The sequence below is a fragment of the Mercenaria mercenaria genome, chromosome 7 (genome assembly GCF_021730395.1).
Source record: "Mercenaria mercenaria strain notata chromosome 7, MADL_Memer_1, whole genome shotgun sequence".
Taxonomy (NCBI): domain Eukaryota; kingdom Metazoa; phylum Mollusca; class Bivalvia; order Venerida; family Veneridae; genus Mercenaria; species Mercenaria mercenaria.
In genome coordinates this window covers 70,516,791-70,660,969 of record NC_069367.1, presented here as the reverse complement: position 1 = coordinate 70,660,969, position 144,179 = coordinate 70,516,791, and the positions used below count along the sequence as shown (strand labels likewise).

At 35.1% G+C, this 144,179-nt stretch overlaps 5 protein-coding genes and 1 long non-coding RNA gene across 10 annotated transcripts in view; 2 read left to right on the top strand and 4 right to left on the bottom strand.

The window, feature by feature from the left end:
* LOC128558649 (calcium-activated chloride channel regulator 4-like) overlaps nucleotides 1–42,578 on the bottom strand; it is a 50,773-nt gene extending 8,195 nt beyond the window's left edge. Inside the window, exons 1-9 of the mRNA XM_053548636.1 lie at nucleotides 42,341–42,578; nucleotides 28,618–28,900; nucleotides 28,319–28,430; nucleotides 27,613–27,790; nucleotides 26,748–26,892; nucleotides 10,113–10,213; nucleotides 8,560–8,784; nucleotides 6,795–7,085; nucleotides 5,298–5,507 (exon numbers count right to left, since the gene is read on the bottom strand). Of these exons, the coding sequence (XP_053404611.1) occupies nucleotides 5,298–5,507; nucleotides 6,795–7,085; nucleotides 8,560–8,784; nucleotides 10,113–10,213; nucleotides 26,748–26,892; nucleotides 27,613–27,790; nucleotides 28,319–28,430; nucleotides 28,618–28,900; nucleotides 42,341–42,490 (1,695 nt within the window). The 5' untranslated portion in view covers nucleotides 42,491–42,578. The remainder of the gene's footprint in view (nucleotides 1–5,297; nucleotides 5,508–6,794; nucleotides 7,086–8,559; nucleotides 8,785–10,112; nucleotides 10,214–26,747; nucleotides 26,893–27,612; nucleotides 27,791–28,318; nucleotides 28,431–28,617; nucleotides 28,901–42,340) is intronic.
* Nucleotides 12,775–26,712, top strand: LOC128558651 (uncharacterized). 2 transcript variants are annotated; one of them, XR_008371783.1, is made up of 4 exons: nucleotides 12,775–13,219; nucleotides 13,487–14,247; nucleotides 23,604–23,699; nucleotides 25,445–26,712. It is a non-coding gene; the product is annotated as an uncharacterized LOC128558651 (long non-coding RNA). The 2 variants fall into 2 exon arrangements; XR_008371782.1 differs by lacking the exon at nucleotides 25,445–26,712 and adding an exon at nucleotides 23,967–24,119.
* Nucleotides 42,579–56,377: 13,799 nt separating the features above from the next.
* LOC123553959 (calcium-activated chloride channel regulator 1-like) lies at nucleotides 56,378–67,723 on the bottom strand. Its single transcript, XM_045343739.2, has 13 exons — nucleotides 67,485–67,723; nucleotides 66,832–67,114; nucleotides 66,545–66,656; nucleotides 65,850–66,027; nucleotides 65,451–65,595; nucleotides 65,107–65,207; nucleotides 63,282–63,506; nucleotides 62,590–62,883; nucleotides 61,984–62,193; nucleotides 60,839–61,103; nucleotides 60,010–60,165; nucleotides 57,882–58,115; nucleotides 56,378–57,475 (listed from the first exon to the last, which is right to left on the bottom strand). The coding sequence occupies exons 1-13, from the start codon at nucleotides 67,626–67,628 to the stop codon at nucleotides 57,003–57,005; spliced, it is 2,820 nt and encodes a 939-aa protein (XP_045199674.2). The 5' UTR covers nucleotides 67,629–67,723; the 3' UTR covers nucleotides 56,378–57,002.
* Nucleotides 67,724–81,413: 13,690 nt separating this feature from the next.
* Nucleotides 81,414–96,622, bottom strand: LOC128558648 (uncharacterized). 4 transcript variants are annotated; one of them, XM_053548631.1, is made up of 6 exons: nucleotides 96,566–96,622; nucleotides 93,902–94,111; nucleotides 91,676–91,765; nucleotides 88,261–88,450; nucleotides 87,154–87,428; nucleotides 81,414–83,510 (listed from the first exon to the last, which is right to left on the bottom strand). In XM_053548631.1, exons 2-6 carry the CDS (start codon nucleotides 94,080–94,082, stop codon nucleotides 83,347–83,349), a joined length of 900 nt encoding a protein of 299 aa, XP_053404606.1. In that variant the 5' UTR covers nucleotides 94,083–94,111; nucleotides 96,566–96,622; the 3' UTR covers nucleotides 81,414–83,346. The 4 variants fall into 4 exon arrangements, with proteins under 4 accessions (XP_053404606.1, XP_053404608.1, XP_053404609.1 ...); XM_053548633.1 differs by having other exon boundaries at nucleotides 93,902–94,093; nucleotides 96,555–96,614; XM_053548634.1 differs by having other exon boundaries at nucleotides 93,902–94,093; nucleotides 96,566–96,604.
* Nucleotides 96,612–124,098, top strand: LOC123553962 (cyclin-C-like). The gene is made up of 10 exons (XM_053548635.1): nucleotides 96,612–96,713; nucleotides 106,833–106,939; nucleotides 112,051–112,135; nucleotides 112,588–112,657; nucleotides 114,401–114,452; nucleotides 114,967–115,058; nucleotides 115,715–115,809; nucleotides 119,871–119,938; nucleotides 120,586–120,784; nucleotides 123,451–124,098. The coding sequence occupies exons 1-10, from the start codon at nucleotides 96,682–96,684 to the stop codon at nucleotides 123,500–123,502; spliced, it is 852 nt and encodes a 283-aa protein (XP_053404610.1). The 5' UTR covers nucleotides 96,612–96,681; the 3' UTR covers nucleotides 123,503–124,098.
* Nucleotides 123,725–125,945, bottom strand: LOC128558337 (uncharacterized). The gene is made up of 2 exons (XM_053547263.1): nucleotides 125,315–125,945; nucleotides 123,725–123,843 (listed from the first exon to the last, which is right to left on the bottom strand). The coding sequence occupies exons 1-2, from the start codon at nucleotides 125,943–125,945 to the stop codon at nucleotides 123,725–123,727; spliced, it is 750 nt and encodes a 249-aa protein (XP_053403238.1).
* Nucleotides 125,946–144,179: the final 18,234 nt, after the last annotated feature.

Below are 144,179 nucleotides of genomic sequence, written 5' to 3'. Positions count from 1 at the left end.
TATCTACCCTTCTACCTATCGGTTTCTTTACCCGTGACCTCGCTGCAAAGCATGGTTGTAAATACATGTACACTACTGACTAGTGCACAAATTAAAACCACTAAAGCCAATGCGGCTTAATATATTATTCTTTGATTAAGTTATTAAGTATATATCTATTTTGTTAATTTTAACACAAACATTTGATAATTTGGGGGTTTTCTTTAAATTTATTAAAAACTCCCTTATATCTTTAAACGATGGTGCAGCAAATAACTTTTTATTTACACTACAGTAAGTTCTTTGATTTTTATGCCACCGAAGGTGGGCATATTAAAATCGCACTGTCCGTACCTCCGTCCGACCATAAATTTGTAAATCCTTGTCCGGGCCGTAACTCTGCCATCCATGAAAGGATTTTGAAATAACTTGGCACAATATTACCCTTAATGAGACGCGCACGACCAAGACCCCTAGCTGTAAGGTCAAGGTCACACTTAGAAGTCAAACGTTAATAGGGTCTGTTTCGTGTACGGTTCTTAACTCTGCCTTTCATCATTTTGAAATTTCTTGGCATAACTGTTTATCATAATGAGACCACGTGTCATGCGCAAGGTCAATGTCATACTTAGAAGTCAAAGGTTAATAGGATCTTTTTGTGTCCGGTATATAACTTTTACATCCATGAAGGGATTTTGAGACAACTTGGCATAAATGTTTACGGTAATGATAATGAGACAATGTGTCACGTGCAAGACCCAGTCCCCTAGCCCCAAGATCAAGGTCACAGTTAGAAGTCAAGTCAAAGGTTAATACGATCTGTTTCATGTCCGGTTCGTAACTCTGCCATTCATCAATGGATTTCGAAATTACTTGGCATAAATGTTCTCTATAACGAGAAAACGTGTCATGCACAACAACCAGACCCTAACTCTAAGGTCAAGGTCATATTTAGAGGTTAAATGTTAACATGTACTGTTTCTTGTCCGTTCCATAACTCTTCCATCGGTGAAGAGATTTTAGAATTACTTGGCATAAACGCTCCCTATATTGCGATGACGTGTCAGACGCAAGACCAAGACTCCTAGCTTCAAGGTCAAGGTCTAACTTTGAAGTCAAAGGTTAACATTGTATGTTTCTTGTCCGCTCAATAACTCTGCCATTCATCAAGGGATGTTAAAATTAACTGTCACAATTGTTCCCTATAATGAGTTGGTGTGTCGTGCTCAAGATCCAGACCCCTAACTCCAAGGTCAAGGTTACCTTTGGAGAACTTTTTATCTGGTCATAAAAAGATTCATACCTAAACTATTCTGGCATATTTTGCGCAGACAACTGTAGCATTCATGGACACACTTCGGGGGCGTTTGTCACTAATAGTGACAGCTCTTGTTTGAGGTTCAATTTTAAATACTTAGTACATTTATGAGAGTTATATATACTTGTATTGTTTCCCTATTAAATGTTAGTTGTCAGTAGTGGCTGTTTGTCAAGTTACTTTAAACACGCACCACAAAATAACTGTATTCTTTTGTATTTTAATGGTAATTATACATTTTTTGCATGGAGAAAATGAGAAATAACAAGTATCTAGTTATAAATTGACAGTGACATTTATAAGGCTAAGACAATGTGTTTAATGTCTAAATATATTTTTAAACTAATGTAATAGTTTGTACGGTACTTCATGTATTAAGGTGAGTTTAGACCACAGTTTGTTTCTACAGTGTAAGATAGTTATTATTTTATGTTTATAAAACTATACTGAGAAGAGAATGACTGAATAAGTTTGCAGATGAAGTTGTGAAAACAGGGCCTAAATTGTCCACCTGTCATCTTGTAGAATAGCTGTATTATACCAGTGTTACCAGAATTATTTGCACCAAGTTCATGTGGGAGGAAAAAGTAGGTCACTAGGTAGTGGTGGGTCTTTAACACTTCAAGTAATTTCTTGAATACCGATGGTTAAAAATGAATACTTTAGCCTATTTATTAACTGTTAATGCGAATGCGAAAATGTTACACACTGATAGCCAGACGAGAACTACATGCAGATATAGTCTGTCATAGAACGCTACGCGGAAAATATAGAGTGATATTATTGGACTGGGAATTCATTGCATGATATTGATCTTAAAAGAAATAGGGGATATCAACTCAATTTTGCCAATCACCCCACTAAGTTTGAAAGGTACAGGTTAAAGGATTTTTACGTGTTTCTGAAGTGTTTTGATGTCATAGAGGTTATAACACACTAAATAGTTGTTGTTCTTTATTATATATGAAATTGACCCATTTCCAATGACCACAGCACACATCAGGACCCATTTTAAATTTCTGTAACTTACATTTTCTTGAAGAATATTTTCAGTGCTAACTAAAAATCAAAAGAAAAGTGGGGGTCATGTTTGATGCAAGAAAAATAATTTCAGTCAAACACACAAACTGCAAAATCAGCTAAAAAATGAGACGCCAAATTATACTGGTGGTGTATGATCTAAGTTTCCATGAAAAAATTTGTCATGTTGTTATTTCATTATGAAAATGCTACCTACATGTCAAGCATAGATCTGTCATGTGATTTTAGCAAAGAAAATAAGGAAAATAGCTCTACAGAGCAGAGCAAAAAAACTGAGGACTATTTCTGTCCGCCATTATACCATTTTTTTTTCGCGCCATTTTTCTATTTAGTGTCTGTATGCCTATAAGAAAAACTTTTTTCTCTGACAGTGTGCCAGTTTCATTTGAAATGAACAAGAAACCCAAATGCATGAAGAAATACAAGGTTTTAGCTTGATATCACCAGTTTTCAAGTTTTTACGGCATTTTCAGTACCATAAGACAAAGCGTCAGATTTTGTCAAAAATAGCTGTCGCGACATAATATTGAAGTAGTTACCCTAAAATCAGCCTTGTTTTGCCCTGTTTTGACATTTTCTACTCTGATCTACATGCAAATTACACATTTAAACTGTTGTATATGTTCACTTTTACCTCTGATGGCCAGAAAATAGCAATCAGTAGCCTATAAATATGCAGTTTTTGAAAAAATACACCCAAAACAGTGAAAATGTGATATTTTTGGGTTTTATCCTCATTTTCAACAAAATTGCAATTAATTTGTCATTTTCTATCAAATTTTAATCAAACTAGCCCATTCCCACCATCATCTGGCCAGATTTCATTTTTACCAATGTAATCTTATAGGTTATAACACACTAAATAGTTGTTGTTCTTTATTTTATATGAAATTGACCCATTTCCAATGACCGCAGCACACATCAGGACCCATTTTAAATTTCTGTAACTTACATTTTCTTGAAGAATATTTTCAGTGCTAACTAAAAATCAAAAGAAAAGTGGGGGTCATGTTTGATGCAAGAAAAATAATTTCAGTCAAACACACAAACTGCAAAATCAGCTAAAAAATGAGACGCCAAATTATACTGGTGGTGTATGATCTAAGTTTCCATGAAAAAATTTGTCATGTTGTTATTTCATTATGAAAATGCTTCCTACATGTCAAGCATAGACCTGTCATGTGATTTTAGCAAAGAAAATAAGGAAAATAGCTCTACAGAGCAGAGCAAAAGAACTGAGGACTATTTCTGTCCGCTATTATGCGACTACCATTTTTTTTTTCGCGCCATTTTTCTATTTAGTGTCTGTATGCCTATAAGAAAAACTTTTTTCTCTGACAGTGTGCCAGTTTCATTTGAAATGAACTAGAAACCCAAATGCATGAAGAAATACAAGGTTTTAGCTTGATATCACCAGTTTCCAAGTTTTTACGGCATTTTCAGTACCATAACCAAAGCGTCAGATTTTGTCAAAAATAGCTGTCGCGACATAATATTGAAGCAGTTACCCTAAATTCAGCCTTGTTTTGCCCTGTTTTGACATTTTATACTCTGATCTACATGCAAATTACACATTTAAACTGTTGTATATGTTCACTTTTACCTCTGATGTCCAGAAAATAGCAATCAGTAGCCTATAAATATGCAGTTTTTGAAAAAATACACCCAAAACAGTGAAAATGTGATATTTTTGGGTTTTATCCTCATTTTCAACAAAATTGCAATTAATTTGTCATTTTCTATCAAATTTTAATCAAACTAGCCCATTCCCACCATCATCTGGCCAGATTTCATTTTTACCAATGTAATCTTATAGGTTATAACACACTAAATAGTTGTTGTTCTTTATTCTATATGAAATTGACCCATTTCCAATGACCGCAGCACACATCAGGACCCATTTTAAATTTCTGTAACTTACATTTTCTTCAACAATACTGTCAGTGCTAACTAAAAGTCAAAAGAAAAGTAGGGGTCATGTTTGATGCAAGAAAAATAATTTCAGTCAAACACACAAACTGCAAAATCAGCTAAAAAATGAGACCCCAAATTATACTGGTGGTGTATGGTCTAAGTTTCCATGAAAAATTTTGTCATGTTGTTATTTCATTATGAAAATGCTACCTACATGTCAAGCATAGATCTGTCATGTGATTTTAGCAAAAAAAAAAATGCAAAGAAAATAAGGAAAATAGCTCTACAGAGCAAAAAAAAAACTGAGGACTATTTCTGTACGCCATTATGCGACTACCATTTTTTTCGCGCCATTTTTCTATTTAGTGTCTGTATGCCTAGATGTAGGTTTCCGCCATTTTCAGAACAAAACCGACAGTTCCTGAATAGGAATGTACGGTACGGGTACTGTACTGGAATTAGGAACAACCAAATTGGCACGGTGTTGGGGTAAATATCGACCCGTCTGAAAACACTACCATGAGCGCCTTTAAAGTCATTTTTATCAAATATCAGCTATTATCGTTATGTGTTAATTTGACGGTGATGTTACAATTGCAATTACTTTGCATTTTATTGCATAAAGGGTGTTAGAAATAAAAAGAGAGTTTAGCATTAATTTTGGTTTTAGAACATCCTTAGGTAAGATATTGGCATACGGATGTCGTAATGATTGCCGTCAAAAGTCAAACTGCATTTAATATATTCAAAAATGAAACTTATGTTTAGAAATGCAGATGATGTCCCCGAAAAAAAAACCTGCGGTATTGACTGTAGTTTCATTTTTGCGCATTTTCTGCTGTATCAGTCGTAACGACATGCCTATTGTAACGTTTCCTGTTTTCAAGGATATGTACTATCCTACCCGAAATAGGTAACACAAGTTAATAAATTGTAATTTTAGAAACAGAGAACCAAAGTTATTAGAAATAATTTAGGAATATCGTGGCCATTGCAAGTCACAATTAAACAGTACAAATTGCAAACTCAAAAAACATATATTTACCACAGCTGTGCCGGGAATATCCAGTATCAGGCTGTCTCCAGTAGTATCTTCGGTATAAACCATTCCATCTGGACTTTGGACATCTATTCTTATATTCGTGGAGGATCCTTGCAGTATGCTGATAGTGGTATTTATTCCAACGCTACTATCAATGTCAAAACTGAATGAAACGGTATTTGACGGCAAGGAGTCCAGTTTCTCTGACAAAAGCTTAGGATGATAAAAAGACCAGTTCAGAAAAAAAAGGCATTTTCAAACAAAAATCACGTAATAGGCACTGTAACTAAAAATACAAACTTCAAGTAGGAACATTCCATTTTAGATATATGTATAGCTAACTGCATCAAAGTATCTAGACTGAAAAAATATTTCAGATATCATTTTCGGAAAAAGAGTTATTTGAGCTAAAAAAAAAAACGATCCCGGGTAAAATATTTGGAAAAACTGGAGACAACTACGCTATGACTTTACTGTAGGCTTAAGTGGGTATTGGCCTAGTACCCCATGCAAACCATGCACTTTTTACCTCTACGCAGGAAAAAAGCATGCTTAATTATGCATAATTGTCCTAAGGATTACCAATCTGAATAGAAAATTATGTAAAGATCAAATAAGTTAATGCCCTGGGGAAAGTGTGACATTTTCTGTGGTGAAATTTGTCAACAAATAGACGATTATTTTGAAAAATTCAAAACCCACAGAATTTCACAAGGTAAAATATACTGAAAAGGTTACTGCTGGAAAGAGAACAATCTCTTCTATCAATATATATGCGTCAAAGTATAGGAAAACATCTAGAAATATGAAAAAATCAAAGAAATCAATTTCAGGACTGTTCAATGCATGCCTGTCTTATCATGCATAGCATTTAACATAGATAGATTACTTTTCCATTGCACTGGTATAACATGGACAGGATTAGCATTAACAAACGGTGTTCACTAAACAATTTTACTATATAAACAGATTGTTTCGCTTATGTAAAGAAGGCTTTGGGTAAGTCTCTACTCGTATGACGTGCTTACTAAAATGTTTATGCATTAGACAGGTGACAAATATGATAATTCTTGGCAAACACATATAATGTCAGTGGAATAACACTGCTAGGTTATATGTTTCAAACGGCCAAGTGGTTAAGGTCGCTGACTCAAATCACTTGCATCTCATCGATGTGGGTTCGAGCCTCACTCGGGGCGTTGAATTCTTCATGTGAGGAAGCCATCCAGCTGACTTACGGAAGATCGGTGGTTCTACCCAAGTGCCCGCTCGTGATACAATAATGCACGGAGGTGCACCTAGGATCTTCCTCCACCATCAAAAGCTGGAAAGTCGCCATATGACTTATAATTGTGTCGGTGCGACGTTAAATCCAACAAAAAACATATTGGACAAATAAAGGCACTTTAATTCATTTCATGTAAAAAGTTTGTGCCTCTTAGACTTATTTAAGTACTTTATTTCGACTTATAGTTTTATTATAACAAAAAACGAACAAACCGTGGTTGATTCAGTTGCAAAGGAGGTCACTCCACTGGACAGTATTTCTATAAAAACGGATGCAAAACTTATAGTTCCGGTCTCGAGGTAAGATATGTGTATGCCTCCTGTTGCAGTTGCCATCGATATCATTCTTTCGTCTGCGTCTTGCGACACAGAAATAGTATGTATGATTACATTTGCTTCTTTGGCATTTTCAATAGACGCATCAAGGTCACCACGATTGTTTTCACCATCTGAAATCACTATGATTTCGGATCCGCCAAGATCACCACGTTTGCTCGATAAAATCTGCATTAATATGGCATAACCAGCTGTATTTTAACGTTAAGTATCTTATCTTATCTTTACCTAAGTATGAATGCACAATACCCAACGTTAAGATTATGTTGAAGCACGCCTGTTTTAGGCACACAAAATCAAAGTGACAATATGAGACTGTTTACATCTGTATTGTTGGACAACTATACACTGCGTTTAGTCGCTGATACATCTCGTACATGTAACCAATGTTCTTCGTATTTGGCAGTATTAATGCTGTGCGAAGATTTATGCAAAAATGAAAAACTTTACGTTCACGAACCTTGTATACGGTGCTTGCAGTCTGTTGCGTAATCAGGTAAATAAACTAAATGTAGCTAATTACAATCCCATAATGTTCATAAACATAATACACCCTAGATATTGATCTCTTCGTTTATCGGGTAGTTTTGACGCCTGCACATTTTATTTATACTAATCTATGAAAAACTTTTCAATTCATGTCATTCAAATAGCTAAGGGCACAGCTTTTGTTTTTTTCGTTGCGTGTTTCGTCAGTCAGCATAAAACAAAAGTAAATATGTTGTTTACTTGGGTGGCAGGGGAGCGATTTCGTAGTTTTGGCCCCTGTCGATTTTCTGTATAAACAGGACAGGGTAGATATAAAAGCATATCTATCTTACTGGTTATTTATCATTATTAATTCTTTAATATATCGGAAATGTGGAACGGTTAATGATTCTACATGGCGGGTGTTTTGAAATTCCTAGCTCAGTACTTCCGGTTGCGGCTAAAACATAAGTATCAGAACAAAAAGTCGACCAGACGAGCGGCTGTCATTCATCCACATTTTTTCAAGTGAAAATTAGTGAAATAAAGTGGTGGTAGGCAGACACATTCCACACCACCCTGGTATGCATCTTTGTTCGAACTATAGATATATGCTACGAAATTGGATTTAAAAATAGAAATGAATGAATGGCAGAGTTCAAAGTGAGGCCCGGTTAGGCTATTTTTGGTCTATAAAATTTGGATGCTTTGGCCGATTTTCACTACATCTGGCGTAGAAAACGACAGGTTCATAGGACCGGAGAGGCGTCTTTATGTAGTCTATAGTATCTGCAATGGTCCATAGTAGTTTCAAAGAAAAATAAGCAAAAACGAGATTTCTATGGATATTTCAACACTGGTACCCACACGTCAATGTGGAATTCGCAAATTAGCACTTCCCTGCCACCTTGTAAGTGTGGAGTATATCTAACCTCACAGCGAGTTTATTATACGCGCTCGTAATATTTTAGTAACTGTCTCACTTCAGCAGTTGCTCTAAACATTATGACAGCAGTCATGGTATTATTTTTGATGGGAAAAATATGAAATCATATCAAAAGAAAGGCCTTTTTATTTTTTTAAAATCATATTAGATGTCGGTTAAATGTCTGTAATATCATAAACACCCCTCGTAAGTAAGATGGAAGAAGAAAGAAAAACATTCAATATTTACACTTAAGGCTTCGTTTATGCCACATCCAATACATGTGTTTCCAACGACATTCTTTGGAACTGCAGCTATAAGCGCATCCCTAACTTGCTGGGATGTAACTTTAGTAAGATGTTTCTTTGTTGAAGCACTGGTAGAGAACCAAACAATACCCAGCCAGCTGTCATCAGGAATCTTTGTTTGGATTATATACTCGCATGCTTGATACAATGTTGCAATTCTTGTACCCTGTTGACAGAAAATGCATTTATAGATAAGGGAATGTCTGTTCCAAATATTGTGATCTATACAGTATAAGATATACACATAACGACAAGCATTAACCTTGATAGAATAGCGTCTGAATTAAGGGTCAGCGCAGATATAGTTATTTCTTTGATGTATCGCTAGGTAATGCTGTATCTTTCTTACATGCCACATTCAGGTCTTTCAAACGGTGCTGGAAAACTTCCATGTTACTTTATCAAGCAACATTTATGTAGTAGGTTCGTGCAGTAACTCTTTACTTTATTTTCGCGAAAAAGCGAAAAAGTTCAAATACCTTGACGGTTATTCCTTGTTCCTTGAAGTACATTTCTCGATTTATTAAACGGTATTTTACGAAAAAGTATAGCGTACACTGCTTGTAATAACACAAATCTGGAAGACTACGTTTTTTCTTGTCTTGGAAATGTTTTAATGTCTCCTGATTACGTATATACATTTCATGTACAGATGGGTATATTGGCTCTCGGATAACAGTTTACGAGGTAATTCGAGTCTCATTACTACGGAATTCCGTTAGGGCCATCGCCTTTGAATGTATTGATATGAAACGATGATGAAAACGCGAAATCGAGAAACTACGATAACGAAAACGCGATAACACGATGATGATAACGCGATACTACGAAAACGAAAACGTGACAATACGACAGTATGATGATGATAATGCGATACACTATCGCGTTTTCACCATCGTACTGTCGCGTTTTCACCATCGCACTATCGTATTATCGCGTTTTCATTATTGTAGTATCGTGATTTCGCAATTTCATTATCGTACTATGGCATTATCACCATCGTACTGTCGCGTTATCACCATCGTACTGTCGCGTTTTCATCATCGTACTGTCGCGTTATCATCATCATACTGTCGCGTTATCACCATCGTACTGTCGCGTTATCATGATAGATCTATTACAATCTTTCATTGATCTCTGGAGTACGATTGGCTAAATCCAACAACGTCTAAATACCGACACCTTTTCGTTTCTACTGTATTACTTAATTTCTGAGCCAAATCACTTCAAACACCAGTTGCTTTTTATTCGATTCTTTTATATTGTAAATCTCTGTCAAATAAATGCCTTTTCCTAAAATCTAGAAAGCTATTTCAGTTTTCTCTAGATGGCAACATGCATGAAATAGCGTTTAGAATTTTGTACAAGTGACTAGGAGTTCCTGTGGAATAAACGACTACTAGTAAATAAATATTTACATTACGCTACAATCTAAGTCCTTTTTAATGATAAGTTTGAACATTTCTGCTTGGTATCTATTACAGGTAGATCTACCTTCATACTTGTGGAAACATCTAGTACAAACACACGATAGCCGTCAGTTTCTTGGAGTATCTTGAATATAGGCGTTGTGTTTGTGCTGGCCGGCAATGGTACTAAAAGTAAAGATAAAACTTGAAGATAAGCTATTTTTATACTCATTTACTCCGCAGGTACGATCGTGTTGCCATGGTGATGCATGGAAATAAATTCATGGCCGTAGCGAAAGACTACATTTTACCGAGGCAAATTAGTATGCGCATTTGTTCGTGGTTGGTAGGTAAATTTGAATGGTAAAGACAAAGCCCCGACAGGGGTTAGTTTGGACGGTTTGTGGGGGTGGGGGCTCCCCCAAGAAAAAATAGGATATATGATATGAAAAAAAATCACTTTAGTGCGCTGCTTTTATATAAAAGAGAAAAATTACCCTTTCTTTCCGCGATCTACCCCGGGTTCTTATACCGATTTATGGTCCGTTTGTAATGTGTCTCTCTTGCGATGGAAGTCTCAAATGCAACACAGGTCTTACTTTTGGGAGGTGTGTGTATAATAAACTTCTTGATTGAGTTCCTGATTTATCTCATACAAGTAAAAATAAATTGTAAAAAAGTTCGAACAGTTTTCCTTTCAGTCAAAGTTTCGTCTAGTGTTGCTCTCATGCTGAAAAGGACATTAGTTGTTTTTTTTTACAAAAAAATGTTCTTCTTTCATACAATGGCAAGGATGTTGTTAAAACGACTTGATATTTGTATAACGCACCACAGAGATAAGAGCAGAATGCATTTTAATAAATTGTTTGCGGCGTAAAATTAAAATAAAGCTTCATTAGGTTGAAAGGAACATTCTGTCTATATTCATCAATGATTACAGCATAAATTAAGTATCATCAATTGATCACCATGCGGTATTACCTTTTACGATATGACACTCGCGTCTTTAAAGTAAGTGAAAATAAACCGCGCCGTTGTCAACCAATGATATTTTGATAAAAATGAAATACATATAAACTATAATGATGAATTATTAAATTCTAAATGATTTTACTTTGGCACCAACAATTTCATCGATTTATGTTGAATCTTAACTATATTAGGTTTTTTTTAAAAAAAGAATTGTAGGAAATTAAACATAAAATAGCAAGAAAACGTAGGAATGTAAACTTTTCTGGTTGAGCATCTCGACCCCTAGGTTCCGTAAATTATTGCTCCAGTTTAAAGTGCCGAAGAACGAAATGACGATGGAAGGGGTGCGAATTTTTAATTCGGGATCCGAATGTTACACGCATGAAAAATGCAGTATTTGTGAATGTTTGGAAATAGCTTTCCGGTTGGTTTTACAGGCCTATTTTATTACATATAAAATCTGTAGGGGACTTAGGGCGTAGCGCAACCAATTCTGAAGCTACTCAGCAGGAGGATGTGAAAAGGGGAAACCTCTTCCGTTTGTGTTGGTCAGTCGAATCTCCCCACGGGTAAAGATTCTGGGAATAGAATGAGAACATGTGGCTTCTTGTAAAAGTGATTGGCCAGTATGACCTGCTTAGATCTATGATGCTCATGACAGACACGTAGCTCAGCATACCAACAAGCATATCGTCATTTTCGACAACGGAAATATAAAAAAAAGAAATTTAATAAATAAACTCCGAAGGCTGAGGGGATGAGGTGTAAGATGAAATGAAGACTCAAAGAGGCTTTTTGCACACATTTAATGTTGAACTGTGATACAAACTGCCTTATAAAGCCAGTCAAGAAAGTTCCCAAACTGACAATTCTATTGTGCCGAATAAAAAGTTTTAAGACATTGGTTTGATATAATTATGGGCAAAACCTTTGACGCTCATCCTTGGCTGATACTATAATACTGGAGCTTATCTAAGACTGAATAGGGAAGATCAAAGTTTAAACCAGTAACTACAGTGTTTGACATAATTTGCTTGAGACAGACATTATGGATATATTCAAAGCTGTAATACTTAAACTGTACTAATGAATATATCTTTTCTGGTATGATAAATATATAATTTTTAATTCGTATAAAATACGCGTACAACCTTGAAGCCATGGTAAGCGTAAACGTGTAACAAGAAGTTATCATTAGGTTCAACACATCTGACTGAAAGTGTTTTGCTTCTAAATTTGACATGAAACTTATTCTGCCACTTTTCTTGGCATAAAAGTAGCTAAATACGTCTCCCATTGGTATAAGACACTGTTTTTTTCCTACAATCTTTTGAATCGCTTTACATTTACAGTATTATGGTTTCTGTATGTTTATACAATGTATTATTCGGACGCAGTTATCAAGAGCTTTTTGTCTTATTTTATTTTACAAATGCATGGACACTTAAACTTATCTCCATATTACCAACTAATGAGATTCAAGCAACTAAAATGGAAATAAATACATTGCCGCATGCATTTCGCTATTTACATTTAAAAAGCAGTTTCATCAGACCATTTTTCCGCGTTTTGCTTTTAGCGGCGTTTTGCAAATGTATCTGATAGCATTTACTGTAATTTTGACAGTAATTTGAATGATTATTTTTTTGTGGAAGTCTTGATTTTAAGGCTTTGGATTAAGTAGTTGTTTAAACTAAGTTATCTCCCTTTGACCATAGTTGTAGTTTGTGTCAAGTCAGGTGTATTGACCTTAGGCCAATGTGTTCCCTCTAAAAGACTGTGTTTTGATTGGTTTAGGCATCAGGGATCAATATCTCACTACCTGGAAAGCTTTGATACTTTGTATATGTATTTGGTAGAAGTTATTTTAAATCAGTAATATATTAGTTTTAAATGGATGGAATTATTAGTCAGAGGTTAGTTACTTTCATTTATAAGGTTCCTATCAGTTTTTGCTGGTCTTATAAAGTGATAGATAATGATTTTAACCTTTACAGTTTTGGACTTTTCTGATTAAGACAGATTAGTATATTTTGAGTAAAATCATGTTTCATAAATGGCAGTCTTCTCACATATCTCTGTCTCTTTCTTTAATTACACATTTAACAATTTAATCATTTGCAGACCATTAACCTGAATCACAGTGTGATAGAGCAGATGAGTTGTTGGTGCAGCTGGTGATGTTTTCTATAGTGGTGATGCATTTAAGTCTACAACTTGGTAAGCATACATGTGTTTTGTTATGTATATGTGTAATATGTAATTGTATGCTTTTAATGTATATGTAAGTTTACATATAATTCAAGCATATGTACTAAGTATTATGTTTAATGACTGCAAGGTGCCACTACACACAACTATATGTTTTAACCTGTATTACCATATGAATAAGATATTTATGCATTTATTATAGTATGTATGGTATTCTGATGTATCTATTATGTGTATTACCTGATTGTAAGTTTTGTTAATGTTATGTACTTTCAGGATGCTTAGTTTAACAACCAATAAATTGATAAAGGTACTTAAGAGCTTGTTTCCTACACATGGCCTCCAGATGGACCTACTCCTCAATCCCCACTAGCAGTTATACTTCTTTATAATTTAGAAAAGGACTTTAGGTAAAACTAGCCAAGTGACAAATGGCGACCAACGTGATATTGTGTATACAAGCCAGACACACCAGTGAAGAACATCAGCCAGCAACACTAGATTAGTAGATATACACATGAACGCTCATTTAAAAACAGTGATTCACGTGAAAAATTTATATGGATTTTTATTGGTGTAAATACGGTAATCAGATTGATTCTGATACTTCCACAGAACTGGATGTTGAAGTTATTTTCTGCTTCAGAACATTTTTGTAATTTAAATACAAATCAGAGGACTAGTATTTACAGTGACGACGAAAAGAGAGTTAATTTTGAACAGTTAATTTATAAACAGTGACAATGGATTTATTTATAACAGTGTTGAACAGTGAATTTAATTTTTGGATTTTAAGTGAAAAGTATTTATCACTTTTCATTTTGAATACGGGAAGAAAGTACAGTGGAGAACAGTGATTTACAGTAATTTGAACCGTGATTTAGTTCCGAACACCAGGAGCTGAGTGTTATTTTCAAAGCAAACAGTTTAAGACAGTGGCAGTGTTGTGTGTATAAGTGGCATAATAGGACATTATCCATTTTACAAGAATTTTACAGTAGAACAGTTTTAAAGTACAGAACAGTTATCAACTGTTGGTGAGTTAAATGAATTTTCTATACATGTACTTAAATTGCAGTTAGTCTGTAATTGCTAAAGTCAGTGTTGCCATTCCAACACATTTTCAAATTTTACACAGCTATATTGTCTGTGGTTTTTCACGAATAACTGCAGTTTTTGTATATGTACATTATGAAGTGCTCATTGTAAGTGAGAGAGTTGTCACATTGCATATATAACTTAACTTTCTTGGTAGAGGTACTCTTAATTTAATAATTCTTCTCTCCTAGTCTACTATTTCTAGTATTCTTATAACAGTCTAACTAATATCGTAATTAATTTTAAAAAACTGCCATTTAGAGACAATTCTGAAAAATATCCAAATTCAGTAATGTAAACATTTTTGAGACCGGTTGAACTAAATTTTGACCTTAGTTGACATTGTGTAGTGGAACTTATTTCCTGTTCAATTTAGTCTGTCAGAGTTGTACTGTCAAGGTTGAGCAGTTTTCTATAGATAAGCTGTAGTTTAGTGATTGAGTAGAAGTTAGCGGAACCTGTTTTGCTGTGACAGGGCACTACTTGTTGTTTACAATCCATATATAGATCATGTGACCTCTTTGACCTGTCATATTTGGTTTAACCCAGATGGTTTCATTTTTCATTGGTTGAGTTGTTTTACATTTGCGACACCACAGACCACATGACTGTAATCTGACATAATTGCTTACTATTATTAGATATAATCATATATAGTAAAAGGCTTCTCAATGAATATATAGGTCAGTGGGTACATAAAAATAAATAGTTGGTTATTATTTTTGGTGAAGATATTTTTTTGCTGAAAAGTAAACAGTATTGATACTTTGTGTGTTATACATGTATATTGTGTCCTAACTGGTATAAGGAAATATATTGACTTAGACTGTCAATTTAATTGAATAGTTGAAAAAGTTTGAGATTAAAATTAATTTCTTCCTTTTTCAATTGAAGTATACAGTTTCTGAGATTGATTTAATAGAAATTAAATTAATAACAGAAAACTAAACTTGACCTCAAGTATAAAATAAAGTGTATTTGTTTGGTATATAAGCATAAATTGCTACCATATAAAGTTGTCATAATATACATTGTTTATTAATCAAAGCCAGAGGCTGGTATAAAGATACACATTGAGTATTGAGTATATTTGGTAGTGGTAAAAGGTTTATTGGTTTAGACACATGTTTTAGTATGCAATAAAGTGGAATATAGGTGATTGAAATATTTATTGGTGAAATATTGGTACTGATATTTTATATTGATGAAATGGGTTATTGATTTTTTGGTTGAATGAACAACAGGTATTGAAGGGATTACTGATTGTATAGATTACTGATATAGATAGATAAGATTGAGGTGATAAAAGATAATTGATGAGTTTACTTATACAGGGGTGTTAAGTTATTGTGTATGATATATTGATATTTTGAAAGTGAAAGTGAAAGTAGAGATTTAGTTGAAAGTGAAAGTAGACTTTGAATTCTTACACTGAAATTCTTTATATTTAAGCAGTAGTCACTGCATAAGAGTACTAAGTGAGCATTACTGTTAATGCGAAAGGAAGTTAATTGAATCAAGGGTTAGTGTTGAAAGGTTGTATAAAGCAAATAGTCTTTGAGTTGACTTTGACTATAAAGCGACACTGAATGCTATAAAGACTTAAGTGAAATTAAAGCTTAGTGCTATAAGAAGCTATTTGATTGAGATTAGAAGTTGAATTGGAGTTTGACTGAAAGGTGTTGTAACAGAATTGAATTGAATTTAGAACTACAATGAGTTGTTTAGTTGTATTGAGACTGAAAAAGACTTAGTACTGAAATAGATGAAGTGGATTTGAAGCGATGCGCGTACTGAATTACTGAGTTGGTGTTTCAATATATTGAAGAAGAAAGGTGAATTTATTGAAAAGTGAGTAGAATTAAGTGAATTTGAAGGTGAATAGTGAAAGTGAATCGAAAGAGTTTTGAAAGTGAATTAAAGCAACAGAAACTCTACGTAAACTTAGTTTTAAGTCATACTTAAAAAGTCATACTTTGGTGCGTGGCATTCCCTGTTTGATATTTTTCTTTGTTTTTTTAGCTAAGTAAACTGATTGATGAGAGGCATATTGAATGAAGTGAAACAATAGTGACTGAAAAAGTGACTTAGGTGAAATTTTGCAGAGAACCACATTGAACTGAATTGAATAGAACGTGATCCTAGTTAGTATTACAGTATACTGAAGTACAGTTATAACTAAACTGCATGAAATATTGAATTAGAGCTAGAAGAAGCTAGCTTAAGTGAATAGTACAGTGCAATACTGAATTAAGAAATACTTAAATATTAATAGAATATTAACACGAACTGAAAGACACTGATTATATACTGCGAATAGGTGTTACATATTGAATAGTGAATGCATAACTGAATTACATAGAGAAAAGACTTATATAAGAAGGAGGCTGAGTGTTTGAAATATTATTGAAGAAAATTAGGCTTTACAGAGATTTAACGGAGAATTGTCAAGATGAGTGATAAAGAAGAAGGTACAACGGGTGGAACAGCAGTTACAGAGGAAGATTTAAAGATTCTTGAAGCATTTCATGCTATGAAAATGAAACCACCAAAGATTGAGAAACCAGAGGACTTGATGTCCTATATGAAACATTTAGGGGATGAACTTAGAAAGGATACACTATCTGCAGCATTTGAAACAAAATCTGGTGAGGATCTAGGAGCCAGACCAAAGACAGGTAGTCATCATTACCCTAAACTGTCAACATTTTATGGTGAGGAGAATAAAGGAGAAGTAAGCTGGCCTACTTTTAAGTTTGAATTGGAGGCACTTTTAGAAGAAAAAGTATTTAGTAAAGAACAGATACTACTTGGACTTAGGAGAGCGGTGAAAGGAAATGCGAGTGACATTATAAGACGATTAGGTACTGGCGTCAATATTCATGAAGTGATGAGGAAGCTAGAAGGGACATTTGGTAATGTAGAAACACAAGAGAGCATTATGGAGAAATTTTACTCTAGTCACCAGAAAGTTAATGAATCAATAACAAGTTATACATCTAGACTAGAAGAAACATTTACACAGGCCGTTTCACTGGGAGGTCTAAGTAAGTCAGATGATAGAAAATTGAAGAGTGTGTTATACAGAGGACTCCGGCCAGAAATCAAACAGCTATCGGGATATAAATATGACACCGTCGCAGATTACGACCGATTTAAGATAGAACTTAGGAAGATAGAGGCTAATATGAAGGAAGAACAACCTGAAAGTAAGAAATGTCATGCTGCAGTCAACATAGACAAGAACACAAATGAGGAGTTATTGAAGAAGCTGAATAAGACAGAAGAGTTACTACTAAAGCTGAATGCAAGGATAGACAAATTAGAAGAAAAGAAAGAAACACCAGATAGACAGTTCAGTCAGAACTTTAACAGAGGATATAGAGGCTCATACAGAGGAAACAGTGGTGGAAGAAGGAATTACACAGGGAGATTCTACAATGGAGCAAGAGGCAGAGGAGATTACAGGCCACAACGACCAACTGGAACAGGAACATTCCAACCTACTTGCTTTAACTGCAATGAAAAAGGTCATATTGCCAGGAACTGCCCAAAAGAATAAGTGCCTCTGTTGTTGGGTCAAACAAAGGCACCAGTCAAAAACAAGACCCCAAATTAATAGGTGAAACCAATGAAGTAAATATCATCATAGGAAATTTAGAAACAACAGCACTCTTAGACAGTGGAAGCTGCATTAGTGCAATTTCACATTCATTCTGGAAAGACAATTTATCTGAGATAGCTCCACTCCAACCATTACAAGATATTGTGAATTTGAGAATAGAATGTGCTGATGGACAGAAACTTCCCTACATAGGATACATTGAAACAGAATTGAAAATCACAAATGGTTTACCAAAGGCTTCACCTCAACAGTGTTTATTTTTGATAACGCCAGATACAAACTACTCTTTTCGAACCCCAGTTATCATTGGCACCAACATACTATCAGAACTTCTACAAGAATGCAAACAGGACCTTGGTCCTCAGTTCATACAGAAGGCAGGCTTACACACTCCTTGGTTTTTAGCTTTCAGCTGCATTACTTACAGAGAAAAAGAACTGAAGAGAAACAAAAATAAGGTAGCCATAGTCAGATGTGCAGAGCCATCCAAGATTATTCTAGGTCCAAATGAGTCGAGAGATATTTTAGGAGAAACGGACAAGGAATTAGAATACGGCCAGACAACAGCCATCATCCATGAAACAGAAGATACTGTTTTACCAGACTTCATAGACAGTACTCCTGGAATTGTGAACTATGACTACAAGAAAAACAGACAACTAGTGGTTACAGTTTCTAATCTCACAACAAACAGTGTAGTGATTTCACCTAGGTCCATCATATGTGAGTTACAACCTGTTAAAACAGAAGATAAATTGTTAAGTAAAGGCAGATGAAGACAGTTCAAATCAAGATATCATGGATAAAGTTACAATAGATACAGATAACAACCTTACAGAAGAACAAAATAAACGCATCAAAGGTCTGCTGAAGAAACACATAGATATTTTCTCGAAAGACGACACAGATATTGGAAACTGCACAAGAATTAAACATCGCATAGATTTAATAGATGAAGTACCTTTCAAACAACGACATAGGAGAATACCACAGAATATGATAGAAGAAGTCAGAAACCACCTTGAACGCTTGTTATCTGCAGGAATTATACAAAAGTCAAAGTCACCATGGGCATCTAACATTGTTTTAGTAAGGAAGAAAAACAATTCTCTCAGAATTTGTGTTGATTACAGGCAGCTCAATATTAAATCAGTGAAAGACTCCTACGCTCTGCCACGTATTGAAGAGGTTTCCGATGTTCTACATGGATCCAAGTATTTTTCAACTTTGGACATGAAATCAGGGTATCATCAGGTAGAAGTAGAAGAAACACACCGAGAACGCACTGCATTTACTGTAGGACCACTTGGTTTTTTTGAATGGGTTAAAATGCCATTTGGTTTAGCCAACTCTCCAGCCACTTATCAACGACTTATGGAGGAATGCCTTGGCGATTACAACATGACTATATGCGTTATATACTTAGATGACCTGATAATCTTTGCGAACACTTTCGAAGAACACCTAGAACGACTCGACAAAGTATTAACACGTCTTAAAGAATGCGAACTTAAACTATCTCCTGAAAAATGCTACTTCATACAACAAAAGTGAAATTCTTAGGACACGTCATAAGCAAACATGGTATAGAGACAGATCCTTCTAAGATAGAGAAGATAAGAACATGGCCAACTCCAAGAAATGCCGATGAATTGAAATCCTTGTTTCCTTCTTAGGATATTATCGCAGATTTATACGCGACTTCTCCAAAATTACAAAACCTCTTACAGACCTGATACCTGGAACTTCAACAAAGAAACGCTCAAAGAAAGAACAGAAAGAATGGATATGGACCAGTACTGAACAACAAATATTTGAAGACTTGAAAAAGAAACTAACATCACCACCTATATTAGCCTTTCCTGACTTCACGAAAGAATTCGAGTTACACACGGACGCGTCTGCTAAAGCCTTAGGAGCTGTCTTATATCAGGACAAAAAATTGCGTATGCTAGTCGATCTCTTACAAATCAGAGCGCAACTACTCGGCATACAAATTGGAATTTCTGGCGCTAAAGTGGGCTATTACTGAGAAATTCGCAGACTACCTAGCATTGAACCATTTCACAGTACTGACCGATAACAATCCGCTTACTTACATATTAACAACTGCAAAGTTAGACGCAACCGGACAACGATGGGCTTCCGCATTAGGCGAATACAATTTTGATATTCTGTATAGACCAGGCTTACGCAACATAGATGCCGATGCGATGTCAAGATACCCGTACGAAAGACTGAATACTGGAGATGAAACCATGAAGATAGACGACAGCACAGTGAACTATATGTAGCAGTATCATATCACCACCTTATATAGAAGTCATACCAATAGCCAGTATAAATATACTAGAGGCAACAGAGACACCAGGTGTACCTATGGCACAACTTGAAGTTAGAGAAATCCGACAGAGTCAACGACAAGACAGATTGATAGAAAGATGGTGAAGAGCTGTGATAGATCAGTATTTACCAGATAGAAATCAGTGCAAGACAAAAGAGGACTTATTTATGAGGAAAAATTTTCACAGTTTAAAGATAGTGAGAGGGATTTTATATAGAGAAGTTAAAGGAGAGAATACAATCAACCAACTAGTCATGCCAGAATGCTACAGAAAAATGGTATTACAAGGCCTACACAGTGATATTGGACACCCGGACGAGACAGAACTATATCGCTACTTAGAGAGAGATTCTTTTGGCCAGGCATGACATCGGATGTAGAGAACTGGGTTTCGAACTGCAAAAGGTGCATAAGAAGAAAGTCATCAACAAACATTAAATCAGAACTAGTGAACATTGTCACAACTTATCCTCTTGAATTAGTATCAATGGACTACCTTACACTAGAACCATCAAGAGGACATGGTAACATTCTTGTGATAACTGACCATTTCACCAAATATGCTCTGGCAATACCAACTAAGAATCAGACAGCCAAAACTACTGCAGATGCATTCTACAACCACTTCATTGTCAACTATGGAATTCCAACTAAATTACACACAGATCAAGATGCCAACTTTGAGTCAGACTTAATCGAAGAATTATGCCATATTACAGGAATGCGAAAAACAAGAACAACACCATACCACGCAATGGGAAATGGCTGCACCGAACGCTGGAACAGAACATTACTAGATATGTTAGGCACATTAGAACCATCAAAGAAGCCTGATTGGAAGAATTACATCCCATCATTAGTATACGCTTATAATTGCACCAAACATGAAAGTACAAAAACAACACCATTCGAACTTATGTTCGGAAGAAAGCCCAAGTTACCTATTGACGCAGTCTTCGAAACTGCAGACATTGAACAGCCAACATCTAAAACAACAAAAGATTACATCCAGAACTTAAAGAAAAGAATGCAGACTACACAAGAAATAGTAAGGAAGTACACAGACAAAGCCAGAGAGCAACAAAAGAAACAATACGACAAGAAAGCTACGGCATCCAGAATTTCAGTAGGAGATAAAGTCCTCATTAAAATCCTTGCATTTGATGGAAAGCACAAGATAGCAGATAAGTTTGAAGAAGAGATGTACGAAGTAGTAGAACAGCCTAGATTAGAAATACCAGTGTTCAGATTAAGATCTAAAACGGGAATTGAAAAAGTACTTCACAGAAATCATCTGTTACCTATACAGACTACAGAAAGTGAGGAGGAAATTAAGATAATGAGACCTGTTCCCAAACCGAGGAAATTAAAGAAACAGAAGGATGATATTGTGGAGAAAAGTGAACCAAATGTTGCACTTCCAGAGATAAATAGAATAGAAAGAAGTGACGTCACAAGTGATTCAGAGTCAAGTGATTCAGGTGATGAATATGTGCCTAACACATACAAAAGTGGGGACGCCCACATTCCTGAAATTATAGAGAAAGTAAATAAAGTAGACAGAAAGAAAGAAAGCAGGACTGAAGAATTAGAAAGAGAAATGCATGTAAAAGAAGTGGATGAAACGAGAAAACATACAGGAGATGAAATACATGGTAGTCAAATTGACAACATGGGAATTCACACTGAAGACGATGACATGAGAATTAATACTGGAGAGGGTGATATGAGAATTCATACTGGGGAGGATGATATGAGATTTCATACTGAAGAGAAGAACATGAAAATCCACACTAGTGATGACAACTTGGGAACACACACTGAAGATAACATGGGCATTCATATTGAATATGAAAACCTGAGAATACATACTGATCATCCAGTAGATATAGGAACAGATAGTGAAGTTACAGATAAAAATAATTCAGTTAGTGGAGTAACAGATAAGGATAGACAGAAAGAACATTCTGAAATAGAAATGATTAATGAGGCTGAAAATAGAAAAGGAGAGATAAATTCTACAGAAACTGTGTTAGAAAGAGAGAGAGGAATTAGAGAAGGTGCCATAAGAAAAGTACCAAATATACAGAAACGTGTAATGATATCAGAGGAACCAAAAATAGAAACACTTGAAACAAGAGAACCAAATATAGTGAGAAAAAGGAAAGGACAAAAGCCTTTACCTAAAATACCTACAAGAAGGTCTGAAAGGGAGAAAAGATTACCGGCTAATTTAAAAGACTATGAGATGAATGTAATGGTTTCATATCCTCCAGACTATAGGTTACATGCCTTAGATGTTTTTATAAATTCCGATGTTTTAAAGAATGTGGATCCAGAAGTTGCAAAGAAAGTGATAAATGCAGTTATGCAGTAATATGTATCACACTGTAAACAGAATTGTGAAGTGACAGTATAAATTACACTGAATAGATAAAATATCAATAGAGATAAAAAGAGATAAATTAAGAGAATTATTTCTTAGTGAAAATATTTGTTGTACTGAATGATGTAGTTTGATTGAGCATATTGGATTGAATATTGTTGTTTTTATTGTTTTTAAATTTTTAAATGTCTGATACATCATGTTATTTTGTCTACAATTGTGAGGTCACAACTTTTGAGAAGGGGAGACAATACAGTAAAGTTGTTGACATATTTTTTGCTATTCTATTTGAGAAATACATGTTTAATCACATGTTTAAATTTTTATGAGAAATATTTAAGGGGTATATAAAGTAGCCTTTATTATGTTTATTAGTTATTTCTTATTGTAATATATTATGTATAGGACAGTGTAATATTTGACGTACGAATGACGGGACGTCATTTCTCTGACAGAGGAAGTGTGTGGCAGTCTTGATTTTAAGGCTTTGGATTAAGTAGTTGTTTAAGCTAAGTTATCTCCCTTTGACCATAGTTGTAGTTTGTGTCCAGTCAGGTGTATTGACCTTAGGTCAATTTGTTCCCTCTAAAAGACTGTGTTTTGATTGGTTTGGGCATCAGGGATCAATATCTCACTACCTGGAAAGCTTTGATACTTTGTATATGTATTTGGTAGAAGTTATTTTAAATCAGTAATATATTAGTTTTAAATGGATGGAATTATTAGTCAGAGGTTAGTTACTTTCATTTATAAGGTTCCTATCAGTTTTTGCTGGTCTTATAAAGTGATAGATAATGATTTTAACCTTTACAGTTTTGGACTTTTCTGATTAAGACAGATTAGTATATTTTGAGTAAAATCATGTTTCATAAATGGCAGTCTTCTCACATATCTCTGTCTCTTTCTTTAATTACACATTTAACAATTTAATCATTTGCAGACCATTAACCTGAATCACAGTGTGATAGAGCAGATGAGTTGTTGGTGCAGCTGGTGATGTTTTCTATAGTGGTGATGCATTTAAGTCTACAACTTGGTAAGCATACATGTGTTTTGTTATGTATATGTGTAATATGTAATTGTATGCTTTTAATGTATATGTAAGTTTACATATGATTCAATTATATGTACTAAGTATTATGTTTAATGACTGCAAGGTGCCACTACACACAACTATATGTTTTAACCTGTATTACCATATGAATAAGATATTTATGCATTTATTATAGTATGTATGGTATTCTGATGTATCTATTATGTGTATTACCTGATTGTAAGTTTTGTTAATGTTATGTACTTTAAGGATGCTTAGTTTACCAACCAATAAATTGATAAAGGTACTTAAGAGCTTGTTTCCTACACATGGCCTCCAGATGGACCCACTCCTCAATCCCCACTAGCAGTTATACCTCTTTATAATTTACAAAAGGACTTTAAGTAAAACTAGCCAAGTGACATTTTGACCGGTAAACTTGATTCAGTATTATATTTTAAAGTCTTTTAAAGAGTACTAAAATTTCTTTACTGACGTTTCTGAGTTATGAAAAGATCATGAAAGGATATCAAATTATGTTAACATTTTCTGTAATAGTGGTAAAACTTTTGTTGATATTAACCAGTATTTTATCATCTACATGTGAACATGATGAAAGTTTACAGTGAAATAAAAGTGCACGTCTACAGTAGAAATTATTAAATGAATGACAACTGAGCTGTAAAACTAGTTCCTAAATCTGAACTAGGCAAATTTAAAATCTATAATCAAGTACATTATTTTTACCGTATCACAGAGTTTCAGATATGCATATGCAACAGAAATGCTTTTTCAATCACTGAACTAGCTAATAAATTTCATTCAAAGGTGAAACGTCTTAATTGACACAAATACTATGGAATATAATTTCCATCGAAGAATTTTGAAAATTGTTTCGCTACTCTTCGTGGTATAAAGTAGCCAAATGCGTTTCCAATTTCTACAAGACGCTGACTTCTGGTAATCTTTTGAATTTCACATTTGAAAAGTTAAACTTCCATTAAATCATTTCATTTACAGTATGGCTACTGTCTGTTTCGAACGGAGTTATCAAGTGTTTTTCATTCCCATTTTACATTTAATAACACTGCAACTTTTGCCCGTATCACCAAGTAATGAGATCCAAGCAACTAAATAAGCATGAAAACTTTCTTGGTGGCATTCATTACGCTTCATTCATTTTAAGATCATTTTTCCCACGGTATTGTAGATATTGTTTCATTTAGCGTGTTTAGATTACGATGCAAGTGTAACTTAATCAGTAAAATATTTTTCTGCAAAACTTGATCTTAGTATTATATTTGGTTAATCTTTTGAAGATTTCTTTAATTGCGTGTCTGAGTCATAAAATGATATCATAATATTAATATGTCAACCTGACATCCTTAATAGTGGTAAAATCATTTATTGAAAATCACTCGCTGTTCTAATAAACTTCATCAAAGAATGTGGGTGGGTAGTAGGGTGGAATGTAGCTCTCAGTGTTATAAACGGATATTCAATTTCATTACAGTCAAACTTGCTTGAGGGACCACGTCATATATATGTAGATATAGTACTAGAGAACACTCAATGACTCAAATAGTAAACCTTACATTGCATTCATCCATACACCTGTATATCACAAGTTAGTAATAAGTCATTGCAATGTAATGTTAATTTTCATGGTAAATACTGAATAGTGTTTTCTTGTTTTTGTTGTATATGATAAATGATATGGTAAAAGTAACATTATATCTAAATTTCAGATTAAAAGTGGATCTGTATTTACGATGTTGTCTATTCCAAATTTTATATAACATACCTATTTGAAAATGAAAATTGAAGACATAGCTACTAAACCGAGAATAGACACTACAGGAAAGCCTGGTAGTCTATACAGCTGAGACAAACTGAAAGACGGAGATTAAAATTAATGGCCCAGGTAAAAAAAAACTACCGAGGCAGATGAGGCAGAAAAAAATCAACCGAGGCAAATAAGGCAGAAAAAAATGACCGAAACAAGTATCTCGATTGCCTCAGTAGTCGCTACGGCCATGAAAGTTTGTATACAATCACATGTCTATACGATTATACCGAATAAATACAATACACTGTCTAATTATAAGCGTATTTCCTGTCTTTGATTACCTGTTTTGAGGCCATCGTGTTATCGAATTTTGTGTTTATTTATTAGTGGGCTTGCTGTTTTTTCATATTTGCATGATACAGAGAAAATGTGCTAAAAGTAAAGATAAAACCTAGAACTGACGAAAGCGAACATAAATAAGTGAACTTGAAGATAAGTTATTTTTATACACATTTACTTCGCAGGAACGATCGTGTTTATTAGTGACCTAACTTCGTCCTGGGCTTGCAGTTGTGATGCATGTAAATATTAATTTCGTATGCAACCACATGTCAATGAGTTTATACCGAGTAAATACATTAAACATATCCAGTGTCTTTGATTACCAGTTTTGAGGCCATCACGTTCACTCATTACTTCCGGAGAGCTGCGACCATTGTATTTTTTCGAATGGTGAATTATTTATGAGGGGGCTTGCTGTCATGATACGGGGCAAGATTTGCATAAAGTCACATGTCAATAAGTTTATGCCGAATAAACACATTAAACATATCCAGTGTCTTTGATTACCTGTTTTGAGGCCATCACGTTCACTCATTACTTCCGGAGAGCTTCGACCATCGTATTTCGAATGGTGAATTATTACGTAAGATGCAAAGTAAAAGATTTCCCGGAAGCACAGAGCACCCGAAACACAGCCATAGAGCCATTCATTGCAAAATAAGCCCATAGCAGAAAGAAGCTGTAACGCTCAGAATAATGTTGTATAATGTAAGTCATGTCTACATAAAGAAACACTTATATTGATAAAGTTTAAACTGGATGGCATTGTTGTGCAAATGATATGCTATGTATTTTATTTGATGAATAGAGGAAAGTACAACCATTTAAAAAAGTTTAGAGTGTTGTAAAGTCTGAATAATTGCATTAGACACTATCTTTACGTATTTAAACTGAAATATGTGTTTTCTGTCTATGATCACCTGTTTCGAAGTCATCGTGTTCTCTCATTACTTCCCACGCACTTCGACCACCGCATTTCAAATTGTGTTTATTAGGGGCCTTCCTGTTGTGCCTTTGGTGTGCAGGAACAGTTTCGTCATCTTCGTTGTCACAAAACGTAGAAACCTGATGTAAATGTCTACAGAGTTATAGTTTTCTTGTAATATTTGCTGCATACATTTAAAATAGAATTTGAATGAGCCCATATCAGTTTCATTTATTCCATTTTGACATTAAACTATTACCAGGCTGATTATAGTAAATAGGGCAAAAAACTAGAATGTTTGTAAACTTAGCTTGATGCAGATCTATTGTCGTCATCCGTCTGAAACTTTACAAAAATTAATGTGGTTTTTTAAATCAAAACAATTATGTAGGATACACATAATGATGTTCGACTATTGTTTGTGGCTGTAACAGCTAAAGGTTATTAAAAAGGAATTATAACATATATATGCTTTTGATGAGGAAAATTCATCAGTTAATTCAAGCCATTTTTCTTTCCGTCGAGGTTATGTATCCTGTAATGATACAATTCTAAGAGACATTAAGTTATATAGAAATAATATTGCAAGACCATTTTGAAATGTACTTTTACATCCTTTCTGAAAATGGCGAGTGCATCTTTAAAAATATTCTGTGCATAGAAGCTCACATCACAACATGACAATATCAAATAAATTTACAAGAAGCGATATGACAAAATTTGTACAAATAAATTTTATTTTAAACAACATTTCAAACGCTGTAAATAACATCGGTCTTCATTATTAAGAATAACAATTTATCCTGGTTACAGCAACATGCTAATTTAACTAGAAAATATAAAATGCAAAACACACATACCGCATCCATCCAGTTGAATGCCATTATTGAACTCATACTGGATTTTGTCTGGGCCTCATCTGGACAAAATTTGCATTGTTTGTGCATCACCTGCTTCGTGTATTTTGAATCACATTTCGATTCTTCACTATTACACCGAGTTCCTTTACCAACCTTCCCTTTCACACTCTTACTGCACCTTTACAAAATTGATTTAAAGACGAAGAAGAAAATATATCAAACAAACGAAGAGATTTCGTAATTCTGCTTTCAATGTTAAATTATTTATATCTATAAGAACGTCCTTTGGAAGCATGAAAAGAATAGCAGATGGTCTGTTTGAATCTCTTCCTCAGTTAAAATGGAATGTCATATATCCTCATGCCTCTAAAAGTAGAACTATAGCATTTAGAAACATTGAATAGAATTTGTAATAGAATATAACAACACTGAGTCTACGGCACAAAGCTAGAACTGTTTCATCAGGAATTACTTCACGTTCGGGACATGCAGTCTAAGAGACCTTAAGCTTGTGTTTTTATAAAACTCGTTCAAATGTATATTGTCTTGCGACACACGTTCTTAGATCATTGATAGTACTAATGTGAACCCAGCTTTCCTACTGGTTACAGTATTCGTAATTTATTAAAAGAAATGTCTATATTCTAGCATAAAACCCAGAGATAATAGCAAGGCAACAAATACGAGTGTCGAAGATTATCATTACCTCACTGGATTCCATACACCCTTGTCCAAATAAAATCGTTCCTTTTTTCTCATACTGTATTCATCGAACAGGCCCCATCTAAAATGTCCCCACTCGTGTACTAGAACGTTCTCTATACAAAGAATGATTGATTTTTTGTACGTGTTTACTACAGGGTAAGTTTTAGAAAGAATTTAAACTATTAAAAATTTGACACGTTTAAACGTCACTTTTGCAAAGTAGAAAACATGCAAATTAGCGCTTCTATAACGTAATTCATAATAACAAAACTGTTTAAAAAGTATCAAAAATATACTTACCATGATATCCCCACTTTGTTTTTCCTTTTGTGAACAAGAAGTCAGTGTGAAGATATATGTACCGTCCTGGATAGCCGCACTTCTTTATCTTTCGTTTTGTTTGAGGAGTTTTAACTTTTCCTTCTTCAACAGTAATATAGGACTCTAGTTCAGAACGTGCTGGGACACCTGTATATTCCGGTTTCCAACTCCAAGTTTTGGGTAATATGATATTGATTTGTCCGAAATAAACGTGTTGCTTGGACGCTTGAAAAAGCATCTGCGATGTTTTGGTAAATACTTCCTGCAAAGCAAATCCGAGAGTTCAGTAAGTCGCGCACTGGCATGATGCAGTGGCGTTAGTTGTAGTCCTGAATCTACATGTTTAGAAAGGTTGATCGTACATTTTTGAAAATATAACCAGTGTTTTAGGACAAAACTATTCAGTTAAGATGAAAGTTGGTTGTATTAACATTTCCGGTTCGTTTCAAAATAGAGCACGGAAATTACACACTTTTATTTCTTTTCTACAGGTTAAAGACTTTGTTGGCGTAAACATGTGTTTCTGCCAACTGAAAAATTCCATTTCCTTTACTTAGTTAACTTTATGCTTTAATTGTTTATCAATTTACTGCGAAGCATGAATGGAAAAAAGGTGTACAGGCATCCCAATTTCCCCAGACAATCTATTCCACTCGATCCTCGGAGGATGACCGAAACGAGGACAATGTCTCCAAGGAATTTCTCTTTTATACTCCGAGGAATAATGTGAAATCACTCGAAGGAAATCCTTGGTGTGACTCGAGATGAATCCCAATTAGAGAAAAGCACACCTGTATCGATTTTTATTGTTTTGGTGTAATTGACGAACTTCTTTCGAGTGACGCCGGGGTGTTATAATTAAATATGACAATTCGAATAACTTCAAAGTCAGATTTCTCATGATCTGGAAGGGAAATATAAAATGTGTTAGTGGTAAAACATTAATTTCACTAACAAAATAATAACTTTTATCGCATATTAAAAATCAACCACGGATTGCTATATTGAATCATAATCATCATGCGAATTATGGCTACCTTGTAGTACTGTTTGTTTGTTTACTTAATAAGTTGTAATTTCTCCTATAAATATATTGAAAAAACAATGCACAATTTATTTTAAAAAAATATTTGTTTCTTTTTGTTTAATATGTTTTTCAATTTTCAATAATCTATAAGCCATTTTAATACGCAGTCTTTATTTAAAGAAATCATGTCATAAACTATGAATGAAAATATATAAAAATCTAATCAAGGTAAGGAAATATTGCCCTCGAATTTTTTTATTTTTTTTTAAATCGTCTTGCGGCATTGAAATAACCGATTAATTGATAGACGCGCGGAGTGGTCATTACATACAGGTGCATAGTGCAGAGTTACGTGTATGATTTCGACTCAGAGTCCTGTCGTTCTTCTTATAGCCAGGCGGTCCTAGCGACAAAAGTGCCATAGAAATCATCTAATGGGTGCCGGTGTAACGTTGTAAACTGACCCCCATAGAATAATGAGCCCCCGGTCATAATATTATGACCCCGCGGTCATTATTGTATATAGAATAGTGACTCCCGGTCATAATATTATGACCGGGGTGTCATAATATTATGACTCACCCACACGTAGAAAAATGACCCTCACATAGAAATGTGACCCCCTATAGAATAACGACCCCTAACCCAAACCCTATCCCATCTACGGTACACTTACAACATAATTATCCCCCGCCGATAGGCATCGGAGGAGAATATGGTAATCGCACCCGTCCGTGCGTGCATCCGTGCAACATTTTTGTGACCGCAACTCCTCATTCGTTATTCGAAAGAATTGATTCAAACTTTCAGGGATTACTACTACCGGTGCCTAGCTGTGCAGGAAGAAAAAAAAATTGGATTTGCTCCACCTGTACGGGAGTTATGGCCCTTTGTTACATTTTTCTTCGTCGTGACGGGTATCGTAAAAGAAACTTAGTTAACATATTGTGCAATGGCTTTGACTGTTATAAAGGGGCATTATTATTGCTCAAGATGTGTTACTTAAAAGCTCTTGAAAAGTGACAAAAATCACCCGAACCTCCACGGGAATGACTATATTTCAATATTATACTGAAATTCGAACAACATCTTATAATGTCATGGACGTCACAGGTCATAAAACATGAGATTTCCCCAAAACCGATTTGCATATTTTATGCGTTATATTGATATAATTGTTGACTTTTTCTACATACAAACGCCTGAAAAGTGACAAAAATACCTAGAATCCAAAGAAGGGTGTCTCTTCAACAATATACTAACGACAAGGAGCGTCACATTTAATAAAACCACTGGGCTACCCCACACCCGTTTCGCCTATTTTTGGAGGTATATATGAGTGACATTTAGGTGACATAATGAAAGTTAAGGGTATTTAACATCACTTTCAGGGGTTGCATAAAACATTGTGCTTTTCCACGTATAAATTGTCTTTTTACAATCTTGCACTCCAGAAAATGAACTATTTTACCGTCAATAGCATTTTTTCGTAATGAGCCCGCGAGCCCATGCTATTGCAAAATTGGTGCAATATGTAGGATGCAATCACCAAATGATGTTTCCTCTAAAATTTCGGACAAAATCACCATTACTATAAGTTCCAGAATGCTTACACTACATTGTACAGAAGGTTATTTAATAATTATATACATGTATGTGTAACATAATTAAACGTTATACCTTGCATATAATGCGATGTCACAAAGATACGAGGCTGTTAAATGTACTATCTCACCGAATCTTGGAAAAATCTTGGAAAAATAAAACTTAAGCCTGTTAAGATACTTGAAGCATTTAACTTTTATAGGTAACAAAAAGATTTAGATCTAAAACATGTTCTAAACAAAAAGTCATGCACCTTTAAAGCAGGGGTTTCGTGATCTATGTTCTAAGTATGTTCTACCGTGTACCTTGAAAGTTGCAGGGGTTCGAAGTTGCAAAAGGATTCCTTTATTTATCCCCCTTCAATTAGGCCATCTGTTTCTATTGGCAAAGGTTTGATACGGCGAAACAATATCTCTTTGGTGAGAACTATCCGCTTTTATAAGCAAGCGCCCTACCCTTGCGCCACCGAGGTTCACAAAAGTGGTAAGTATTTATCAACAAATATTTTAGCTGATATGCAATAATGTTTGTAACGACAAAAAAAAATCAAATATACACGACTTGCTCGGGAGGAAAAACAATTAGAATGAGTGGCCAGTAAAAATGTGATTAGCATCAGATCGCTGATAGCACATGATGTGAATATTTCTAGTCTGGTCCTCTTCGGGTAGTGTTTATCAAATGCCATATCTGGAGAGGCAAAGAAACAAATCTTCTCCGTAAAATAGGCTATATAAAGGCCCAAAATCGATGACGAACCAGCATATAAAATATATTTCCAAATGTTTCTATTTTTGTTAATGTTTTATTTCTAAAGGATGATCTCAATTTCTATAAAAAAAAACATGACCAGAATCATTTCAGATGACTAATAAAAGATTATAATACACTGTTTGTAAACAAAACCAAATTATCCTCCAGCATAAATATCGGTTCTCTCTATTTCTATAGTAACCTTAAAACGACTTAGGTATATCTTTTATTTTTGTAATACTTCTCCTTCAGTACAATAATGATAATTCAAATGAAAACCCTTTTAAATTTTAGTTTTCAATAGATATACGTTTATTTGTGAGCGGGGTCTCTAAGTTATACTGCTGTTGTGTCAGCTGTAGACACAGCAGCAGCAGCAGCAGCAGCAGCAACAACAACAACTACAACAAATAGAAGTAATAGAAACACGACAGTGACTTGAATTGATATAGAGTATGTTAGTAATAGGTTATGTAGGGGGTCAATATTTTATAGATAAAATCGTGGGGTCATTATTTTATAAGGGGTGTCAGCATTTTATAGAAAAGGGGTCATTATTTTATATAAAATAAGGACCGGGGGTCATTATCCTATGGGGGTCAGTTTACAACGTTACACCGGCATGTTAATGCCCGGAGTCAAAATCAATGTTGCAGATTGAACCTTCTCGGCTACCTTGAAAGTTTACTTCAAAACTTTTAACAAGGTTTTATGTAAATTAGAGGGTCAAAAGGTCATGCTATGAAATTCTGATTTTGCGCATTTATCGGTGAAGCTTATATTTCAATGATTATGTACTCACATCTTTTCTGGAAATTTGTACCCCGAATGTATTATGAAACTAATTTTTAGTCATTTAGAATTTATGCAAAGCTAAAAAAGAACATGAGAAATAGAAAAATATGTCTGAAATTAGGACCAAAGGTCATTCATTTTATCTATTCACGTTGAGACAATGTCATTATGTAGATACTATTAAAACGTTATTTAAAAGTTATGAATGGAATTTGTTCAAACTTCATATAAAAATTTGAGACATTAAGGAAAAGTGCTTTGTACAAGGACAATAAATCTACATAGCCTTCTTGTGAATTATCTCTCTTTTAAAAACTTACTTTTCTAAAGAATAACTCCAAAACTGTCCTATCGATTTTGTTGAAATTTCACACAGTGATAAAGGCCATTGAAAGAAGCTGACTGTACAAAAATCATTAATCTATCTTGGTCACTTTCCCTTAATAGAATTTAGTTGTCTGAGCCATAAGGTTTAACACTAAATGTCAATAATTAGGCACAAATGGGTATTAATTGTTTGCCAGCTTTTAATATCAGCAAAATATCTATTCCGTTTAAATAAGAGTAGAGAGAGACTATACTAGCTACTGACATACTACAAAAACAATTCATTTAATCTTGGCATTACTTTTTATTCAGTCGTCTAAAATAATACTGACGTTACTGGCATTGTTCAATTTCATTCAAAACATGTCAGCAGATGGTCTCAATCAGAAGACTCAGAGATTAATGACTACTGTATTATGCAAATATTTATAAGCACACGTCAAATATTCAACCGCAGCTCATTGACACATACATATCTACTACAAATGAACTTTGATAATTGTATATTCCCTTTGTCTGCACATTTTGTAAATACTTTAACACAGATATCTTAAGCATTATTATAGGAAATGGGGTTCCTTTTTTATTTCAGCATGCTACTAATGTTTATTTACTTTTATAATTGAAAAAAATGTACCACATAACACAGGTGTTATTCTTAATTTCTTTTTATATTAGTCACTTCTTGTTACAAGTCACTTTCACTTTTCATAATTTTTTATGAACAAAATGCCCCCTCCCACAATTTTCCCAACGTTGATTGCATAATGGAGTAGTTTGAACCCGGTAGAATAGAAAACAATAAAACCTTATGTTCTTTTTATTAATCAAAATAACCCATTTGATCTCCTTTTTGAACTATATATTACCGTTTAGTTCTATTGTAAAATTTACTGCATATGTGCTCTTAGAAAAACAATTTAATGGTCTAAACTCTTAACATTCTTCAAATAGGTCATAAAATATACATCTGACATACAGAAAAATAAGAATTAACTTAAAGATTTATAATAACGGGACTCTATTTACATGACAGATGAAACCGATGCAGAAAACGCCAGTGTGAAGAGAATTTACTTCATAAGCAACGGTGTCATGCAAAAGTCAAGAATTTCTTATTTCTTACCAATTTAAAAATAAAATCGCATTCATTCTAAAAGAAACAGATATAACATCTGAAAGCACAAGGTGCGTTGAAAGGAATAGTTGTGTACAAGAAGTCCACCTTGCTTACTTTTTGAATAATCTCCATTTATTAAATCCAATCGATTTGTTCTGAACATTACTCTGTATGTTGAAGGAAGTTTATTTAAACTGCATACACGGATAGATACATTTACTGGAAAAGAAAACATAACTGTATAACTCTACTGTTTGTCCCTTTTCAATCTTCCCCAGTCATCTTATCGTTTTTATACATTTAAAAAGATCATTTCAAGAAATGGTTAAAGGGGTTGGTTCATAACAGGACAATAGAGAGTTTGAGATTTCGACCTTCGCCTTCCCCTTCAACGTCTCTTGCGAAGTTAACGTATGAAGTTGAAGTTCGATTAAAAATCCTTGAGATTTCAAACATTAGAATGAACCTTACTTCTTTTAATCCGCCTATTCAATTTATCCGTAAATATGATCGTTTTTTTTTTCGTGCATTTTGATACCAGTTGTCCGAAAGGGCAGGAATTTTACAAGAGGTTTTAAAAATGAGAAAATGAAAATTAAATAAAAAACATTTCAATTAATATAATCACAGCACGGATATTAAATCGATTACCAAAAAAAAAAATAAATAAAAAAATAAAACGATAAAAACAATGTGAACAATGTAAAAACTCGTTAGTCTTGCAGCTGAGCTCCAAACATTTAGATTTTATAAAAAAATTGTCAGTATAGTCAGTATACAATGCACGATTGTAAATCATACATGAGAGGAAATAAAAATGATTATTACATACCTAAAATTATTTTCCATTGGGTTTCAATGGACCGCGACCGTGCAATATTTTTCCATATCATGACGTAGAACGCTTTCATATCGGACTAGTCCCAATCCGTGACTCTAGTTACCTCCCCTGACGGTCCGTCCATTGCGGATCTCGTTTCTTTAGATTTTTGTTGCTATTGTGTGTTTGTTTTATTTGTAATTTATGCAACATTTTGTTTACTTTTACACTTTGATTAATCTGACCTATTAGATACTGACACGTAGTAATTTCGCGGAAAATATTAATGTGCATCAATTTGATTTGTTAATTGCGTTTTCGGAGATTTTTTTCCCGTATTTTTTCCTGTCTTTCGTGACAGAACTATAATTTAGATATAAATTAATCATTTGATAGTGGATATGTAATAAAAAGGCTTTCAACTTTGTATGTGGATATGTGCACTCGTTCTTTCGCGGACAATATTGCGCTCCTAAAGTCGCGCAATATTACCACTGCAGAACTCGTGCATATATCCACATACAAAGATAATAATCTATAATGATCATATCAACGTGATAATGACACTCTGTATGACTGTGTATAATGCCAAACTCTCATACAGCACAATATAATTTTAATATACTATTTTATAAGTAAAGCATCTGCGGATCCAGGATTTTTGGTTAGAGGGACACCAACATTAAAGAAGGGGTCACCCATTTCATGGGGGGGGGGGGGGGGGGAGTGGGGTAAGGGTAGGATAGGGTCACACCGAGTTTCAAGACCGACTTTCTTTGTAAAATGTAAGAACCAAAGGGGGAATTAACCCACAATGTCCCTCTGCCAGGCTCTGGTTCCGTGCATTTAAAGAATGGAGTTATCCCATACGGCTAACAGGAAAGTCTCTCATCATGATATCATAGATCTGAAATTGTCTGATACTTCGGAAGAATTTTCCGTCTTCTTAATACCATTTTATGTTTATAATTAAAACGCAATTGTCGTATTAAGTGTCCGACAGAAATAGATTGATTTTATTTGGATATGAAAATAAAATGTTCCACCAAATGATAATCGCGCGTAATTATTTATTTTTCAAGTAAAATGACTGTCATGCCATGTGCCTCCATCCAGATTTCAGTCTTTGATGCAGAGTATGTGGACAGAGTAGATGTTAAAAGAAAGAAGTTTCGGCATTCGTGATATCACATCTTCGGACGTTCAAAACTTCACTTCATACGACAAAAAGGCCCATCTGGTAAAATCGATACCGCCTGGGGACACAAATATGCCGTAGAAGTTAAAGTTTGAACAAAATCTCAAAGTTTCTCAAAATCAGCTGATAACTTCATACTTCCAGGTTCAATTCAATGTATTTAGTTAAAATCATTAGCCAAACAAAACTTCATTAATTTTATACCTATTGATAGTGTTTCGCATCATATTTAGTCTAATTATATATATTGATAATCAAATAACTTAATAAGCAGAAATCCCGAAACTAAGCTTTTTATTTCGCATAGTAATAAAGAGAAGTCTTAGGCTTACGTGATATTACATGGAAAACTTTAGTAGCAACGTGTGATATAGATATAATACACGCATATTGGTGACGTTTTACCCAAAATGTATATGAGAGACGTTGAAGGGGAAGGCGAAGTTTGAAATCTCAAACTCTCTACTGAAAGGAATTGTACGTCAACGAACCACATTCCTTTATTATACTATATAACTGAAAAATTATTCAAGGTATCAAGTTGACATTTGATTTCACACAACTATAGAGATCATTGGGAGGAAATGCAGCGTGCAGGAAGTATAACTCTTTCGACTGCCTGTACCAGTTTATACCAGTCCGACAAAGCTCTTGTTGATAATGAACTTTTTGGTTCGAGACGCTTTTACACAATATCTTCCGTTTGATGCAATAGGCGATTAGACAGACCGGGAAACTATTGTATCTGACATTCTAATCAAAAATGGTTTTATTGCATTTTCTTAAGCCTTTTATTGTTATGTAACTATAAAATTTAAAAGTTTTCAACAATTTCATGTTCTTTTTTAAATAATGAGAAAATAATGTATCTGCAACCACCAACCTTGTTGACCGCGAAACTATTGTATCTGTCTCCTTGCACATACAATAGTTTCCTGTTACGGTCTCAAGTTGAAAAAAAAGTTGTACGTGAAAATATGGTCTGTAAAACACAACAAGGAGAAAATTTGTTATTGTTTTTTAGGTTTTATGTGAAAATTAAAGAACTAAACTAAATAACAGTGTGTATTAACAATTTAACACAATGTGCTGTAGATACAATAGTTTCTCGGTAACTGCAAAGACACTGGTTATCTTTTTATAAAATGTTGTATCTGCAAACTTGCATGCTGTACATGGTCTGCCAAACCCCAGAGAAGGAGAAAACAATCATGGCTAAAGCATTAATGGCTATGGACTTAATCTTGTAATCTTGTTTTAAACAAATATGGAAGACGGAAGCAACCATGTGTCATTCTGTAATGTGACAAATAACTTATCTTGATGCTTTTTCCTGGCCTTTACTTTTGAAATGATGCATCACCAAAAAAGTTTCCTTTGTGACTCCTCCTTGAATTTGCTATTCTGTCACATGGGAGGGTTGTCTGCTTCAGAAAGGGCAAAGGCATGACAAATTTCATTTATCGCAGCTGCGTGCGGTCATATACTGCTTTCTGACTTTTATTTTACTGTCTGATATTATTTGAAATTTTAGTCTCAACATAAATATTAATAAAGTTTATTGAAGATTGAAGTTATTGTAATAAAACAATTTAAGAAAAGATTATCAAAGGAACAGATAAGCATTTTTATTATCCTTGACCATTAACACTGGCTTAAAGCATTGTTTAGTAACGTTCAAAATTTAACAAATACATTTTTACCAATTTATCAATGAAAATAGAAAGATAAAAAAAGATAAAAGATAATTCAATAAAATAATGAAAAAAAAATGGAAAAAATAATTCAAATGCAGGTAAAATACTGTATCTGTCTCTATTTTCACTGTTTATCTGTAATTTATGTTATTTATAAGTAAAAGCTTAAAGCAATATGAATTTTATAAATATTTCTTAATGAACATTGCGAATACAATAGCTTCATTGCGGATACAATAACTTTCCGATAACTTTTTAAATTCAGTAATTCATTTTGAGCTTGAAACTATTGTATCTGGCATGTTTTCTTCACTCTTTAAAAAATAAATTATTTGAATGCATTTTAAAAGCCAGTACATTATTTCTTATTCAAATTTATCTTGAGAATACACTGAGAATGGTAATACTAAGCTATTTCTTTCTCCTGTAAAATTTACAAAAATGTAGATACTCGTACTATAGTCCAGCCGGCATATAGAAAATCGGTGGTTCTACCTAGGTGCCCGCTCAAGATGACCTTATACCCGGATGTTATATGACTTATGAATGTGCGGGTAAAATAAAGTGCCTTTACACATTCATATGACTCGAATGTGGAGACCGATTACACACTGTCATCTTTTAAAGCGAGCTTGGGATCGAAGTTGCAATCTCTGGATGCAAAAAACTGTGTTTTATTTTATTGAACTAAGCAGGTGTGTTTACGTGATAAAACGTAAGTTCCAACACTAAATTTACTCGCCAGAATATATCTGTTCATATTCTTTTTCAAAAGTGTAATATTAAACAGGATGTTTGGAAAATGTGAAAATGTATACGCGTGTTATGTGTATAGTAGTCGCAACTTGACCTCGATGGTTGACCTTAGGCTGGTTATTCATATCGATTATTTCATTGTAGAAATAAGGGAGTGCCAACGGTAGCCACATATGTTTATATGGAATTAGTTTGTATACAATGCAGTATCAAAGTATGTATAGTTATATTTGATCAGTTAAAACTTTCCAATTTACACAAATTTCTATTTCTATTTCCTCGTGCAGCTTGTGTTTTTATGCAATGAGATGAATGGTCTTCCGTACATTCCTTTTCAATAATAGGTTTTGCCTCATTTTGCATTATAATACAAAGGTCATTCAACGCTTTCCAGGCCCTTTGTTCACAAAATAATTTTCGGTCTCAGCTGGCTTTTAAATTGAAATTTTGACAGCTAATTTTAATGGTACTTAATGTTTTAAATTTTAGCATTCAATTTTAATATCAATGACAAAGTTTCATTACCAAACTCAGCTGAGATTCAAAATGTTTTGAAAACAGAAATCCAGGATTTCAATCTTGGCGTGATCTCAGTCATCAAGATCAAGCCTGCCTTCATCATTTTTTAAAATCTGAGATATTTATTTTTAATTTTCAAACATGCTGATACATAACTAATTCAGGATGTTGTCGCTAAATAATGGTAATATATCGTATCTCGTTTCGATGGGGATGAACGATACATGTATGAGAACTTCTTCCTGCATGTTTAGATGAAATGTCAAACGAAACCATTCTTGAGATTTCATTAAAAAAATATTTTATGGACCATTCAACAATTATTAAAACTATTGAAAAACAATGACTTTTTCCCTAGAGAAGTCTACGACAACACAGTATTTATACTATGCAACAAAGAAAACGGATGTTCATTTTTATTCAGAATGTTTTTATTATTTTTTCACAATGATATTTTGTACTGCTTTTTTTTATCTTGTTGCTAGAAAAAAAAATCTAGGAATCGTATAAACGGACACAAAATGAAACCAAACTGTTTTAAAGGAATCGCCTTTATTTTCAAATCCATGTTTCAAGTGTCGCACAAGTCAAATGGTTTATCGCGGCCAGAAATTTATACAAACCGGACAGAAGTTGCGAAATTGTCATTTGTGCAGGAAAGAAGCGTTTACCATAATGTCCAGTACTGGACAGGTATAGTGACCATGCAAGGACACAGCCAATTTTCTCAGAGGGGGTCCGATCCCCTGCCCCCCCCCCCCTCCACCCTGGAAATTTTGAAATTTAGCTCTTCATTCTTTTGCATTCTGGGACAGTTTTATGGACTAACCTGTTAAATTTGGGAAAATGATAAAATCAAGCTTTCTTAAAGGTAAAATTCTTAGTTTCTTTCAGATAAATGATATGAATTATGCATACTTTACATGCAGTCCTAATGTTGCCTTTTTCGAAAAACATTTTCATTCCTTCTTGTCTTCTTTCCTTTTTTAAAGATTTTCCAGAGGGGGTCCGGACCCCCGGGCCCCCCCCCCCCCCCCCCACTCTGGATCCGTGCATGGTGACATATCATGCTTTCTGTTTATGCAGGTAAATTTGTGTTTGGTTAAATTTCAACAGAGCACAATTGTCTGAACTGTATAAACTCATTACTGTTTTTTCAGGCAAGGGTGGGAAAAAGTGGTAGACAATGAAAGCAGTAACATTTTTATTAAAAAAACAAATAAACAATGAGACAAACATTTCCAACATCTTCGGACGGATCAAAAATCCCATGTTAAACATACGATAAAGCCCGAAACGCGTGAAAATGTTCCGAATGTAAATTGGGTGAAGTAAGCGCTCTATGTATTGAGTTTAGATTATGTGTCTAGATTGATTAAACTGGGCGAGTCTACTTTCTTATTACTTGGGGATGAAAAAAAAAACGTGTTTTTTAAATGTTGCTCTTAAACAAGGGTGGCGGTTGAACTGCTAAAAGTACAACAACAGTTAATTCACAACAAATAGTAGGGGCCTCCGTGGCCGAGTGGTTAAGGTCGCTGACTTCAAATCACTTGCCCCTCATCGATGTGGGTTCGGGCCTCACTCGGGGCGTTGAATTCTTCATGTGAGGAAGCCATCCAGCTGGCTTACGGAAGGTCGGTGGTTCTACCCAGGTGCCCGCTCGTGATGAAATAATGCACGGAGGGGCACCTGGGGTCTTCCTTCACCATCAAAGCTGGAAGTCGCCATATGACCTGTCATGTGTCGGTGCGACGTTAAATCCAACCAAAAAGAAAACAAACAAAAAACAACAAATCGTACGGTATGTTTTATAATCAGTAGAAGCTAGTCGTATTTACGCTTATGAGACCTGTTTCACCTACAAGTAAAGAATTCACAGGTCCATCATGAAATATTTTCCCCAGCGCGCATATACTTGTCCTATACAATATCGGCCGCGATCAATTATGGTGCGGTCCGAGAAAATCCAAGATGGCCGCCAAAAATTAAAAACTTCCCTTTTTTATTTGATGTGGCTATTTTCAGTGTATTTAATAACTAACTTTTGATTTTGTTCTTGGTAATTATTTAAAACACATGTCTTAATACAAACATACCCTCTTTTCCATAATAATTTCAGCAATTTCGAATATTTCGGATTTTTAGTGAGAAAAAATAGCTAAAAATAGTTTGTCTTTTTTTTAATTTTCTTTTCCGTGTGTTATAGATTTTTAGTTTATAGGCAAAACGTCCATAAATGTTTGTTTTGCTATGGAAACACCGCACATGATAAGAAACTATGTGAACAGTTTACACCACACCTTGACAACATAGCAAAAGCCTTTCGCATAGTAACACGTCCCATAGACATGTTCACATTAGGTGTAGACAGGATGTGAGAAAACGTGATGTTCTCACTTCTCAGTGAGATATAATCCATATTCACGAAAAACAAACAACTATCCTCTATTTGGTTTGACATTTAACCATTCTCTATAAAACTTTAGTATGAAAACTCTACACCCTAACAAAAAGTATTCACTCGTTTTCTAAAAATACAACATTTATGCGTATTTTGTTAATTTTTACAAATAGGGATAGGAAGTAAATTGAATAAGATTATGTTTGGGTCATTTGATATTTTTGAAATTTTGTTATGTTAGTTACAACACTTTGGTCAAAAGGTACGCTTTTCAAAAATGTATTTACAGTAATTCCAAATATGTTGGATATTAGCAAACGGCGGTTAGCTATTTTGTTCATTATATGTAGTCTTGTGAACCTTAAACTTTATATTTTACAATACACTGCGTCTATAATTTGTAAACTGGATAGGGTCATAAAAATCTAGAACACAGAAGGGCAAACATACAAAGATGGGCCTATCATTTATTATACTTTTCAAGTGAAAATTTTCGACTTAATTAATTTTATTTACATTAGAAGAAACCACGGAAGGTCGGTGGTTCTAAAGTACCCACCCGTGCCTGAAATATTTTACGAAGGGTCAGCTGGTGCCGCCCTCCATCAAAGAAAGCTGAATTGTCGCCATATGACCTAAAGTTATGTCGGTGTGACTAACAACAAGCATAGAAATATTTACCTGAATTCTTTCCAGGAGTATTTCATTCTCTGCAACTGTATCTTGGATTACAATATTAATATCCTCGTATCTACCATTGTTTACAGAAATACTGAAAGCACCGGCAACAATTAAAGCTAAACAGCATGCAGTTCCAGTCATAGTCGACATATCTTATAAAGCTTCATGAACTGTTACACTAAGGTAATTTAAACTAAGTGTAGATTAATATTTTCTCTTCCTCTTCCTATTTATAAACTTTTGTCGTAATCCTTTGTTCTCTTAACAAAAAAAAAAAACAAACTGCGGTTTTCATTTGTTGAGGTTTAACTATCAGTCAGTACTTCAGGTTTTCCTGACTTATCAATTCAAATAAAAATATTTGATAATTCATTTTGTTTTATGCAGCGCAGCAGCAATACGTGACCGAAAAACACAAAAGAAGGTCAAGTTTAGAAGGATAAGACGCCAGATTTGGAGCAAGCGGGATATATTCAGGAGCTGCATTTTTAGTTCTCTTTAACTGTTAAATTTATCATTTAGTAGTTTATATTGAATGCGTAACACATACTTTTCAATGGCCATTGATAAAATTTACTTTAAATCTGGACTAAAATATCGATATATTTTATTTCGATCTCATCCATTTACATGCATTTAAAACACTATAAGCAGTAAAAACATATCACAAATGTAAATGGCCACCCTCTATGAGTTATCCGAGACTATAGATGATAATTCCTTATCTAATATCATTACATATAATTATGTATTATAAATACAACCACAGCAGTAAGAATATCACATCTGATCATAAAAGGCGCTTCTTGCCATCTAAATACGACTAAGTAATATGAGTGGGCAAATGAGATAGTGGACAGAGAAATGTGTCCAGATGTGATTAAGTTAGTGAGAGAGTGATTGAGAAAGTGATGAGTTGAGAGTGAACAAGTTAGACAGCAATTTGAGGGGTGTTTAAATGGGTGAATGAGCGCATACATTTGTGCGTGAGTGTGTGGGTGGATGAATTAGCAGTTTTGCATTTATAGAAATGACTCTTACACCTGTATTTACATTTATACAGGAAAGAGTAAAATATAGTTGCTATCTGTGTACTAGTAACAGCCATTGGAAAATAAAAATGAGACACTGAATTTGTATAATGGTACGACAGCAATGTGAGGGGTGGTTAAATGGGTGAATGAGTCAATCTGTAGTTTGCTTAGCAAACATACTTTACGGGTGTTATAAAGATAAGTCTTGCCAGATAAAAGAATACAAAGAACATTATCTACAGATAGATCTAAAATTACCTTTGACTATAGTTAAGTATTTCAATGTGAAAATGTCGCTATTTACTGGAAATCTAACATTATCTTTATTGATCCTTGCATCAGAAACATTATGACATTATGATCTGTAGTCTGATGACACCTCTTGAGTTCGTAAAAAGCACTTTAACTAAGGGTACTGTTAATTAGTTACGATATCATAAGGTTTGATATTTCACTTAATGACGTCATTATTGCCCTGTTTCACGTGTACCTGATCAATTGCTAAACAGCATGAAAAAAACTTCCTGTTGAAGTGAATGTATAGCCTTGCCAAATGTGTAATACATGTATCTACTTAAACGTTTATGTATCATTGGACTATAGAATTCATGTTTTATTGTAGGGTTTTATTGATCTTTTATAAGTTTTGCATTAGCTCGTTTGCATGATTTAAGTAGTATAGGCGTCGGTTTGCAGGCAAACAAACGGGCGCCATCTTGGATGACCTAGTTACTATAAATAGTAACTCATTTGCATATAAGAATTGAATTCACTGCACATACGCAGCGGCCATTTTGAATTTTATTTTTAGAATGACATCATCTTTCTATTTTAAGAATGACCTCACTCTGCTATTAATATCTCCCAGAAGTATATAGAGCTGACTTATATACCTATCTAGGGCGTGTTCGCGCACATTGAGGGTCAGGTGCTCAGCCATAGACAGGGAGATAACATGAAAACAAACTATATATCAATAATGTTTAATTAATAATCATATAGATTTATCTATAACGTAATATACATTGTATGGTAAACAAAGAACTTATTAATGATAAGCAAAATCTTTATTCCATTTAAACTAAAACATTAAGCTTTATTTAAGATAGCTACGTTAGAAGTAACGTTAACTGAAAATAAAGTATTACATTTTTGTCAACGATGTTTGCTCCTTGGCGTCCACTGACAAAATGACTCCAATCATAAGCGTATTATTGCTAAATGCGCATGCTCGGACCTGTTTTTACAATGACTTCATGAGCTAAATTTAGTTAAGATCATGAGTGAATCTAACGTGATCATGGTCACAATGTCTAGCGTGTGTTGACTTAAGACCGGATAGACGGACAATAAAAAGTAAACATGTCAAAGTTAATCCCTTTAAAGTCGCCACAATGTCTGGCTTGTATTTATTTAAGAGCGGATGCGCTAACAATAGCGTATTCAACTGTCAAATTTAATCCCTTTAAAGTCGCCGTAGTGTTTGGCTTGTATTGATTTAAGGCCGACGCAGTATAATGGATATTGATTTTATCAATAGAAGTATTGAGTTAAAGATTTAATCCTCTAACAAAGGTACTTTTTGCAACTTGTCCATTCTTTGATGGTTCAAGTTTGACTAGTTTAAACCAGTATTACTATTTTTAATCGGCCAATCAAAATCAATAGAAATGACCACTGTTACTAAAAAAATACCTCGAATGAAAAGTATATAATAGCGCATTCATCAAACAAAATCATTCTGACCTCAGAACTGAAATCATAGAAAATAGTTCGGGAGTATTCGAGAATATGATGAATTCCTTCGCTGCTGACCTAAAGGAAGTGTGTCCAGTACATCACAAAGTATGGATTTATGAAGCGCATTTCAGTAAAGTGCATCTTGGGATTTCCACAGACACTTTTGTAGAATTATTAACAGCCTATATAAGAAACAGGACGAATTTAAATGTAGACTTCTCCATCATTCACACTGATGATCCATACAGGGACACATAGGACAGTTTGCCTGGCGGTCATTATTTGATAGACATCGAGTGTGCTTTACGCGACTTTCTGGAAGCAAAAGGGTGTCTCTTTATTAAGTACAAGGACATAACAAAAACGAGAATTGAATTTGATGAATTTCTCCACATGGATGTACATGCTCCGAAACTACATGAGCAAATATCATCCGAAAATAGAACTCAAGTGGTGCGAACATAGCTTGCAACCAAATTCCTATTGCCCCTGTAACATCAGTACGGAACCTGAAGGACCCGAAAATATCCACATAGATGTACTTACTATGCTCTGTGATCATCATGCAAACAGAAATTGGTAGATTTAAAAGCGTGTCAGACTTGAATTCGTTGCTGATTTGTGTTGATCAAAATGTGTATGAAAGACAGACTAAAGAAACAGTTTTATAAAGAATAAATGATGGATGTGTTACCATCGGATCTCTGTAGAAAAATATTTTCCGACTGTGTAGAAAGACCCTACATACCGTTATATTACATGTTGGACTATGAGCCGTACAGAATGGTTCTTAGTAAAATAACAGCACAAAATTTTCCCCAAGAAGACACAAAACAGTGGTTAAAGCCAAAGAGCACTTTTATATCTTTTAAAGACACTTTGATCGACATGATTCGTTTTCATAAGATGAATTTGAGTATTGAGGCGATCAGTGAAAGTATCTGGATGACTTATATTCCTGAAAACGAGGAAATAGCGCTTTATGTCAACGATGCGATACGAGGTGGTGGCCAAGAATTTCAATACGATTGGTTTCCAGTCCAAGAGAAAGATAATAAACATAATCTTATTTTACTTACGAAATCTGTAGATATTATTGATGCAATTCTTCATTTAGAACTGCTAGAGACGCTTATTGCGAAGCATGATATCAATTTGTGAAACGATGTTGAAGAAATAAAATAAATAAAAGAATATGTTGTTTTATTTGTGTACACCATCACACCTACTAACGCTTCATCTTTTCTTTCAAATCAAATTCAAACGTATAGGTTATAAATAACAAATGCATATTGTTCTTTCAATCTTTTATTGCTAAAGCTTGTATCACTAATACAGGTAACATGTATCAACTAAAATAAGACAAAATAAAGTCATCATTCAACTTCTTGCAATACACATCAAACAGTTTTAAAATGTCCTTCATTTTTCGTCCAGAACATCGGTTCATAATGTAATATACGCAATACAGCCCGCATATGTTTGAATCTGTATCCTGTATTTGACTGAAATTCATCCAATAACGTTTCTTTAACACTTGCTCAAAATGAACTTTGTAGTGCTCTGGTCTATTACCTAGTGAATCGAAAAATTCGTCGAGTCCCATTTTTGGAAAATAAAAGGCCACTCAATGTTTTCCTGATCCCTGACTCGTGTCTGTATTTGAAATGACGTATTGTCCCCTACGTATCTGAAGTTGGTCCGCCGCGCATATTGTCACAGGGTACTCTTTTAACATTTCCTCGAGCTCGTAGTTATTCATTTTAAAATGTATAGGTGTTCCAATCGATAGTATCTTGGGTCATATTTTTGCGATATTTCTTACGTCGTGGGGTGTCTAAATCACGACTCAAAGGTGTGTCCATTTTATCCCTATGTCGCTTCAGATCACTATGCTTTTGTGACCGTCTTATTTCCGACCTAGCAATATCAACCGCTTGGACTACGGGTGTCACAAATTTTACTACGGGGAGATCTTCACCTTTTTTGTTCTTGTGCTTCTCTTTCTTGTTTCTCTTTTAGTTCAGCCATTTTTCTAAGATGAACACCGCTACCCACGATGTAACGGCCCATATGATCAGGATACACATATCCGTCCCTCAAGTCTTTGAAGTGTTGTATCCATTTTTCCGGGTCCGGTTTATCCGGTACCCATTTTTCTTGTTTATAATCGTATACCTTTATAGAACCCATTTTGGCATGATGAAATGTAAAGCACGCCAATCCTTCTTACAGCGTTCATTCATCATCATCCGATTCTTGATCGTCATCACTTTCTTTATTATCATCCATTGAATATTCTTCTTTGCTTTTATGATCGGGCCACAACTCATCAAATAGGTCTTTTCTAAGGGCAATGGCTTGCCGAACAGATTCTTTGACAGTCATGCCGTGCTGACTTCTTAGGTTTTTAGCCGACTGTAGAATCTGCTGCTGAGTAGGGTCGTTTTGTAGCTCATAAAAGTCAATTAGAAATCGGGCATAATTTTGTCTCAGTCTCTTTCTTAATTGAGGCAATTCATCATTAGCAGTGCAACCGTACGCTTCTTTAAAAGAGAGCCCTTGTTCTGTATAGTTGTTAACTTTAGCTTTAAATTGTTCTTTAATAGATTGTCTGAGAGGATCCTGAAAACGCTTATCCCATATCTCACGGCGTGATCGCTCTTCTATAACCTCAACTTTTCTGCGTTTACCTGGAGGTCCCTTGATCAAAGATCGTTTCTTTACAAAAGTATCATTATTTCTATTTTCTGTTTCATCATCACTATCATCATCATCATGGTCATCAGAATATTCCTCCTCATCTTTAACCTTGTCATCATTTTTATCAGAAAAGTATCCTTCACCATTGAAATAGTCTTCTTGTTTATATTCATCATCTGTTCGTTTTCTCTTTTCTGGAGTGGTTGCCTCAAAAATGTTTTCACGTAAACGGTGTTGTTCTGGGGTGCTCGATTTTAAGTCTATTACTAAATAACCGTGAGGTCTTGATGTCGCTCGTTCAAACCGTTTCATAAAGATGTTACTAGACAAAGGATATATTCTTCTTGCCAATGTAGCCACTTGCTCTCTATCAATAGGATTATTAAATAGCACCAGATACTGCGTATTCAAAGCGATATCTCTGCAGGCTTTACCTTGAGGAAACAAATTTTGGGTGAGATATACGACAGATATGTTCCTGTGGTGACTGCCCTTGGTAAAGATATCAGCAATTCTTTGATCGCATTTAGCTTCAGTCATCAAGTCGTCAAAGACCAACAGGTTCCTTTGACTAACATTTATATATTGGGAATCATTCAAGTAGTCTGGAATACCTTGTACAAATTCGACACCGGGGATTTCACGCTGAAGTTCATCATACAATGGTTGCCATTGTCCAAAACACCATATGATACGCTGAGGCTGAGGTCTTACAAGATTTGATGATAGCAGTTTTCTTGTCCATTCAGTTTTTCCACTACCACTTGGTCCTGAAACGACCATAGAAAATGGATGTTGAAACGTCGTCTCTCTTGAGATGTCCCATGTTTGTAATGGCGGTGAAAAACTGTCAGTGGCTTCGTCATTTCCGTGGACATAACGTTGATGTCTCCGCATGTTGTCAATCCAGGAGAAAGACTGATGGCACACAGGACACTGATGCATTTGTGAAACCGATGTAAGTATCTTTTATCAAAAAGACGCTGCTTTATACTGTTTGCCATTCTTACGCTTTCTTGGGGCAGAGGAGAAGGAAGAGGAGGAGGAGGAGGAGGGGAGGAGCAGGAGGAGGTGCGGAGGAGGAGGAGGAGTTGAGGAGGAGGAGGAGGAGGAGTGGAGGAGGAGGAGTGGAGGAGGAGGAGGAGGATGAGGAGAGGAGGAGGAGAAGGAGGAGGAGTGGAGGAGGAGGAGGAGGAGGAGGAGAGGAGGAGGAGATGGAGGAGGAGTGGAGGAGGAGGAGGAGGAGGAGTGGAGGAGGAGGAGGAGGAGTGGAGGAGGAGGAGTGGAGGAGGAGCAGGAGGATGAGGAGAGGAGGAGGAGAAGGAGGAGGAGTGGAGGAGGAGGAGGAGGAGGAGGAGAGGAGGAGGAGAAGGAGGAGGAGTGGAGGAGGAGGAGGAGGAGGAGTGGAGGAGGAGGAGGAGGAGATGGAGGAGGAGGAGGAGTGGAGGAGGAGGAGGAGGAGGTGTTGAGGAGGAGTTGTTGGTATGACAAGTTTTAACATGTAAGCTAGCCTTTCTTTGAGAATTAACCAATCAGAATGCGTCTTATCGTTAGCCAGTCAGAGTATTGCTATAAGTTATACTGACTAATCAGAGCGTTGCTTTGGCTCTATTTTACTTTACCCTGTGAATTCGCTCATTGTCATTTTTGATCTCAAAGTGTATGGAACAGGTAAGCTTACTTTGACGCATTTTACGCGTGAGTGACCCCATATTCTTTAAGTGCAAGCAATGAAATAGTACTAGTCAAAACCTTTCGTAGGATACCAAACACGGGTATAGTCGGTTGAGTAATAAAGGAGAAAATCGATATTTTACGCATGAATGATTTCATTTCCGGTTGTATGTTACCAACACTTAGTTCTCGTCAAGCGTTTTGGTCTGACACCAAGATCATTAAAATCGGTCCACAAATAGAGGAGAAATTACATTTTGAAAATGTTGGTTGCGAAATTTGAATTTACCGCTCAAAAGGTGACGTCACTTTAATCTTTAAACGCCAATATCTTGAGAACGGATCTAGATAGAGGTTAATATCTATACATTTTCTGAACCTATGCGACGAGATCTTTCTAATGCTATCTGTTTCAAGAGTTTATTGCAAAGTTTAAGAAAGAAGGTTTAAAAATCGCCGTTACGTCATAACGCGTTAACGGTTGAAAATCGAATCGAGAATGGGGGATGTAAATGAAAGATTTTTATGAATTCTATCACATGAAATTAACATCTCAGAATTGATAAATAGAAAGTGTGTCACGAAATGGGGAAAACTGATTGTTCAATGTTAACTGTATTTCTGTTCATTGAAACTCTTGACGATTTCTTGAATGGTCGAAATAGGCTTTCTAGAACCTATCTGTACTTAAGACAGTATCCTAAAGGACTATAAAAGTTTTATAACACAAAATACTCGTTTCTATAAGTTTCTCCTAAAAGTCATAAAATTGACCGAAATTTAATCAGCTTTTACAGTTTTCAAAGTATTAGTGTCAACATTGGCCAGTTCTCTTTCATACATTATCTTAAGCCGATCTCAAGTCAAAATATACTGACTTATAAATGGTACAGGACCCTAAAAGGTTGAATTCATGCATAGACTTGTACGATTATATTGAAGTGTATACTCTGTTAATTCAAAATTCTGGAAAAATGTTCCAAATTATATATATGAAATATTGTGTGATGTTTTGGAGTATCTACACGGTAGTGGAACTGGCATGTTCAATTTCGGAGACTATGATGTTGTTGTAATAACTAAAGATGACAAATGTAATGTTACAAAGGAAGATATTATTGTGATACCTGTTAATGAAGTTGCAGAGACAATCTGTGTACTAGGGTAATAGGCCCGAATGATTTTGATAATTTTGAATAGTTTGATGATGTTACATATATTGTTTAATGGCGCGTACGTGTGTGCGTGCGTGCATGTATGTGTGTGTGTGTGTGTGTGTGTGTGTGTGTGTGTGTGTGTGTGTGTGTGTGTGTGTGTGTGCGCGCGCGTGTACGTGTGTGTGTGTGTGTGTGTGTGTGTGTGTGTTTGTGTGCGTGTGAATGTGTCGAATCGTGTTGTAAAGACCTTTCCAATGGTACCTTACTTGACCAGGTTCGAGTCTAGGGACATGTGAATTTAACGCGTGATTGATTTCACTTCCGGTTTGAGTGTACAAACTTATAGTACTAGTCGAGACCTTCGGTTAGATACCCAACATGCCTAGGTTATCTTTAATAACAAAGGCATGAAGCCGGGTGTTTCCGGATGAATGATTCTGGTTTAAACCTCAATATCTGGAAAACGGATAGAGATAGACCTGTAATTGTACATATTTTCTGAACCTACTCGAAAAGATCTTTCTAACGGTACCGGTCCCGAGTCTGTACGATGACTTTGAAATTTTAATGACTTCATTTCCGGTTGGCACCTAGTTTATGGTAAAGTACACCCTTTGGGCTTTTCAAAAATGTCAGATACCCAAAATGTAATAAATGTAAAAATGGACCCTAAAACGTCTTATTTTGATGATTTTAGCAACCTTCTTAAAAAATCCCTTTACTGGTTCTTAAACTCTTGATGGTCATAAAAAATGTTGGCAATTGTTTAAGAAAAATGTTCTTTAACATCATATCATTGATGGTATGAAAGAGGCACTTGGGTCCATATGTGACCCAGACCTGATGTCACCTCCCTTCCCGTACTCAATACACGGATTAACTTGGACAGATCAATAGGCCTTTGTTAATGCATCCGTTTATAAGTCAACATAAGCCAGACACTACGGCGACTTTAAAGGGATTACCTTTGACATGTTTACTTTTTATTGTCCGTCTATCCGGCCTTAAATCAACACACGCTAGACATTGTGACCATGATCACGTTTGATTCACTCATGATCTTAACTAAATTTAGCTCATGAAGTCATTGTAAAAACAGGTCCGAGCATGCGCATTTAGCAATAATACGCTTATGATTGGAGTCATTTTGTCAGTGGACGCCAAGGAGCAAACATCGTTGACAAAAATGTAATACTTTATTTTCAGTTAACGTTACTTCTAACGTAGCTATCTTAAATAAAGCTTAATGTTTTAGTTTAAATGGAATAAATATTTTGCTTATCATTAATAAGTTCTTTGTTTACCATACAATGTATATTACGTTATAGATTAATCTATATGATTATTAATTAAGCATTATTGATATATAGTTTGTTTTCATGTTATCTCCCCGTCTAGGGCTGAGCAGCTGACCCTCAATGTGCGCGAACACGCCCTAGATAGGTATATAAGTCAGCTCTATATACTTCTGGGAGATATAAACAGCAGAGTGAGGTCATTCTTAAAATAGAAAGATGATGTCATTCTAAAAATAAAATTCAAAATGGCCGCTGCGCATGTGCAGTGAATTCAATTCTTATATGCAAATGAGTTACTATTTATAGTAACTAGGTCATCCAAGATGGCACCCGTTTGGTAGCCTGTAAACCGACGCCTATACTACTAATTTAGTACTGTTTCTATACTTATAAAGCAATATTAGACATTGTCGGTTTATGTGAAGTCTGACTGTGAACACCGAATGCGGACTGTCAAGGGAGCGTTTCAAAACACATTTATTCATTTAGTTTTGGTAAGCGCCGTTTTTTATAGTATTTCTGTTATGTTACGGCAGGCAGTTGGCCTAACCAGTGTTCCTGGATTGTTTACCGGTACAAGTTAACCCTTTCTCAGCAAGTGACTGTTGCTGTTTTTTCATTGAAAATGTTAAAATGTAACGAGCAAACTATTTTTAAGTTGCTTTAACACAGTGACAAGTCAAACCCATTAACTGTGATACTGAAAATAGACTGATCGGAGACCATGAAATTACAGTTTGATGATCATCTGACGTTCATTTTAAGCTAGACTAGTGTAGAGATTTTTAAACTATCAAAATGTGTATCCCAAGTATAGATGAAGCCGTGCATTCATTTTCAGTGACCACAATTATATGCTTAAAGTGCGCAATCTTAAACAAATTATCCTCTTTTTTACATTATTTTCTCGACAGTCTCTTTTATACATTAAAGTGCTCGTCAGTCTACAATCATGCTTGAGAGATATTTAAAAAACGATTTTTCTCCCTTCCTGATAAAATAAAACGGGGAAATTAATGTTAACCTACAACAAAGAAACATATACTGCAAGGGCGTAGCCAGAGGGGGCAAAGGAGGGGTGCAGCGGGTGCGATCGCACTTTCTTTTCGGCAAAGCTTCCATTTTTCATTATATCAAAATACCCTTGAATGTCGTTTTTGCGGACCGCTACGCTCGCCAACTTGCCTATATTTACTATTATTGACGTTGTAACCTTTATATAAAATCTGATGATGATTCTTTATATAATAGAATATGATTTTTAGAAAGGTCAGAGCATTACTTTTATGCGAAACTGATTATGTATAACTATTTACATTTTCACAGTAGAGGAATGAAATGTATAAAAATGACAGTTTACATTTACATTAAATTCTAAAAAACCATGTAAAATAAATAATGTAAACTTTGTAACTGAATACTATGACATCTTTAACGGTGATATGTGAATATTTTAACGGTGTTATGTCAACTTTAGTGTAAAAATCAAGGATCGTATATCAGTGAAAAATTGTTTAGCGGCAGGACCCGTGCCTAGGTTTGCTACTCATTTTATTCGAAAATGATTTTAAGCGTAATATCTCCGTAAACAATACTTCGAGCGGACGTGCCAATGATATGCTCAACAAGGCTTTATACCAAGCACTTTCTACTATCATTGAAATCTGGACTAGAATTTTTAAATGAAGAGTTGACAAAAATTTCTAGCAGGGCTTTTCTCCCTATAAATCTACCTCCAGTAAAAGGAGGTAATCCCAAAGCGAAGAAAATAGTTTTCCCCGATTCTTAATTTAACATTCCCAAATTAGTGTTACGTTTTAGGAATTTTGCCGGTTTAAAATAGTTTCGCTAATTTGTATGTTTATTTTGGTCATTAAAAAACAGTTATACTTAAGAAATAATATATTTCACCCAGTGATTTGTCGTTGAATAAAACATTGTTTGGAGTTCAGATGCGCCCTCGTGATATAATAATACGCATCTGAACGACAAACAATGATTTATTCAAGAGCAAATCACTAAATGAGATATATTATTTCGATTCTAGCACGTTACCAAGGATTTTTAAATACATCCTTGCCAACATCCATTAAATATTTGCCCGTTTACAATCGGTTTCTTTTCCAGCGCGCCGCTATGCCATTTGACGCCATAACGTAATAATTGTGACGTCAGAACAGTGATTTGTTGTATAATAATTCACTGTTTTCTGCCTTCTTTGTTTAATAGGAAAATGAATCTGATCGTGTTAGAATGTTGAACAATTACTGAAATGCAGTACATTAATATTTTACACAAAACTATCTTTACACAAATTTTGTTTATTTGCAATTTTTTTCAAATAAAACAATTTTCTAGAGCATTTTCCTAATTCCATTGGTGTTGATGGCGTTCCCAAAATGATGAAAGAGGATCTGTCTACACAATTTCTATTTCTAATAATGAGGTACAATTAATTCGTCAAATCGTTCAACGTACAATCCATTCCTTATGAATAATATAGATCTGCAACTATCATTCCTAAGACGTTTCAGTCAAAGCACACAAACAGTATACTAGGAGAAGAAGTCTAACATTTTTTCCGTAAAATGAATAATGGACATAAATCCGGAAAAAATATTTCGAGCAGTATGTACCAACGATATGCACATCTTATTCAAATAAATCCCTTAGGCTTCAATGAAATTTAGAGTGAAATGCAGAAAAAATCTCTTCAAAGACTTTATGTAGGATAATCAAAGGGCCATTACTCAGTACACAAGATCATTTAATTTAATATGAACCTCGTAACACATGCTCACTAGAATTTGAACGGATCATTCCTATGAAATTGTTTTCAAATCCTGCTAATTATAATTAATAGCAGTTCGGACAAATTTCATTAAAAAACTACTTTTAAGTGACCCTAACTCCACAAAAAAATGAGGATACGCACAACAAGGCTTCATAATATCATTTCTGTGAAGTTCCGTTTAAATCCTAGCAGAGGATTTTGAGAAACTAGATCAGGCTATATGAAGACGGACAGACGGACATATGACGAAGGCAGAAACACAATATATCAAATGAAACGGGAAACATAGTTGATGGAACTTTTGTAGAATTACTATTTTTTTAAAAAAGAAATCTTATTCTAAGTTTATGTATATTTTGGAGAGCTCTTGATAAAAAACTTTACTCGTGTTTGGTTAATGTAACTCCTCTTCTAATGTCTTATGAGAGAACATTCCTTTACTAACATTCATTTAAATTGTCCCAAATAATTACTTCATATACAAACATAGAACATAACCAAGACTCAGTTTCATTCAGTCTGTTTATATAATACTTGAATGACGTTCTGTCATGAACAAAGTCAGGTACTGTAACAGTGAATTAAATACAAGTATGTCTTGAGAAGACCCCCAGGATTTACAGCACATTCACAGTTCATTGTCCACATCAACTTAAGCCGACAATGTCTATTAAGAGTTAGTTTTGATTGTTGTGTGGTTGGGGTTTCTTTTACCCGTTTTAATATTGGTTATGTCCTAGACCTAGTGTCATGAAACATTATGGAAATCCTATTCAGCATGTAGAGTTGTGCACCTAGGGTTTTGTTGATATTTTACTCAGCCAGACCACAGTTATGGCCCTTGACATAGTCAAAAATATATTGAAAGGGCTTTAAACTTGTCACGTATGTATCTCAAAGGGTACTAGACCTCGTGCGATTTCAACCTTACAGAAATATTATGTTAAGTGTTGCACCTTGGGCTTTTGGGATTTCACTAAGGTAGACCAAAATTATGGTCCAAAGACCTAAATGTTTGTTAGGCAGCTATTTAAAAAGTAGCTAGAGTCAAGAAACAAGTAATAATTATATAGCATGTTAAGTTGTATACTTGGGGTTTTGTTTTGGATTGCACTTTACAAGCCCAGAGTTATGGCCCATGACCTAGTAAATTATGTACAATTTGACAGAATGAGAATATCAGAATATGCATTACATGACTCTGATATATCCAGTGTTGCCCTGTTTGCGGCCATTTAGAGACTATTCTTCATATTCAAGACAAGACAGTGGAATAGCGGAAGGAAGAGCCAGTCAATCCCAAGTTTACTGTGGTTGGATTTTTTTCCTCTTTAGTGCATGTTAGAATGCAAGCAAAACTGCAATATTGTGCAGTGTCATAGACAATGTAGTAAAAAATAACGGTGGTCTTAAGCCGTATTGACTGTTATCGGCAGTCTCTTACAGCAGGGTAATAAAATCTGTAAGGATGTACTTTGGAAGCACAGAATGCAACCAAGCGAAATAATAGCACACTCGGTTTCATTGAGTCTGTGGTTAGCCACTTTAACATAGTAAACTGCTAAAACGCCTCCAGAGAGAAAGCTAACAAAAAGATGTAGATGTTTGAGCTTTATTAGTTTGTTATCATTTGTGCAGATATCTATTAATCGAACCTGGCACAGCATTTTGAAAAATAAAAAATACCAATGAATATCTTACCCACTGTTAATATTACACACTTATTTACTAGTTAGCCATAGAATATGACCTGCTACGTCTTGATCACGGCGAAATATGACAGAAAAAACCTAAATCTCATGACCTTTGGCCTATAGTTTGCTTCGCCGATGCAATATAACTTTAAGACTGGTCAATATCATAGACAGGAGCTGATGAAAAATGAATACGTCTAGTTTATATCTCAATACTATATAATTATATCCATCTAATACATGGCACTTTACGTCATAAACAGTTCACAGGCAAAGCAAAACATGCACTTCAGATTGTAAGCAAATTATTTCAGCTGAACTGTAAGCTATAGAATAAGGTGTTCCATTGAAATCGTGTATATCATGCACTGTTCACTTGTTTTAAAATTACAAATCAATCAAAGTCATTAACGCACATTTTATTGATTAAATGGTTAAGCAGAATAACGGAAGAATACACTATTTATTACCAGAACATATAAAATGGTATATCATGGTGTAATTTCTTAAATAGTGCGGCACAAATAACAAAGCAATTGCCTAATTTTACGTATTGTAGTTGATGTAATTATTTATGATTATATTTTGGTAAATTGACACTTTCTTTAGCTTTCTGTTTCTTCACGTAAACAATTATGATGATTGCAATGATTGCAACAGCAGCTGCAGCAGCACACGAAATACCAATAGCAAGTCCTGTAAGATTCTCATCCTTTTCTTCTTGTGTGATATCTTCATCTGTTACGTCGGTAGGAGAGTAAACCACATCACCTTCTACTTTTATTCGGTATCCATTGGCGACAAGTATAAAAACAATATTAGAAACAGCGCCTGCATTCTCAGCCTCGTCTTTCGCCTTTACACCAAAGAATGTTGCAGATGTATATGACTCTTCGGCATCTATTTCTATTCTGATGTATTCAACTTCCCCAGCAGCCTTCGGTGTGAAGTTTGCATTTATGACATCCAGCAGTTCCGCATTCGAAAAGTTATTTATCAGGACATTTATATCATCAGAGATTCTCAGTTCATATTCCGTGGCTTAAATGAGAAAACCAAGAATTATCTTATGTGAATAATCTATGCATAGTCTTGCGGAAGGCCGGTGGTTCTAAATAAGTGCCCACCCATGCCTTATACAATATTCGGAGGAACACTTAGGGTCTCATGGCATCATTCAAATTCAAAAGTCGCTTTGTAACCTGAATAAAGTCTGTGTAAATTAAAACTGCAAAAAATTAAGCAAAAAAAAGATAAAAAGCTGGGTAAACATATGTCTACTTGAAGCGACGAGTTCGTCCCCATAGACTACGGTGACGTTTTACACGGCCATCTGTCTGAAGATATTTATAGAACATAGCGATTACTTTAGGTTTTATAAAACATTTCTATTTAATATGCAAGCCAAAAGAATTATTGTGCTTAACAAAGAGTGGCAAAAATTAACCTTGACCATTGTTCACATCGTCGCCAGTAGCCGTCCACGTGATGGTAAAGTTTCTGCTCTCGCCGTATTGTGTATTCTCCGTAGAAATGTCTATGATAGATACATCTGTTATTCGACCGGGTGCAGTAATATCTTGGCTCGCAATTGTACTTTCGTAGTTTGATATTAAAATCTCATTGGGCAAAGTGACTCGTTGAAAGTTGTCTTGAAGAACCTTCGGATTTACGTCTTCATCTACAATCATAACCAATGTCATATAGGCTCAAATAATGATGTCATGATGTCACGCGGCCTTAAATGTACATTTCGTTCAACAATCTTTTGTGACTGGAAATTACCAATAAGAAATGAAAGTTCATCTGTGTTCTAACTATTTTGGTTCGAAGCCTTAGATTTCCAAAGTTGAGACAAACAGGAATCGGTTATTGTCTATACTATGTCATTTTACTACCATTTGTTTCAATATACATTATACCTTTTTATTTTGGACATCAGGGACAAAAGTTTATTCTATCAACATTGTTATGATTAATGGCAGAATATATGCTCTTGAAAACTAGTATGTCATTTTCTTGAATAGTTAAGAACACTACATAATAACGCATGTAGTGAACTGCAGTGAACTCTAATTTGAAACACTATGTTTTCAATTACTCAAATAATTGAACAGGAAGCTGCTATAAGAAGAACAATGTCTTTTATCGAACAAAAAGGTCATGGTGGCCTATACCGCCTTTCTGCCAAATTACTTTGAAAACTAGGAAAAACTAGACCAGCCACGGCAGCCATGTTGTTGGTGCTATATTTTATTAGATGAACATTTCTATACAATTATTATACCATAATTAGACAAATGGTTTAGGAGGAGATGTCGTTTGAAGATTTTTTCCCCTATTTTTACCCTTGGTGGCCATGTTTTTGACAATCGGAATTATATGAATACTCTTGGTAGACGGGAAACTGACAGTCATGATTTTTGACTAATCGGATTTTTTTAACAATCTTGGTGGAGTGTCATCCGAACAAATAAACCTTTTTCTGAAATAATTTTGAAACTGGGCTTTTAGTTTCTGACTAGAAGACTTGTTTTAGTTTCCCACCATGTACATATAAGGTAAGTTTATTATGCCTCATAGCGACGATGATAAGAATGATATGAAAAAACTTGGGAGAGTGTCACATTTCGGTGAAAGTATTTTTATTGGGCCAACGTTATGAAGGAGATGCTATTTGAAGGTTCTTTTTCTCTATTTTTAGCTCTAGCGGCCATGTTTCTTGGTGAATCAGAAAAATGTGAGAAATCGCATATAAAGGTTCACTCAGGGAACATTTGCGTAAAACTATCTTCAAATCAGTCAAGCAGTTTTTGACAAGTAGATTTTTGCAAGTTAACATTACATACATAAATGAAAAAGTGTTCACACCCCCTTGGTGGCCATGCTTATTTTTATCAGATCAGAATAATCTGAATATTTTTCGTCGATGTTACACTAAGAAACATTAAAAAAAGATTTTTTTAAATACGGTTAACAGTTTCTGTCAAAACATTTAAAAGTTTTCAGTATATACACGTAGAAAAATGACCACTACCTATGGTGGCCATATTTATGATAAATCAGAACAATTTATTTACTTCTGATCAACAGTGAACAGTTGATTATTTTAAAATTAAACAAGCAGTTTCTACGTATTTCTAACAAGGAGATATTAACAATTCACGCTATAAATCAAGCCGTCTGACAGCCTTGTTTTCTGACGAATCGGAAACATTTAAATAAAATTTGAACAGTGTCACCCAAAGAACAATTTTTTCAAATTATCTTCAAATCAACCATCAGTTTCTGACAAGAAGGTCTTTTAAAGGTTCTACTATATACATAATAACTGGAACAGTGACCACGTTTCCTGGAGGTCATGTCTTTCATCAATCGGAATAATTTGAACAACCGTTCCTAGAAAGTCGTCTAAGGAAGATAAATTTATATATATTGGAAAAGCAGTTTAGGAGGAGCTGTCGTTTGAGGATTTTTCTGGCTTAGCTCTGGTAGCCACTATTTACAACCAAATTGAACCATATTAAACCCTCTTTAGGCATGCTACGCTCTTATGTTGTGAGCTAACAATTAACCTAAATCTGGAGACCAGGCCCCGCTGAAGGCATCCTGTACAGACGATATGCCACTTTCACCTAGTGCATACACCTTTGCACTAACGCGACCATTTAAAAGACAGAACCTTGGTATAACGCCGGCATAAACCCCATCGTCCGGGGTATCATCAGGATCTGTAATAGTGAATGGAAACTCAAATACTTAAAGTGCTTAACAATTTAATGAAATGACACAACTTAGTATCATTTTTTTCATGTCTACTAATTCATGTCTACTATAAATCTAGCAACGTAAGTACGGATCCCTTTATTAAGAAAGATAATTAATAACAGATATCAGATTACTGGATATTACTGGTGAAAATATGAAGAGAGAGCCTAATACTGTCGGTGGATTGTATTATCATCTCATTATACACTAACCGAGGGCTGAGCGCGAAAATATTGTAACTGTTAATAAAGGACAAGATACAATAGTTTCGTACTCAGCCCACAAAATGTAGATTTAAAATATGCTATCAACGTACTTTAAGGTAGTTCTTGATCTTTAGCTGTTTATTTGATTAAATTGTATCAAAGGAAAGTACTCCTTTGTCACTTTTGTAAAACTTTAGACGGGTTACTTTTGTAAAACTTTAGACGGGTTAAATTTATTTTTAATAAAATCCGTAAGAAGAAGCTTTGGAAGCAACAAAACAATTTAATAGCACACCCACTAGCACGGAATAAAGTGGAAATCTATTGTAGCGATATATAAGATTGGTTCCGTTACCCCCAAAGAACCCCAAAGAACCATAAAATATAACAAAATTGAGTTGTTACACTAATAAATGAAAAGTATTCTGACCTGCTCCGTCGTCCAGTAATGTAACATTGCAGTATTCTGAGTTATCGTTCACAATAACTGCTGTCACAACTGCATTTAAAACAGCAGCTCTTCCTTTCATCACATCAGCTTCGATCACAGGCAATTCACCAGTAAGATAGTCTAAATCTATTGGCGAAATCCAAGAAACTACACGGACAACTTCAGGGCTTGTAGGTAAAGACGATACGTAGTACTCGAAAGACGATGACGTTTGTGTTACAACGGTTGCATTATAGTGTCCTGTCTGCAAAATGCAAATATATACAAAATGATAGATAGGTAGGTAGGTAGGTAGGTAGATAGATAGATAGATAGATACTTTATTTAAATCCATTGTATTTTTAAATACATGAGGATAATAACACACAAAATGTATAAACTAAACACGAATACAATACTAGTGATAGAAATACAAAACCAGATGAAAAGATAATTAAATTCAGGATTAGTAGATATACCTAAACTGTAAATGAATCACGTAAGTGTATATGGTTTTATGAAAAACATGCACTGTGTCTTAATTTACAGCAATTCATCGGACCCTTAAAAGTGTTGCTCCTGATATTCAACCTTTGATAAAGGCAAATATGACTTTTTCGTCTATAGTTTCTATTTTAGGGTGACCCGATTTGAGACTCTCGCTATGTTCAATTCCTCCTATGACTCTTCTCTATTTTGTTTTGATGTTGAAACATGGTAGGGATTAAGTGTACGATTTGAGTTTATACTTCCCAGTAGTATTTTTGCATCTGAGCGTTCAAAGATGGTGCCCCATAAGTATCTTTATTTGTTCTTTTGTTCTCGTTGCCCATGTTTAACTCTGGCTATGTATGCTTGTGTATGTGTTAATAAAATGCTCATCCATACACACATTAGTTTGGGGTTGCTGTTTCAGGATGCTGTGTCCAGCAGTTTTTGTTCATAGTATACAATGTTTGCGTACCTCGTCGTTTGGTTATTCTTAACTATACATGTATATTATCTAATATAATGTTTTCTTTTCATACAAATGTTCAACTTCTACCTGTAAAATGGCACTAACTTAGACATTCATACCCACCAGATATATGAGGAATTGGTTGTACATTTTAAAGCTCGATAATACATAGTCATAATTCATTTACCACAGCTGTGCCAGGAATATCCAATATCAGGCTGTCTCCAGTAGTCTGTTCTGTATAAACTATGCCATCTGGACTTTGGACCTCTATACTTATATCCGTGGAGGATCCCTGCAGTATGCTGACAGTAGTATTTATTCCAACGCTGCTATCAATGTCAAAACTGAACCAGACGGTATCTGACGTCACGGAATCAAGTTTCTCTGCCAAAAGCTGAATAATGATAATACGTTCAGAAAAGAAATTTCATTTTTTTCTATACACAACATTTAATAGTAAAAGAAACGCAAAAGGAAATTCATCAAATAAAATGAAAATGTCATTAATTGTGACCGGTACCAGCAAATCTAAGAATAAATAAAAAGACATAAATAATAAGCACGCAAGAAAGGTTTGAATTAATGTTCAGACCGGTTACTGCCGCTTTTTGAAGATGAAAACGATATATTTTTCCTGGAGCCAGCAGTACATGCGCTAGATTACAACTCAGTCACGTGTTTTAATCTATTTCACAGTTATTTGAACAAGTGAAGAACTGCATGCGATAAAGTTTGCACGCCTTATACTAAACTTGTTTCTAAACTTTTACTATAGAAAAATACAACAAACCGTTGTTGATTCGGTCGCAAAGGATGTCACTCCGCTTGACAATATTTCCATAAACGTCGAAGCAAAACTTATAGTTCCGGCCTCGAGGTAAGATATATGGAAGCCTCCTGTTGCAGTTGCCATGGATATCATTCTTATATCCGCAAGTTGCGATATAGAAATGGTGTGTAAGATTACGTTCGCATTTACAGCACTTTGGACAGACGTATCAAGGTTAATATGACCATTGTCTTTACCATCGGAAATCACTATGATTTCGGATCCGGCCGGGTCAGTACTGTGGGTTTTCAAAATCTATCAAACAAATGATGGCTTATCATTAGGAAATTAAAATTTCCAAAACACTCTGCATCTGATACTAAACTATTTGAAAGAATTTATTATATCTTATATTATTTTATAGAATAAACCATTTTGTCTTAAATAATGCATTAGCAAGGAACTGTATCATTTAACAATACGATCTTTTTTGGGGTGAGTATAGGTTGGTATATACTTCTGCGGAATTTATCACTTAATATTGCTTTTTTGCGGAGAAAGATGATAATCGACACATGTCGAAACATCTTGACTAGTGAATTGCTGACATGAGTACTTTTCATTTCGATACCAGAATGTTTAGAAAAATATATTTTGATAGCATACAGAGGTGTTGGAAAAGAACAATTGTATTCTTTATCTCAATGTGTTACCTTTAAAGCTTCTTCTAAACCACATCCAATACATGTACCACCAAAAGTTGACCGTGGCAGTGCATTAATAAGAGCATCCCTCACATCCTGTGATGTAACTTGTGTAATGTTCATCTGGGTCCAAGCAGAATTAGTAAACCAAACAATACCTAACCAGCTATCTTCAGGAATCTTTGTTTGGATTATATATTCACAGGCTTGATACAACGTTTCAATTCTTTCACCCTGAAAACAAACAAAACATAAATGAATGTTAATTCCTGAATGTATGAGTGCATTTCTTCATGTATGTAAAGGGATGTAAGGACATTTATTTCTTTTGATGTGTTAAAACCTGATCGTTCAAAATTGAGCTGAAAAATGTAAATACTTATATTTATGAAGAGATTGGTGTACATGTAAAATATACCAGTATATCGGACTATAAGAAAAGACATGTAGGTTTATTTGTTTGGGTATGGTGCTGGTTTTGTTGATTGTTTAGTTTGGTGGATTGTACGGCACAGTGGCACATTGTACCAATGTGACCTTACTTCATGTTTGTAGAGTATATGATGTTGGGACTTCAGTGAACGTAATAAATCTGTTTTTCCTATCGTCAGATGCTGTAGTGTTATATTATCGTAGTTTTGGCTTTGTTTTTAAATTTCTACACTTTCGTGACAGGTATATAACAAAACTGAATAAAACTAGTCTGTTGATATATTACTTAGTTTTATTTTTGTATGTTCCGTTATATACCTTTGAAGTACCTTTCAATAGATTGTATTAACTATCACGACAAAGTCTTTAAAGACTCATTATCCCTTTGTTTTTTAAGTGCCTGCCACCTTTTTCATTGTGTACATCAAATATTATAATTTCTTGTTAAATATTACTTCTGATAATTATTTTCTAAAATAATTGTCAAAAAGTTTGAATATTGATTAACACAATAGAAAGTTATATTGAACCAGTTGTTTCTATTACCTCTTTATGTCTCTACATATACAAGATCATTTGTGTTTTTAACCATGTAATATGCAAAATAACTAGCTATTTGGACAGTTGTCTACACATTTTTTAATATGAAATATAAAGGAGTGTTGTGTGTCGGCTGTAAAAAGATACCACGTACTTGCACACGATGTTTTTTTCTAGTCCTTTGTGGTCAAGGAGCCCATTCATTGTAAGTACAATAGAGTGATGGAGGTTGCAAAAATATTCCATTAAACTCATGAACAAATTAAATCAAACCGAGTCCTATAATTTTGCTTGGTTGCGCTCTTTTCGTCTGAAGGATCTTCTTATAGCTTGAACTCGAAAGGCTCTAGATCACGGCAATATTCTTAGTATTTTCGGTTAAATTATTTTTAAAATATGAATTTATGACCCGACAAAGTTCCTCTTTGATTGTGTCTGAAGGGACAAGTAGAAGACTAAATGACATCGAGGGCATAAAGCCTACTTGGACTTATAATTGCTTTGATATTGGTCTTCTGAATGTATTTGTATGGATATTTTTGTTTGTTGCCCAGCCTTCTATTAATTGAACATAATTATGATCGGCTTTCTTTGTTGTATATATTAAAATGAAGTTTCCTGTAGTAGACATATCGAGCCCTTTGTTAACATTGCATATCTTAAATGCTTGCTTGGATAACTCATTGTTACACTGTCCTGTACCTTTAGATCCTGGTGGGCGTTTGTAGTAAGACATTGCACCTATTCAATCGGTGTTTACTTTCCAGCTGAACTACAACTGAAAGTAGTAACATTAGGAACACTTCATAAATGATGCCAATAACATAATAGTTGAAGGTTTTTACTGGATATAGGTATTTACCGACATACTACCGGAAACATCTAGTACAAACACACGATAGCTGTCACCTTCTCGCAGTATATTGAATATCGGCGTTGTGTCTGTGTTTGCTGGCAACGGTTCTAAAAGTATACATATAACTTCTATAACACAACGTGTTAGAGTGAGACTAAATCCCCAAAATTAAGCCTGAAATGATGATATATCTCGAACCGCGCATCACATGGAAATTCACTGTATTACTAGTAAATAAAATGATGCGATAGTACAATAAAACCATCTGCAAACAGTTTAAAACGGTTTAAATTCAAAGAAAAGCATGAAACGTTTTCCAAGTGCATTTATATCTTAATGTCTTTGATTACCAGCTTTGAAGTCATCGTGGTCTCTCATCACTTCCCAAGCACTTCGACCACCGCATTTCGAATTGTGTTTATTAGGGGCCTTGCTGTTGTGTCTTTGATGTACTGAAACAGTTTCATCGTCTCCTTTGTCACAAAACGTAGATACCTAATGTAAAGGTTTACAAAAATATAAATGGAATATTTTTCTTTTAACATTTCTGCTTTACATTATAAAGTGACTTTGAACGAGTCTATAATTATAAGTGTTAGTCATTCCATTTTTATGCGAAACTATTACCAAGCTGTTTAAAGTAAGCAGGGTAAAAAACTAGAACTTCTGTAAATTCAGCTAATAATAGCTCTACTTTTACAGCAACATGCTACTTAAACTAGAAATTATAAAATACATAACACACATACCGCATCCACCCAGTTGAATGCCATTATTGAACTCATTCTCGATTCTGTCTGGGCCTCATCTGGACAAAATTTACAATTTTTGTTCATCACCTGTTCCGTGTCTGTTGTATCACATTCTGACGCTGCCCTATTACATCGAGTTCCTTTACCAACCTTCCCACTCACGCTCTCACTGCACCTATATTAAATTGTTATAAGAGAAGAAAGGGACACATATTTGGACGGAGAGTTTTCGCAATTCTGATGCCAAATAATAATTCATTTCAAAGTTAAATCAATTAGATCTATAAGAACGTTATTTGGATGTTTGGAAGAATGGAACTCATCCAAGCAAACGAATAGCCGATATATAGTTTGCTTGAATCTGTTCAAGAGTTTAAATGGAATGTCCAACATCCCTCATGCCTCAAGAAGTAGAACTACATTGAATGGACTCCATAATAAACGATAACAACACTGATTCACTGACACAAATCTAAAACTGTTTCATAAAGAATTACTTCACGTTCGGGACATGCAACATAAAGAGACCTTAAGCTTATATTTTATATACATCCTTCAAATGTTTATTCTCTTGAGACACTTGTTTTTAAATCATTATTAGTACTAGTGTAAATTATACCTTCCTACGATAACATTAATCGTATTTTATAAAAAGAAATGCAACAGAATTGATTGTCGAAAATTCTAATTACCTCACTGGATTCCAAACACCATTGTCCAGATAAAATCGTCCCTTTTTTCTCGTACTGTATTCCTCGAACAGGCCCCATCTAAAATGTCCCCACTCGTGTACTAGAACGTGCTCTATACAAAGAATGATTGATATTGTGTACGTGTTCACTAAAGGACAAGTTTTAGAAAGAATTCAAACTACCGAAAACTGGACACGTTTAAACGGTAGAAACTCGTGTAAATTAGCGAATTTATAACGTAATTCATAATAGAAAAACTGTTTAGATAGTATCAAAAATGTACTAACCATGATATCCCCACTTAGTTTTTCCTTCTGTAAACAAAAAGTCGGTGTGTAGATATATGTAACGTCCCGGGGAGCCGCATTTCTTTCTCTTTCGTTTTGTGTGAGGAGATTTAACTTTTCCTTCTTCAACAGTAATATAGGACTCTAGTTCAGACCGTGCTGGGATACCTATATATTCCGGTTTCCAACTCCAAGTTTTGGGTAATATGATATTGATTTGTCCGAAATAAACATGTTGTTTGGACGCTTGAAAAAGCATCTGCGATGTTTTGTTAAATACTTCCTGTAAAGCAAAGCCGAGACTTCAGTTATAAGTTATTATTGATAAAACATTAATTTATTATCAAAATAATAACTTTTATTCCATATTAAAAATCAACCACAGTTCGCTATTTTAAATCATAATCATCTTGCGATATATGGGTATCTTTTAATTTTTATACAGTTTGTATATTTACTTAATAATTATAATTTCTCTCATATTTCTCTTCCCACAGGCGTTATTTAAAGTACCCAAGTACCCATCCGTGCTTGAAATATTGCACGAAGGGTCACCTGGTGCCTTCCTCCATCAAAGAAAGCAGAAATGTCGACATATGACCTGCACCCGTGTCCGGTGTCAGTGTGAAATTGAACCATACGAAAATATTTACCTGAATTCTTTCTAGGAGTATTTCATTCTCTGTAACAGTGTCTTGGATAACAATATTTATATCCTCGTATTTACCATTGTTTACAGAAATACCCAAAACACCGACAATAATTGAACAAAAAGATATTAATGTGATTGTCCACATATCTCATATATTTTCATGAATTATACTACTAAGGTAATGAAAAGTAAGTGTAGATAAATAAATAGTTTCTCTTTCTCTCTGAAAATTTTGTCTGATATTGTGTACTCTTAAAAACAACTGCGCCGAAGCTTACACATGGCGGACTATTTATTGTAGCCTCTTTATCGCATACAGTTGGAAATGAATCTATGCCGTAAACTTAAGGATGTATGAAACCTATACCAAAAATAGACACGACGAAATTAAAAAATGTTTAAAAATATGGAAAGAAACACGGTTTTCGTTTGGTTTGTAGAGGTTTAGCTATTCAGTCAGTATTTCAGTTCTTCCTAACTTATTAATCAAAATAAAAATCTTTGGCAATTCATTAAGTTTTATGCAGCACTGAAGCAATAAGTGACCGAAATCACTAAGGAAGGGCAAGTTTAGAAGGAAAAGAACCTTTGATAGTTTAGACAGATTGAGAGCGAGCGGGATATTTTCAGGGCAGCTCCATATAATATTTGACAGTTTATATTGAATGTATTAACGTACGATTTTTCGTTAGGTTTGCATGTCTCTGTGATTAGATACTTCACTTTTTCATTTTAGTAATTGTCTATAAATCATATTTTGTCTAGTCATTGTTCCTACGCCATGTACCACTTTTAAGATCATTTGTTTCGTTAATGAACATTCCTGACGCATTTGTTACTGGCGCTGTTAACTAACACAGACTTTTCAATGGCCATTGATAATATTTACTTTTAATCTGGACTAAAATATCAAGCATGCTTTCCAACAATAGAACAACAACTTTAAAATGTCCACCTTAATTATGTCTCCAATGAAGTCCTTAAATGTACCCGTTTTATTTTTTATTTATTACAGCTAAGTATACTTAGTATTTTACTGCTTCATAAAGTTTTAGTTTATGGCGTTAATAAATGGTTTATATATAACTTCAAAATTGTTACCACATATAGATAATGTTTTGTATTTAAAAAAATTGTGAAGTGACTTTAGGAGGAGAATGCAGTTAAGAACCCTGTTGAGCCGTATATGTCACAGAATGAATATATAACACGAGTGAAAAATTCGATCGAAAATAGCACGCGCATGAAACGTATATGATACATAACATGTGATGTATACGTTGGACTTAGGTTTTCATAGGCACACCAAAACGAATATCTGACATACAGAAACTGGCAAAGAAAAACGAAATTTTCAACGAATACATCACATTTCCATCAGTTTGGAAAAAATATTTTCAAATTTTATTGGCACACCTCATTTATGCCACATTACATAGATTCTGCTAATGCTAGATTCACAAGGCCGACAGGATCGACCCGAACGTTCCCAAACCATTGTTCGGGAACTGGACTAGTGTGGTCGGGATGATTAGTCTTATGTCTTTAATTTGTATAAATGTTTGATCAATTACCGACCGTGGGTTATCGACTGCGTTCGTGCGACCGCCGGGTGGGGGTCGAGTTAATATTGACAAGAAATTGGAAAATGGTTGGTATCTGATCGAGCTTGATGAGCAATAGATCGTTATAGGTCTACTTTGATCGGCAATGCACGGACTTTTTATCCGATATTTTTGATATGTAAAAAAATGAGTAGCGGTCGGTTGGCAAGGGTTCGTGAAGAAATCGTGAAAAGATCATGTACCAGTCGACTCTTGATCGTTTAGAAATTGCCTTGATCGAAAAAAAGATCGAAAAACGATACTCGATTGCTGTACGAAATCGCCACCCGATCGATGCGATCTGCTGATCTGCTGTACAGATTAGTTCGAACGCCATCCGATTGCACTCGATTACTTCCCGATCCTCCCCGCCGGAAAATGACCATTCATTAAAAAAGCTTGTTGGATACGGAACATGTAATGATTGAGATGGTCGTCGTATAGGAGTCGTGTAGGTGTCGAGAAGAATCGATGACATTCGTGTTGAATGAGTTTGTTCGGCAAACATATGCCAATTCATAACGCACCAACTGGTAGTTGAATGTAGTAAACCTTTAAAATATGGTTCATTTATCATTTCCATTATTATTAAACCATAACGTTTTCCATAGATATATCGTCTTGTTAATTTAATGCCCCACAGGTTAACTTATAAATGCTTAAAGACCGGGGACGAATTATTACGATACCTTATCAAAACATGCAGGCATACGAAATACATGCAGCAGGCTAACGGTAGATTAGCAATATTTGTCAATGTATTACAGCCGATGTGATACTACTGTTGTAGACTAGTTTGAGCCGTTATCTTTACTATTTTTTTCTTATGATCTATTTCGTAAGTACTCTGGTTTAAGAACAGAAGTATGGGTATTTACCCCTTAAAATTTCCTAAACACTTTGGGCCGAGTGTCCTACGTTAGCAGAGATTCCTTCCGAAGTTCGGTTTAGCATTTTATTTTTCGCCATGTAGGCCTAGGCTGTAATTTGTGGAGAGCCGAAATGCAATGACGAGATATCTATAAAAGTCCCTGTCACACATGCGACCATAACAATACATTTATTGCGAAGCGATCTACTTAAACACCGATTAAACTTGTTATATTTGAATGGCGGGTTCCTGCGGGGGATCGAGAGATCCGGGGATGGGTGGGTTCCGCCTCCCTTCCTGGAATGAGTTTAACTAAAGTATAATTTGTAGTTTCATGCACTTTTATATTACAACGTATGCGACATAAAATTATACGTTTCGGTGTAAACTGTCAAAAATGACCAGACGAATATGTCACATTAGACAAATGTCAATTTTACGTGTTATATATTCGATCTGTGACATATACGACTCAACAAACCATTGATTTGAGTTTGGTTTTAAAACGCAACAACACATCTAAAGTTATATGGCGCTAAACAAGACTAAAACGTTTGGTTTAACGTCTCATTTACATCAAAATAAATACACGAGGTATAGAATCAGAACTTTCATACCTGCCGGAATCACAGAGATACAGCAAAACTAAGTGTTCAGACTCTATTAGTCGTGTTTTACGACAAATGCAATAGTTGTCCCGGAACATCATGGTACATAATTATTGTGTTTAGAGCTGGTTTATCTATCGTTACAAAGAGCTCAATGTAAGTAAAAGTCACAAATAAAATTTATAAACTTTATCTCATAAAATATAACAAAACGCTTGCATTTGTATGACCGTTAATTACAAACAATTTTCGTGATGCGCATTAATGTTGCCGAAAATGGGTTTATGTAGAATCGTTTCAAAGAAGGACGGATTACACCAAACCGGAAGTGATTACTCAGTGTTACATGTGAAGTAGTCCGAAATGTAGTTCCATGCTATGGATGAAATCTGGTATAATGAGTGACATGAGGAGGTGACAGTTAAATTTTTGGCTTATGTTTATTGCTTATAGTATTGAGAATAGATCTAGACCATTTTCATTGTAAATTTCTTGGAATAAGTTTTATTCTTTGCGAAAAATGTCTACCTACGCGTAACTGCTAAACGGCTGTTTTCATGGGGGCATTTTTAGAGGGTGATGTTTCTCAGAACAGATTATTTTTCTTATATTCAACATAACATGTCAATATTTTTCTGTTTTTGATAAGAAGACATGTTATACTAAATGACCATATATGGTTTTCATATCATTGAAATGCTCTAAAGTGCTGAAAATGAGGTCTGAATGTTTTGTTATTAATATGAAATAAATAAGGACTTGAATTGGTAGAGTGTAACCAGAAGCGAAGTATCTGGTATATTTTTTAAATATTAGGTGTAACCATGGTAACTGCAATCTAACAAAACAGTGAAACTGATCATCAAGCAACTATATAGAATCACATTTTTTTCCGATTGCTCTTTTCTTATTTGACCACCCAGGAAAAGATCATATGTTTCATCTGTTGTTTACATGTATCCACATTCAATGTACTAATTGTTGACATTCGTGTACACAATGCATGGATTATTTAGTTAGGCAAACACATCAGACTTTCTTGCAGAAGTTTTGTGACAATTAGAACTCCAATAAACTACCCTTAAAAAGATTAAGGCGCTTTATGACATCTGAATAAACTGCTAGTTGTAACTTGTAGGCTGGTCATTTTAACTTTTGGGGGTGAACTAATTCCAACATAAACTTTTTGGTGTGGTGTGGAATAATAAATATGTAAGGAAATGAAACACACAAAAAAAAGTCCTCAACAATTAATATCATGGCACATTTTTAAGATTTTGAAGTAACGTTAAATACATATTGCGGCCGTTACTGTAGATCATATGCTGTAATGTTCTACTTCTGGTACACTATAGCATAAATGTTTGTTTTGAATATCAGAAAAAAAGATATTTGAGATTTCTAGCAAGTGTAAGTATTTCACCATCTTTGTCAAAAAGCTTCGGGATGTCAAAATTCAGAACATAAGTGTCAAAATTCAGAACATAGGCTTTCTAACCAAATTTATACATACACACTTCTAAAACAATTTTGTCTGCATTGGAGTTAAAAGGGGTTGAATACCAAATATGTGTATCTGAAAGAAACAAGAAAAAGAAACATTCATAGTGGATTCGTATTCACAATGTCACTGCAGATGGGTGGGATACTTTATAATATCTATATTTGATCGAAATTCTGCACAGTTACACCAATTATTTATAAAATGTTTTTTGAACTGCTTTATTATATAATAATAAATTATGCAATAATTTGTTTATAAATAAAATTTCAAGAAAGCTGCTCTTAAATATCACCTAACAAGGTATTACCCAGGTTTTAAAAAAATATACGCACATGCGGGGTAGAGTGTGGGTTGGGGTACGGGGGCCTCCGCAAGGTTTTTTTTAATATCGACTTCAAATGATGCACTCTGGCCACTTTTGAGGATGGGTATGTTTATCTGTTGCGAAACTAGACCATCAGTTTAAATCATAGAAAAAATGCATCTTTACACGATGGTCCATGTTAATGAGTTTTTCATCAATGTTGGTACTGAGTTCAATGTTCTGTTTGATAATAGGTCTAAGCGACCTTAAACTAGGTCACCAGTATAATAAATAATTAAGAAATAATATATCTCATTCAGTGATTTGTATTAATGGATCGCGATAATTTAATTTTAACGGTACTTGGAAAAATCCAAAAACAGGTAAAGCAGGTGTATTATCCGATAAGTGGTGTTAACTTGTATATTGTAGCATTCTTAACTCTAGAATACGATTTGTTATTCAGTAACAGATTTGTAGTCTAGTGGATAGGGTATTGGACTTCTATTTTTATGTTTGTATGGTGTAGGTTCGAGCCCTTCTTTCTTAAATGATTTTTACTTATTATTCTATTTTAGCAAGTCTTTTATATAACGTCTTTTGTATTTACTTTAAAAAAATATTAGCATTCTTAATGCTTTTAACGATTGCAAATTTGGTTTCATTTTCATTTTTGCAAGAGTTTTCTTTATCCATTTTGTAATGTTAATAGTTCAATGTGTATTCTAAAATGTGACACTCTGAAAAATGTCAATAAAGACCCAGTATAACTACAGGAGAAAATCATGATACAAATAGTTTTAACTGTATTCCTTCTCTAGGTAAAACCATGCTAGGAAAATAAAAAAGTAGCTCGTCCTGTATTCGAACCAGCACCGTAAGGTTACAAATCATACGTGTAAACCACTAGACCACGCCGCTACTTACATTGGTTTTGCTATATAAGATATTTGTCATAAAATGTGTCCACCTCATTCCCTATTTCGTTGTTATGGGTTGATCCGGTATTAGTAAATAAAGGCCACAGTTATCGCGTTTTGTTAATAATCTCTTACACTAAAGCAGAGTTAAGTGAAAAAGTACTCAAGCAGAAGACATTACCGGAACGTCCTTTATAATAATAATAATAATAATAATAATAAAGATAATAATAATAGTAATTATAATAATAGTAGTAATAATATCTTTCATTGCTAACACTTTTGATTTAGGCCACCCTTAAAGATATTGTGATTGTTGCCTCCAACTCGGCACTTCAAAGAGTCGGATGGCGGGTGGTCGGCATTCTTTTTTTCCCTAAAGGAAATGAAAAGTCTGGAAAGAATGTCTATGGCGAAGCTTAAATGATCGATGCAGATCAGTATTTTTAATGATGACAAGTAACTACAGACGAATGTTTATTCTACAAAAAGACCCAACTCTTGAAAAATATACTACTTCTCTAGCCGCTAAAGCGTTGATAGAAGTTGACCGTCACAAACATGTTATTTCGGACCAAAGAAAGGATACTTGTAATAAATCGCGCTTTATCCCAAAATAGCACTGATTCCTTTCCTCGAGAGACGTTTGACCTCTCACTCTGACACGCTAGCGTACCAACCAATTAGGATACTGCAGGTGGTTTAATATGAAAACAAAAGCACTAAATGCGTACCTACATTTTTGTTTTATAAAGTTGAAAACTGAATACAGAGTTTGAAAACACAGAAATGCCATTTATATATATATATATATATATATATATAGCTAAAGTCCGCCAAAAGAAATCGACAAAAAATTATACGCACGTGAACGGTAGTTACGCCATAGATACTGTCCTAATAGTTTGGCTAGGATTTCTTTTGAGGACTTCTTTCCTGTATTGCGTAAGTAGCTAGAGCTTATAAATCATCGATAAAACTTTGTTGGAATTAGTTTAAGGTTCTGACATTATTTCTAGTAATACAACCAGCCTATCGTTAGTGTCTTCTTCATGAGAGATCGATGAGATTTTTCTGGAACTGGTGCAAGGCCTAGCGGAAGGTTCAGTCTTGACAAGGTAGGTGATTTCTAAGACAAAGCATGTGGGAGTCACTGTCAACACATACAGAGAAAGGTATTCTAAAACCATAAGTGGGAATTCTTGATTATAATGAATTAGTACCTATGAATTGACCTATTGACCTAGTTTCTGACCAAATGTAACAAAGTTTTAAACTTAATCACAACTAAAAGATGTTTTTGTAGAAAAGCCCATGTCTCCCCCAATGCATAGTAGTAATAGGCAAGAAGTCAATAGGGGACAAGAGCGAAAGTCAAAGAGACACTAATGGTTGGCTGCATCAGGGATCATCTACTCGGCATGTCCAATCATCCCACAAAGTTTTAACATTCTGGGCCTAGTGGTTCTCAAGTTATGGATTGTAAACGATTTTCCGTGTTCTGGCCCCTGTGACCTTGACCTTTGATCGAGTGACCCCAAAGTCAATAGGGGTCAATAACTCTGCCAATCATCCTATGAAATTTCAACATTCTAGGTCAGGTGGTTCTCAAGTTATTGATAGGAAATCGTTTTCCATGTTCAGGCCCCTGTGTCCTTGACCTTTGCTCAAGTGACCCAAAAAGCAATAACGGTCATCTACTCTGTAAGTCCTATCATCCTATGAAGTGTGAAGATTCTGGGTCAAACGGTTCTCAAGTTATTGTTTGGAAACCGTTTCCCATATTCTGGTCCCTGTGATCTTGACCGTTGATCAAGCGACCAAAACATCAATAGGGGTTATCTACTCTACATGTCCAATCATCCTATGAAGTTTCAACATTCTGGGTCAAGTGGTTCTCAAGTTATTGATCCGAAATGATTTTCCATGTTCAGACCCCTGTGACCTTGACCTTTGATCTAGTAACCCCAAAAATTATAGGGGTCATCTACTCTGAAGCCACATCACCTTATGAAGTTTGAAGGTTCTACGTCAAATGGTTCTGAAGTTATTGATCGAAAATGAAGTGTGATGGACGGATGGCCCCTGTGACCTTGACCTTTGACGGAGTGACCAAAACACAAATAGAAATCATCTACTCTGTAAGTTCAATCACTCTATGAAGTTTGAAGGTTCTAGGTCAGATGGTTCTCAAGTTACTGATTGGAAATGGATTTACATGTTCTGGCCCCTGTGACTTTGACCTTAAATAGAGTGACCCAAAATCAATTGGGGTCATCTACTCTGCATGTCCAATCATCCTATGAAGTTTCAACATTCTTGGTCAAGTGGTTCTCAAGTTATTGGTTGGAAATGGTTTTCCATGATCAGGCCCATGTGACCTTGACTTTTAACAGAGTTACCCCAAAATCAAGGGTCAAGTCGTTCTCAAGTTATTGATTGGAAATGGTTTTCGATGTTCAGGCCCCTGTGACCTTAACCTTTGATGTAGTGACCCCAAAAACAATAGTGGTCATCTACTCCATAAGCCCTGCCATTCTATGAAGTTTGAAGGTTCTTGGTCAAATTGTGTGACAGACAGATGGACAGGGCAAAACCAATGTCTCCCCCAGTGGACAAAAATGGAAAAGCGTCCACTAAGAGTGTTAACAAAATTTTCTATGATTTGAGCAAGTGATTTAGTTTTGGACATTTCCACTCGAACTGGAATTATATAGAGAAACATTCTGACAAAGTTTCAAAAGATCAAACAAACAAGAGCTGTCTCCGTAGGATGACACATGCCCCCAATGGCACTTTGAATGAATAGTTATGGCCGATGTTAAAGTTTAGGACCTTTGACCTACGGAGCTGGGTCTTGCGCGCGACACATCGTCTTACTGTGTCACACATTCATGCATAGTTATTTTAAAATCCATGCATGAATGACAAAGATATGGACCGGACATGCCCATCAATGCACTATCATGAAAAATGATCTTTAACGTCTAAGTGTGACCTTGACCTTTGAGCTACGAACCTGGGTCTTGTGCATGACACGTCGTCTTACTGTGGTACACATTTATGCCAAGTTATTTGAAAATCCATCCATCGATGACAAAGATATGGACCGGACACACCCATCAATGCACTATCCTTTAACGTCTAAGTGTGACCTTGACCTTTGAGCTACGGACCTGGGTCTTGCGCACTGCACGTCGTCTTACTGTGGTACACATTCATGCCAAGTTATTTGAAAATCCATCCATCGATGACAAAGATATGGACCGGACACACCCATCAATGCACTATCCTTTAACGTCTAAGTGTGACCTTGACCTTTGAGCTACGGACCTGGGTCTTGCGCACTGCACGTCGTCTTGCTGTGGTACACATTCATGCCAAGTTATTTGAAAATCCATCCATCGATGACAAAGATATGGACCGGACACGAAAATTGCGGACAGACTGACAGACCGACAGACGGTTCAAAAACTATACGCCTCCCTTCGGGGGCATAAAAATGTGGTCTTTGGAGTGTTAACAAGGTTTTTCAATGATTTATTCTAGTGTCCTGGTTTTTAACCTCATGTAATACAGTTTTAAACCTGACCTAGCTTTTATAGAGACAAATATTCTGACAAATTTTCATAAAGGTGAGTTAGAAAAAGTGGCCTCTAGAGTGTTAAAAAGGCTTTTCTATAATTTGATTTAGTGACCTAGTTTTTGACCTCAGGTAATCAAGTTTTGATTATGACTTAGATTTTACATAGACAAATGTTCGGACAAACTTTCACAAAGGTGAAGTGGAAAATGTGGCCTACAAAGTGTTATCAACGTTTTCCTATTAATTGATCTAGTGACCTAGTTTTTTTACCCCAGATGACCCAGTAACGAATTTGTCCAAGATTTTATTCTCGAGTTTCATAAAAATTGTGATTGAATTGACCAAAGATGACACGCAACAACGGACACAGGGCGATTATGATGGCTCATCTTTAGCACTTTGAGCTCAGGTGAGCTAAAAATAGATGTCCAAATATGATAACCCCTAACCCAAGAAGGAACAAGAGGACCATGATGGTCCTGAATCGCTCACCTATCCCCACATGACCCAGTGTTGAACTGAGTATGACGTCGTTATTTCTATTATTTGACATAGTGACCTAGTTTTTGAGCACATGTGACCTAGATATCATCAAGATAAAAAATTCTGATTAATTTTCATGAAGATCCATTGAAAAATATGGCCTCTAGAGAGGTCACAAGGTTTTTCTATTATTTGACCTAATGACCTAGTTTTAGAAGGCACGTGATCCACTTTTAAACCTGACCTAGATATCATCAAGGTGAACATTCTCACCAATTTTTATGAAGATCTCGTGAAAAATATGGCCTCTAGAGAGGTCACAAGGCTTTTCTATTTTTCGACCTACTGACCTAGTTTTTGACCGCACATGACCCAGTTACGAATCTGACCTAGATATCATCAAGCTGAACATTCTCACCAATTTTCATGAAGATCTGTTGGAAAATATGGCCTCTAGAGAGGTCACAAGGTTTTTTCTATTTTTAGACCTACTGACCTAGTTTTTGACCCCACGTGACCCAGTTTCGAACTTGACTTAGATATCATCAAGGTGAACATTCTGACCAATATTCATGAAGATCTCATGAAAAATATGGCCTCTAGAGAGGTCACAAGGTTTTTCTATTTTTAGATCTACTGACCTAGTTTTTAACCCCACGTGACCAAGTTTCGAACTTAACCTAGATATCTTCAAGGTAAACACTCTGACCAATTTTCATGAAGATCCATTGAAAAATATCGCCTCTAGAGAGGTCACAAGGTTTTCCTATTTTTAGACCTACTGACCTAGTTTTTGACCGCACGTGACCCAGTTTCGAACTTGACCTAGATATCATCAAGGTGAACATTCTGACCAATTTTCATGAAGATCCATTGAGAAATATGGCCTCTAGAGAGGTCACAAGGTTTTTCTATTTTTAGATCTACTGACCTAGTTTTTGACCCCACATGACCCAGTTTCGAACTTGACCTAGATATCATCAAGGTTAACATTCTGACCAATATTCATGAAGATCTCATGAAAAATATGGCCTCTAGAGAGGTCACAAGGTTTTTCTATTTTTAGATCTACTGACCTAGTTTTTAACCCCACGTGACCCAGTGTCGAACTTGACCTAGATATCATCAAGCTGAACATTCTGACCAATTTTCATGAAGATCCATTGAGAAATATGGCCTCTAGAGAGGTCACAAGGTTTTTCTATTTTTAGACCTAATGACCTAGTTTTTTACCCTACGTGACCCAGTTTCGAACTTGACCTAGATATCATCAAGGTAAACATTCTGACCAATATTCATGAAGATCTCATGAAAAATATGGCCTCTAGAGAGGTCACAAGGTTTTTTTATTTTTAGACCTACTGACCTAGTTTTTGATGGCACGTGACCCAGTTTCGAACTTGACCTAGATATCATCAAGATGAACACTCTGACCAACTTTCATAAAGATCCCATGAAAAATGTGACCTCTAGAGTGGTCACAAGCAAAAGTTTACGGACGCATGGACGCACGACGGACGACGGACACCGCGCGATCACAAAAGCTCACCTTGTCACTTTGTGACAGGTGAGCTAACAAAAAACAAAGTAATTTCTTTCTTCAATATATATGTTCATTTTTTTTGTCTTCTCCTATAAATGTATAAATGATTAATTTGATAACATATATAAATGTACTAGTTCAACATACTTGTATGAACAATCGTAAAATAACCTACATGATAGGTACATTTAATGTAACATTTCATAATATTAGATTTGACTATTCTTTGTTTGCTCAGTGAACTTTGATATTCAGCAAGGAAAAAATAATTTCATGAAGACAAAATACTACGGCTTCCAGTCCAATCCAAAATCTATGTATGTAACTTATTATTTAAAATGTACATATTGGGAAATAAAATATGTTTAAACCAAAATATTAATAAAATCCGTTAAGAAGATCAGTTACCAGTTTAAAATTTCAGACATGATTTATTCTTCTGGTTAAAAAGAGCTTGTTACTATTAAAGTTTTAGCATGAGTAGTTACAAACATAAAAGACATCAGATTGTTTTTCTTTTTCCTTTCAGTACTGACATATTACTTATCTGCCCTTACCATTATTTACATATGACTGACAAACTTGTACAACTATTTGATCCATGTTTTGCACTAAAAGGTTTCCCCTTGATTCCCCTTTAAATATGACAACACCACTGGTATTATACATGTATATCATCCTTAAGGGTGGTAATATAATTTTTTTACATTTTTAAAATACCTTGGTTAGTTTTTAATTTATCTTCAAAAACAATTCTTATGGTGTATTTTCCATTGTAAATTTCAGCCACATTTTATGAATTCTTTTTTTTTGTGTTTACCTGTATCTGTAAATCAAAAGAATGTCTTAGTTAGCAAGATAGCAACATTTTCAAAAAAAATGTAAATATTGTAAAAAGATTTTTGTTTTGAAATTCAGATTCTTTTTGGCCATAAACCTTAAATGTAACTAAAAAGACCCTTCTATCACCATAGGAGATCTTTAGAATGATGTATATGTTATACAGATCTTGCAAAATAAAGCTGCAATTCACAAAACAAGAGGGCCATGATGGCCCTATATGCTTAACAGAGTTGATCTGGGCTACTGACCTAGTTTTTGACCTCACATGACCCAGTTTCAAACCTGACCTAGAGATCATCAAGACAAACATTCAGACAAAGTTGCCTAAAGATTGGGTTACAACTGTGGCCTCTAGAGCGTTAACAAGCTTTTCCTTCGATTTGAATGGGTGACCTAGTTTTTGACCCCACGACCCAGATTCAAACTTGACCTAAAGGTCATCAAGACAAACATTCTGCCCAATTCTCATGAGTTTCAAACTTGAACTGTGGACTCTTAGTGTTAACAAGATTTTCCTTTGATTTGGCCTAATGACCTAGTTTTTAACCCCACATGACCCAGTTTCAACCTTAACCTAGAGGTCATCTACAAAAACATTCTGACCAAGTTTCATAAAGATTGGGTCACAAATCTGGCCTCTAGAGTGTTAACAAGGCAAAATGTTGACAGACGACACACGATGGAGGACGGACGACGACGGACAATGACCTGTCAGAATAGCTCACCTTGAGCACTTTGTGCTCTGGTGAGCTAAAAATACCTTGTTATGTAATAATTGGATCAAGCAATATAATCTAATAGTGTGTTTACAATCATGCAACAGATAATACGAGAACTACACTTCTATGAACATTTAATATACAATTACCATGATGGCACTTAAAACATTAAACAAATATACACAATGAACCTAGACTAGTATTATCTGAATTTCCAAAAAGAATTCATTTTGGCTATATACATACATATATAATTGCAATATATACATACATTTCAAAAGACAATGTAAAACACAACCACTGAACAACATTTCAACAATGTCCTATTTATCAGTAAAAATATAAAAATAAGTATTTTAGTAAAATTGTTGGAATGTATTCTGATATGTCCATGATTTACAACCTAAATAATAGTAAATACACTAAGATAAATATGGTTGTGGAAAAAAAATAAAGTTCTTATCTACTTCATTTTAGATATCCATTAAAACTGAAAGACAATATAAACATTGTAAACATACTTCAGTGTGAAAATAAGGTAAGAATACAATAGCTAATATTCCAGAAATCTGGTATCTGCAGGTCAACATGGTCAGTGACACTGAACAACCTTAAACTTAAATAAAGATCACATACTGATCATCACCTTGTACCACACCTTGAAAAAAAGCCTACTCAGTTTGACCAGTTGGTCAAGATCTCTCACCCTATGATTTTCTTCTATAATGTATAAAATAAATATGAGCCGCGCCATTGGAAAACCAACATAGTGGGTTTGCGACCAGCATGGATCCTGACCAGCCTGCGCATCTGCGCAATCTGGTCAGGATCCATGCTGTTCGCTTTTAAAGCCTATTGAAATTGGAGAAACTTAGCGAACAGCATGGATCCTGACCAGACTGCGCGAATGCGCAGGCTGGTCTGGATCCATGCTGGTCGCAAACCCACTATGTTGGTTTTCTCATGGCACGGCTCATATATTATTTAATTACAATTAAAAATCACCTTAAAACTTGTCATTTTTCAATTTATATTGATAAATTTTACATCTTAAAGGTGGTCAATCACATTTGAGGGACACTTTATGACATTTTTCAATTTTCATAGATTCTATTAGAGATTTATTTAAGGAACTAGAAGAGCCTTTACATAGAGTTAGATACCTATTGGAAAGGTATATTTTATTACTTTTTGTAATAACCTACCTTTAACATAAAAAACTTAAAAAGTGGACTGTTTCTTTTGATTTCAATATGATTTCTAGTTTTACATTGACAAATATTGGAATATTTCAACTACCTGAAACAAAAGGCAATTTTTTAAATAGCATGTAGCTTTGGAATTCACCTATTTTCATGTGAAACCAAGATGGACAAAGGGATGTAACTGAAATTTTATCAACTTGCATTTCTGATTAATTTCTGCAGAATATGTACTTGTCAATGCAAATCTTTGACAACTTTAATACAATAGTGCTTATATTCATATCATTCCTTAGGCAAAATATTGTTATCTAATTTTATACTTATGCTAAATAACATTATCTGAGTTTGGCAACCAGGATAGGTAAATCAAATTTACAAAATACTTCCAGTAAAGATCTGACTTGTATCAAGAACTTGGTGAACACAAATAAGTGTAAACTAGAAGATGTTTTTGTAGAAAAGCGCATATGTCTCCCCCAAAGCACAGTAGTAACAGGCAAGAAGTCAATAGAGGACATGAGCGGAAATCAAGGAGACACTGATGGTTGGCTTATAGACTGAAATACAATAGGGTTAATCTACTTGTCATGTCCAATTATCCCATGAAGTTTCAATTTTCTGGTTCAAGTGGTTTTCAAGTTATGGATTGGAAATGATTTTCCATGTTCTAGCCACTGTGACCTTGATCTTTAATCGAGTGACCCAAATATCAATAGGGGTCATCTATTCTGTATGTCCAATCATCCTATGAAGTTTAAACATTCTGGGTAAAATGTTTCTGAAGTTATTGATCCGAAACAGTTTTCCATGACTTTGACCTTTGATGGAATGACTCTCCTAAAAAAAAACTGGGTCATCTACTATGTAAGCCCTATCATTCTATGAAGTTTGAAGGTTCTATGTCAAATGGTTGTTCAGTTATTGATCGGAAATGAAGTGTGATGGATTCTGGCCCCTGTGGCCTTGACCTTTGGTGGAGTAACCCCGAAATCAATGGGGGTCATCAATTCTGCACGTCCAATCATCCTATGAAGTTTTATCATTCTGAGTCATGTGGTTCTCAAGTTATTGATCGGAATCGGTTTTCCATGTTCAGGCCTCTGTAACACTGACCTTTGATGGGGTGACCCCAAGAACTACAGGGGCCATCTAGTCCGTAAATCCTATCACATGAAGTTTGAAGGTTCTAGGTGAAACAGTTCTCCAGTTATTGATCGGAAATGAAGTCTGACAGACGGAAGGACAGACAGACATTGCAAAAGCAATATGTCTACCCCCTGGGGAAGACATAATGATGAGTTGGTTATGTTTTGAACAAATCCATTAGCTGACCAAAATCTGATTAACCACCTTTACAGCAGGGGGAGTTTGTCTGCCTTCGTCAAATTAAGCAGAGGACTTTGTCCTACATTCAAACATACAAAACAGTATAAAAATGACTACAAAATACATTGTTTAAACTCAGAGTACACATTTCATCATAGTATTGCTAATCCCTGACAACCATCGCCATATACATGTACAACTGTAAGCACTTTCTAAAGATTTCCATATAATGTTGTCAATTCATGGCTGAACTTCTTTGGCATTTGGTCATTGTTTTATGCCATAAAATCTCGAGATTCTTGAGTAGATCTGTAAAGTTGAAAACTGATTCAATTCAGCAAACATTATTAAAGTAATCTTCCAACAAGGGTTCCCATGGAAATAAATATAACACAAAGAAATATCTCCTCCTTGTAGCATATCTCATTGATCTTGAGTTCTTTCCGTTGAGCAAACTTGTACAGTTCCCATGCCGGTATTATAACATGTAGACAGTCCGGAATCATCAAGGCTGAAAGTAAATTTATATATAATTGAGCCGCACCATGAGAAAACCAACATAGTGCATTTGCGAACAGAATGGATCCAGACCAGCCTGCGCATCTGCGCAGTCTGGTCAGGATCCATGCTGTTCGCTAGCAGTTTCTCGAATTGCAATAGGCTTTCAAAGAACAGCATGGATCCTGACCAGACTGCACGGATGTGCAATTATAGTTGGGTTTTGTTACGTTTATACCAGTTATTGAAGCCAATCTTAAATCACGAGGGTCATGATGGCCCTATATCACTCACCTTACACAAATGGGTGCATGATATTTTGACAGATGACCTCTGCACAATGCTATATGACATATATCTAAGCAACAGGACTTGAGGTTGAAGACAGTAGGGATTATACAGTTTTTCATACATGTGTACGTACAAACAAGTGACCCCAATGGGCTAGGCCAATTTCAAACAAACTTGGTACAGCACAACACTACACAATGATACATGCCCAATATCTAAGCTCAGGGCACTAGGAGATTTTTATGTCACTCTATGTAAGCCAAATGAAGCCTACTCTTGGAGTCAATTTTGACACAAGGCGCAGGAATTGAAAAAACTTGTTGGAGGACAACTAGGTGATGCTACATACACAATATCTCAAGATCAATAAATCTGACCTTTTCCTAAGTGCAAGGGAAAAAAGGTTAAATATCCATTTAAAGGATTATTTACATTTAAAAAAATACAGGCCTTTAAAAACAAATCCCACAGTGGTAAATTTATAGATGCGTACATCCCAGACATGTAAACAAACTAAAATATTTTGAGAATGAAGGCAAAGCAGAAAAAATAATATGAACTGAGTGTGACACAAGAATGGTCAAACCTAAAATCCTAACAAGAAATTAGAGGCCCATTTGAGCCTAAGTCACTCACCTGGGGAAAACCTTGACCACTGTACCTTGCCTCTGACCAAGTTTGTGAACATCCATTAAGTAGTTCACTAATAGTTTAATAAAAGGCTTTCCTGATGTTTATTTGACGGCCTAAAAATGTGTTTCCATTAAAACACAACTGAGAGTTAACCTTTAACCTGCTAAATTTCTAAAATGGACTGGTCCATCATTCAATTTAAGCACTACCATTTATTATTTGAAGGGGTGTTCATTGAAAATTTACTGACAGAATAGCGAACAGTGCAGACCATGATCAGACTGCACGGATGTGCAGGCTGATCTTGGTCTGCACTTGTCGCAAAGGCAGAATCACTTGCCGGCAGCAGGCTAAAGGTTAATGGTGAAAATCTATCCAGCAGTTCACGAAAAGAGGTTGTTAAAATATTTTCCTATTTCTAGCTCTGACAGCCCCTAAAAGGACCAAGGGGAACCATTTAAATGAAACTGAAAGAGGTCTGTGCACAGGATGCTACAGGCCGAGTTTGGTAATGAATTATCAAGCAATGAAACTGCTTAAAAATTTTCTACTAAGTATTTCATTTTTAGTGCTCCTTAAAAGGGACCAAGTGAAACTATTTGAACTAATTTGAAAGAGGTCTTTATAAGGATGCTACACACCAAGTTTGCTGAAAATCCAGCCGGCAGTTCATGAAAATTTGTTAAATTTTATTTTTCTATCTTTAGCTCTAGCACTACCTAAAAGGGATTTGAAAACAATAGGAAGAGGTCTGAACAAGGATGCTACACAAAGATGCCACACACAAAGTTTGATGAAGATCCATCAAGTAGAAGAAACTGTTAATGACTCATACCCCCAATGCAAGGTAATATTTATAAGTTTAATTAGTCTTGCATTGTCAGGAAGTAACATATGCTCATACAGTCTAAGACAGGACTCAAGTGTTCTATGGACACACATCTAATTTCATTTCTGGTAATAGCTCTGTATAATTAAACATGATGAAGACACATCAGTGAAATATATCAAACTTTAGATATTTGAATTAGTCATTTTTATTTCTATCTAATGATTTCAAATGTGACCTTGACCTTGGACTAAGAGACCTGGTGAGGTATACAATATACGCTAGTTTCATAAAAACCATCCAGTCATTCAAAATATATTGTGCAAACATGAAATAAATCTATTTTACTTCTATTTGACCTAGATTTCATAGAGATAAATGATCTGACAATTCTTTACGAACAACGAATGGAAAATGAGGCCTGTGGAGTGTTGACAAGGTTTTCATATTAATTAACCTAGTGACCTACTTTTTGACCTTAGATAATCCAGTTTTAAGCATGACTTAGATTTCAAAAAGACAAATAATCTAACAAAACTTTAAAAAGATCAAGTAGAAAATGGGACTTCTAGAATGTTAAAAATGTTATATGATTTGACCTTGTGACCTATATTTCACGTTAACATTCTGACAAAGATTTATTATGATCAAGTAGAAAATGTGGCCTCTGAAGTGTTAACTATAAGTTTCTCCTATTAACTAACCTATAGTGAACTAGGGTTTTAAAGAACTTATCCAAGATTTTACTAAGGGTAACATTCTGACCAAGTCTCATTAACTTAAAGATTGGGCCAAATTTGCGACATATAGAGTGTTAACAGTCAAGTTGTTTACAATGCAAGATGCATGTCACACATTGGACAACGACAGAAACAGGGTGATCACAATAGCCCACCTTCAACACTTCGTGCTCAGGTGACACTGAGCTATAAAAGATATATCACAGTCCAGCAGCTAGTCTAAGTTCCCATATACTTTGTATCTAGGAATAGAATTATGTCGCTATAAATCCTATTAAAACCTTGAAAAATCACTATCCTACAAATAACATCACCTTAAAAAACTTAAAAACACCACCATTTTTCTAGTTTTCTTGTTGAAGAATCATTACTGCAAACAGATGTATTAGTTGCCTCGTCAGTTTGAAAAACAAGAGCTGTCTGTAAGACAGCCAATGCTCGACTATTCGAATTGTTGTCCCAGAAGCAGGAATATTACCCTAAAGGTTAAAATAACTATAGAGTTTCAATCCAGTATCTGCATTAGTTTTGAAGATAGTAACTTGTACGCAAAACTTTAACCAGAATTTTGTAAGTCCAAAAGGGGGAATAATTTGCCCAAAATACAGGTCATAGTTATGGGACTTGACCCGGTGAGGTTGGTAATTGAGCTAGAAAAAGAAAAAATAAGTTTCAAAGCTAAATGCCTTGAAATAATAACTATATGAACTTGCATGCTAACTTTAAACCAGGATTTTCTAAGTCCAAAAGGGGGCAAAATTCGGCTAAAATGTCTGTCTGAGTTATGGAACTTGTAATCACCTAGTTTTATAACCTCGAAGACACATGTGAAGTTTCAATTTAATATCTGCATTAATTTTGGAGATAGTAACTTGCATGTATTACTAAGTCCAAAATGGGGCATATTTTGGCCAAAATACATGTCAGAGTTATAGGACTTGACCCATGGAGGTTGGTAATTGACCTAGAAAAAGAAAAAGTAAGTTTCAGAGCTAATTGCCTTTAAATGATAGCTATATGTACTTACATTTGAAATTTTACCAAGGTGTGATGCCGACGCCAAAGCCAGGGTGAGTAGAATAGCTCGGATTATTCTTTGAAAAGTAAAGCTATAAAGTAGGATAATGAATGAGATGAAAAGGTAAGAGGTTCCTAAAACTTACCAATATTTCTCGCTTTGTGGAATGCTGCCCCTTGTCCATAAATCACATCTGCTATAAACTGGTCCATACCACCAACAAAAATATGCATAACATTTATGCTGACAATGGCAAGTATTTTCCAGGAGACGATCTCGTTACGTTTGTCACACAGGTTGAGGACGATACATGTGGTGATTATCTCCGTTATGGTGAACCACATGTGATGCTTGAAGTAACGGTAGAAATCTTCATTGTAGTAACTGAAGTAACTCCACCAAGAGTAGTAATGTGGGTAGCTGTAAATATTACAAACACATTGAACAGGAACAGTAATGTGGGTAGCTGTAAACATTTCAGAAACATGTAATATGAGTGAGTGAGTTGGGTTTTATGGCGAATCGACACAAAAAGGTCATTGTAATGTAGATAGCTGTAAACATTACAAACACATTGAACAGGAGTAGTAATGTGGGTAGCTATAAACATTACAAACACATTGAACAAGAATAGTAATGTGGGTAGCTGTAAACATTACAGAAACATTGTAATGTTGGTAGCTATAAACATTACAAAATCATTCAACACATTAAATTTTGTTAGGAAATCAGGCAGTGCGGACCTTTCTTGTGAATATTCACTCAATGTACATGCATTAATTAGTGGACATTTGTTTTTAAATGAGAGAAATTGTTTTAGTTCTTCAGAGACTGCTTTGCCTCTTTGGCAAGGGTAAGTAGGTTGTTTTCGGATACAGTTTCTAAATAATATAGTCTTCAATTAATTATTTTGTGTAAACACATGCTTATTAATTATTACATATAATAACAATGCAAAACCCTGCGGCAAATAAACATTCCCTTTATTAAAGTAGCTCAAAATTTATTTCCTTTTACACTTTTTAAATCCTAGTTTTTTCAAGCTGTAACTTGGCATCCGATTCAAAACAAAAGAATTAGTAGGACAGTTATATTGGCTTAAAAATAAATGTTGATTTTAGAACTTTCTGATAAAAAAGAACATGAAATTCTTCATATTACATTTGACTGTACGTTTTGGCTAAATATAGAAAACAAATATATCAGTTCACCAACCATAACTTAATAGAATACACTTATCTAAGATGCTTACATATTCAGGATGTATAAGGCAAACATTGATATTCTCACTTTCTGTCTTCGTACCAGAGGTATAACATACTTGATGCTTTCATATGCCAACAATACAAACACAATAGTAAATATCCAGATACGAAACGTTTGCCATGTTGCGTTGAAGTATACATGTTTGTACCTCGTCATACCTGGGTTCTCGTACTGTCCTGCAAAAGAATACATTTATTATAGTGGTATTACACAAGATTGCTAAATGATAATGGAACGGGAGGGTATATTACAATCTAACAATTCAGATTTAAATCCTGCAGAAACACAGTCCAGTACCCTGGGACATAAATTATGGCTGATTTTAGATTGCCAAGACTTGATATGAGTGGGATTCAAAACTTTATGAAAATAAACCTTAATTGCGGGTTAAAGCTACTAGCAATAAATTCTACTTTTTTATGAGAGGACAGTATTTGATTTGACTTATAACCATTTCTAATGCAAAACATGTATAATCTTTGTGTTTTTATATGTTTTTCAAGACACATCAACACAAGATATGTTGTTCAGCAGCTTTCCAGCTATAATTCTGAAGGCAATCCACATGTGTAGTTCAAGACATTATTTCAGTCAAGGGCGGGCACCTGGGTAAAACCACTGACCTTCCAACGTCCAGCTTGGTAAGAATCCTCACATGAAATTATTTTACGTCTCTTGCGCAGTTCCAAACACACAATGCTATGGACCGGCTGCAAGTGATACAAGTAAGCTACCTTAACCAACTGAACCTCCCTACTTATTTGTATGTAAATGTTTATATGTATGTACACATTGTCTGAAACTGTTGCTTGGGTTTGATACAGCTTAACCTTTACCCTGCAAAATTTCTAAAATGGACTGATCCTTCATTCAGTTTGGGTAGTAGATCTACTGGCACGCGAGTAGTCCCCGGACAGCAGTAGTCACCGGACACGTTCCCGCAACGCTCTAATTTCGCGATTCGTCTACATATTTTTATGCCTAATCATACAGACGTTTGTTTTGGAGAAGTTTATCAAGTTTATTTTTTCATAGGTAATCATATGCATATAATAATCGTGGAAATCCTTCCGCATGGTTACTTGTTTACATGTTCACTGGCGGGGCTTCCGTTTTTATTGCGCATGCGCAAGAAAGGCCCGTCTGGAGGGTTTTAAAATTAAGGCTACATGTCTTTACTTCACGACTAGCAGACGATACATACACGTTCAACAAAAAAAACTTATTTTCTTTGTGACAACAATACGTAATATGCTAAAATATTTCATAATTTGTTCGATTAATCAGTTATTGCCCATGACTTAAGCATGATTATTCTATTTTTATTGTCGCAATTTTCCACGTGGCTGGGACAAATAAATTTGACTCAAACGTTCGATCTTTTTACAGTTATATAAAATATCATTTGTCTTTTTCATAATTCCAGCTCATATGGGCAGTTCCCAATAAATATATTCATGAAAAAATAGTGTCCGGGCATTACTAATGAGCATGTTAAAATTTGACGTTCTACAGACCCCTTTTCGGGCCTCGCTTATTCCCCGCGAACGTGACGTCATTTCACAGGAAAACCCCTAAACTGGTAATACCGGAGCTAAGGTATTTATATATGTTAATCGTTTTTATTTTTGACATTGTTTAAGCTTTTGGGGACGAAATATATGCGATTTCTGTCCGGGGACTACTTGCATGCCAGTACTATTTATTATTGTCCACTGAAAATTTAATAACTGAATAGCGAACAGTGCAGACCATGATCAGCCTGCATGGATGTGCAGGCTGATCTTGGTCTGTACTGGTTGCAAAGGCAAAAACACTTGTGCCAGCAGGCTAAAGGTTAAGACAAGAGGACCATGATGGTCCTGAATCACTCACCTGTCCCCACATGACCCAGTTTTAAACAGAGTATGACATCGTTTTTTTCTATTATTTGACATTGTGACCTAGTTTTTGAGCTCATGTGACCCAGTGTTGAACCTGACCAAGATATCATCAAGATAAAAATTCTAACCAATTTTCATGAAGATCCATTGAAAAATATGGCCTCTAGAGAGGTCACAAGGTTTTTTTATTATTTGACCTACTGACCTAGTTATTGACAGCATGTGACCCAGTTTCAAACTTGACCTAGATATCATCAAGGGAACATTCTGACCAATTTTCATGAAGATCCATTCAAAAGTATGGCCTCTAGAGAGGTCACAAGGTTTTTCTATTTTTAGACCTACTGACCTAGTTTTTAACTGCAGTTGACCCAGTTTCCAATTTGACCTAGATATCATCAAGATGAACATTCAAACCAACTTTCATACAGATCCAACAAAAAATATGGCCTCTAGAGAGTTCACAATGTTTTTTTTATTATTTGACCTACTGACCTAGTTATTGACAACACATGACCAAGTTTCGAACTTGACCTAGATATCATCAAGGTGAACATTCTGACTTATTTTCAAGAAGATCCATTGAAAAGTATGGCCTCTAGAGAGGTCACAAGGTTTTTCTATTTTTAGACCTACTGACCTAGTTTTGATCCAGTTTCAAAACTGACCTAGATATCATCAAGATGAACACTCAGACCAACTTTCATACAGATCCCATGAGAAATATGGCCTCTACAGAGGTCACAAGGTTTTTTTTGTTATTTGACCATCTGACCTAGTTATTGAAGGCATGTGACCCAGTTTCGACCTTGACCTAGATGTCATCAAGATGAACATTCTGACCAATTTTCATGAAGATCCATTCATAAGTATGGCCTCTAGAGAGGTCACAAGGTTTTTCTATTTTTAGACCTACTGACCTAGTTTTTGACCGCAGTTGACCCAGTTTCGAACTTGACCTAGATATCATCAAGATGAACATTCTGACCAATTTTCATAAAGATCCCACAAAAAATGTGACCTCTAGAGTTGTCACAAGCAGAAGATGAACATTCAGACCAAATTTCATACAGATCCCATGAAAAATATGGCCTCTAGAGAGGTCACAAGGTTTTATTTATTATTTGACCTACTGACCTAGTTTTTGAAGGCACGTGACCCAGTTTCAAACTTCAACTAGATATCATCAAGGTGAACATTCTGACCAACTTTCATGAAGATCCATTGAAAAGTATGACCTCTAGAGAGGTCACAAGGTTTTCCTATTTTTAGACCTACTGACCTAGTTTTTGACCGCAGTTGACCCAGTTTCAAATTTGACCTAGATATCATCAAGATGAACATTCTGACCAACTTTCATAAAGATCCCACAAAAAATGTGACCTCAAGAGTTGTCACAAGCAGAAGTTTACGCACGGACGACGGACGCTGCACGATCAAAAAAGCTCACCTTGTCACTATGTGACAGGTGAGCTAAAAAGGAAGAGACAAGCAGCTAAATATTACATCAAGACATACCTCTAAACACAGTGTCAAAACAAGTACAAGTGCAGTTATTTTTAGGAACTCTTGGCTTGTCTGGTACCCATATCTTCAAGTGGTAAATACCTTAAAATAAAAATATAAATAATATCAAATAATGACATAGAGAGCTCAAGATCTACATGATAAATCAACATGACAAGTATCCTTTAATTATATGCTTTTTCACTGAATTACGGGAACATCAGAGAGTGAAATAAATATATCTTACACTGGTGAGAAACTATCAAATGGGTAGATTAAATTAAAATATGAAATAAAAAGAAAAGTGTTCATTATAAATGTAAGATCAAACAAGTGCTATCTGTTGACAGCGTGCTCGTCTATTTGAAGAATTAATGGAAGTATTGCACTATATGGCAATGTGTGACCATGATGGTAAGCAAGTGTTCAAAGTTTCAATGCCTCATATCAAACAGTTTAGACAAAATATGGAATGGTATGTGAAACTAAACTAATTTCTATGTCAAAAAAGGGCCATAACTGAGCTTAAGTCCTTGTCCTAGTTATGCAGATATCTTCATTATGTAGACAATAATGGTAAACAATGTAATGTAACAGGTTTAAAAGGTTCTTAATTTTGTGTGTTCTATATTTTGACAATGTATATTTCTGTACAGTGATTGTCAAACCTGTCACAAAACATGTAGCCCAAGGGTTAAGCCTGTCTACCATAGGTACATGTACACTTATATAATTCATTTTCCCAGTACAATATAATATCTTTGAAGGAAAGAGACACAACAAATTGAGTAATTTTACATAGCGGCCAGACTGCTAGTTGTATATATGTCGAAAACATTTTGTATGTTAAGAGGACAGAATTAGAGAGATGGGAGAGAACCATTAAGGCAGAGTCATGAGACTCAGAGTTAAGAAGCTAGGTTACTGAATACTATGTACGTAAAATGTTATGTTCAAATTAATAATAGACTATTGCAATGTTAAATAAAAACTGGTTAAAAGGTTATGATTTGTTGTATTAATGGCCGCGTTACATTACAACAAGTGGTCAAAGTTTCAAAGCCATATGACAAACAGGTTAGGCAAAATATGGACTGGTATGAAACACTAAACTGATTTCCAAGTCCAAAAAGGGCCATAATTCAGCCAAAATAGTTGACAGAGTTATGTACTCTTGCCTACAGATGGAAATCATAATGATAAACAAGTGTTAAAAGTTTCAAAGCAACGCTGACTTGTACCAAAACTGAACCAATTTCCAAGTCCAACAAGGGACATGATTCAACCAAAATACTTGACAGAGTTATGTACTCTTGCCTGCAGATGGAAATCAAGATGATAAGCAAGTGTTCAAAGTTTCAAAGCCACATGTCAAATAGTTTTGACAAAACATGGACTAATGTACGAAAACTGAACCAATTTCCAAGTCCAAAAAGGGCCATAATTCAGCCAAAATACTTGAGTTATGTACTCTTGCCTACAGATGGAAATCATGATAATAAGCAAGTGTTCAAAGTTTCAAAGCCACATGTCAAATAGTTTTGACAAAACATGGACTTATACAAAAATTGTACCAATTTCCAAGTCCAAAAAGGACCATAATTCAGCCAAAATAGTTGACTGAGTTATGTATTCTTGCCTACAAATAGAGACTGTTATAATAAACAAGTGATAAAAGTTTCAAAGCCGTATGTCAAACACTTTACACAAAGTGTGAACTGGTAAGAAAAACTTAACCAAGATTTCTAAGTTAAAAGGGGTCATAATTCAGTCAAAATCCTTGATTGAGTTATGTACTCTTGCCTAAAACTAGACATGGTGATGGTACACAAGTGTTGAAAATTTCAAAGCTTTATCTCAAAAGACTTTTTCAAAATGTGGACTGGTACAAAAAACTTAACCAAGGTGTGACGCTGACACCGCAGTGAGTAGGATAGCTCTACTTATCCTTTGAATAGTCCAGCTAAAAATCATTCAATCCTGAACAACATGTCTTATATTACAACTCGTCATTCTGCAACTCAAGGAAATCTTACACCTGGTATTCACTCCCTGAAAGGTATTTCAAACTTATGCTGCAAGAAGAACCTCAGAATGTGTGCGATGTGGTCATTGTATACATCAAATAATTTACGAAGGGTCAGTAGGCCAGATTCTAATGACAACATGACTGACAGAAGATTCTTATTACTTCTAACTTATTTGATTTGCTCAGGAAACAATATGTAGCATGTTTACCTATATGGAAATATGGCAGCACTATGAGTGTAAACGCTCCGACAAGGAATGATATGACCTTGTCCTTGTAGTTGGTCACAGACTTGGCACTGGAAGTGTGTAGTGTGTCTAGTTGTTTCTCCATGTAACTCTGGATCATGTTGCTACCTATCCCAGACTTCTGTTTGCTAAACCCGTACATGTTGATCAGATCTGTTGAATGTACCAAAGCTGAATAATACACAGAATAGACAAAGCTTGCATTGACCATATTATGTTTAATATCAGAATAGGTCTGACTTTTAAATTATACTAAGGTTGTACAGGGTAAGTAAGTTTTAAACCACAATGGTATACAATGCCCAAATCAGACTAGGTACTTCATTTTACTGGAAAGAAAATATGAAATGAATATGGGATGACTAGCATATATAATGCCTTGCTATTACCTTGTCTCCAAACAGATATAAAAATTTGGGTAATTCAGACCATGTTAAAACTTTGTGCCTGTATACGCTTAGGGTAAACATCTATTTTTTAAGAGTTTCGCATTATAAGTGCCGGCAAGCATTGCTCATTTTCGTTAGTTTTTATTATTTTTTTCACAATAAATAAAGCATGGCCCAAATCATTTCTGTACAGGTGTTTACTAATGTTCAAAAGCATTATTGTTTTGACTTTTCTCAAGACAATTAAGTTTCTGCATCCTTCTGTATCACACAAGTATGACTGAGATATGTGTAACATATTGTAAAACTTAGCACTATATGAGAGTTATGACATTTCTTAAAGAAAAACTGAAGCAATATTCTTTAATTAGAAGAACTTTCAAAACAGTAAACAAAATCAGTAAATAAATCATAACCAAGTTCCATGAAGATAGGGTCATAAATCTGGCCTCTACAGTGTTAACAAGCTTTTCCTTTGATTTGAGTGGTGACCTAGTTTTTGATCCCACATGACCCAGTTTCAAACTTGGACTAGGAATCATCAAGATAAACATTCTTACCAAGTTTCATGAAAATTTGGACATAAATATGGCCTCCAGAATGTTAACAAGCTTTTCCTTTGATTTGACTGGGTGACCTAGTTTTTGACCCAATATGACCCAGTTTTAAACATTCTGTGCAAGTTTGTATCATAGCAAAGAATAAATGAAACCTTTATATGGCTGAAAGGGACAAAATAAAAAAAAATGCCACTTTCAGGGGCAGTAACTCTAGAACCCATCATAGAGTCTAGCCAGTTTTCAAAAGGAAGCGAGATCGTACTCTGACTTAAGTTGTGTATAAGTGTGGTTAAAATTGAATGTAAAATGTCACTTCTATCATGTTCACCAGGGTAAAAATTAACAAATTTTGGCTCTTTCAGGGGTCAATCAGGGGCCGTAACTCTAGAACCTATGATTGGATCTGACGGATTCATCACAGAATCTAAGATCTGTTGTTGTTAAAGATATTTTGCAAGTTTGTATCAAATCAAACCATAACTGAAGTCTCTAAATATGTGGCTGCAAAAGCCAAAATAGCAAATTTTGGCCCTTTAAGGGGCCATAACTCTGGAACCCATAATGGTCTCTGGCCAGTTTTCGAAAGGAACTGAGGAATTATGCCAATACAAGTTGTGTGCAAGTTTGGTTAAAAGCAATTGCAAAATGTGGTCTCTATCGTGTTCACAAGCCAAAGTAGCAAATTTTGGCCCTTTAAGGGGCCATAACTCTGGAGCCCCTGAAGGGAACTGGCCAGTTATCGAAAGGAACAGCGATATGATGCCAATACAAGTCGTGTGCAAGTTTGATTAAAATTGATTGATTGAACGGATGTACCACAGACGAAGGGCGATCACAAAAGCTCACCTTGTCACTACGTGACAGGTGAACTAATAATCATTGTCAAAGATGTGTGTCCATAGGAAACTGATGCACCTACATCGTCACTTTACATGGCTTCATGACTAGGTGAAATATTTTTTTAAGATATACATGCAACACACACTTTTAAGCACTTTATCAAGGACCATAACTTTGGTCTGGCTTGGTGAAATCCCAAACAGAACACCAGGTGCACAACTTCACCAGCTTTATGTAGCAATCCTCTAATGTTTTAAGACTCCAGATCAAATACTTTTTGAGATACATTGGACACAAACTTTTATGCCCTAAATGTATATTTTGACTAGGTCAAGGGCAATAACTCTGGTCTTGCAGTGTGAAATCCAAAACGAAACTGACATTTCTGACATTTGCAGCCACCACAACATTACAGTTTGACCGACACAATATATAAAACAAATTGTATTCTTCGTATTAGTTCGACTATACCAGCTAGGTGCACAACTTGAACTTCACATTCTGGATGACAATCCCTGTGAGGTTTAATAATATGCACGACACAAATTTGTACGGACGGACAGATGAACAAATAAGGGCAAATCTATGTGCCTCCTTATCAAATTTGGGGGGGGGGGGGGGGGGGGGGGGGGAGATGAACACGGGGGCAGACACAAAAAAAAACCTTAATCATGAGGTGGGTGGGGTGTAGTACATTGAGATGTGTTTGAAATTATAACTCCTGCCACAAATTGACGTATAAGTAAAATAGCATACAAACTGTGCATTTCAAAATATATTTTTAACAACAATTTAAATCGACGCGTCATTTAAAACAATAAATACCTGTAATTTACCTGTCACTCAATTCACCTTAGTCTGGGATAAAATTGTCGAGAAGAAATTTGACTGGGTGCCGGTTATTTAACCGGTGAAGAATAATATTTTTCCGTTTTTTTGAAAAATAACGAAAATGGCTGGAAATTTCTGGCAAAGTTCACATTTGTAAGTATATTTTGGTTTCCAGATTGTGTAAGTTATACTTGACAGTATTTATTCTGCCAAACTTCACTTATATTTACAGCTAAATAGAACTTGCCGTACAACTGTAATTCGGATAAAAAATATTCGGACATTGTAAACAATAGAAAATGTCCGTATATCTATATATGGTTTACTCAGTATTTCTATTAGTCAAAATAATTCGACGCTCAAATTGTTTTATAATTGTGACGGGGCAATCTAAACGTCAAAACTTTAAAGGACCAAAATGATAAATCACAGTACACGGTCGTGTAGACCGAGTGTCCGATGAAAATTACAGGTCAATATGATAAAATAAGAAAGTCCTCCATGATTTCACTAAAGTTTGACTTTCATTATTGTTGTAACATGGAATCCCGAGAAATTGATGTCAAACTATATTTTAATACGCTTGTTTCATTGGTCCTTAAAATAGAAACAGTGGAAACCCCTCACGACGTCATAACAATTCTAAGAACGCGTGTTATCATTGAATGCGTTGTTCCGACTGATCATGAATACTCGATTTATGTACGCGGGAACCAGATGGGAATTCCCAGAAATTCCGAGGTCATCTTTCTCTTTCAATGTCATCATCAACTGAACGTGACTCTGTGCAAACAATAGACTTGTGGGGGAAAAGATAGCGATGATATAGCAAATGAATATGAATAAAATCTGTAAAAAGATCCTTTGAAAGCAAAGAATGCAACCAAGAAGAATAACAGCAGACTCGTTTTGATTGAGTCTGTTCACGAGCATTCTCATCCATCAGATGTTCGTCAAAATCCCGAGACGAACCTCTGATTTATTTCTGTCATTTATTTGGTGAGTATGCGCACTCGTAATTACTACCGGGAGAAGTTTCAGCCAATAAATGTTCGCCACTATTTGGCACGCCGAATTGAAATTTCAAACAATATGTAAGCAAGGTAGTTGCTAACGATGGATAAAGGCGATATTCCATGATTGCGATTAATAAAGGTTTATTTCTGTTATTCGATGTTAAGAAATTTACCTGAAGAAATAATAATATTCCTCGTAAGTCGGCATCGATATGAAAGGAGGCGGTGACGCTTTTCACGGACGATTTTGATTGGTTCGCTACATTTTGTCGCGAAACGACGCTGATTGGCTGAAATGTTTTACCTGTAATGTAACCAAACCACAAATATCGGCGAAATGTGCCAGAGGTTCATCCGGGGAACCACGGTAGACCTCTGGTATGCGAGAATGGTTCACGAGAGGTAATGAAATGTGCAACACCTCTCAGGCCCCCTAGCACTGGCTTAAGCAGGACTCTAAATATTACACATATGTTGAATAGACTCCATGATCCCAAAGGACCAGAAAATATAACAACACTGAATCCCAGTACAGGGAGACTTTTTACAGCCTGAAAACTTAATGTCTGAAATCTGTTTCAATTAATATGTGGAAATAAACTTAAGGGATGTAATTTGTGTAATGCTGTCTATATAGACTATGTATAAATACTTAAAGATCAGATATCAAGTTTATTAAAAAGAATTCAGTCTGGTAAAATATTATCCGGTCCTGTAAAAAAATCATGTTTACCAGACCGATTGTCCTGTGAATTTTCAGAGTCTTTCGTGAACACTGTTTTTACATAAATCAATGAGGAATTGAATTCCCTTTCGATACATGTAAGTTTTATTTGAATTTATGGCCAATTCATGACATAATCAGCTTTTAAACCTATAGCATGTAAAGCGCCGGCAGCGATGAAGTTTCATTGGAAATTGCTTCCATTATTTTGGTCTTTTGAGACTAACAGAGTGTTTGACGCGAGTGGGGATATTGCCCATATGAAAAAATTACAGTACAATCGCGATCCTACGAAAAGCCAAGGGACTGGCCGTTTTTTCGTAATATCGCATTTTCGTTCGAGCGTAGCAGAGGAAATTTCGCTGTATAACACTGTAATATTTATATATACGTAACCCGTGATATTTAAACATGTGATTTTCGTATCGGAGTACCTGTATACCAATTTTATATGTACATCTGGGTTTACTACAAATCTTATTCGAATCTGAACTCAGATCGTATGTAGAATGTAGAACGGGTTTTTTTTTCCTTCACTTTTTATTCACTGTACATAAAACACATACAGGGTACATTGTTGTACGAGAAAAAATCGCAATTGCATATTCCGATACCCTCAGCTACCCTTTACCAATTTTTTGGTATAATAAAAGACAGTATACAGACGATCAGGACTTAAATATTGTTTTATTTTCTTTATGCAGTGATTGTTTGAGACGTATAGATATCGAAGCAAGAGTGTCTTGTATGCCATCCGATCGGATAGTTATAGGAGAAAGAAATAACCACTAACTTGTGCATAGTGTATAGCGTATGTGTTTCGAATTTAATTACTAAGTTTTCACACTTTAATCACTGTTTACGCCCAGCTAAATGATAGTGACACTTTCCATTCTAAAGCATTTTCACGCCATTATGGAAGGTGTGAAAACTTAGAAGATACATTCGTAAAATCGCAACTAAAACAAGTTGAAAACAGGTTTTAAGGGCATAACAATACATTCGTAGGAGCGTATTTTTCGTAAAATTGCATTTTCGTAAAACCGCGACTTTGTTACATGGAAATAACAAGGAAAGCAGCCGAGACCACAACACCTTTTCGTAGTATACCGGTATTTCGTTAAATTGCGATTCGTAGCAGGGCGAATGCACTGTATCTCAATATTTCCTAGGATCGCTTCAAATTTGTTGGACTTATAGTGTTTCTATATGAACTCACTTAAAGATCTTGTAAACGCCTCAGTCACAATCAAATGCATTTTTTTGTTTCACTTGGGGTCAAAAATAAAAGTTTGTAAAACTCTTTTATTTTGAAATGTTAATTTACCATATACCTTGGTTCTACAAAAACAATGGTAGTTGTCACTGTGTGATAGTTCGACAATTTTTTTTTTTCGATATAAAGATGAATCTTCAGGGAAAAAATAAAACAGACATGACCATTTTTAAAGGACTGTTTTATTCAAATAACTCTTTGCGACCCAACAAAATTGTTACCACATGATAAGGTACATAAAAGTAATGTAGAAAACCCAAAAAAACTAATAAATTACACAAAGATTTGTAGTTATTATCTTCTTTTGAAGTTCAAAATTCTAGAACTTTTTGTTTTCTACTTGCTTTCAGTTTTTGCATACCTTTTGAAATGCATTTATTCAACTCAAATATGTTATTTTCTAAAAATTCAGTCATTTCTCTTTAAATAATGGTTTCATTTTTGTGATTACGACTATGTTTGGCAGAGATATCGCAATTTTAAAATGAAAGCCGAATTTACCAAAAAGTCTACGGACAAGACATCATCGCCAAGTGCTTTCTACATAGGTTTTAGAAGACAGTCTTTTAGTTCTGTTGAACTTTTTATGTTTTAAATGATCAGAACAAGTAAATAACAACAAATTTAAGAAAAGAAGTATGATTGACGGTCTTCGGAATATGTCTTCGAATAATTGAAGGATTTGAACAACTGTGACTAAATCAAAATGTCATTATGTGACAAGTTCTGTGCTATTGCTTACATAAATTAGGACTAATTGTTTTCATATTTCACTATTATACTAAAAATAATGATACTTGGAAGGATCCTCACTGAAATAGGCTGATAAAAATCTCCTTCAACCTTGTGTCTACGGACAAGACATTTGACCATAATTTCTGTCTAAAAGACAGATAAAGTAATAATGTTTCTGATCAATGCTCATGCATTTAATGGGCTTAAGAACTGACCTTGCAGCCTGTTATGTACACCATTTAGACTATGTTTATTTATCTGTAATAACTTTTAACCTCAACTAAACAAAATAAACCACAATCTTCCTGAAATTGGATGGTGGAAGAAACTACCTGACTAGACTTTGTTGAGGCAAATTATTTACATGCTGTTATCATCCATATCAATCAAGAAATGGTAAAAAAGTATAAACACAAAGTTTAACATGAAGAACTCTATGAGTTCATCTAAACATGTTCATTAAAGTAGAAACATTAAAAAAGTAGGAAGAACTTGTTAAACTTATAGCTGAGAACAACATCTTAAAAAGATTACAACTGTGTCTTAAATGGAAAACTAATGAAACAAACTCCCTTGCTGACTGCTTAAATAGCTGTATGTTGTAAAATACTCATATGACATTTATTCTGTGAGATCCATAACTCATACTAATATTTTAAGTAGTCCTGCAAAATATAAAATTCCTGTGAATTTTAACCTGTTTACAGAATAATTAAATGTTCACTGTGATAAGTTTTTATCACTTAGTTTTGAGTCAGCTAATGACTTACATTTTTTGCTTTTTTCTTAAAATTCCCAAGATACATTCTCTTTTTCTAGCCAGTAATATTTTTGATTAATATTGACCTTTTTCCATTATATAAAATAGTATGACCGGAGGCAAAGTTTTTTAATTATCTTTTTATCACATTTACTTCTTTTTTTCATGTTATCACCTATATTAATATTATTTTCTTGGAAAAATACTGGAACAAATGTTAGTAACTCCAATCGTAAATCAAACTATGATTTCAAAATTCTAGACCTCTGCCTCTGATGCATGTGGGGAAGTTGGCAGTTACTTGCAGAGAACATGTTTGTACAGTACAGAATCAATTAACAATTGTTAAGTTACATAACTGAAATTCTGTTGAAAAAGGGCATTAAACCCCCCAAAAACAAACAAATCTAAATAGCTCTCATTTTTGAAAGGGAGAAAGCTGCAAGGAGACTACGGTAATCACGTAGTAAATTGCTTGTAAACTGCTTCAATTTTATGTGATTTCAGTCGGTTACAGAATAAAAGTTGATCTTCAAGAAACTTGCTCTGTAGCATTATTAGGCAAATGAATAGAATGAAATCTTGAAAACCAATCACCATTATATCTTGGCCCTGAAGAGCACAGAAATATGCCACCTTGAGTGGATTATAACAAAATGTTTAAGTTGAAAGTGGACAGCCCACACCATGTCTAACAATAGATCCATACTCCACTAGAATATGACCAAATGTCAAATGATTTTGCTTCTATCTTCTCATTCTTTCTGTTTTACTACTAACTTGTAAAAGATTGTTGTTTTTTTGCATTTCAGAGTCTCTTGATTTATTTCAAAGAACTCTTGATATATTTCTAAGGTCCAGTGCTGGTTTTTATTGAAAACAGAAAATATATTGAATAGTATTTATGCAATGTCTTGTCCGTAGACACCCTCATTGCATGCCTTGTTTTAGCCATAACAAAGGGAGGGTTAGAAAGAAATGTATTATTCCTTTTTTGATAGCTTTTAACATTTATATAAGTCGTGTATAAGATTGAAACATATTCTATATCCATTGTACTTCTCAGATTCAGATTGTACACACAAGAATAAATGGGTACCATTTTGCATTTGGAAGAAGTAAGTTTCATTAGAAATATATTTATTCTATATTTTGTATAAACATTAAGTGTGGTGTATCATTGAAACTTGATAAATAGCTCCAGTATGATTTTATAAATGATATTTGTCAAAAAAACCTTCGTTCTTTAGTGTCTACGGACAAGACATGTGTCTACGGACAAGACATTTTGCAATTCAACAACTATTTATATCTATATAACCCAGTTTAATTCCGTCTAATGTTTATCAACTTAGACACTATCCTAGCAGCTTTCATACCAACAGTGATCAAACTCTAATATTGTATCCTTCACAAAGAAAATAGGTGTCTACGGACAGGACAAAAAAATTGGCACATTTATCATTGTCTGTTAAGAGTCAAATTTGAGGAGATAAGAAACTTCCACCTGAAAGAATGCTATTATTTTCAGAAGAAGGTAGACTGAAGTTCACACAGAGACAAATAAGACAGTAAAAAAAGAATTATTTCATAATGAAATCACATATCTGATATGAGGAAGAGTAAAAAGGCAAAAAATATAACAAAACGGTCATGTCAGTCTTCAGTACATATCTTCTGTTGTGGGTGACATAGACAGTGGAAATAACTTGCAGCTGAAAGAAGACGAATTTTCCTGTAAACCAAACAGCACAAAAAGGTCTTGCTGGTTCAGGTTTTAATTAAAATGAAAAGACAAAAAGCATATTTTTTAAGGTGAAACAATATAACGCTGAATTTTGGCCTTTTTTCTGTTATTGGACAGCATGGCGTTCGTTTTATATGTACACCAGCTACCTGATAGTAGTTTTACCTGCAACTGGGTAGTGATATGTAACTCCTGAAGTGCTGAAGACAGAATATATAAACATGCACTTTTAAATTTGGGTGTATAACATGGAGCACCTAAAAAGTATGCATTTGATTGTGACTGAGGCGAAAGCGTTTGAGACCACCCCTCGGGGGTAAATTTTCATTTTGGAAATTATAACTGATAGACCTATAATATTCATATATGGAATTGTTCATAACACAGACACTTGGGGGTCAGCACCCTTCCCAGTCTGCCCCTGCCAACCTTCAGCCAATATATTTTTGACTTTTAAAACAAACTGAGCACATGTCTCGATCATACAACAACTTTTGTTACCATTTCAAATATTCTATCAAAAACTTATGAAGACAACTTACTCCGAGCGTTTCAACATAAATTGCTTGTCCAAGGAATACGAGAATAGATCCGAGCTTGATGTTGCTTACAGATATTTACCAACTAAGCCGGGACATGATATCATCAGTGATTATGATAAAAATACTCAGTCAACTGCCGCAGTGGCCGAGAGGGTAAAGGCATTGGTTCAGAATACTGTTTTAGTCAGGCAGCGGGTTCCCTCCCCTCTGTGGACAATCTTTTTTTATGATCTTTTTATCTTAAGATTATATTGTTAAAAAGAATATGAAAATATTACATTTAAAAAAAAAAAAGAAAAAAAAAGATCGCCCATAGCGGGGTGCAAACCCGTGCCCTGACAAAAACAGAGTATTCTGAACCAACGCCTTTACCCTCACGGCCACCGTGGCAGTTGACTTTTAGAGCAAGTATTTTTATTATAACCACTGATGATATTGTCTGTCCCAGCTCTGTTGGTAAATATCTACAGGTGCGCAACATGAAGCTCGGATATATATTCTTGTATTCCTTGGACAAGAAATTAGTGTTGAAACGCTCTGAGTAAGTTGTCTTTAGTTTTTCTGAGTATTGATAGAATATTGGAGTTTTTTAAGAAAACTTTGAAGTAAATTACTGACAGACTATATGTTATGGAAACACATCAGGGTTCAAATTTAGACAAGCATACAAGCTAAATGCTAGTGGAATTTGAGAATAGCTAGTGGGCTTGGAATGTACTAGCTAATTTCAGCTAGTCAATACTATACCAAGCAAATGTCTTCAAAGCTTGAATAAAGTTTATTCTGCAGGTATACCTTTTTCTGCATGAAAGGAATGTTATCATTTATGTTTATAAATGATATTTCATTGTTCATTGTTCAACAAAACTCTGATATAATGCATGATGGCAGCTTGCATCAAGTTAACATGGAAGGATTTGACTTTAGCTTGAAAGTGGATAAAAATGGCACTAGCTATTTTAAGCTAATAGAATTTTTTTTGTGACTCCAGGCTACTTACAGAGATTAATCAGTAGGTTTTGGCCAGTAAAATATTAATAAAGGAATTAAATATTATTGTTTAATATAAGCCGGTATCTTTTCATTTTAGCTAGTGAACAAAAAGGGCACTAGCTTCTTTTAGCTAGTAGAAAATGTTGCTAAATTTGACCCCTGCACATGAGAATTAGTTGTTATCCCCCGACGAAAGTCGGAGGGATATAGTTTTGGCGTTGTCCTCCCGTCCGTCTTTCCGTCCTTCCGTCTGGAGCCATATCTAGGAAATGGTTGGGAATATTTATATAAAACATATACATGTTCACCACTATGAGTTTTTCGGCCCGTCAAGTTTCAGTCAGATTGCCCTAGTAACACCAGAGTTATGGCCCTTAGAAGTTTCTAGTGTTAACTATATAGGGTACTATAAATATGGCAATTTCTGCATCATAACTTTTGATATATTTGACCTAGAACTATGAAACTTAAACAGAATTTAGATCACCATAATGTGGTTGTGTACACACATTTTCGTTCGGATTTATTTTGTAAATTAAGTTATTGCCCTTTAATTGTATAAAAATCCACATATTTGTACATACCAAACTTACCATTTGGTAGAATTTCATTAAATTTCTTTCATTCTTTTCCATAGACATTTATTGTAAACATGTAAAGTTGTGCACCCACACCTGGTCACCCCCCTTACCTTGATCACATCCCTCCCCCTCCCCCCCCCCCCCCCCCCCAAAAAAAAAAAAAAAAAAAAAAAATTCATTTCTTATTTTAGATTTTTTTCAAACAAACTTCATATACATGTTCACCTATGAGGTTATGGGGCCCATCAAGTTTCAGTCAGATTGCCCAAGTAACACCAGATTTATGGCCCTTAGAAGTTTCTAGTGTTAACTTTATAGGGTACTATAAATATGGCAATTTCTGCATCATAACTTTTGATATATTTTACCTTGAACTGTGAAACTTAAACAGAATTTAGAGCACTATAATGTGGTTGTGCACACACAATTTCATACGGATTTCTTTTGTAACTTCAGAGTTATTGCCCTTTAATTGTCTAAAAATCCACATATTTGTACATAACAAACATACCATTTGGCAGAATTTCATTAAATTTCTTTCATTCTTTTCTATGAACATTTATTATAAACATGTAAAGTTGTGCACCCACACCTGGTCACCCACTTGCCTTGGTCACCCCCTCCCCCTCCCCCCAAGCCCCCCCTCCAAAAAAAAAATTGTTTTCATTCCTTATTTTAGATTTTTTACAAACCTTCCATGAATATTTATCGATATGCAAGTTGTACCATTGTACCATTCCCCCGCCTTGCTCCTCGACCCAGTCATTCCCACCACTGATCATGCATCCTCTGCGCCCCCCCCCCCCCCCCCCCCCCCCCCCCCCCCCCCCCCCCCCCCACCTAAGCACCACCACTTCACTCATTTTTTTTTTTTTGTCATTTTTAATTTTCCATCAATATTTATAATCAGCATGTGAAATTTTGTTTCCTCACCCATTCCCCCGCACCCCCACCCCCTAAAAAATATATATACATATATTTATATATATACATAATTATATATATTTCCATTCCTTTTTTTTTTTTTTTTTAAATGTTCAGACCTTCAACAAGTTAAGTTGTGACTGCACAAACCTTGCCCTTAGCCATGTTCAAGATATCTTACTTGATTGTGTTCTCTTAAGGACATCAGATCTGTTCTTTTAAGTTCAAATGTACATGTTAAACAGCAACACCTGGTGCCAAACCACTCAAAGACAGTATTTCGTTCCAGTTAAACTTCAAGCTCACATTTCAATTAACTGCATTTAATTTTAAAAGCTAAGCTTATTACAGTAAGCATATCCCATTCAAAATAAATTCTTTAGTCAGGATCAAAGTATCATACATTTATTATGTACTCTTTAATTAAACATTTGTTTTCTGTTAAATTGATTTTGACTAATGAAATTAATTGCTTCTTATTAACATCCTTAACTTTTTGCCAGATATATTTTTTTGCCATTCCTCACCACAAACCCTTTCGGCGGGGGATACCAATTCATCGAATTTGCTTGTTTAACTTGTTTTTGCTTATTTTTACACTGAAAATTGAAAAGCGTTCGCAAGGCTTACTCGGGGTAAACTACCTTAATTATAAACATAGATCTATATTTAACAATATTCAAATTTTCTATCTTTTACGTATTTCTCTATGGCAGTATTGGTAAAGACAGCAGAAAAGCTTTTATTGCTGCAGCGGCCCAGGTTGATCTCGGGATTCTGACATTTTTAGGATAATTTAGAAACAAAAACTCATAATTATGACCAATCTTCATTTTTAAAGAAAGATCATTTTAGGCAAAATCTGGAGGTCAGTGCCTTTAAAAAAGCATTAATCATTAATTAATGATTTAATGAAAATTATTCAAGTAAGATACAAATTGATGTTTGTGAGTGCCTTGAATATATTATTTCAGTCAGCAGTGGTTACTAGACAGGCAAGATTTAGCCAGGGAACGCCAAGCTGACCTCAAAATAATGAATGAAGAAGACTATGAAAAGTGCATGATATTCTTTGCTAATTGTAAGTATTATTACTTTTCAACCTTTTTAGTTTCTTTTAAAAAAGAGCTGTATGAAATGTCAAACTCTTTGCAGACTGCAGTTGTTTTTGTCCAGTTGACATCCACTTTCATCATCTTTTACTGAGTGAACTTTATTTTAAACAGTGCCATTATTAATTGACTCTACAATCAGCTGTGACAGAAAGAGACCCCCATTCAATTTTTTCCATCTAACTAGTTTTTGAGTGAGTGTAAAATGTGTACTTTGTGATAAAACTATTGTAAGCTGCAGTGTCAACAGTATCAGATAGTTTACTGCAATACAACCGTATATTATACAACAGTATTACAACAGTTTACTGCAATACAACAGTATACTGCAAAACAACAGTATATTGCACAACAGTAGCTCAGTAGTTTACTGCAATACAACAGTATATTGCACAGCAGTGTCACAATAGTTTGCTGCAATACAACAGTATCTTGCACGACAGTATCACGATAGTTTGCTGCAATACAACAGTATCTTGCACGACAGTATCACGATAGTTTGCTGCAATACAACAGTATCTTGCACGACAGTATCACGATAGTTTGCTGCAATACAACAGTATATTGCACGACAGTATCACGATAGTTTGCTGCAATACAACAGTATATTGCACGACAGTATCACGAAAGTTTGCTGCAAAACAACAGTATCTTGCACGACAGTATCACGATAGTTTGCTGCAATACAACAGTATCTTGCACGACAGTATCACGATAGTTTGCTGCAATACAACAGTATATTGCACGACAGTATCACGAAAGTTTGCTGCAATACAACAGTATATTGCACGACAGTATCACGATAGTTTGCTGCAATACAACAGTATATTGCACGACAGTATCACAATAGTTTGCTGCAAAACAACAGTATATTGCACAACAGTATCACAATAGTTTGCTGCAATACAACCGTATATTATACAACAGTAGCACATAGTTTGCTGCAATACAACAGTATATAGCACAGCAGAAGCACATAGTTTGCTGCAATACAACAGCATATTACACAACAGTGTCAAATAGTTTGCTGCAATACAACAGTATATTGCACAACAGTATCACAATAGTTTGCTGCAATACAACCGTATATTATACAACAGTAGCACATAGTTTGCTGCAATACAACAGTATATAGCACAGCAGAAGCACATAGTTTGCTGCAATACAACAGCATATTACACAACAGTGTCAAATAGTTTGCTGCAATACAACAGCATATTACACGACAGTATCACAATAGTTTACTGCAATACAACAGTATATTGCACGACAGTATCACAATAGTTTGCTGCAATACAACAGGATATTGAACGACAGTATCACAATAGTTTACTGCAATACAACATTATATTGCACGACAGTATCACAATAGTTTCCTGCAATACAACATTATATTTCACGACAGTATCACAATAGTTTACTGCAATACAACATTATATTGCACGACAGTATCACAATAGTTTCCTGCAATACAACATTATATTTCACGACAGTATCACAATAGTTTGCTCCAATACAACATTATATTGCACGACAGTATCACAATAGTTTGCTGCAATACAACAGCATATTGCACGACAGTATCACAATAGTTTGCTGCAATACAACATTATATTGCACAACAGTATCACAATAGTTTGCTGCAGTACAACAGTATCTTGCACAACAGTATCACAATAGTTTGCTGCAGTACAACAGTATCTTGCACAACAGTATCACAATAGTTTGCTGCAATACAACAGTATCTTGCACAACAGTATCACAATAGTTTGCTGCAATACAACAGTATATTGCACAACAGTATCACAATAGTTTGCTGCAATACAACATTATATTGCACAACAGTATCACAATAGTTTGCTGCAATACAACAGTACAGTATCACAATAGTTTGCTGCAATACAGCATTATATTACACAACAGTATCACAATAGTTTGCTGCAATACAACAGTACAGTATCGCAATAGTTTGCTGCAATACAGCATTATATTACACAACAGTATCACAATAGTTTGCTGCAATACAACAGTATATTACACAACAGTATCACAATAGTTTACTGCAATACAACAGTATATTGCACGACAGTATCACAATAGTTTGCTGCAATACAACAGTACAGTATCACAATAGTTTGCTGCAATACAGCATTATATTACACGACAGTATCACAATAGTTTACTGCAATACAACATTATATTGCACGACAGTATCACAATAGTTTGCTGCAATACAACAGTATATTGCACGACAGTATCACAATAGTTTACTGCAATACAACATTATATTGCACGACAGTATCACAATAGTTTGCTGCAATACAACAGTACAGTATCACAATAGTTTGCTGCAATACAGCATTATATTACACGACAGTATCACAATAGTTTACTGCAATACAACATTATATTGCACGACAGTATCACAATAGTTTGCTGCAATACAACAGTATATTGCACGACAGTATCACAATAGTTTACTGCAATACAACATTATATTGCACGACAGTATCACAATAGTTTACTGCAATACAACATTATATTGCACGACAGTATCACAATAGTTTACTGCAATACAACAGTATATTGCACGACAGTATCACAATAGTTTGCTGCATTACAACAGTACAGTATCACAATAGTTTGCTGCAATACAGCATTATATTACACAACAGTATCACAATAGTTTACTGCAATACAACATTATATTACACAACAGTATCACAATAGTTTGCTGCAATACAACAGTATATTACACAACAGTATCACAATAGTTTACTGCAATACAACAGCATATTGCACAACAGTATCACAATAGTTTACTGCAATACAACAGTATATTGCACGACAGTATCACAATAGTTTACTGCAATACAACAGTATATTGCACGACAGTATCACAATAGTTTACTGCAATACAACAGTATATTGCACGACAGTATCAAAATAGTTTGCTGCAATACAACAGTACAGTATCACAATAGTTTGCTGCAATACAGCATTATATTACACGACAGTATCACAATAGTTTACTGCAATACAACATTATATTGCACGACAGTATCACAATAGTTTGCTGCAATACAACAGTATATTGCACGACAGTATCACAATAGTTTGCTGCAATACAACATTATATTGCACGACAGTATCACAATAGTTTACTGCAATACAACATTATATTGCACGACAGTATCACAATAGTTTACTGCAATACAACAGTATATTGCACGACAGTATCACAATAGTTTGCTGCATTACAACAGTACAGTATCACAATAGTTTGCTGCAATACAGCATTATATTACACAACAGTATCACAATAGTTTACTGCAATACAACAGTATATTACACGACAGTATCACAATAGTTTACTGCAATACAACATTATATTGCATGACAGTATCACAATACAACAGCATATTGCACAACAGTATCACAATAGTTTACTGCAATACAACAGCATATTGCACAACAGTATCACAATAGTTTACTGCAATACAACAGCATATTACACAACAGTATCACAATAGTTTACTGCAATACAACAGCATATTGCACAACAGTATCACAATAGTTTACTGCAATACAACAGCATATTGCACGACAGTATCACAATAGTTTGCTGCAATACAACAGCATATTGCACGACAGTATCACAATAGTTTGCTGCAATACAACAGCATATTGCACGACAGTATCACAATAGTTTCCTGCAATACAACAGGATATTGCACGACAGTATCACAATAGTTTCCTGCAATACAACAGTATATTGCCAACAGTATCACAATAGTTTGCTGCAATACAACAGTATATTGCACGACAGTATCACAATAGTTTGCTGCAATACAACAGTATATTGCACGACAGTATCACAATAGTTTGCTGCAATACAACAGTATATTGCACGACAGTATCACAATAGTTTACTGCAATACAACAGTACAGTATCACAATAGTTTGCTGCAATACAACAGTATATTGCACGACAGTATCACAATAGTTTGCTGCAATACAGCAGCATCTTGCACGACAGTATCACAATAGTTTGCTGCAATACAGCAGCATCTTGCACGACAGTATCACAATAGTTTGCTGCAATACAGCAGCATCTTGCACGACAGTATCACAATAGTTTGCTGCAATACAGCAGCATCTTGCACGACAGTATCACAATAGTTTGCTGCAATACAGCAGCATCTTGCACGACAGTATCACAATATTTTGCTGCAATACAACAGCATCTTGCACGACAGTATCACAATAGTTTGCTGCAATACAACAGGATATTGCACAGCAGTATCACAATAGTTTGCTGCAATACAACAGTATATTGCACAACAGTATCACAATAGTTTACTGCAATACAACAGTATATTGCACAGCAGTGTCAAATAGTTTGCTGCAATACAACAGCATATTGCACAGCAGTATCACAATAGTTTACTGCAATACAACAGTATATTGCACAGCGGTATCACAATAGTTTGCTACAATACAACAGCATACTGTGAAATCATTAATATTCGTGGTGGACTAATTTTCGTGGATTTTGTGGTTGAGTAAATCCACGAAATTTAATCCCAACGACCAAGTAAAATTCCTATTCATTTTATGTTCAAAAGATGAAATCCACGAATTCATATCCCCACGAAATTGCCGTTTTGACCAAAGCCACGAAATTTCATGCCCACGAAATTAAATGATTTTACAGTATTACAATAGTTTACAGCTATACAGCATTATATTGCACAACAGTATTACAATAGTTTACTGCAGTAGCAACAGTATTACAATATTAGTAGTATTGCAATAGTATGAAGTACCAGCTGTATCAAAAAGTATATAAATTATGCAGCAAATTGCCAACAATGTCAATAGCTTTGCAACTTCTCTGAACGATAAGTTCAAGAAGTAATTTGAAATGGGGATTACTATAAAACAGCTATTAATCGTGAGAGGTTTTTCACTTAATAATCACTAGTTGTTTTTTCATGAATAAATAGCAAATTTGTGAAATAAACTGTGCTCAGATTTAAAGATTTTTACAGATAATTATATATAATGTATTTTACAGTTATACAGGCACTTGGGGAGCAGCTGAAAGTAAGACAGCAGGTTATAGCTACAGCAACCGTGTATTTCAAAAGATTTTATGCAAGGTAAATATATGTCTCTTACACACAAATGGTATATATGTAAAGGATTTTATACAAGTGTCGTGTTGAGTAATATTTGAATTATCAATAGATTCATTCCAAGATTATATAGCAATGGATGAAAAAATTATTAATAACCGAAATGACATTTTTCAACCAAAACTGTTAGTATATAACTTAAATGATAGTATATAACTTAAATGATACTATCTAAAACACAAGGCAGTGAGTTTTTAAGTAATGTTTAGCTCGACTGTTCAAAGAATAGTAGAGCTATTGGACTCGCCCGTGCGTCCGCGTCCAGATTTGTTAAGTTTTTGTATGTAAGCTGGTCTCTCAGTAACCACTTGTGGGAATGGATTGAAACTTCACACACTTGTTCACTGTCATCATTATTCACTGTATTTCTTAACACGTAAATACTCTTATGAAAAAATTTTTGCTTTTGCTTTCAGAAATTCATTAAAATGTATAGATCCCTGGCTAATGGCACCAACCTGTATATTTTTAGCATCAAAAGTTGAGGTAAGTATGAATGCTATCAATTCCTTTTCATTAGTTAATGTTATATTGAGCTTGTAATTTCATATCTTTTAAAAGCTGTAAGAATCTGTTTCAGGCAGAACGATACTAATCAAGTATGTTTTTTTTTATTGAGTTTTTAGCTTCACTATTCGGAGAATAGGGGTGCTATTCTACTTGTCCAACGTTGGCGCGAGCTTTCTTGGTTAAAGTTTTTAGGCAACCTTTGTTTTTCTTTGTTACTATTGCTTATATCTAACTGTAACTTCACAGTAACATTGTTCAGTATGTAAACAAAGTATGTGCAAGGGTTGGGCCCATTATACCCAAGGTCAAGGTCACCAAGGTTTTATACTTGGGTTATTTTTTAGGTTAAAGTTTTTTGGCAACCTTTGTTTTTCTGTCATATCTTTGTTACTGTTGCTTATCTGTTACTGTAAGTTCACATAAACATTGTCCAGCATACAAACAAAGTATGTGCAGGGGTTGGGCCTATTATACTTAAGGTCAAGGTCACCAAGGTGTTATACTTAGGTTATTTTTAAGGTTAAAGTGTTTTGCCAACCTTTCTTTTTCTGTCATATCTTTGTTACTATTGCTCATATCTTACTGTAATTTCACTTAAACATTGTCCAGCATACAGACAAAGTATGTGCTTGGGCTGGGCCCATTATACCCAAGGTCAAGGTCACCAAGGTGTTATACTTAGGTTCTTTTTAAGGTTAAAGATTTTAGGCAACCTTTGATTTTCTGTCATATCTTTGTTACTAATGCTTATATCTTACTGTAACTTCACATAAACATTGTCCAGCATACAAACAATGTATATGCAGGGGTTGGGCCTATTATACTTAAGGTCAAAATCACCAGGTTGTTATACTTGGAATTATTTTCATGTTACTGTCAAATCGCCAAAGAGTGGAGCCCGCTGTCTTACGGACAGCTCTTGTTATAATTATTCTTTTCAAAAAATAAATTGATTGGAACTGCTTTTTAGCTTAACTGTTCAAAGAATAGGAACTTCCATTGGTGACACGCCTGCAACCATTAATGAAAGTTTTACATGTTTGGTTATCGCATGTATTGGATTGAAATTTCACACAAAGCCTCACATTCATCAAACTGACTGTTGTTAGATAACTATTGTTGGAATGTGATATAAAATAATTCCTTTCTTTTACTGAGAAAATTCCATTAATGTCTTTTGTGTAACTACACCGAAAGACTTTAAAAACTCAACACTCGGATATAAACATTCATATGCTTCCCAGTGATCAAATCTGCTAAAATAGCCAAGCTAGATAACTCTTGGTTAAGTTCAGCATAAATTATAGTCATTTGTCAACTTGAAAAAAATTGACAAATATTTTGCCCAAAAGTATCATGGTGTATCTTAAAAATAACTGTATGGCTTGCAACTTTACACAAGGCTTCCAAGTCATCAGCTAGTTCGCCCTTTTTGGCTTAGAAAAATTGATTAAAGCTTGGCATGCAATTAATTGTCAAGCTTTGTCACAGTTACATATATTGGATTGAAACTTCATTGCAAGGATTCCAACACATCAGATATGCATATATAATCAAGTTAGAGAACCTAGGTTGCAAACAATTCAAATTATGATCCTTTTTATGAAAGTTTTAGCCCATGTTCAACTTTGAAATTTCGAATCAATACCTGAGGAACTTATGGACAGCTGATTTTGTTTAAAAGCCTATATATTATCTACTGAAATATTTACTTTCCAGGAATTTGGTGTTATATCCAACAGTAGATTGATAACTACATGCCAGACTGTAGGTAGGTCCTTACATTATTATTAATGTATACAATATTTTGAAATCCAGGCTACTGGAACTGTGAATTGAAATGAATTTGAAACCACAGTGTGAGTGACAAAACCATTCAGTAAAAATATTATTTTACCTGAGAGATAATGTCCTTGATAAAGTTTTATTTACTCCATTTCTTCTTTATAGCCTCCCTTTAACACTTTTTACACTGTTAAAACATGGTTAATCTTTGATATCAAGTCGACCTACTTTATTTGGCACCATACTTGCGCCATGAAATAGTTCCTCACTATTTCTTCTACTTGTTTACATGAAAGACATATTAGAATCGAAATGATATATAGCAGAACCATATTTTAACAGTACAAATCAGTTATACTCTGCATGTATAATTCAGTCGGGCTACGTCCTCGTGTAATTTTTCTGCAGGCATATAACCTAATATATGAAAATATGATTCTGCTTGATTATAACACTGTTTATGCCATGGTTAATCAATAGATTTTTTTCATGTATTTCAGTAAAGAACAAATTCTCACACGCCTACCCACAGGAATATCCATACAGAATAAACAATGTGCTGGAATGTGAATTTTACCTGTTAGAAATGATGGTTTGTATAATTGCTGATGTGTTTTACATTTATAGCTCACTTAGGTCAAACATGAGTGTTATTACTTAAGAAAACATACATATAGGTAAACAGAGTTCAATTTGTCTAAAACAGCTACTCAAGATAGAATGTTAAGCTTGTGTCATACTTCAGGTGGTTGTTTATAGAGGTCAGTTTGTGTAAGTAAATGTGTTTGAAGATGTGGCTTGTTTTGACAAACAGCTTCTTGACAGTGGTGTGTTTCTTCAGTCTACCAATGATTTTTAGTCCTCACTGAAAGGCTGATAATTTTATTTTCACAGCATATCTTAATACGGTGAGGGCTTAATATTGTTTTCCTTTGTCTGTGTGTTAGTCTCTTGGTAGACCACCTGGTTTCTGATCAAAAATAAGAGTATGCTTAGGCTTACAAAGACTTCACATGGTCACTAGATGACCAATATTGCTTTTGGGGTCAGTAGGTCAAAGGTCACAGTAACCTTGAAATAATGTGAATTGATTAATATTCGTGGGTGACTAATTTTTGTGGTAGTATCAAGCCACAAAACTAAATACAGTGAACAAATAAAATTGCAATTCACGTTATCTATAAAAGTTGAACCCACAGATTCATGTCCCCACGAAAAAGCTATTGTGAATGTGATTATATATTTCAGGACTGTTGTTTGGTAGTATATCACCCTTACAGACCTCTAGTGCAATATGTATCTGATATCAGCTCAACAGATGACAGTATCCTTCCTCTAGCCTGGTAAGTTAGGTAGTATATCACCCTTACAGACCTCTAGTGCAATATGTGTCTGATATCAGCTCAACAGATGACAGTATCCTTCCTCTAGTCTGGTAAGTTAGATAGTATATCACCCTTACAGACCTCTAGGGCAATATGTGTCTGATACCAGCTCAACAGATGACAGTATCCTTCCTCTAGCCTGGTAAGTTAGGTATTATATCACCCTTACAGATCTCTAGTGCAATATGTGTCTGATAACAGCTCAACAGATGACAGTATCCTTCCTCTAGCCTAGTACGTTTGGTAGTATATCACCCTGACATATCTGTAGTGCAATATGTGTCTGATACCAGCTCAACAGATGACAGTATCCTTCCTCTAGTCTGGTAAGTTAGGTAGTATATAACCCTTGCCGACCTCTAGTGCAATATGTGTCTGATACCAGCTCAACAGATGACAGTATCCTTCCTCTAGTCTGGTAAGTTAGGTAGTATATAACCCTTGCCGACCTCTAGTGCAATATGTGTCTGATATCAGCTCAACAGATGACAGTATCCTTCCTCTAGCCTAGTACGTTTGGTAGTATATCACCCTTACAGATCTCTAGTGCAATATGTGTCTGATACCAGCTCAGCAGATGACAGTATCCTTCCTCTAGCCTGGTAAGTTAGGTAGTATATCACCCTTACAGATCTCTAGTGCAATATGTGTCTGATATCAGCTCAACAGATGACAGTATCCTTCCTCTAGCCTAGTACGTTTGGTAGTATATCACCCTTACAGATCTCTAGTGCAATATGTGTCTGACAACCGCTTAACAGATGACAGTATCCTTCCTCTAGTCTGGTAAGGTAGGTAGTATATCACCCTTACAGATCTCAAGTGCAATATGTGTCTGATATCAGCTCAACAGATGACAGTATCCTTCCTCTAGCCTGATAAATTTGGTAATATATCACCCTGACAGATCTCTAGTGCAATATGTGTCTGATACCAGCTCAACAGATGACAGGGATCTTCCTCTAGCCTGGTAAGTTTGGTAGTATATCACCCTGACAGATCTCTAGTGCAATATGTGTCTGATATCAGCTCAACAGATGACAGTATCCTTCCTCTAGCCTGGTAAGTTTGGTAATATATCACCCTGACAGATCTCTGGTGCAATATGTGTCTGATACCAGCTCAAAAGATGACAGGGATCTTCCTCTAGCCTGGTAAGTTTGGTAGTATATCACCCTTACAGACCTCTAGTGCAATATGTGTCTGATATCAGCTCAACAGATGACAGTATCCTTCCTCTAGCCTGGTAAGTTTGGTAATATATCACCCTGACAGATCTCTAGTGCAATATGTGTCTGATACCAGCTCAAAAGATGACAGGGATCTTCCTCTAGCCTGGTAAGTTAGGTAGTATATCACCCTTACAGACCTCTATTGCAATGGGTGGGCTGGTGGTCTAGTGGTAACACGCTTGACTGTCAATCCAGAGGTCCGGGGTTCGAATCCTGGTCCAGTCACTGGAAATTTCTGAGATGCTCTTGAGTGTATCCCACCTAACTTAGAGGCCTGTACTGGTTCTTCCCAGGAAAGACGGCCTCATGTGTATCGGTGCTATACACAGGACACGTAAAAGAACCAGGCTGTTTATTCGCAAAGAGCTAGGCTAAGTTAGCCCGACAAGTCTGTATCTAAAAAGGATTACTCTCTCTCTGTGTTCTGGGGGCTTTATCTCATTCTGTCCATCTAGTCAGATCGCTCTGTGTCTGAAATAGAAGATGAATTTCGCGCCCTGTATGGCTGCATTTGCTATATGTAAAGCGCCATTGAATGTGTTTATCATGAAAAGCGCACTATATAAATCTGGTATAATAATAATAAAGAAAAATATGTGTCTGATATCAGCTCAACAGATGACAGTATCCTTCCTCTAGCCTGGTAAGTTTGGTAGTATATCACCCTTACAGATCTCTAGTGCAATATGTGTCTGATATCAGCTCAACAGATGACAGTATCCTTCCTCTAGCCTGGTAAGTTAGGTAGTATATCACTCTTACAGACCTCTAGTGCAATATGTGTCTGATATCAGCTAAACAGATGACAGTATCCTTCCTCTAGCCTGGTAAGTTAGGTAGTATATCACTGTTACAGACCTCTAGTGCAATATGTGTCTGATATCAGCTCAACAGATGACAGTATCCTTCCTCTAGTCTGGTAAGTTTGGTAGTATATCACCCTTACAGACCTCTAGTGCAATATGTGTCTGATATCAGCTCAACAGATGACAGTATCCTTCCTCTAGCCTGGTAAGTTTGGTAGTATATCACCCTTACAGACCTCTAGTGCAATATGTGTCTGATACCAGCTCAGCAGATGACAGTATCCTTCCTCTAGCCTGGTAAGTTAGGTAGTATATCACCCTTACAGACCTCTAGTGCAATATGTGTCTAATACCAGCTCAGCAGATGACAGTATCCTTCCTCTAGCTTCGTAAGTTAGGTAGTATATCACCCTTACAGACCTCTAGTGCAATATGTGTCTGATACCAACTCAGCAGATAACAGGAATCTTCCGCTAGCCTGGTAAGGTAGGTAGTATATCACCCTTACAGATCTCTAGTGCAATATGTGTCTGATATCAGCTTAACAGATGACAGTATCCTGGCATCATGTGTACCTGGCAGTCTAACAAAAACAGGCATATTTTTAAAAAAATAAGATAAACTCATCTTTCAAATCACCATTTCCTCAAAATTTCATCCCTTCCTTATCATCCTGATTTAAAAAATACACAATTCTATATTTGTTGAGTTCACAGTAACACAATTGATCAGTGACATACTTTCTAGTTCCAGGAAGCACCTGTCTTATTTTCCCAAGCTATGTTTAGAAACTGATATTTTTACTATTTCTGTTAAAATCATTGTTGTGAAACTGTATCACTTTAAAAAGTATATAATATGGAATATCACCTGTTTTATAAAAATGGAATTTAACATTATTTTTTTATTTCTGAACTAAAACAATAGGTATGCAACTTATGTGACAATTGAAATAATCTGAAAACCCCAAATTGCTACATGTTTTTCATAACCTACCCATATCAATATCAAAAGGCTGTAGCCTGAACTTCTTTTAAAAGTTAACACTTTTCTTCTAAAATGTTTTCTTTACATATAGCCCTGATTTATATCTGAGAAAATAAAGATGTGTTTCAGTTTTTTCTTATAACGTCATTTGCAACTTTACGCTGTCCACATCTCATACAGTGGAAATTGGGCAGATTGATGTCATCAAGGTTTATTTTGATTGACTTCCGGTGCAGAAATTTTGATAGCAGTAATGATGCTTCATGGAGATTTATGGATATATACCAACTTTTAAACCATGTTAAAAGTTACATTAAGATTTTCTAGCTTAATTACATAATTTGAAATCAGACTGAACCTGTCTTGCTTTGACTCGAAGTAAACTATTTATTTTTTGCATTTTTAAAACAGCAGACACAGTGCTTACACTCCTGTGTATTTACATGTGAGGATTATGTTGCATGCAAAAATATACAGGCCATTTCTATAATAGCTTGAGAATACATGTATGTCGAGAACACATGACGTCCGGATATTCTTCCTCTAGCTTGGTAAGTTTGGTAGTATATCACCCTGATAGATCTCTAGTGCAATATGTATCTGAGATCAGCTCAACAGTATTCTTCCTCAAGCTTGACAACTTACGGCACAGGTAGGAATTTATCAAGTACATGCCAGGTTAAATGGTGCAAGGGAGATAATCATTGAAAAAATAAATGATTGCTGTTTAATGTAATTTTCTCTTTTTCCACAGTTAGGGCAAACAGAATATAGCTACCTCAATATGACTAATGTTCAAATGTTACTTATTAACAGAAAAAATAAACTTCTAATAGTTTGATAATAAAGTATAGTATCACTCAGTATTTAACAGAGCAGATACTAAGTTTATAATAGAATGAATTAGTAAAGATGTTTTTATATTGATCTATATTAAAGTAGCATGGTTTGTTTAATAAAACTGAATAAAATTCCTGTCTCTGTTTGTTTTCAGGAGAATAGTGAATGACTCCCTTCGCACAGATGTGTCCTTACTGTATCCCCCATATCTTATTGCTTTATGTAAGTATACATCTTTCAAAGCTTAAATTCATCATTTTAATGTTGTCAAAAGGTTGAAGTTTTTCTACCATGAAAAACAAAGTCAATGCCTAGATTATCTGTAAATTTGACTACACTTTTTAACTGAAAAAAAGCAAACACATCACGAGACTGTGTAATGAAATTCAGCAGTTTTCCTGGAACAAATCATGTATTATTTGCACTTTGTATTGTGGCTTATACTTGAAGACCTTGAATTAATGCTGTGTCAACCTCAAAAATAATAATTGGCAATTATGACAGAACAAGGACAGTAGAATAACATGTTTCTACAATGGCCCAGTAACAGGACCATGTGTATTTGTTTGTTTTGTTTTTTAAGTAACACTGACATATTTCATGTCGTGACATTCTACTTTATGAATGAAGACTATTGTTGCCCCTACCAGCATTATTTCAGAACCTCTGTCCTTTTACAATATACACACACAAGAAAATGAGGCCCCATACACTTAGAGCAGCTTATACCAGTTGTGATGAAGGATGAATGGTCCAGTGACAGCCACTTTGAGGACACAGCTAAAAAGTCCACCCCTTTCTCCCTCAATACATTCTAAACTTAATATATTTAAAAATAAAGATGCTTCATACATGTTGTTACTTTCCAGCTGCTTTACATATAGCCTGTGTCATACAACAAAAAGATTTAAAACAATGGTTTGCAGAACTATCAGTAGATATGGACAAGATTTTAGAAATAACTCGCCAAATCCTGCACCTGTATGATCTGTGGAAGAACTATGATGAGAAAAAGGAGATAGCAGCTGTGTTACAGAACATGCCTAAACCAAAGACTAGTCCTACACCGTATGTGTCATTATATAAGTGTAACATTAATTATCACATTGCTTTGATTGGGACATGGGGCCTCCGTGGCCAAGTGGTTAAGGTCGCTGACTTCAAATCACTTGCTCCTCACCAATGTGGGTTCGAGCCTCACTCTGGGCATTGAATTCTTCATGTGAGGAAGCCATCCAGCTGGCTTACGGAAGGTTGGTGATTCTACCCAAGTGCCTGCCCTTGATGAAATAATGCACAGAGGGGCTCCTGGGCTCTTCCTCCACCATCAAAGCTGGAAAGTTGCCATATGACCTATAATTGTGTCATTACAATGTTAAACCCAACAAAAAAAATTGATTGGCACATTAAATATTGTTAGCATGAGGAGAATACTGTCAGCCAACATGGAGGGCAGGTTGACAGTATTTCCTTGAATGTTGACAATACTACTGTCCCAATCAAAGCAGTGTATTAAATGTGTTTGTTTAACTATTATATACCAAAAATAGGAAGAGTTCTTCCAGATCAGCATTCTATTTTCACAAATTTTAAATTGATGTTAGATATTTTAATTGATAGACTTGTATTGTTTAAATAATTATTTTAATTTGTATTATACAGTTTCATCTAACTTCCTTCTATTTCATAACAAATGTCAATAGACACAGTCTATTAAGTGTTAGATAGTTGTGGGGAAAATGGTATCTGTGACAGTTAAAACTGTCAAGGCATTGACAGTGTTTTCTTGCTAAAATAGACCAATATAGAAATAGAATTAGTGACAGTTGTTTTGATAAAAATAGTAAGAATATTTAACATTAATTTTGTTATGTGTGAGATTTGCATTGGCAATAAAAATGAGGTAAAACAATATTATCTTTCCTGTTATAGACTTTGTGGTTCAGGATGAGTGGTGAATGGTCTGGTGTGCATCATCTGTTGGTCTGCGTCAACATTCCCATTACACATCTTTTTCTCTGAAACTACTGGTCAAAATTACACCAAACTTGGTCATTAGCACTTTAGCATGAACATCTGCCAAATTTGTTCAGATACTTCAGTTTTTCCATTTTTAAGGGCTGAAAATAGAAAAACCTTTAAACAACTTCAATCTTCTCTTGAGCCGCCTGATGGATCCTCATCATATTTGGTCTGCAAATCATTATAAGGTCCTCTACCAAATTTATTCAAATGTGGGAACTCTTCCCCTTTTAGGGTCCTCTAGAGTTAAAAATAGAAATACCTTTAAACAATTTCTCATTAACGGCTTGTTGGTTCTTTATCAGAGTTGGTTTCTAGCATCATTATAAGATTTTGTCTCAGATTCGTTCATATTGGGGCACTTTATCCCTTTAAGGGGCAGCTAGAGCTTAAAATAGGTATACCTTTTAACATGAACTGTCTGCTGGTCTGATCAAGCTTGGTCTGTAGCATTTAGAGGCCTCTGCAGCTGAGTGGTTAAGGTCACTGATTTCAAATAACTTGCCCCTCACCGATTTGGGTTCCAGCCTCACTTGGGGTGTAGAATTCTTCATTTAAGGAAGCCATCCTGCTGGCTTACGGAAGGTTGGTGGTTCTATTCAGGTGTCCGCCTGTGATAGAATAATGCTTGGAGGGGCACCTGGGTCATTCTCCACGATGCAGAGCTGGAAAGTTGCTAGAGCCAAAGATAAAAAACTTTTAAACTTTTTTTCATGAACCACTTGTTGGATCTTTGTCTGTAGCATCATTATAAGGTCCACTCCTAATATTTTATCAAGCACTTGATCCCTTGTAAGGGCTACTTGAGCTAAAATTTAAAAAACCTATAAATAACTTTTTCTCTTGGAACGCTTGGTGGATCTTTCTAAAACTTGGTCTGTAGTATCATTATAAGGTCCTCTCCCAAAAAAATTTGAAGTGCCCCCACTTAGCCTCATTTAGGGTTTGCCACTGTAAAAAAAAAATCGAAAAAAAATCTTTAAATGATTTTTACTGAAGTGCTTAATGGATGTTCACTGAACTTGCATTTTAAGGTCCTGTTTCAAGTTTGTTCACATGAGACATTCTGCCCCTTTTAGACTGTTAGAGCAAAAAGTAGAAATACCTTTAAATGATTTATTTCCAAAGAATCACTGTTTAGATCTTTCATCCAACTTTGTAGCATCATTATAAGGTCCTTATCCAATTTTTTTCTTTTGGGGCTTTTGTCCCTTTTTAGGGCCACCTTGAGCTGGAAATAGAAAAACATTCTTTAAACAATATGATATCTTCTAATGAACTGCTTGACAGATCTTTCTCATTTGGTCTGTAGCATCATTATAAGGTCCTCTCACATATATTTTTTCTAATGGGGCACTTGACCCCATTTAGGGTCTTCGACAGTAAAAATTGAAAAAAAAAACAACTTTTAAATAACTTTAATGTACTGCTTGATGGATGTTCACCAAACTTGCTTAGAAGTAAGGTCTTAATGTTGGGGTTCTCCTCAGGTGAGCGACTGGGCCCATTGGGGTCTCTTGTTCCAGATTTGGTAGTAAAGTCATATTTTCAAGTGTAAAAATAGATACAAAAAGCAAAAGCAGACTTGTAACTTGGATATGGTTTATTTTATGCTGTTGTTGCATCATCTATTTCAGTCAAGAATCGTGTGTTTAAAATAAAAAGTTACTAGAGATAAATCAAGTAAACTTTATTATCTCTCTTATTTTCAGACCTCCCCAAAATCCTGGACAGGAAGGACAGAGTCAGCAACCAACACAGTGATATCCTTAATGTAGGGACAAGGTGCAGTGACATTGTACATTGATATTGTACAGTGATTTTATGAAATAAGGGTAAAGCCAGTAACATGCATCAGAACACTGTGCATGTTGTATAGTTACTTTTTAACATTCAACATAGAGCAGATTGAGCAACAGATTTTGGACCTCCATTAATGGGCAGTTAAGGGCACGGTCATTGGATTACTTTCCTCTCACCCCTGGCTTAGAAACACTTGCTAGAATGTGTAGTTCTATCTGAAGAGGAAGTTGTCAAGCTGGCTTCTAGAGGATTGATGGTGTAAGACATGTGTTGGCCCATATGGAGGTGCTCCTCTGGTCTTTCTACAGTCACCATATGAGCTTGTGTTACACATATGTATTGGTGCAACTTTACTCCAAAGCAAAAGAAGCAAGAATTCAGTAACAAAATCAATAAAATTTTGGATACTGATGATTTTGATGACATTTCTTCAGAGGGCAGTAACAAATATTTTGTTTTATGGCTTTGTAAAATTGAGCAAAAAAAAAAAAAAAACAATATCAGCAGTTGACACAAAGACAGTCTGTGCATTTACAATATGTAATGATATTTTATTTTATAAACATATTTAAAACATGTCTCCAGGTATAAACATACGAATATTTTGTTTTGTGTTTTTGTGCAGTGACATTCTGACTTCAGCAAACACATTTACATTGTATGTTATGTCATAATATATGAATTTATTTGATTACCCAGAATTAACAGAATCAACATTTAACAGAATAACATTTTAAACAGCCTCATTGTAAAGTTAATGTCAGTAATTCCAATATCTATTAATTCAAGTAGTTCTTGCATCAATGAACCCCTTTGATAATTTTTGTATCCATGCGCATATTTCAGCAATAATTTTCTTATTTCTGGACGAAACATATAAGGCAAATACTAATTTTCTTAAAGATCATTTTATAATTTGATAAGAAGTTGTTTCCATAATTTTCAGTGTGGAGAACAGTATCATTAAAAATGAAAAATTGGCGTAGTTACATGTTTACTTGGAATTATAAGGATTAAATAAGCTTAAAAATAATTCAGTCCTATATTGAAAATTTTAATATACTTTGGAGCAAAATAATTGTAGCAGCATGATTTTGTTTTGTTGATGGTGATTAGAATAATTGTCAGGTAGTGCTAGCCTGCATAGTAGAGGATAATTTTATGGCTGGTCCATACAAAACATACACAGACTCTGTATCCCACACATTTGATACTAATTAATGTTAATTGACATTGACTGAGTGTCTAATAAAGATAAAAAATTCAGACTTGATTTCTGTGGTAGTACTCGTATATATGGGACCATGGTTAAATGATACTGATTTGTGCTTTCCTGGGGTAATTCAAAAAACGGTTTAGGTCTTAGTGAAACGGGCTCTGGGTTTCTACTATAACGTACTTTGTACCTCGGTAAAACCGTCGATTCAACATACTGAAAGTCATCTCCCCATTGACTATGGCCTAATTCGATTTCCCTCAGAACAGCGGCATATAATGACTTAACTACTGAAAATTCATAAGAACTGTTAAGGTACATTAATTTCTTTAACAGTTTTAATCGTGCTTCTTTTTCTTTTGTTCCTGTTTTTGTGGAGGTAATGATTTCCAACTCTCCCGCTATAAATAGGTTGAATTCGATTTTTTCAAAAGAGATGTTCCTGCTTACAAAATCATATCTTAGATTCGAATGAGGGTATTTTTGTTTGTTCTTCACTGAATCTGATGACTTGGACGTAATGCCAGATTTTGTTTTGTGTTTTTTATGTTTTTTACGTTTTAACACTTGTTCTACCACTGTGTCATCAATTTCGTCCTCTGCGCTATCTGAATCTGAGCTAGAGTCAGTGCTACTGCTAGAAGATTCTGCAATCTCAAGCCCTAGTTTTTTCAGTTCTTTTCTGACTTGTTCTCTGAGGTTGGGCATCTGCCTCAACGTATCAATATTTAATAAACTCGTACCTGATTGTCCTGATTCTGTTGAGGTAGATGGTGTTTGTCCTTCCTGAAAACTAGCTGCTAATCTTGATTTGTGTTTTTTCGGCTTGGCACCGCCTGATTCCCCTGAAGATGATTCTTTGGATTTACCTTTACGTACCGGTTCGGTGAGGGATTTCTCTAATTCACGCACCGCCTCCTCTCGTTCCTCGACCTGTTTCCGTAACGTTTCTAGTTCTTTCTTCTCTTGGAGCTGTTTCTGTTTCTTATCCAACTCTGCTAACTTGTTTAGAAGCGAACTTTTTTCATCACCTGGATTCACCGGAAGTGTGAGTTTTACCGGTGTAGATGTGTCTTTCGGCTCAGAAAGTTTATCTGCTATTGAGGCTCCAGCGGGAGCTGTCACTTCAGCGATTTTACTCTTCTCCTTCTCTTTCACTTCGGTAACCGGGCTTAACCCCGACGCCATCTTCTTATAATCTATCTTCTTTCTGGAAGATCTTTCACTTTTCTTCATGAACAAAGTCACTGGATTCGCCGTTTTTTAAAAAACGTTATACAATGTAATTCCCCACTGGGAAACTCTCACTCAAGAATTTAAAATTTAATCCATCATCAAAAGTTATTTCTGTTGTAAATTTTCTAAACTGATCCAAATTTCAATATGGCCACAGTGAAGACCGCCAAATTCAACAAAGATTTTCTAAAACGGTGTGTATAGTATTGTGTCAAACAAAAACTGTAAAGTAGTCCCAGCAAAACAGCTGATTTAAACTATCGGCGGATGAATACAAAGTTATTCATGTGTAAATTTTAATATTTATTTGACTTTCATTATAAAGAGTATTAAAGGGGAAGAAATCTTGCTTACCAAATTATTTATCCATTCTGACTATCAGAATAGAATAGAATAGAACCAAATAAAACCATAAATTATATGATCGCTGTTATATTTGTTAATTAAAAGATTTTATGGCATAAAATGCTTGAACTGATTAAAAGATGATTTATGTAAAGACTGACTGAACAAACAGATGTGTGAAAATTGAATTATGTAAAATATTTGCTATATTTTTTGAAAAAGGGTAAAGTGGAACACAACCAACACAGAGTAGGATTCCTGCTTTTATTATTATAACACTAGTTTCAACCTTCTTCAAGATATGTAAAATAGTTGTATAATGTATTTCTGTGTAAATATTGGGAGTACAATTTCTGTCTTTTTGATAATTACAGAACTTTAGGCTGAAGTGGCTATGACAGAGTTACGCCTCAGAACTGAGAGTGTACGCAAGTGCTATTTTGAATTTTTTTTTTTTTTAAATATATCTGTAACTATGACAGTTGAGATACTAGACCAATTTTTGTGCAAGTAATATGAAATATAAGATCTGATAAATTAATTTTTGTCTTTTATTTTTAGTAGTCGGACCGTCTGTCCGTCCAACATTTTTGTTTCTGGAGTTTTAGAAAGTATAGCAGCTTTCAAACTTACAGGATGACTAAGCACTACTTGAGTGGGATCACTACTTTTTTGGATCAATAGGGCAAATGTCAAGGTCACAGTGACCCGCTGACGGAAAATATCTTAAGTCACAAAATGTAACAGCTACGGTTTTCAAACTTACAGTGATTGAGTACTGTTAGGAAGGTCTCTTGGTTTTGGTGTCACTGGCTCAAAGGTCAAGGTCATAGGGACTTCACTTTACTTCTGTTAATTCTTTTGTGACCAAGCTTAAAGTCGGGAAGTGTATTAGCTGCAGCTTTCAAACTACCTGATTACTAAGCACAACTTAAGAGTAACTTTATTGTACCCCCCCCACCCCCCGAACAACAAAGTTGTAAGGGGGTGTATACTGGTTTCAGGTTGTCTGTCTGTCCATCCATCTGTCTGTCTGTCCATCTGTCTGTCTATCCGTAGACACAATCTTGTGCGCACCATCTCTCCTCATCCCCTTGACACAATTTAATTAAACTTTACACAAGTGATCAGTAACAACAGTAGTTGTGCATGGGGCATGTTAGGTTCTTTCAGGAAAAAAAATTGCAGAGTTACAGGACTTTGTTTTTTGTTACTATACTATATACATAGACACCATCTTGTGCGCACCATCTCTCCTCATCCCCTTGACACAGTTTAATGAAACTTCACACAAGTGATCAGTAACAACAGTAGTTGTGCATGGGGCATGTTAGGTTCTTTCAGAAAAATGTTTGCGGAGTTACGGGACTTTGTTTTTTGTTACTATACTATATACATAGACACAATCTTGTGCGCACCATCTCTCCTCATCCCCTTGACACAATTTAATGAAACTTCACACAAGTGATCAGTAACAACAGTAGTTGTGCATGGGGTATGTTAGGTTCTTTCAAAAGAAAAAATTGCAGAGTTAGGGACTTTGTTTTTCGTTAACATACTATGTACATACAGTCTACATATGCAATCTTGTGCGCGCCTAATCTTCCGAACCCTTGCACACAGTTTAATGAAACTTCACACAAGTGATCAGTAACAACAGTAGTTGTGCATGGGGCATGTTAGGTTCTATCAGAAAAAAAATTGCAGAGTTATGGGACTTTGTTTTTTGTTACTATACTATATACATAGACACAATCTTGTGCGCACCATCTCTCCTCATCCCCTTGACACAGTTTAATGAAACTTCACACAAGTGATCAGTAACAACAGTAGTTGTGCATGGGGCATGTTAGGTTCTTTCAGAAAAATGTTTTGCGGAGTTACAGGACTTTGTTTTTTGTTACTATACTATATACATAGACACAATCTTGTGCGCACCATCTCTCCTCATCCCCTTGACACAATTTAATGAAACGTCACACAAGTGATCAGTAACAACAGTAGTTGTGCATGGGGCATGTTAGGTTCTTTCAAAAAAAAAATTGCAAAGTTATGGGACTTTGTTTTTCGTTAACATACTATGTACATACAGTCTACATATGCAATCTTGTGCGCACCTAATCTTCCGAACCCTTGCACACAATTTAATGAAACTTCACACAAGTGATCAGTACCAACCCTAGTTGTGCATGGTGCATGTTACGTTCTTTTAGATAAATATTCTGCATAGTTATGGGACTTTGTTTTTTGTTACTAAACTGTATACATACAGTCTATATACATACAATCCACATAATTATGCAATCTTGTGTGCGTGCGTCAGATTGCAATGTACTATGTCAGTGCATGCGGGGGGGAGTACATTCATCACCTTTAGTGATAGCTCTAGTTACTTCTGGAGTCAATTGGTCAAAGATGTCACAGTGACCTGGAGACAGGAAATGGTTTCCGACTCTTTAAGTCATAAAATGTAACAGCTACTGCTCTCAAAATTCACACAAGATTGAATACCATTAGATTGAAGATTCCTATTAATTTTGGGGTCAGTGGCTCAAAGATCAAGGTCGAGGGACTTTACTTCATTTCTGGTATTTTTCTCATTTTCGGGAATCTTAAGTCACAAAGGATATTAGCTACAGCATTCAAACTATTTGATGACTTAGCACTACTTGAGGAAGAATTGTGGGGATACTGAAAACCTTTGATCAGTATAGAGCTTTAACAAAGATTCTACCATAGGATCAAGGCTTGGAACAGACCAAAAAGATTTGAAGTCTGTTCTCCAAAGATTCCAGTTTGAGAGTAGGCAGTTTGCTTTATTCTGCACATCTCCATGCCGACTTCAACATTTACTCGTGTGAGATATCTAGCAAAAATCCAGATTTAGATTTTAGTGCGTTATGTTTTTGATCATGGTGTTCAGCTATAAGAGAATTCCCCTTAAGTCGGTGCTATTGGGCGTGATGGGTGTTTAAAATGTCCTTGCATCTCGTGAACAGACTCAATCAAATCGAGTCTGCTATTATTTTGCTTGGTTGCGTTCTACGTTTCCAAAGAACCTTATACATTATATTAGATAGTACAGCATCCAAACATTTAAAATAGCTTTTAACGATTTTCTTTTGAAAGTGCAGTATTTGAAACGACTGGCATTTTCTGCTTCCAAGTCTGAACTCAAATTTGAAAGTAATATTACGATGGCCAAGTTCTGCCGAAGGAACGATGGGGTAGGGGTTGTATTGTTAGTCGACGAATTCGCTTCTGTCATAATATCAAAAGTAAACTGCGAAGGTGACCCAAAGAGCTTCAGCAATTTATTATATAGTAAGTGGATATGAAGATCTATTTTTAAATTAGGGAGAGTAACATGGCGAGTTACAGGTGACTACAATCGGATTATTCTGATCGTTAGCTATATTAATAAAACTTGTCTTCCACGTCATGCAGTTTTATGTTTAGAAGTTGGTAGTTACTTGCTGGTAAGGTTAACTGTTCGCCGTTACAAACTTGAATATTGTGAAAAACGCCGCTTAACATCTCCCCTCCGCCCGTATACACATTCACATGCGTGCTCCAAATGCACACGCACGCACACGAACACAACAACAAACAATCGAAAAAAATCAAGTTTCTTTTATCTTGTGTTTTTGATGATATTTTATAGTACCCATATTACCACATCCCTACCCCAGCTCCACTGACTCACACCTCCAACCCAAAGTGTTATAAAAAATGTTTACTTAAATCTTGCATTGTCAGTAAGTAACATATGACCGTACAGTGACAGTAAGCTAAGGAACCGGTGCCCTGTTGACACACGTCTAGTTTTCATGTTCTTTGTACAGGATACAATTAACCAAGACAATGGTTAACTATCAAATTATACGTAAGATATAAGATATGTATTAAGATGGGTTTTAAATGTATAGGCGATTAAAAGACACAACGACATACACTTATATTATCAATACAGCAAGTTATCAAATTTGTCAAATTTTAACTAAGTTTTGACCTCGGGACTCCTTTATTTCAAAATTAAAACATAAATAAAAAGTGCCCATCCGTCCCATTATTTTCCAAAATCCAGACGAATCTAAAAATTTATTGGTTTAGGAGTATATCATCAAAACACAGAAATATTTGATAGACGAACAACATCTTTACCCACAATCTACCTGACCAGGTGCGTACCTGGACATACGCCTGTGCGTACAATTCAAATTCGGCACCGTGAAAATGAAAAGGCTTAAAATGCAATAAAATGAAAAGCCTAAGGAGGTTAGGTGGCTATTTAAAGTTCTTCATTTGAACAATATCATCAAAATTAGATTCGAAATATTAGACTGATTTGTGTTTTTTTATAATCGCGAATATAGAAAAACATAAAAAGGTAAGTGTAGATTTCCTGGAAGCATAGAGCACAACAAGAGAGACAGATCGCCAAATAAGCCTGTCACAAATAAAAACACGCACGCACGCACAAGCACAAAAAACGGCAAGGACAAAACGAACGGATAAAGGAACACATTGGGCACTGCCAAGGAAGAGCCAGTGACAACACATTCGATGATATTAGATATTGTTTACGTTTACTACAAAGTTTCGCTTCGCGTGAGAAAACTTGAAACATTTGCTATATATGTGGGTAGATCCTGTCAAAATGCGGATGCAATAGTCATGTGTTAAATTAAACACTAAAGAAGATTTCAAAAACGATAACAAAAAACTAGTTGCACACGGTTCGAATATGCGATTTTTTCACATGTTTAGCAGTTGGGATTAGGTAAGAGTTTAGATGCAGTGACGCTAACAGACACATTGTTACACAATATGCCTGCACGGATATTGGCAGTTGCACAATAAAATATATCCGAGAATGACATGTGTAGTGTTTCGTGCCACAGTGATCGAGCTACTGAGGCACACACTTTCCAGGGTAAAGTTATATAGGACTCTACACGAAAAATGGTCATATTCCTCAAAATATCCATTTGCAATTTTAGACACTGACACGATCACTGCCAGTATGAGTGGTGTGATAAACTATGAATTTAAATGATTATCTTTGTAATATGTAGTACAAATGTGACAAACAAAATATATTAACTCTGGAATATAGCAAGAGAACGCATCTCTTGCCGAAAAAGATTCAACATTTTCAAGGGGAGGCCCTAAAAACCCAATTCACCAGGAGATGGAGACCCCCTCCGTCACTTACCCCACTCTTGCAGCATCTCTGCTTGGTTCGTAGGTATGCTGCTCATATCTGGCGTACAGTTCAACATCATTTAGGTACGCCCCTGCTGACCATTACATGTTCAGCCGTTATTCTGAAAATTTTGTCCCCCCTTTAAAAATCAATGCCATTTGTAAAGAAATAAAAATAAGTAATTGCTGAAAGCTATGTTCCACCTAATTAATATGTGAAATTTCAACAATGGGACATTTTTGCAAATGGTGAGTTTTAAAAGGCGTTTAACTGTCCGAAAATGTAACGTTTATATGCAGTCCTTTTCCGGAATTCAGTATATATATATATATCAGTATACTGACACTTGTTTTGTAGAGTAATATACATGTTTTATATGTTGTTCATTTCTTTCTATGATTTGGTGTCGTTTGATTTTTTTTCTCAAAATGCAAGGCAAAGCGTTATGCCGTGAGTAAATCTATTATTCTCTAATTTCATATATCTAAAATACCAATTTAGTTCTGAAAACGCAACAAGGGCATTTATTCACGCTAAAATCGTGAGCAAATCCCATTATTCTCTAATTTCCTATACTAAGTATCTGAAATACCAATGCAGGTCTGAAGACGCAATAGGAGCGTGAGAATAATATCATTTACTCATGCTTAAATCGTGAGCAAATCCATCATTCTCCAATATCATTCTGCTGTCATACCAATATATACAGAAAACGCATCAAAGACATATGAATAAGGTAATATTTATTGGCAGCAACTAGAGCTGCTTTTGAGAAAAGCGCATGTCTGCCACAACTGCCTAATCATTCAATAATTCAAAGTGGTTTGGTGGTTCCGATCAGTAATTTTTGGGTGGTGGTTTGGGTGAATGGTTCCGATCAGTAATTTTTGGGAGGTCTGGGTGGTTTGGATGAATGGTTCCGATCAGTAATTCAAGGGCCATAATTCCGAAGTGCCTAGGCCGATTTAGCTAGTTATCGAACTTGGCCGAGGACTTATTGGCAAACACATTTTGTTCAAGTTTGGTGAAGATCGGATGAGAAATGTTCGACTTAGAGTGCGGACAAGATTTGTGACAGACAGACACACACACATGTAAACGCTACCAATCGGGGATGTAAGTTATAAACCTACCAACTGTGAACTTCTTTATTACTGCAGCTACAGTTATCATATTTCTATCAACTCTTATTCTTATCATTTTTAAATTATCTGAGGCTTTAGATTAAAGCTATCTTCAATTGTTAAGCAATGAGTTTTTTTCACATTCAAAACGGGGAAATTTGTGTTTAAACCAACTGAGGTAAATGTGTAACAAACCGGGTGTTTGTGTATCGACGAAATGTGGAACTGTGTGTTTCAACAAAACGGGGAATTAGTGTAAAGACTAAATGAGGTACAAATGTATAACTAAACGGGTGCGTGTGTAAAGTTGAAATGAGGAACTAGCTATTAAAATGGTGTATGCGTAAGCATCTGTTACATAACATATATATGAGTAAAAAAACAAAGAAAAATATCAAACAGGGAATGCCACGCACCAAAAGCGCAGCCTCCTCAAAACGAACCCCCCAGCACGCAAACGCGTGCACCACACACACACACACACACACTCAAAGCTTACACATCAGGACAAAACGAACAACACACACACTCAAAGCCAACACATAAGGACAAGACGAACAATAAGCATACACACACGCGCGCACACAAAGTCAACACACAAGAACAAAACGAACAAACAAAGGAACACAGTGGGGCACCGCCTTGGAACGGTCAGTGGCAAAAACACCACGGGGGGGCTTAAACCGGTTTATGATGCGCACCCAACCTCACTCTTACCCCCACCATGTTCCAAAGACATGGGACAGTGTAAATAAAAGTAATCCCCTCCAGGTGAATCTCTAACACACGTAATGGAAACAAAAAGGCATGGCATGTAAAACACAAAAATGCTCGTGTATAAATATATAAAAAGCAAACCTTAAGAACCAAAAACGTATGTACTCAATGCCTTTTCAGAAGACAGAGCAACAAGAGAAACACCCTTAAGGGCCCGACGAAACAGGCCAGAAGACAGATATCAAAACAGTTCAGTCCTGGTAGGATTTAAAAACTGCTCATCATAGAGTCCTCCCCCTCTTCCGTCAGAAGTCAACCGAGGGGTTTAAATTGAATTGATGGGTTTAACGCCATTTTTAAACAGTATTTCAGTTATGTCATGTGGGCAGTTTACCCAACAATCGTTCCTGGAAAGATCCACTACTAGTACCCATCCTCCATAAGAAACTGTGATTTTCCTTACATGAACGGTCGGTTGCAGGGATCGATCCCATGTCCCTTAATCAGTGAGAGATTACAGTGATTTTAAGGGGACGCGTACTGCTACATTCACAGTTCATACAGAAATGAGGAAGGGGTGCATATTCAAGAAATCGATGGTGGAAAGATAAAAAACATATTCCTAAACTGATATAATACTGATGGACACCTGTAATATTCAGTACTTTGTGGATAAGGATGTGGTACTATGAATGTAATAGGAAAACAGAGGTCTTTGTGAAAGTACATTCAACACAAAATATTAAGCTTTTGTATAAGGAAAAAACAGGTTTTTTACAATAACAGTGTTACAAATAATGTTGAAGGGATGAAATTTTCTTTCTAACACACCAGGTTTGCTTAAACATGTAAAAATTTACGCCACGTCATTTTTAGCTCGGGATGGACGCCATATTTCTCATTGATAAAAAAATGTAAACAAAAAGATCAGAGTGGGATTAGCATTGCAAGGGCATAACATGACATTCTACACAATGAATACCTTAAAACAGATATCTAAGATGCTACACAGGTCAGGCGGGTTAAATGCATAATGTCGATCACTTGAAATTCATCTTGAAAATGTGGTCAGTTTTAGTTTATTTATATGGTTTTTAATTTTCCCACGACTCCTCGGCGATTCACTGCGAAATGTATTACTGCGCCGGACGAAAGGTAACTGTAATAAACAACGGGAGACAATTTAGGTGTCAGCACGTGTATGATTTTTAAAACAAAACATGTCGATGATTACAATTTCTTATCAAATAATGAATCCTACTCAGATATTCGTCTTTAATATTAGAAAATTATTAATTTCTGTGGACATTTATCAAAAAATATTACTTACAGTGGACTACTTTGCGCATCAATTTTTGACAACAATAACAAAACACAAAATGAATCAATAAAGTCACTTATAAACCGACTGCTACTTACATCAGTGTAAGTATAGTTGTTGTTGTAACATTATACTTGTTCATTACGTTATGAGATAAAATTTATCTTGAACTGCATAATCCATTAATTACGTTTAGATAATATTGCATTTACAACCGTTTTTTACGTGAATGACAGCATTCTCGTGCAACTCGTGCAAACAGAGTTATGAAAAGTATGGTGGAGAATTCAAGGACAAATTATAAATGACATTAAAGTGAGGATAACTGTATATTCCTCCAGTTTTGATCATTGACATTCCTGCTGTGTATTAGTAAGTTTTGTGAACAAGATTAGAATGTTACTTTTGCACATATACGCATGATTGGACCTCTCAACCAAATTTCATACCATATTTTAGGGATTTTTAAGACAATACATTTTCAAAAGTTTGTTGAATGTATTTTGATATTTAAGTGCATTGTAGTTCATGAATACCATCGTTGAAAATTAATAATGGCAACATTTCTAGGCCCTTATTGTAAGCCGCTCGACTTCTGTAACGATAAATGTTTAATGTAATAAGGGGAATATACTCTTTTAGTTTTGGAATGTGGCATTCCTTGACCACCGTATCTTTTCTTATGCACTACTTTGTAAACAAACTAAATAATGTGTTTTAGTTTACATATGCAAAATGAAAAGCAAGACAGTGAACTTATTTCACTTTTTTTTCTTTAAATTAGAATCTGTAGGAGATTGATAAATGTTTGGACAAGGTGAAGCACTATTATTTTCGCACAAAATAGTATTAATTGTTGACTTTGAATGTACACAAGAAGTCTTATGTAATTCGACAATAACTTTCTTGTTTCAGTTTTTCTCATTTTTATTTTAGTGAGCAATCCTTTGTGTACTTACAACAGTTGAAACAGTATCCATTTCATGTACCAAAACCTTGTACCTTTTTTTTATTGCAGGTAAATTTTATCATACCCCACCCACTTTTTTTCTAATTTCAAAGTATGCGTCCCCTTAAGTCAGCGACTCTAACCACCCGAACACAGAGGCGGTCAGTCAATAGAGGAAATTCTATATTCTGTTTGTAAGAACATGTAGTACGCAAAGCCTTCGACATTCAATCAAAGCTGTCTATGTCAGATAACATAACTGTTTATGAAAAGACATAGAACAATCGGATAACGAACCAGATGCATGATGCAGAGACATAATATAGCAGAAAACAGTATCTGGTTGTATCAATTTCATGTTTCAAAATTCCATTAGGCATGCACAAAGCTGTGCTAAGCAGACAAATTTTCAATTCTGTCTTAATAAAAGAACTGATTTAAAGACACAATATTGCAGACCAACATGCTTCAATTTGCAGTTGTAATCTACTCGTTCTAAAGACAGTTTTAACAGTCAAAACATATTAGTGGTTCCTATAAAAATCATTCGGATTGAGGAAATCATGTATATTCGTCAACAAAAAATAACAGACAACTTACTGAGATTATCTCCCAATCGGTGTAATATTAAACATATTTTTCAGTTGTTGTGTTCCTACCTTTGAAATATTGTATTATTATACAACTGTATATACATTGTATACTTTATATGGATTTAAACTCTAGTACCGTTTGCTATTTAATCATGATAAGTTTCAAAAAGTAAGGAATTAAAAAATGGTAAAAAATGACATTCCCAGAGTAGGATATGAACCCATGACCCACGCTGAGAGTGAAGGCAAATTTATGTTAAAATTAAGACGAAAACAATAATAATCGAGGTAATTAATTTGAATAAGATAACACATAACTTTAAATCAGAAAGAATAACAGTGACAAAGCATTTATTTATATCCGATAACAGGCTAACGAAAACTTGATTTTCTTGAAAAAGACTTTTACGTAAAGTATAATTTCAGGTTTGATATGTGGAAACAAGAATTAGATATCGGGGAATCGTTCATTCAACCTCCGCAATGATACGCTGTCATTGATTTTTGCATGAAAATCGTTATTTCTTGCGTGAGAAAATCGCAATTAATATTAATATATTTGGTTACCAATATATTTTCGTATAAAAAGTTTTTGTTTCTATCTTATTTTTAGAAAACCAGGCTTCACTAGTATGGTTACTTTACACAGTTAATCTTTCAGAATTTGCGAGGGTCATGGGTTCGGATCCCACACTGGGAAAATCTTTCTCCCAATTTTGTGATGATTTTCTTTTTGAAACTGAACATGCTTTAATTGCAAACAATACTTATTGGAGTTTCAATCACGAAAAGGTATATATAGTATAATTACAAAGGTAGGAGAATGAAAACTGAAGAAACAGCTGAACTTACCGCAATACAAAGTATATTAGTTTTTTCTATCAAATGCAGACGAATATAACACTTTCATGTAGTAACTAAATGCTCGTGTAAAAATCATTTTGATCAAGGAAGAGTAAAATGAAATCAGTCATAGGTATTTTAAATTCATTTGATATTGTTGTTGATTATCTAAACTTTTATGTCTTAAGTATTTTCATGATTATGATATATTTGTGTTTCCCAGAAAAAAAGTATTTCAATGCTGTTAATACTAGTAAAGCATATGTATGCCAGTGTCAAAACTAAAATAAATGTTATTGCACTCATAATAAAAACAGCGTTAGTGTGTCATCGAAAAGGGAAATGTCTTATTTTGTGTTGGTCAGTTAAATGAATGAAGTATGAAATAATTTTATATGTAACAATGAATAATGTCGTTATGTATATGAAAGCTTTCTATTCAATAAAAATCCTTTTTCGTCACAGCCCCGGCAATAAAATTTCTCTGTTTTCAAGTTTCCATTAACGATTAGTACATGTGTGATAAGTTATGAAGATATCGGAATTCATTCAATGCATAACATATTGTATTTTCTGACACTTTGGGAAATCATCTGTAGATTACTTTATTGTTTCTTTTTCATTAGCACTGTAAGTTCAATCACCAATCTTTTTCGCTCTTCATTTCCCCAAAAGACCACATTAAGTGCTACCGCAATATACATACGGTGTGATATATCATTGAATGTACAAAACTGATCCATCAAACAAAATTTCTTAAAACGTTGTTTTTCTACGGACCTGAAACACGGATTTGAAGATAACGGCGATTCCTTGTTTTAATATGTGTTCGTCCATACAATTCCTAGCAGCAAAATAATAAAAAAATACAAAATATTATTGTAAAAAATAATAATAAAGCATTCTGAATGAAATGAAAGTCCGCTTAATTTTTGTTGCACTGTATAAATACCGTGTTCTCATAGACTTCTGTACGAAAAAGGTTATTGATTTTCATTAATTTTGATAATTGCATCTAATGTTCGATAAAATAGGAGTTTTACTGAAATACCTTGAATGATTTAGTTCAACACTTGGTCGAAACATACAGGAAGTTCTCATACATGCAACTTTCAAATCCTTGACTAAAAGGTATGTTGATCGTTGAATTAACAGCCGTTTTCACTGCTAGCGAATACTGATGACAACCGCACGAAATTGACCACAAACATATAAATAAGTTGCTACACTTCAGATAAAAAAGAATAAGTTTGCGATGTCTTGTTTATAAATACGGTGGTCGAAAGATTTGAATAGATACATAAAACAAAGGTATAAAAGGTAAAAGGATATTTTTTTAAAAATGCGCCCACGCTGTTAAAAATGCTTGTAAGACAAAATGCATGCATACTGGTAATTCATAATGATATTAATAAATCTTATAACTGTCTTTTCTCGGATATTTTAAATGGAAACAGTATTACGGCATTAGAACCGGGTGCTAAATATGCCGCTTTTCAGTTTTGCATAAAAAGCTAACATACAGTTTGAGAAAACCCTTATAGTAAGTTCGCAGTCCGTGGTCCGCAGTATGCGTCGAAGTAATCTGAAAATCTCTATTTATTACTCTTGACATAGATATTTGCATTGCTAGTAGACAGCTGATTATATAAACATTGTAGGAGGTAATGGACATAAAAATGCAGCCGTTTTTCAAATGCAGCACAGTAATTTGAGAAGTATTAGTATCTACTTTACTTTTGGGAGACCAAAAGCTCTGTATTTCATTGCTAACCTGCTGAAGTGATGTTAGAGTTATGCAGCTTATTTCTTTCCCTTAACCAAAGGAAAGCCTCGAGAGACATGCAAACTTTGGCCTTTTAACAATAATAAGCCCCTATGTCGGCTGAAGATAAATAAACCCGAGACCCTAAATTAAACGTTATTAAAAATGCAACATAATTATTCAATGTGAAAGTCAACTTTGTACTCGAAGTAACCGCTATTTAGCGGAGACAAATATAAGTTAGTGCGAATATTTACAAAATACATGAAATAAAACATAGCTGAAAAATATTATTATTACATTTCAAATAAACTAAGGTACTGGCTTTGTGAATGAACAAGTATTGTTCAATCAGTAGCGTTATATGGCCAAATAAAAAGAATTGATTTGGCCGACAACCTTTTTTTTTTTCGTCAGAAATTTAGTGTCAAGGTTTTTTTTATCGAAAAACTGTACCTATACATGAAATAAATTAAGACTATTCAAAAGCTTTTATTGATATGATAAATACCACTCAATTGTTTTATATATATAGATAAAGGTTTGAAATGTTGAATAATTTAAAAAGAATTGGCTTAATAATGAAATCGCACATAATCCCCAAACAGGGCACATGTGAATACCAGTGACTGTTCGGGTGCCCATACCTACACCCTATAAATAATACTTAGCAAGTTCATTAAAAATAAGTTATGCCGGATTTAAATTGCAAGTCGTAAATTTCAGTTTACCGGTAATAGGCCGTTTGTATACCGAATGAATTACTGTGTAACAATAAATTGATTTATAATAAAGAAATAAATAATATCAACAATTTAGAAGAATTAAAGGAATGTAAATAAAGATATATATGATATAAAGAATTTAGAAGAATTAACGAAATGTAAATAAAGTGGAAAAAAATATATTAATTCTAACAAAATTTGTTCAGTACGTTCATATTACTTTGAATATTTTCTTTGAGCGGGTAACAAACGTTCTTTTTAACAACTATAGACTTTGAAGAACAGCTTTTAAATTAGTGATGTATTGCATTAACCGTTGTGAACAGCTTGAATAAATTCTTTATAGATCTGATACTGACAGATATTTCCGGAAAAAAGCAGTGTATATATAAGCACCGCTTGAAGCTGAAAGTTTGTAAAATGAATATATATAGATAGATCATAAATAAACTGTATATTTTCTCCATCCACAATCTGTACAAAGAGACTTGCTTCCAACCTTTAAAAGAACGAAGAAGGAAACAAAGGCTGACTCTTTTCTATAAAATGACAAACAATCTCACTCCATCTTATCTATCGTTATTAGTACCTAATCTCGTTGGGAACACGACTGCTTACAACCTTAGAAATGCTCAGGACCTTAGACCAATACATTGTAACACACAACTCTATTCTAATTCATTTTTGCCTCAAACAATATCTGACTGGAACCAATTATCCAATGAACATAGAGAAGCTTCCAGTCTCAATAGCTTTAAAGGTAAACTTAATACGGATGTCAAAAAGGTACCATGTCATTACTACTTGGGTGATCGAAAATCCCAAATTCTCCATACCAGATTAAGGACACACTGTAGCTCATTAAATGAGCACCTCTTTTCAAAAAACATTATTGACAGCTCTCTTTGTCTATGCGGGGAGGTTGAAACGACGCACCATTACTTTCTCAAATGCCCTCGATACCACAGGCAGCGAACACAGTTACAAGACAAAATTAGTCCTATCACAAACATTACATTACCACTCCTCCTATTTGGTGATGCAAATAGTCCCCAAATCAACACATCTGTCTTCACTCACGTTCAAGAATACATACATCAAACCAGGAGATTCATTTAAGACCTACATACACCAAGCCTAGAAATCCCACAAGTAACCCCATCCCAAAAGCAACCAAACATCCTTCTCTCTCTCTCTCTCTCTCTCTCTCTCTCTCTGTTCATATAATTTTAACATTCATCGGCTATTTCCCAATAGTCCTAACGCATTACATTTAGAAGTACCACTTTTTCTATTTCATGTCGACAATCGACTAGTATATAGTTAACTTTAAATTTAGAACTATTAAAATATTTAAAACTTGAAAAGAATTGTCTGCAAGCATGCATGAATTTTACATTGAATTGTTGTCACTGTAACTTAATATATACATGTTTTCGGGAAAGAGTTTCTAAAAAAGCTTATCAGCTTTCTACTCGATCCCTAGATTTTGTAAATATGTATTGTAATTATATGCTATTTGATTAATAAATATTGTTTAAACCAAACTGTATATTTTGAGTGATGCTCCTGGATATTATAATATTCTCAATTTAATATTTCTATTATCAAAGCATTTAATTAACATAGCAATAACAGCGAAATGGTAAAACGGTAAGCCGGGCAAAATATTCGGAAACATAGGTATATGATATCGTCTTGCGAAGGTGAAAACATATATAATTGGTAATTAATTAATGATCAACATTATTATTTCACCCATGAGCTTAAAATGACGAAACATATGTTAAATCAGTGATAATGATTTAAACCTTGGTGTGTATGTACTACGAGTTATATGTACAGGTTAACCGGGGAACTGCAGAAATTTTTGCAGGATACAAAATTCTAATTGTGTGTGAGATATGTGTATGACTAGAACCTGCAAACCGGGGAATAAATTTTTATCGCTCAGAATAGGCTCAACTTTCGAGAGATGACTAATTTCATGGTCAGGATTAACGTGGTATTGTTAGATTAAACTGGGGAATTCCCCGGTTCGTGGCGTATCCCCGGTTTGTTGGTGTGTATTCATACGAAATTACCCAGTTGGCTGCGTTCACACACACACACACACACACACACACACAGAGGAGTAAATCAATATGTCTCCCATACCACTGTGTGGTGGGAGACATAATTATCGCGGAGTAAATACATCAATCTTGTATATCCGGGTAGAGGTTGGTGTATTTGTCATGGAGAAGTCTAAACGCTGGACTCTGTTAACAAATCTGTTTTCAAAGAGACTAACACAAAACGTTCAACCTACCTGAGGGTTGATTAGGTAACTACCTTTGAATTATTTGTTCCTCATCCGTAAGTCCTGCTAAAAGTAGTAATTTATTTCATGTTAGAGAACTGTCCTGCTTGATTGTTTTATCCAAATACCTGACTTCGTCTGGACAAATGTCCGGGATGGCACATCGGGTCTACAACTAGCTTTAAATCGTGGTAAATACAGTCTATTAAGAGATCCTACGGAAGCAAAAAACACAGTAATATCAGACTTGATTTGATAGAGTCTGCTCTTGAGAGGTAATGAAATGTCCAACACCGTTGACACCGCAGCTCTGGCTAAACTGGAACTCTGTTATACAGACACACTGAATGGACTTTATGGCCAGAAGTACCTGATATTAATATAAGACTGAGTTCTTTGAAAGTCGCGCTTTTACCTTAATTGTGCCGGTTCTACTTAAAGTTAAGCAGCATTTTTTACCTTTTTATATTGTCTTAGAGATTTATATAAGGGACACAAAAAACCCATTACAGAGAAATCCAAATTACAAATGTACATTTTCTTGTCTTTTTTTTTTTAAGCTTTTTTTTTATTTATGTTATTTTTTTGTAATTATCCACCGTTGATATGAAATTAGTTAAAAAGTTAGTAATTGTTCTTTTTTTTCTAGTTCTATATTTGCGTTTGATAGATCTCGGGAAATTTCAACAATCTAATCCAACGAAAGGGCAAGTTTTAAAACTGTGTAACATCTGAATTCATTTATTTACAAGTTATCTTGGTTGCGCAAGATAGGCAAAGGAAGGTGATGCGATTTTGCCAAACCTGCATTTCTAATAGTTGTTGATGCATAGTTGTTAATTCAAGTCTTTAACAAAAATAATACATCATGTCTTATACTTATATCATTCATTAATCAAATTTATACATATGTGTTAACTATCGGGAGAGAAAAATCAAATTGTAAAAACCATGAGTGAAAATCTAAGATGTATTAATCGCTTTTAAGTGAATGATCAGTAGTTGAAGTTTCGAACAATTAAACCTCTAACTTGGCCAAAATCTGATTAATCACTTTTAAAACCAAACAAAACAATCAAAATATATGTTGGGAAAGTGGAAGGGTAAACATTTTAATGTAGAATTAGACATGTTTCACAATCGGGCTTGCCCTAGGGATAATTGAACAGGTCAAACTAGTTCAACATAGTTTAAATTCATTCGATTTTTTTGGTAAACTAAAACGGTTTATAAATTAGCTAGCCGAGGAATTATGAATGTGCAGGTCCAGTTTCTATGTCAGGTATACAGTTAATCAATTATTACTTTTCTTAAAAAGATTGTAATTCTTGGCGTTCTAGGAGTTTGGTTGCCATAGAGACCTGAGTGTATTTCGTTATAACCACTTTAGTCAGTTTAATTGTGTGTAGAAATAGTTGAAAGTTAGATATGAGAAAGAGAAGGACTTATCAACTGCTGTACCTAAGCTAATCGAGGACCACATAGAGGATATAGTTATTTTCCTTTAGAAAGTAGAAGCTCGAAACATGAACCACTATGCAGGGTAAAACAGATGGTTAGTCCCCTTCTGGTTGAAAACCAGGTTCGGGGACTATAGGAATGCACTTTTCCGTCATTCCGTCCGTCCCTCCGTCCGCGAGTTCGTGTCCTGTCCATAACTCTGTCATCCATGAAGGGATTTTAATATAACTTGGCACAAATGTTTCCCATGATGAGTCGACGTATCGTGCGCAGACCCCTAACTCAAAGGTCAAGGTTATAGTTGGAGGTCAAAGGTCAACAGGGCTATTTTCCTGTCCGGTCCATAACTCTGCCATCCATGAAGGGATTTTAATATTACTTGGCACAAATGTACCTCATAATAAGACGATGTGTCAAGCACAACTTTCAGACCCCTAGCTCAACGGTCAAGGTCACACTTAGCAGTCAAATGTTAACATGGCACGAACAGGGTCTGTTTTGTATCCGGTCCATAACTCTGTCATTCATGAAGGGATTTTAATATCACTTGGCATAAATGTTCCCCATGATAAGACGACATGTCATGCGCAAAAGCCGCACCCCTAGCTCAAAGGTCAAGGTTACAATTGTAGGTCAAACATTAATAGGAATTTTTTTCCTGTCCGGTCCAGAACTCTGTCATCCATCAAGAGATTATAATATTACTTGGCATAAATGTTCCCCATGACGAGACGACGTGTCAGGCGCAAAACTTGGACCCCTGGCTCAAGAGTCAATGTCACAATTGGAGGTCAACGTTAATAGGTTTTTTTTTCCTATCCGGCCCAGAACT

Excerpts from the sequence above, each read along its gene's own strand:
- LOC123553962 (XM_053548635.1), top strand. The coding sequence starts at position 96,682 with ATGGCTGGAAATTTCTGGCAAAGTTCACATTT. Across the intron at positions 115,059-115,714 it reads TTTACCTGTTAGAAATGATG|GACTGTTGTTTGGTAGTATA; the intron begins GTTTGTATAATT and ends TATATATTTCAG. Across the intron at positions 115,810-119,870 it reads AGTATCCTTCCTCTAGCCTG|GAGAATAGTGAATGACTCCC; the intron begins GTAAGTTAGGTA and ends GTTTGTTTTCAG.
- LOC128558648 (XM_053548631.1), bottom strand. The coding sequence starts at position 94,082 with ATGTACGGGTTTAGCAAACAGAAGTCTGGGATAGGTAGCAACATGATC. Across the intron at positions 88,451-91,675 it reads TTTTGACACTGTGTTTAGAG|GACAGTACGAGAACCCAGGT; the intron begins GTATGTCTTGAT and ends ATTCTTTTGCAG. Across the intron at positions 87,429-88,260 it reads GCCTTATACATCCTGAATAT|CTACCCACATTACTACTCTT; the intron begins GTAAGCATCTTA and ends TAATATTTACAG.
- LOC128558337 (XM_053547263.1), bottom strand. The coding sequence starts at position 125,945 with ATGGCGTCGGGGTTAAGCCCGGTTACCGAAGTGAAAGAGAAGGAGAAG. Across the intron at positions 123,844-125,314 it reads GGTAGAACAAGTGTTAAAAC|AAAGACCAGAGGAGCACCTC; the intron begins GTAAAAAACATA and ends TGGTGACTGTAG.
- LOC123553959 (XM_045343739.2), bottom strand. The coding sequence starts at position 67,628 with ATGTGGACAATCACATTAATATCTTTTTGTTCAATTATTGTCGGTGTT. Across the intron at positions 66,657-66,831 it reads AACTAAGTGGGGATATCATG|AGCACGTTCTAGTACACGAG; the intron begins GTTAGTACATTT and ends TTCTTTGTATAG. Across the intron at positions 60,166-60,838 it reads ATTACTGGACGACGGAGCAG|ATCCTGATGATACCCCGGAC; the intron begins GTCAGAATACTT and ends TCACTATTACAG.